Genomic DNA, 121440 nt, shown 5'->3' with positions numbered 1-121440 from the left:
TAGCCCATGGTATTGGGGTCTTTCGAGAGACAAAAGGACATGCGCTTGTCCTGGGGCTTCATGTCATGGACCCCAGGTAGCCCTCGGTCCAAATTTGTCTTCTACCACTCACCTGCAACTTCAAGCAGGCCATTTGACCTTTCTAAGCCCATTTATAAGGGAATTTTTTAGGGTTAAAATTCCGCAGCCCTAGAATCAGTCCTAGCTATTTCAGAAGAAAGTTTCAGTAACTGATTCTTGTTTCACTTTTTTTCAGAGTACAAACTTTAGGCCATGGGCGTCAGCTGCTGCAGACTCTCCGTCCTTTGGGCCTGGAAAAGATGTGGCACTTTTAAGACCAGAGGGCCCCTTTCTTCGTTCACCATCATCCTGACTGCAGTGACCTCCCTGGGGCTGATGCTGGGCCTGGTGCCGGGCCTGGTGCCATGGTCCACATAGCATCCCAACCCTCATCAGAGGAAAGGAGCAGCATCCCCATGTGCTGGTCTCCTGTGGCTGCTATAACACATTACCACCAGTTCATGGCTTAAAACACTAACTTGTTCACTTATAAAGAGAGGTCAGAAGTCCAAAATCAATATCATGGGGCTAAAGTCAAGGTGTCAGCAGGGCAGGTCCCTTCTGCAGCCTCTGAGGGGGAATGAATTCATTACCTTGCCTTCTCAGCTTCTAGTGGCCACCTGTATATTCCTGGGCTCCTGGCCCTTCCCTCCACCTGCAAAGTGCACCTCTCCAACCTCTGCTTCCAGCATCACACCTTTTCATCTCTGTGGACTCTCCCTCTGCCTCCCTTTCACGAAGAGCCTTGGTGATTAGATTGGGCCTGCCCAGGTAATCCAGGATAACCTTCCCATCTCAAGGCCTGAATCACATCTGCAAATTCTCTTTGACATATAAGGTAACATTCCCTTGTTCTAGGAATCTGAATATCTTTGGGGGCCATTATTCAGCCTACCACACCCTTTTTGCAGAAGCAGAACTTTGGCTCAGAAAGGTGAAGTCACTTGCCCTTGACCCTTCTGGATTTAGAGTCTTAGAGTCTGATACAAGGAGATGTGGGGTTTGACAGAGCTCCCCAGTAGCCAGGTAACGGTTCTTCCCTGCAGGGGTATTAGGACTGGGGAGGGTCTAGGACCCCCAGGGATAGGCTGCTCTGGTCTCAGGTGATCTTGTTGGCCTGGAGAGAGAACTGGAGCAGCTAAGGGCAGAATCTGGCAAAATCAACTGCCTCAACCCATTTGGGTAGACCCCCAGACACAGGGCTGGATAAAGCAAGACTTCTCAAACTCTTCTTGCCCCAGAGGAACACTGGGGATGAAGGACACGGACACTGGGGGATCAGGAGCAAACCATTTCTTGCCACCTCCCCCTCCCTGGCCTCCATGTATTTTTACTTCTCACACCCACTCCCCTAGGCTCTTGGAATAGCCTGTGGCCTGCAGAGGTAGAGGATGGGAAGTGATTGAGAACTTACTCTCCTCTCTCCCCCCAGGCCTTGTCCAAAGACTGAAAGCAGGAGAGCTCTAGCCCTAACATGCGCTGTGGCATCCCCCATGGGATCAGGCTGCAGCTGCCCTCCCCAAACAAGGCCTGAAATGCCACCCTGCTTGGCTTCCTCCCCTCCCCCTGCTGACCCCCACTCCCTTACTGCCCTTCCCTTGCATACGAATCTTCCTCTCCGAGTCACTTGCTGGAACCTGCCAGAAGGTGGGCCAACTCTCTGTATTGTAAAACATCTGTGCACACCGTGCATTCTGCCCCCTGACATACCCATGACTTTTAACCTGAAAGTATCATCTGTAAATAATCTTCAGGCAGGGTGTACCACGACAGGGGTGTGGTTCAAGTGCCCCTCCACTTCTGATGTGGGGTTCAAGGGCAGAGGGCGGTGATGTTTACAGCTCTGGGTACCTCCATCTGTCCTATCCCCCCACCCCCAACACTGAGCGACCAAGACCCCAGCCACAAAGGCAGGCCACACAGCACACTGGACCCTAACCTCCTTGTTCATATCTCTTTATTGAAAAATTAAAGTTGTAAGCTCTGTATATAAATACACTGACGTCACTGGTCACCTGCAAGGCCTCTGGGATAGGCTGGGGGTGCAATGGGAAGCTGGGGTCTTGGGTCCCCAGGGGTGCAGAAAGGGAAATAAATAATAAATACCATGGGGGGACAAGGAGCTAGGGGGAATGGGGGTGTAAAGGGTGGGTGCTTGATGCTTATTTGTGGCACTGAGGGCCCTGCAAGATGCCCCCCACCCCGGCTGGGGGCCGTGTCCATGAATTCTCATCTGACCTCACTCTAGACAAAGGCCAAGGCCTCTGGGCATAGGCCAGGTCACCGCTGGACGGGTGGGGGGGGCAGTGGCTCCAGTCAACGCTGAGTCACAGGCCCTGGCAGACCACAGGTGGACGTGCCAAGACACAGGTGCTCTGCCCTTCCTCTTCATTTCCCCCCTTCCTGAAACCCACACTTGTAGTGAGTGCCCACTGTGTACTGGCCGTGGCACCAGATCCCGACCTGACCTTCTGTTTGCCTGCCCCGTTCTCTTCTCCCGGTTCTGGTTCAGTGGGCCAGGAGGGAGTGGGGGTTGTCTTCCTGCTACCCTGGCCATGCAGCTCTGGCCCATCAAGGAGCTTAACAGTGCCGGGAGGGAGAAGGGACCGGGGCCAGGGGCCGGGGAGCGGTGGGAGGCCCTTGGGCCTTGGCTCCTAGAGCATCACGTTGAACTCGGTGACCAGAAAGTCGATGTAGTCACACTCCTTGGTCTTGAAGGCCTCTGCGATGATGCGCGCGGCTTCCCGATGCTCCTTGCCCCGAAGGGTCAGTCCGTTCACTTCCAGGATCACATGGCCCACCTTGAGCTGCCCACAATTGTGGGCGGAACCACCTCGCTGCAGGGGCGAGACACAGGGCAGAGGCTCATGGGGCGTCTGAAAGCCAGGTTGGCCTGGCTTTGACCACCCATGGAATCAGGCCTGACATTGCCAAAGAGGCAGCTACAATCTGGGTGTCCACTGCCCTGATTAGGAAACTGAGGATCGGGGAGAGCAAAGGTCCCATGAGCCTGAGTCTGTCCTGGGGTGTTGGATCACTGCTGGGGTCGACACACCCCTGGGATGCTGGGAAAAAACTTCCAGGCGTAGGAAGAGATTGCTGAGCAGGGGCCCCTTGGGGAAGTACCTGAATTGTGACAATCCTAGGCAGAGGCTGACGGGTGTTGGCGCCGCCCTCGATGGCGATGCCCAGGGTGGCTGCACTTTTCTTCACTCGGACGAGGGTGGATGTGGGCTCTAGGAGTCCGGGCTGTGGGTAGGAAGGAGAACAGTGATGAAGGACTTCTCAGCGGGCGGGCCTGGCCATGCACCGTTTTAGGTCACATTGGGAGCCTCCGCTTTGCTGGGCAGTAAGCTAAGCGCTTGGTGTCCTCAACTCTTAATTGCTATGAAAGTCCCCAAGGTTCTGGGTGTTAAGGGGCAGCCCAAGGCAGTGCCTGGCGGCGGTACTAGGACAGGGATCCAGGTCTTAGCCACCACGTCCTGTCAGAATTGAGCTTTAAGATTCTTCGGACCAACCTTTAGCACCCAGCTTGTCAGTGTCCCGGTGAAGGCAGGAGCCTCCAGCCGACCAGAACGTTGTACCCAGTACCCGCGCCCCTCCAGTGAGGGGCTCTCTCCACTGTCTGTGGTCACTTGTCAGGCTGAACCCCGGTCAGGGACTCCTGTTCTTCACCTGGGGCTTGTCTTCCCCTCACCCTCTGTGACCCTACCTTCCTCACTTACCGGTTTGGTGGCCCCCTCTGTGTTCCTATCATTCCGAGGTGGCTCCTTGCTACTCCTGCTCTTGGTGGATGCCATCTGTCTGCCTCGGCCGGGGGCATTGGCCTCTACCTCGCCAGCATCCACACCACTGTCCTCACTCAGGGTCTGCCCACTGTCCGAGAGCTGTGAGAGTGTGGAAGCTGCTGGAAACAGGGAACAGAAGGAGAGTGGTGATTTATACAGCTGCGGTCAGGGAAGGCTTCCTGAAGGAGGTGATGAAGCTGCAACTAGAAGGCTGAGGGGACTCCCTGAGCAAAGACCGAGGGGGTGGGGGGAAAGCTTCAGGGCAGAGAGACTTTCCCCACCCTTCTACATACTGAGATCTGCCCTTCCAATGGGGCCTGGCCCCAAGGCCACCACTTCCAGGATGTCTGCCTTGATTGCCCCCAGTGTAATGATTAGAACAGATGAGAAAGCAAACCTAATGCATAGATGTGTCTGTTTGTTAAACACATACAATGCTGTCAATTTTTAGTAATGGACCGACACATTCATATTAGGAGATTTCACATAAAATTTAATTTCTAGCTTCTTGAGGAAAAAGAAAGGAAGTTCTTCATGCCTGGTCTGCACCCGGACTCGACCCCAACTGGCCTAAGCTGAGTATGGACATGTGCCCCTTTGGTTCCCCGGTCAACCTAAGCTGCCTCACTGTGCATGCAGTGGCCTCATCCCTGAGTTTGATGCCCTGTGTTAACACACTCTGGAGTCTAGCCAGTTGGGTTTGAATTCCCTCGGACCAGCTGTACAGCCCCGGGTGAGTTACGTAGCCTCCAGGGGCCCCACATGCTTGTTCTAATCCAGAGCAACGATGCCTACCCAATGGGGTTTCCATAAAGACTAACAAATGTGATGTATACAGTGAAGCAGTCAAGAGAACAGACTCGTGCTAGACTGCCTGGCTTCACAATGACTTTCTGTGCCTCTTCATCCAAAAAATAGGAACAGTAACAGTACCAGCCTCTCAGGAGCGCTGGTGGGGGCTGGATCAGGTGAGCTGCCGGTACAGGCAAAGTCCCTAGAACAGTGTCTGGCACACAGACAGTGCTGAGTAACAGGTAGCTCTTATCGTGTGTGCCCAGCTCAGCGCCAGGCCTAGAGGCGGCAGTGACCCATTCATGATAGCTTGGGTTTCTCACCACATCTGCCTGCTCTCCCTTAGCTGCCCTCCCCCACCAAGCCCACCGAGCACAGGGACCCTGCATTCTACATGGCACATAGCCCCCGCTCACCTTCCCTGGCAGCAGCAGTGCCCCACGTATCACTTTAGCCACAAGGTGGCAGCAGAATCCAAAAAATGTACCCAACTGGGCAAGGAAGAGACCCAGAGCCTGCAGAGCTCAGGCTTTCAGAGTGAAAGCCGGTTCTGCCCTTCCCTCCACCTCCCTAGCTGGCCTCCTCCGGAGGCTCAGGGGCTGCAGCCTTGGGCTGGCTTCCTGGGCTCCTGGTAGGTCCACCCTGCACTCTGACCCTGAAGCCTCAAGTCAGGAGAACCTTAGGGGTCCACCTTTCATCCAGCACCTTCATGGTGTCTGTACCTGGGGTGCAGACATCATAGAAGCCCCCCACCCCCACCACTGCCCTCAACAAGCTTACTCTTATGGAGGAGACAGATCCATGAGGGCAGGGTGGCCGGGGCTGGGGGCTCAGGAGGAGGAGCCCAACCCTCACGGTAGCCTGGCAGGGCTGTCGTTGTCACCTGCATTCTAGCACAGACGAGCAGCTCAGAGAGGCCCAATGCCTGTCCCATGGTCACACAGCTAGGACACGGCAGAGTCAGGACTCATGCTCATGTCTCTGGTTCCAAAGCCCTTGGTGTGGGCTCAGGACCCTGTTCCCCAGCCACCGTGACCCTGAGGAAGGAACACCTGGTCTACAAGAACCCTTGCTGGGTGAGCACCTGTTCCACTTTCACTGTATTGATGGGCAAATCAACCCAGAGGGGACGCGCCCCCCCCCCAATCACACAGTGGGCACCGGAGCCCAGGAAGCCCCCAATGTCTGCGCGTACTCACTGCGTGTCTGGGGCAGCGCCCTCACTTCGTTCACGTCTGGCTCACTGTCCGGCCGGTGTACCTCCACCAGAACAAAGTGCTGGTTTGTGCCTGTCTGCTCCGGGCGGCCCGAGGGGGAGGGTGGTGGGAGGCAGCCCCCAGCCAGCGTGGCCTCTGCGGGGGGGCTTTTCAGGTGGGGAGGTGACTGGACCCGTGGGAAGGGGCCGATGGGGTGCTGGTTGACCAGGGCCAGATGGGCATCCAGCGGCCTCTTGGCGCCGGGCTTGGCAGGGGAGACGGAGGCGTAGATGGGGGAGGAGGGGGCATCCTGTGCCAAGGGGGCCTCTGGGGCTGGTGTGGTGCCTGCCGGCGGGCTGCGGTTCCTCGGAGCTGAGAAGATGATGCCCGAGTGGGAAGACGCGGAGGAAAGCGGCTTTGGGTCCTGGCTTCCCGGCTTCCTCGGCTGGGCCAGAGGTGGTGGGGGAGGAGGCAGCTTGTAGCTAGGCAGCCCCTCAGCTGTGGATTTGACATCATCCTGCCAAAAGACCCAACAGGAATAGAAGGAGTCAGAGCCCATTGCGGCTGGAATAGGGGAGAGCTGACAGCCGAGTGGGCCAGGCCCGGCTGGAATTCTGTCCCAGCTCTACCGGCTCTTGGCCACACTGCCCTGAATAATGCAACACCGAGTGGAAAACTTCTCCCAGCATCTCGGCAGCTGATAAGCATCGGGATCCTGGCTGCGTCCCTGGGGACAGCACCAGTACCTTTGGGAACTGAAGTTCTTGGCATCTGCCAGGGCTTGTCACAGGGAACTAGACTTCATTAGAGCTGGGATGCAGAAAACGGAAAAACAAAAAAGGCACTTCTTTGGCTTTTTTTTTTTTAGCGGATTATTTTGGCTACTAGAGATGGGAGGTATGACTGGACTAGAGGCAGAGAGTGTGGACAGAAGAGGACAGACACACAGGCTGGGGTGCTGTGTGGCCCCGGGCAAGGCACAGCACCTCTCTGAGTGCGCCCCCGGGCAACGGGAAAACCACACCTGCCAGCAGAGCGGTGAGATACGAGCATCGTGGTGTATCCTGGGTTAGCAAGGCACCTCCCACCCAGCAGGTGCGGGGTGAGTGGCAGCTACCGATAGCATCATTACTATTCCCCCTGCCCCCACCTCCACCTGTGCCAATACCCAGCACTAGCATAGCTCTGACGACAGTGCAGGCACTGTTCCAAACGCTCGACTTAAGTTAACTAGTTCACCCCTTGCAGCAAATGTATGGGTTAGTATACTCCTTACACTCCTCTTATCTCCATTTTACAGATGGGAAAGCCGAGGCACAGAGAGGTTAAGAAACTTGCCCAACGTTTCAGAGCCAGGGGCAGAGGTGGTATTTGAACCCAGGTAGGTAGTCTGGTCCCAGAGCCCAAGCCACTCAAGAGTTATTTGGGTCAGAATCACAAAGTAACGCTGCCTGGACGGCTGGTGTGTGCACGTGGGCATAAGGTCATGTTTAGCTCCCATTTCCGGCCCAGTCCTGTTACATCTTCAGGGAGTTGTCTCCACGCGCCTGGGTTTCAGCATCCGCTGGGAGAACATTCCGATGACATATCCAAAGTAACGCTGACTGGGCAAACAAGCGGCCTGACAGCCCCACCTGAAATGCCAGGAGCCGTCCTGGCCCCCACTATTATAGAGAGAGCACAGGGACATACTGTGCGAAGGCCGGGGACTGCATCTGAGAGCTCACAGTGGGGTCCTGTCTCCTCCCCTGGTCCTCACCAAGGAGCCGGCCCCCAGCGCCGCACACGGGCCAGGGCTGGCAAAACACAAGTACGGGCAGAGGGCCTCTTACCAGGGAAACGTCCGGGAGACTGTTCATATTGCCCTGCACAGCCTCACCGGTCTCCTCCACGTCCAGAGTGTTCTAGAAATGGGGAAGAAAAGATGGGAGCGAATAAAAACCAAGAGGGAAAAAACCAGATTCCAAAATCTGTGGACCCTACGCCACCTTTACGTGATTTCCGTGACTCCTGACATGCCCCAATCTGTTGGAGTTCATTTTATGCATTAAAACTCATGCCGTTTTGAAATCAGTTTTCGAGACCTGCTGATTATTTCCAGGCCTCCCTGGAACTCCCCTGTGAGGTGACTCTGGCCTTGACTGGGGATTCCTGAAGCTGCTCAGTGCACTCCATCCACAACTCCAGACCCCAAGGACTCTCTCCACTGCTTGCCACTGAGTGCCAGGAAGGTGTGCAGATGGCAGATGCAAATGCGAGGTGGATGGGGGAAGTCAGTCCCTCTCCCTCTCTCTTCCTCTTCTAATTTTAATGGTTTCAGTAGTGAAGCGGGGTGGTTAAGGTTTAAATGGACCTTCCTTTGCAAAAATGCCCATTTCCTCCTCCCTTCTCTGATTCACCACAAGAAGCCTCAGGCTCTCTCAAGTGACCCTTAGCTGCGGAAAGGCCATCTCTCTAGGCCTTCCCTGGGAGGCTGGGCAGTGCTCCTCTCTAAACTGGCTTTCCTGAGGGCTTGGGGGAGCTGTTTCTCCCCCACAGAGCCTCGGGTGTCGAAGCCTCTGTGACCAATACCCAGCTCAAGCCTCAGGCGCAGAGATCGGTTCTGCCTGCGCAATCTCAATGCTCCAGACTGACAGGGCCTGGGGTATGCGGATGGTAAGATGTGACCCCTGCCTTCAGTAGTTTAAAGACAGTGGAGTTGATACAAATGAGCAGACAGGACACTGCACCGAGTGAGGAAACACAGACATATAATGCAGCTGGGGAGAGGTTATCAAGGGAGGCTTCCTGGAGGAGGGAGCACAGCTGAAAGCTGAGTCTTGTGGGCGAGCTGGGCAAAGGAGAGAAAGAGGATTATTTCAGAGGATAGGGCATCCATAAAGCAGAAAGGACAGAGGATGTTTGAGAATCTTCCAGAGGTTCCACAAGAGTCAAGCATGGGGCTACTTGAAGCTGAGCCTGAGGGCAATGGGTTGCCATGGAGATGTGGCCAAGATTGCCTTCTGAGAAGTTCCCCTTTGCTCACTTCCTGGCAAGCTGCACTTGAACAATGCAGGCAAGTCAGGGCCTCCACACAAGCTGTTCCCTCTTCCTGGTACATTCTTCCACTCAGCTATCCACAGAGCGGGCTTCATTCGCTTACCGCCAAGACCTTACTCAAAATCCGCCTCCTCGAGGTCCGCCCTGACAACCCACCCTCAAGCACAATCCCCAGCTCCCGCCCTGCTTTACTTTCCTCCTTTGCGCTGATCACTGTTCTTCGCCCAGAATATAATCCTTGAGACTCCCAAGGTGTAATCCTTGAGACGCAAGTCAGATAATGTCCCTCCCCAGCTCATAACCCCTCAGGGCCTTTCTGTTTTACTTGAGGGAATTCCAGACTCTGCACTCATTCTGCTACTCCTCCCACCAACCGGGCAGAACGGTTCTGCCTTTGTGCCTCTCCCCACAGGCCCTGGTTCACTCCTGCACTGCATTGTGTTCTGACTCAGCAAGGCCTTCCTGGACCAGCCCTGTCCCGAATGCCCCCCTCCCCGTCTACCCATGCTAACCCCTGGCCCTGCTTCATCACCACCTGATGTCATACCATTCATTTCCTCATTGTCTGTCAGTAGCGTAAAAAGTCCTCTACGAGGCACGACTTGCAACTAACTACCTGGACCCTGCTCTGTCCTCAGTGATCACGACAGTGCTTGACAAATATTTATTAAGCAAATGAATGAACCCACACCTGGACTGATGAGTAAATGAAATCAGTCAATCACTCTGGTTGCCACGGGGAGGAGGCCTGAGCAGGCAGAGAACCCAGGGAGGTGGCTGCCGCTGTCACTGCGTTGATAGACCTTTTGTGGTAGATTGAATGCGGGTGAGGGCAGTGGGTGGGGACGGAGCCTTCCGGACTGCACACCTCCCCGGACAGAGGTCACCTGGTCATCCACACGGATCCCGTCTCCAGGGACCCTCCCAGTGCCTGGAGCACCCTGGGTGCACAGAGGGCGCACCATCACGGAGACCTGTCATGGGAACCCACCGACGGTTCTGAGGCTCTGCCTCCCGGAGTCTCAGTGGTGCCTTGTCTGGTCCCGTGACGCCCCTGGGTCAAAGTCAGGCTGGGGCAACCGGCCCATTTACCGACCAAGCGGACGCTCACACACAGACGTCGGCCTCCTGGCAGGCTCCTGCCGCTTCCGACGCCGTCTCCTGCACGCTGCCTCAACGGAAGATGCTGCAGGCACCCGCAGGGATGCCAGGACAGCTGGGGGTCCTTGCAGAGGGGGAACCATGGGGCTGCTCTCTCGCCCTCTGACTAGTGGCACCGATTCTGGCTTCTCTGAGATCATACCCACCTCTGCCACTTACAGCTGACTGATGGTGGGCAAGTCCCTGAGCTGCTCTGTGCCTCAGTTTCCTCACCTGTAAACTGGAGTAACTACAGTCCCTCCCTCACGGGGTTGATGTGTATTAACACCTGAACCATGCTCAGAATGGAGCCTGGTACAGTACGCAGGGGGAGGTGGCTATTAGCCACACCGGCAGCCTCAGACCTTGCAAATGTGCTTCCACAAACGAGAAGCTGCAAGACGCGCCCTGGCTCTGCGCAAACACCTCGATGGGCAGGAAACGGCAGCCTCCCATACGCCCCCCTCCAAACTCCAACACCAGAATGGTCCAGTGCGCCCTGCATGACACGGACCATCTACAGTGAATGTGAACAGCCACGGGTTCAGCAGGGCTGGTGACACGCAGTGACTTCCCAAGAGCTGGCAGTCATAGTCCTGATCACAGCAGGAAACACAGAGGGTCAGGAGCCTGGGAAGTGCCTTCAGCAAAGACAAGGGCCTCCACACAGCCCAATGTAGCACTGGCACCTGCTCCAGGAACCCAGCCTGCAGGCGCCCTCGGGACATAGATGACAGTGCATAGTAGGACCAAAGACATGGGATGCTGTCCTGTTCAGATTCATCAGCAGCTTCCAGGATTCAGTCAGTCAACAAGCACTTGTCAGGCAGCCTTGACTTATGAAGGAAGCTCATGGGGATAACAGATGAGTGGGTCACTGTGTCCCCAACACCAAACAGAGCTCCCTGCACACGCAGCTGCCCCCAAACCCCTGCTCAGGATCACTGATGAGGCTGGAAGTTGTGGAAGGGCCCACGAGAGGGGGGAAGGAAGGCCCCGGAGCCTGCCAACACAGCATGTATTTGCTGAGCACACGGGGGGTGGGGTGGGGAAGACTTTGTGTTAGAAGGCAGATCAGAGAACTACAAAGCAGAGGACCTACTATGTGCCGGGCCCTCTACTGGGCATTTCACTTACACAATCTCATTTATGATTCTCAGAGTGAAACTGGCACCCCGATTCTCTCTGGCCCACATCTTTTGTACATAAGCTCTGAGAGGGAAGTGATTGCCATGGTCACAGAGCCATTTTACAGTGGATGAGCTTTCTAACCGAGGCCAGGGGATCCCAAAGTCCATGCAGCCCTTCCCGACCCCAGAACTGGATAGAGGGCCATGATACTGCAGGCACTAGCTGGCCCCAGGAGGACTGTCTCCTGACCGGGATAGAACACAGCCATCGCTGGCCCCTGGCCTCGGTCATTCTCTGCTACTAATGGCATCCTGGAGCCAAAAGTGAGGCAGGCACAAATGCGGGGGAAAGGGAGGGAGGAGCAGGACAAACGGCCAGCTCTGGGAGGGAGACCTGAAGTGGAGCAAACGGCAGACGGGCCGGAGCCCAGCCCTGCCAGACTCCATCTGCCGAATCCAGACGCTCAGGTGCCCCGAGTCCCCGAGCCATGTTCCTTGTGCATCTGAAATAGCTGCAGACAGCAGGCTAAGAACCCGGGGGATGTGTCAGCAGAAACACTCGCAGAACAGGTTTCGAGGAGGATCAAGGTCAGAGCTCACGCAGGAGCTGGCCTATGCATGCTGGCCACCCCTCACCCCAGCTTTTTGGAGCCCCTTTTCTCCTGCACCCACTGAGGCCAGAGCCCATCTGAAGACTTAAACCCGGTGGGATCCTTCACCTGTTCCACAGCTGAGGTGATTGAGGTTCAGAGAGGGAAAACCACCTGCCCAAGGTCACACAGCAAGGAGGGGCAGAAAGCTGAACTCATTTAAGGTCTGACTGTTATCCAGACTGCTTCCCACAAGGGCCAGGATGCCCTCAGCACCTGCTGCCCCATCTCTTTCGTCCTCCAATCTGTGGCGGTTCAGAAAATTCCCTTCCCTTTGGAGAAAAAGAACCTCATTTGTGTCTGAGCTGGCCCAGCCAGGGCCCAGATACCCCCGGAATCTGGTTGGAAGGAACTCTGGGGACACCATGAAATGAAGTGATGAGGGGCAGTCGCCTGTGCCAACCTCTGCCAGCGGGACTCCTGACCCTGGAAATGCAGGTGTGCGGCCCGGTGCTACCTCAGCAGAGCGAGCCCGCTCGGTCCCCTTCCTCCAGCCCAATTCTCTGGTTTCTAGGCCTGCTTCCCCTCCTTACAATGGGAGGGTTCTTACATAAAGGTGCTATTTTCAGCCCTTTGTTCTTCTTGCTGCTTTACTCTAATGTCAGGACAACAGGCTCCCCCCTCCCCCTCCAAAATTCGCAGGAAGAGGCCCGAGTCTGGGTGGTGCTCCCCCTTCTGTATATGGAAAAACTGAGGCACCAGTGCCAGGACACAGGGAGAGAGAAGGAGGGAAACCAGAGAGGGGGAAGTGAGAATAAAAGAAAAAAGAAGACGGGAGAAAAGGCCTAGAAGGGGGAGCAAAGGGAGGGAGAAAGGAGAGGTAAGAAAAGCAGGGCACGGTGAGCAGCCAGAGCAGGGGCTGGGTAAGAGATGTCACCCCAGGAGAGGCGAGGTGGGGAGAGGGGCAGGACAGCAGTGTGAGCTGGGTACGGCCAGAAAGTCCTGGTGTCCAGAGTGCAGGGGACAGGTCTGCATGTCCTTAAAGGGTCATGGGGCCAGACACTGGGGTGACGGCCATGCTGGGGCGACAGTGCATCCTGCTCCTGACTTCTCCAAACACAGGGTGTGGCAGAAGTCTGGAGCTGATGGGGAGGGCCAGGGAAGTGCATGGGGGGGAAAGCGTCCCAGAGCAGAGGACTGGAACCCACACTCACTGGGTGGCCGAGACCACGGGAACTGCCCCGATGCCGGGCTGGCACTGGGCCGGCACTGGGCCTTTTTGTCCATCCCCACTGCCATGTCTGACCACCAAACCCCAGAAGCCGAAAAGTCCCTGGGAATCCTGAGGGGAGGGGGCACTGCCTTGACCCGAGGGAGCCTGTTCGGCGTACACAGACAGGGCTTCCTTCTGCCCCATTTCAGCTCCTTTCTCCCCACTCCCTGCGGCCCGCCACACTGGTCTTTGGGAAAGGATGTCACTCAGTGGACAGAGTGTGACCCAGAATCCCCAGGACAGGGCTGGAAGAGCCCTTAGGACACCCGTTGGAAATCAGGGCTCCAGAAGAGAACTCGAGGGCCGTGAACCTGGCTGGGCAAAAACACTGCATCTCTACCTTCATTAACCTCTAACTGGAACATAGCATGTCCTTCCACCACGAACGGGGGCGACCCAGCCCAGCAGATCCGCAGGCCCGTGACGCCGACCCCAACCTAAGTCACAGACCTTTCATATCACATTCCGGCCGTGGCCCGTGCCACAGAAGCCCATTTATGCTCGTCACGGCCTCCAATTACAGCCCTTACCAGACGGCCGGTTACTGAGCATGCTAATAAAGAAGCACACTTGTTACGACTGGTTTTGGTATTTTGAAAATGTCATTTCCTTAGGATTTGTTTTCTTTGATTCTACACGCACGCTTTATTTTTCAACATTTTAAAACTGTTATTCTGAGAAGGGGTCTCAGGGCTTCACCAGCCTGCCGGAGGGGCCTCTGGCACAGAGGAGGTGAAGAGCCTCCGTCCGGCGTCGGTCCTCCCTCTGGGAGCTCAGAGCAGCAGGGCCGGCCCATGTTCCATCAGGCCCTGACCCCGTGGGCTTGGTTCTGTTTGGAGGAAAGGGCCCGAGTGCCCACCCAGGCGTGGTCCCAGGGATGCAGACGCTCTGAGAAGGACTGGCTGGGAGGGACGGTCCTTATTTCAGACACCAGCGGAAGCAAAGCTATTGCCACCCCGAAGGTTACTAACACCTGGGGGGAATTCATGGTTCTGGGGGCTCAGGCTGAGGCCTCTCTCAGGAGCAAATGGGCCGTTCTCCTCAAGGGGAATAGGACACCCCAGCCTTGCCGTGCCCTCATCTGGGCACTGGACAGCTTCCTGGGGTGGGGCTACACTGCTATTCTACCTGACAGCATACCTGCATCCCTGGGACCACGCCTGACAGCATACCTGCACACCTGAACGGCACCTAAAACATATACCTGTATCTCTAGACAGGGACACCCTCATCCAGCTGCCCCTCTGAGCTCTCTCCACACACAGAAGATGCATCTTAAAAGTTGCAAACAGGATCGTGTCACTTTGTTACTGAGGACCCTTGATGGTTTCAAAATTAAACCCAAGTCCCTGGCGCCACATGCTACTGAGCCTCCCCCCTCGCCCCTGCAGTCCCAGAACTCGGGCTCCACTGACCTTCTGTAGTTCAGGGCCCCCGCTGGGCCCTGTGCCACCCCACCGATGCCAGTGACCCCAGATCCCGGTGCAGACATCTCTCCCCCGCAGTGTCCGGGTCGGTCAGGGCCCCAGTCCCATGCTCCCACACCACCCCTTGGCCACTCATCGGAGTGGGAATTACGTGGACAGAGGGCAAGCACCACTGTCTCATACTCAAGGCTGCCAGAGCCCGGCATGGAGGAGGAGCTCACGGCATGGAGGGGAAGCTTGCTGAGAGAGGGAGTGAACAGACGGGTTCCTCCTGGTCCTCATGGCCCGACACAGGCCCGAGCTCCCCCACCCTCCTTTCGGTCTGGATGGGGGGGGGGCACAGAGGCTCTCGGGGAGGAGGCTGATGCAGCAAAGGGCTGGCAGCCACTCCTGGGCCCCCTTTACACCTTCCCGCAGGTAGAGAAGGGCAGTAAGGCCTTTAGGGCTGGGGTCCTACCCCCACATCTGCAGGTAGGCCCAAGGAGCCCCTTCCAGGCATAGGAGAGGCCTAGAGCGCAAACCCTCTCAAATTCAGGTGGAAAAGGGTTGCGGTTAAAGCTGGGGCAAGTCCCAGATGCCACCGCCAACCTCAGAGGCATCTGTTCTGTGGGTACGAGGCTGCCTTTGACTTTTACCACCCCTTTCCTCTGCAGTGCCCTCTGCCAGCCTTTAGAATATCAGCAGAACTGACTTTCATGGACTCCACACCTTCAAGTCCACTCCTGACCTCATGGAATCCTCAGGACAAGCCACGGATAGGTGCTTTTAGCAGCCCAGGGGACAGATACAAAATATGAGTCTCTGGAGCTTAAGTCACCTGTGTAAGGTGACACAACTACCAGTCAGGAGATCGTGTGTGAGATTCCCAAACCCATGCACTGCAGCGCCTCTGCCGCAGCCTGTGACGCACCAGATGAAGAATTCCACGACTGTCCAGCAAGGCCTGCCTTCCTGTGCTCAGCTCTCCTGGCCGACTTCATTATGGGAGGAGAGTGATATTGTTTGGAGGCAGCAAAAAACTCCCAGGGCTGAGTCTCTCTTAGACAAATGGGAAATGAACACACTTGGTTGACGTGGGGAGGGCTGCCCCTGACTTCTACTGATCGGCTGCGTCTGGTTTGAAGGAAAAGCGGCTGCAGGAGGAACCACGTTTCACCTGGAATTGATAAGCGTGTCGCGTGATCCAGGGGATTCGGGCAAGATGGAAACTGGTTCCATTTGGGGCAACTGTCTGGGGCATCTGGGTCACTGATAGCCAGCTGCCTGCCACCTTGCCTGTCTGAGTGCCAGGCAAAGCACATTTTCCTATGACAAGGGAGGCAAACGTTCAGAAGGCCAGGACATCAGAAGAGAATCCTGAGTGGCCAGGAGTGTGGTTTCATTTGCTTCTGCTCCACACTTCCTGGGCCCCAGCTCTGGGGACACAGACAAGAGGAAGATGTGGCCCCTGCCTGCGCCCCACTCTCCCTGCTTACTGGGGGGGACAAGCTCCGGGAGAGGTTGAAGCACCGTGACCGGAATTATATTTATTTTTTTGTTTGTTTGGTATACGACGGGTATTTTAATGGAAGTATGAGGAGCACATGAGCTCCATGGGGTCAGGGATTTGGGCCATAAGAAATGTCTTAGGTTGTTGTCCACCCAGATTTGGGGGTTGTTTGTTACTCAGCATCACTGCAGCCAAAGCTCACTAATAAATGATATTGTTGCAGACCAGAGCCTGGCCCTTACTTAGCGGTGAATACATATTTACGGTCACACCTTGGTACTTGTCAGCTTCAGAACTCATTAGACCTTGTACTCATTGCATTTTGATGAGAAAACAAGGTGCTTGTTTGGGACTCGTCGCACTTGCTAGAACTTGTAGGAGTCACGCCGCCGCCCAGCAAGAGAAAATGCTTCATCGTCTGGTGCCCATCGGTTTCAGCACCTGTCACCAGTCCCGGAACAAGTTAACGACAAGCACTGGGGTACCACTGCATTTTGCAGGCTCAGGCTCTGGAGTAATGCTGCAGCCCTCGTCCGGGGGCACAGGGAAGTGGTGGGGGTTTAGAGCTGCCATTTCGTTCCTCCCCTCGAGCACTTCCCAGCAGCTCCCAATAGACAGGAATTGGAGGTAGAGGAGCCTTGGCGGGGTGTCTCCCATGGTCATATAGATGAGGAGACTGAGGCCAGTGGCGGTGAACGGCTTTCCTGAAGGCACACTGCATGGTGGGGGCAGAGCAGAGGAAGGGTGTGGCGCTCCTGATCCTCAGGATGGGGCCTGGTGCCCTGTACTCCTGCAGGAGGACTTCCTGGAGGAGGCATTTCTGTCCCGTAGCTCCACACACAGGCAGCAGCGCTAGGTGTCTCATCCCAGCCCTGCTGTGTGTGTGGAAGGGGGTGGTGCCCAGGAGACACCAAGGCCTGGGTGAACCAGGCAGCGGGAAGAGCTGGTGCCTGCAGTGCTTGTCCTCACGTCTCCTAGCAGCTCAGGCTGCACAAACCCCCAGGCCTTTCCTGGGACTGAACCTGGGCTTGGTACAAACCCACCCTCATCTATTCTCAACAATCAGAGGCATCTTGTTCAAACTAAGGCAGACCAGGTCGGTCTGGCTCTAACCTGCCAATGGCTCCCATCTCACTGAGAGTTAAAGTCAAAGTCTCCAGCCCCCAATCTACCACTGCCCTTCACAGCACTTACCCAGCTCCAGCCTCACAGTCCCCTGGACTTTGCTCACGCACTCCAGGCTCGGTCCAGCCTCAGGGAGCACTCGCTGCTCCCTCTGAAGTGCTCTCTCCCAGCCATGGGCATGGATAGCGCCCCCTCCTCTTCCCCACCTACACTCAGGAGTTACTTCTGGATCACCCCTCCCCCTCCCCAAGTCCCCTTCCTACTTACTTTTCCCCTTAGCACTTTTTACCACTTACACCGTGTCTTTCAGTTGGTTATCTCACTCACATCCCGGCATGACCCTAATTCCATAACGGAAAGGATTTCCTTGTAGTTCACTACCGTATTCCGGTAGTGAATAACTCCGGCACCCAGGACTGTGGACCGCACACAGCGAGTGCTCGGTCAGCATTGTTGACAGAACAGATGGAAGAGGAGGAGGGAAGCAGGAAACAGACAGACAGGCAGACAGGCAGACAGGCAGACAGGCAGACAGAAAATGTTAACGAGCAGCAGGCAGGCTCCATCAGGGAGGCACTGCGACCTGACGGCAGGGGTTAAGAGCAGCAGCTCAGAGGCCAGCAGGCCCGGGGTGCATCCTGACCCTACCACTCACTGGCTCAGCCACCTGGAACAAGCCGCGTCTCCTCTCTGAGCTTCAGTTTTCTTCTCTGTAGAGTGGTGATCATAGCAATACTTGGCACTCCTAGTCACTATGAGGCTCAGAGAACCTGTGACGGGAAAGCACTGTCCCAGGGCCATGCTCTCTACAAATGCCAGCTACTATTCTTATTAACAGAGGTGCCAGTTATGGACCAGGCTCTGTGCTGAGCAACTGGGGATTTAGTGGGGACTGCAGACACAGTTGCTGCTTTCAAACAGCCTGTGGTCAAGGTGGATACCTAACTAGCCAGGCCGGTAAAGATTATTAGAATATAACCAGATAAGAGCCGTGACAAAGGGAAGTCCAGGGGCCAGGAGAAACCAGAGGTTAAAAGTCACCCCTCTCCAAGAAAATCAGGGTGGTCTACTAGGAAGAGGTGGCATGTGAGCTAAGGGCCAAAGCACACACAGGAAACAGCCAGGACGTATAAAGTGGGAAGGAAAACATCCAGACAGACAGAGTATCTGACCTCATGAAAGGCCAAGAGACCTCTCAATAGCTGCATGCAGCACAAAAATTATTGTCCTCATTTTACAGATCCTAACCCTGACCTCAGAGAGGTGAAACCATTTCCTGAAGTCACACAAGCAAGGAAGTGGCAGGATTGTGATTTGAACGGAGGGCATTCTCATTACAGAATCTGAGAAATGCCGGGGAGAGAGAGTGAGCACCAAGAAGAACCCTGCCTCCCTTCCGGGGCTGAGTACAGACCTAAAGGGGTGGTGGGTGGGAAGGGCCACAGCCCCCTACCTCTGCCCCCACTAAGGGACTCCCAAAGCCCCACCCAGCTGAGTGGACGGTACCTCCATCAGGTCTATAAGCCACAGCAGCCGTTCCTAGGGAGTAGGGTGGGCAAAAGGCAAAAAGAAAAATACATCAAATAAATATTAGGGATAGGGTGGGCATAGCAAAACCCCCAAACACATGCATGCTTGCACATACATGCATGCTTGCATACGCACGAGCACACACACATGCAGAGGCAACATAAACACAATTCTCTTTTCTCTGTACTGTGAATGCTTTGGGCAGAGATAATGAAGGGATGGGGTGAGGGCCCGGGGGAGGCCCTATTGCTACAACCAGCACTCCTTCCCTCTGACTGTGTCTGTGAAGGAAACCAGGAGTCCCCGCTGCCCTGCAGAAATGACACACGTCCCGGAGAACGGCCTTCAGGAAATGGTCGTTCACGGTGGGGCAACCCTAGGACTTTCCAGCAGGTGGGCTGGGGTCATTATTCCCATTCCGCAGATGTAAAAACTGAGGCTCGAGAGATGACTTGTCCGAGGTCACATCTGCTCATGAAAGGCAGAGCCCGAAGAAGGTGGACCCTATTCAGAAGACTTGGTCAGAGAAGACCTAGCTTTCCAGGAGGCCCAAGCACTGTGGTGGCAGAAGAACTGAGTCCGAGAAACGGAGCCCTGGCTGAGCATGTGGAGGCCGCCCTGGCTGAGCCTGTGGAGGGCGCCCGGGTGAGGTGAAGACTTGCAGGCTTCTTCACCAGGACAACCACCTGTATCGGGTCTCACTGAGACTCTGCCTGTGAAAGCTCTCATTTCGGGGTCTGGGAGCAAGAGTGCTTAGGAAACTCGACTATTCTCTGCCTTTCCGGGAGAGTGGCGAGGAATCCTCCAGACAGGAAAGGAGAGTGGAGCCCAGCCAGATCTTTCCACCTCCCACTTGCCCCCCACCCTGCGCCATCCTTCCCCACCACCGACATGGAGGGTAATAACTGTATTTTTCCCATCACGACTAGCAGGCCATTTCCTCTGCCCTTTCCTTGCAAGACCTCCTAGGATTAACTGGCCTCCGACCATCCAGGGGGTGAGTTAATCATGCCCTGAGAATGGACCAGATACTTTTGGGGGGGTTTGGGGAGTATAGGGCAAAACCAGGCTGGGTGTGGGGTGCCAGGACAAGAGGGAAGACCCAGGTGTCTTGGGGAAGACCCAGATCACCAGGACCTCTGCCCTGAACACGCCACGCAGCTTCCCACGGCAGCCTCCCACGGTTATCACTCTTGGTTCTGTTTGTCTCACTACCTGTGAATTTTACCTTTCCCCCCACCCCGAACCCCTGGACTGTGAGCCCCATCTGCCGGGGCCACATCTGTTTTCTCCTAGAGCCCACGCCTGGTAGGCAGTAGGCACTCAACTATTACGAGGTTTTCCAGGTAAAGAAACTGAAAAGAGAGAAGAGGAAAAAAAGTAAAAAGGAAAACCCATCAGCTTCCTAGAAATTAAACAGAACAATGACACAGAAAAATAATAATTAAAAAAAAAAGAAACTGAGTCTCAGAAAGGCAGGCACACAGTTGGTAAGTACTGGGGTTTGAATCCAGATGGGTCTCACTCCAAAGCCGGTACAGTCACCCTTCGACATCCGTGGGGGATTGGTTTCAGCACCCCACATGAATACCAAAACCCTTGGACGCTCAAGTCCCTTATGTGAAAGGGGACAGTACTTGCATATGATCTGTATTTGCATGTAGGCTACAGCAGAGCACGCCTATGCAAGACTTCATTCACGTGAGTTCAGCATAGTGCTTGACACATGGCAGATTCAAGTTCTGCTTTTGGAGCCTTCTAGGGTTCATATTTCCAAGTGACTTTCAGTCCATGGGTGGTAGAATCCATGGACGTGAAACCCGTGGATACGAAGGGCCGACTGTATCTTTACTTGCCCGCTGGCCACGGTGCCAGGGACGGGGCAGGGACACTCACCCTGGCCGAGCTGACGGTGGTGGAGGTGCCGTGGCTGCCTGTGGATGAGCCCGTGTCACTGTAGGAGACCATGGAATACGTGTCACCGGTCCCAGGGCCAGGAGGCTGCCGTGCCTTCATCGACTCGATCTCCCGCTTCAGCACCAGGTGATCAAAGCGGCCCAGGTCTTGGGGGGCAATGGTGCCTCTCACCTCAGAGAGCAGTGAGAACTAGAGGCAGGGACAAGTACGGCACTCAGCAGGGAGCCCCACCAGCAGCTGGGACAGCCCTCTCCTACCCCAAATGACCTGCATGCAAACTTAACCACTGGCCTCCCTCCTTAACCCTCAGTGGCTCCCCACTGCCCTCAGGAGAAGTCCAAACACCCTGGCCTGGATGCTGGGTCAGCAGCACCTGACTCCGCCTCCCTGGCATCTTAGCATGAATGACTGCAATCACCCCGGAGCCCCTTTCCCCTACTTCTTTCCATATCGCATTTCCTCTGTGACATTTTCCCAAATGTAACAGCTCCCACTAGGTTCTCTCACTTTTTCCTTTGTGTGGGGCACTACAGCAGCCACCTAGAGGCTTGTGAAAACTGCTGGTGGCCTATGCCATCCACAGATGTGCAGAGTGAACCGGGCCAGCGTGGGGCCCAGGTACTGCTTTTTAAGAGCAATCCCGATGATTCTCATTGTGCACTCAGCACTGAAAGCCACTGTGTCAGTCAGGGCCCCGATCACAGGACACTTGAACCGACTGTCTCCCCAGGACTCTGTGGGCTTCCCCGGGGCAGAGGGCTGTTTGGGTCACCATCTTTGCTCAGGTTCAGTTTAGACCAGATTCCTTGTGGATTCCTGGTAAAGAAGTAGGGACACAGGGGAGCAAGGAGGGATGCAGAGCCCTTGAGAGCTGCGGCCAGGCCTCACCAGCACCCCCCAGCCTGTCTCTTGCCCAGGGAGGGGTGCTGGTCACCTTGGCATGGGTGTTGAGAAGTTCGAACAGGGCCATGACGAGGGCGTCCACGGAGACACTGCCGCCGCGGTACTCCTCCAGGTAGTAGGCCATGGTGGCGCGCTCCTGCTCATTCAGCATGTGCCGCGCCTGCTCCTCCAGCAGCACACGGGTCTGGTTCCCCAGGCTGCTCAGAGTCACCTGGGAGCCGGCCGGCCCCTTGTAAAACCCCAGCTGAAAGACAGGAGACAGAGCTGCTCTGCGGCCCAGGGGCCAGGCCACACCAGTGCCCACACGGCTACGGGAGGAGGCCCTCTCAGCCCTCCCGGCAAACCTGCAGGCCACGTTCCCAGTACGTTCTGAGTGTAAGTGGCCTCGTGCAGTTGCAGAGTTTCACGGCTTACGTGGCACTTTAATGTGTGTGACTTCCTCAGATCCTCGTGACCATTCAGAGAGAAGCCTTGTCATTAGGGTTCTCATTTTATTCTCTAGGTTTCAATACCTCCCTTGGTAAACTGGGGATAATAGTAACTTGATTTCCAAAACATAGCTGCACCCCCTCCCACCACTTTCTCTACTGTCATGAGCTGTGTCCCAGATGCCCTGGGCCTGGTCTCTCCTTGTCACCTACCTACACTCGGCTGCTGAAATGACCTCAGGAAAACACAGATCTCCTCCTTTTGCTCCCTGGGTAAGCTCTTCGAGGGCATCCCATCGTTTTAGGTGAGAAACCAAGCCTCTCACGTGGCCCGCAATAGCCGGTGGGTATCCGTCCATCCCACTTGCTGCCATCCTGGTCCCAATAACCCCTGGCTCACCTCGCTCCCTCACTCTCCCTTCCTCCAACAAGCCCCGCCCTCAGCCTGCCCCGCCCCCTCCGGCACAGCCCCCTCCCACTCCAGACTTCTGTCTAACATGGGGTTCACCGCCCAAACACCATGACACTGCTCCAGACAGCCTTCGCCCCATTTTCTAAATGAGGCATCTCATGATGCTGAGCATCTCGTCTTCACGGCGGTGAACGACTTTGGTGATTAGACATGTGTGTAGTTTACTTTGTTCTATGTGTGTCTCCTTCACTGGGGGTGACCTCCGCGAGGGCAGGGACCTGATCTGGTCTGTTCACTGCCGTTGGCCCCAGTGTCGGGGATGGCATCGGGTGGTGCCCACAACCTGGTGGCACTCACAGACATGTGTGGGATGGGAGACGGACAGACAGACAATCAGCAGGCTTCCCAAATGAATGAGATCATGTATGTGGGTCATTTGCACACATGCCAGGTCCGGAGCTCCCCCCAAGGCGGCTAAGAAGCAGCCGAGGATGCCTGCGGATGGAGAGCACCCTACCTTGCCTGTCCCGTCCACGGCGAGATCCCCAGGAAACCTATCGGGAAAGACAAGCCTGTTCAGCTGCACGTGTGCGCAGTTCAGATGAGCACGGGCAGGGAAAGGGTTGATGTGCAGCAGGAGGAGCAAAGCTCTGAGAGAACCATGGCCTCCACTCGCTGGGGCTACTCAAGGGCAGGTGAACCCCTGGACAGATGGGCGGCTCATGGACTCCCAGTCAACCTACGCGGACAGCAGTTCTAAAACAGGGCACGGCAGGTTCCTGAGTTGTTTCCAACCCTCCAGGGGCGAGACCTGTGGCCTCGGAGTCAGGTCAGTCCTAGGAAGGGGGGCACCGTGGACAGGAGCACTGAAGACAGAGCTCTCAGGTGCAGCTAGGTGTTCAGCACGTTTTCATGGAAAAAAATTTTTAAATGGGCTCGAGGTGCCAGATTTCCTGATTTTTAAGAAGCAGCCAGAGGTCCAGTTTTTTTTGTTTGTTTGTTTTTTAGTGGGAAAGCTGGGATCTTTTAACATGTTGGCAACTAATTTAAAACATTTGTGACACTGTGTAGGTTAGAAAGGAGAGAAGGAAGAGAGAGACGCTCTGGGGTGTACTTGACCTGGGAGGGGCACCACCCTGTCTGAGGCTTCTGATGGAAACCCAAAGGTGAGCCCTGGCCAGGTAGCTCCTTTGGTTGAAGTGGCTGCAAGTCCGATCCCTGGTCAGGACACGCACCAAAGTTGCCTGTTTGATCCCTGGTCAGGGAGCACAAGGGAGGCAACCAATCGATGTTTCTCTCTCTCTCCCTCCGCCCCTTCCTCTTGTTCTAAAATCAGTGAGTGTATCCTTGGGTGAGAATTGGAAAAAAAAAAAGGTATCCAAAAGTGACACATTACAATATTAGCAACTAAGTCTCATCGTGAGACTTCCAAAACCCTTTCCTCTAGGTGACTGATGAGATTCCCATTCACAGATCAGGGACAGGAGCAGGGTTTAGGACTCACTTTTCGGACAAAGCAACCAAGGGCACCGAAATAAGTTAAGTGACTTGCCAGAGGCAAATAAAGAACAAGAGAGCTGGACCACGAGGGTCAGCTTTCCACCGGAAACGGGTGCCAGGAGAGAAGGGACAGGCCCAAGGTCATGCACAGAAACGAAAGGGACCCTGGTGCTGGGACCCTAGGCTCTGGGAACTGGTGCCATCCTGACAGATCAGCGTGGCGAAGGGATGGGAGGGGGACACAGTGGCTTTCACAAACAGCCCGGGGGTCCTGAGGCTCAGAGCAGGTAGTGTGACCTGACCCTGCTGAGTTCATGGCGGGGTCCCCAATCCGGGAACTGGCAATCCACTTGGTCTCGTCCACGGTGGTGCGGGCATGGGGCAGCCTCCCGATGTCCTTCACGGTCAGGATGAGGTGCTGGGATGACTTGAGCAGCTTGACCGCCTCATCGTGCAGGATGTTGAGAAAGCTCCGCCCGTTCACCTCCAGAATCTGGTCCCCAACCTGTCGAGACCACAACACAACAACAGTCACCTGGGCTGTTTGCAGGACACTGACTTGTGCCAGGGGCTTCAGAGCCCTGATCCCAGTTCTCCCGGCCGGCCTGCTGCGGAGGTCACCGACGCTCGGAGAGGTTATGCAGATGCCTGAGGTTATGCTTAGCTCCCATCCCTGGAAAGGGCCACCTCCTCTTTGACCCAGCAATGGTTTGAGGGCTGGGTCTACAACCAGGTCCCCAAGGGTCCCCTGTTCCAGAAAACAAGTCATCTCAGAGGCCAGAGGCCAGGGTAGGGGCAGACCTGGGGCAGAACGAAGCAAAAGGCACGAAGGCATATTTCCATTTTCTCTATTGTTGAGATTTTTACTTCAAGCATGCATCCTTACATCACCGGTACCTTAAGATCCAAACACCACTTTAATTTACTCAAGAAAACAAGCTGTAAATGAGAAAAGCAGCCTCCCGTTAAAGCAATAACATACTGTTTGAACTCTTACAACAAGCCGGGAGTTCTATTTTGTAATGTAAAAACTCATTTTTAATGAAAGGATACAAAATGGAAAAAAACCCTAGCCTTCCAATACAAATAAACTTGCGACCTAAGGAGTGGAGGCTGCTGGGAAGAAGCTGCAGTGGGAGGTGGGTGCGTATGAAAGACCTGTGCGTGCGGCTCCTTTAAACCCGGAGGGCTGTCGCAGGTGGGGGTGCTGCACTCCATGCCAGGGAGCGGCTGCCCAGGGTCACCCCCACTGTGGTCTCGAAGAGCAGCCTCAGAACACCAGCTATTCATGGGTGCTTTCCCTTCTCCCCAGCTTCCCAGCCTGCTGATGGCATGTGATCAACCCCAGGGGGATTTTCCAGCATTTTTCAAAGCCAGATTTAGAAAAGGCGAGTGAAGTGGAGATTTGGAAGAAAGAGAAGAGAAAAGATGTGACGACGAAGGCTGAGGACTGAAACCCTGGGCCCCGGTTTCCTGTCTTCCCTTAACACCCCTGCTGCAGCTGGGAGTCTCCAGGAGAGACTGGGCACAAACTCGGAGTCCGTCAGCCTCTCCACACTGCACCCCCAGGGCCCGTCTCACAGTGGGAGTTCAGTAAGAGGACTCAATAAGAATCCACCAGATGAATAAGAAATCTGACACCCATCCCCCTCCATTCTTAGCTCTGGGGCCACGTCTGTGCAGGCCTCGGGGGACTAGTCTATTACACTGGCCTGGAGCCCCAAATTTTAAACCGCTTTTTACAGCCAGGCGCTGCGTGCCAGGCACCTGCTCCGTCCCTTTACACATTTTTTCTTATATAATCTCCTCAACATCCCGAAGGGTAGGTCCCATTGCTCTGCATCTCACAGGGGAGAAAACGGAGGCCCGGGGAGGTTCAGTGAACAGTGTGTGGTCCTGGAGCTACTGGAGAGGACGGTGGAACGCAGACCCAGGTCGGGCTGGTCCCAAGGCCCTAACGCTCTCTTCTGCAGAGAAAGGGGAATCCTTTCCTCCTGGGGACACATGCGTCCCTTCAAATCCAGCATGTCCAGCCACCGACCTGTCAGCACTCCCCAGCCCTGCCCACTGAGCCCAGGTCTGAACACCCACCTCCATGATCCAGTCGGCCTTTCCCCCACCCGGTGGATCCTTCAGAAAGTCCCGCCCAATCTTCACCTTCCCCCACCCTTCTGTCCACCTAGCCTGGGTCCCTGTCCCCTCACACCTGGGGTCCTCAGCCAGCATCCCTCCTGCAGCCATCGACATCCAAACTGGCCTCAGGCCTCACGGCACGTTCATTTTTCCTCCACTTTTTACTCCCACGCCATCCCTCCTTGAGTAAAAATCTCCAACCACCCACCAGATCCAGGGGGCAGCAAAGCATTATGGTTAAGGGTTTCAAAGACCAACGGGCCAGGGTTCAAATCATGACTCCACTACTTCCATGTCATGTGAACTCAGGTGAACCCTCTGTAGCTTTTGTGCCTCAGTTTCCTTGCGTGTAAAAAGGGGGTGCCAGCCCGGGATTGTCCTCCAATTCCCTACAGAAATCAGCAACTGCTTCCCCTGCCGCCAGTGATATCACCATTCTCTCCTTCTGTCTCACTGAGGTCCCTGAGAACGGGGCAGCCCCAGCTGGACTCCTTGGAAAAGGCTGGGCACACAGCAAGTGCTCAAGAAGTGCTTATGCACGGAGGTACGGATCTGGCCGCCTCCCATTCGCCATGGCAACCTGCTCCCAGCTTCTCTCTCCCCTGGCCACCAGCTGCACCTTCCCTCCTTCCTGAGCAGCAGAGGCTCCACCTGTCCCCCGTGTCCAGCTGCCCCCCACAACCAAGCCCAGGCCGCAGTCTTCACCTGCAGAAGTGCTCTGTGTTCCTGAGTATCCCTCTCGATCGCTTTGGCTGTTACGGAGTGAAGGGAATCCCCTCTACTCTTCCCCACACACGTGATTTCATCCCGCAGTTTAACGACAGGAAGTAGCATCTGAGAGGCAGGGAAGCCTTTGGTGTGCAAGCCTCGCCCTGCAGGTCCAGGCCCAGGACAGGGTGGGTGGCAGTGGGACAAAGGAAAGGACGATTCAATTCCATCTACCCTGACCCTCCACAGCGAGGCTGGGGAAAGGGTCGGGGGCAGTGTCCCAAATACTTTATGGGACATATGGACGCTAAAAAAAGTATTTGTTGTTTATCTGGAGCTCAAATGTAAACAGGCACCCTGCATTTTTATTAGCTGAATCTGGCAGTGCTGGGGTGGAGGTGTCAGTAACTGCTGGGCCAACGGTTCTTGGGGTAGGGGCTGATTCTGTGCTGTGGTTACCAACCTTCAGTCACTGTCCCTCGCCCTGAGCCTGGCGCCTGTCACATAGGCAGTCCTCGGATGCCCAGCACACCACTTACTTCTGCCTCGTCCTAGGCATTAGTATCTGTGATTAGGTTCTAAATCACAGGCTTGCTGTGTTAGTCACATTTCTCCCTCATGCCTGTTAAATAAACATAGACTCGGGAGAGGCAGCATGGAGGTCACGTGTGACCCATCCAGGGGACAGGCACAAAATAGGAGTCACACTAGGGAAACCCCAAATGAATGGGGGGCTACGTGAGCCCATCTTCTCCATCTCTTTCCAGCCCTCTCCTGTCTTTCTTCTTGCTCCAGGGCCCGTTTTAGAAGTGCAGTTGCAGACGGGGCCGGCCTTGGGGGCCCCGCTCAGCCCTCTGCAGCGTCTGGGTTGGTCTGAGTTGCTCCCGTTTGTCTGCGTCCGGTTCTCTCAGAGTCTCTAACTTGTTGGAAAGCTCCCCGAGGTCTGGGAGTCTTGTCAGAACAGCTGTCTGCTCACTCACAGTCATTCAGAGCCCACAAACCGGTTTCAAATGAACCCAGTGCCCCTGCTGCTCACAGCAGCCCTGTGGGGCCAGCGGGCTATGAAGTCTCAGCCCTACGGTGCAACAGAAAGACGCCCCAAGTTCTGAAACCAGGCAACCGAACACAGCAGCCGTGTGGTCCTGCACTGCTCTCAAGTGGAGCCCGCGCCTCAATGTTCCCATCTGTCAAGTGGGCGTGACCCCACCAGCAGTCCGGGGTGGCTGTGAGAATCAAATGGACCGCTTGGCACAGAGGATGACACCATGGGAGAGACTCTTGCAATAGCAATTCACTTTCCTTCCAAAGGGAGGGGGCAGGCTGAGATGTCAACTGATCTGCGCAAGGTCACTGGTCACGCAGGAAGCGGGCAATGAGCCAGCATCTGAGCCCAGCTTTCCACATCCTCCCTACTGCTCTCTGCCACCCTCCTCCCAGCCTGTGCCTGGCGTGCAGGAGGCTTTGGAAACTGGTGAAGGGACAGGAAAAAGATGGTCCTTCCTCCTTTGCAGTCTCACTTCTATCCGCTTCCCCTTTTCCTTTGGTTTGTGCCATGTGAACTTAGATGTGGCATGTTTATAGATCTTAACCTGACCCCTGCTCCTCCCCAAAGAACTGAAAGCTCTATGCATTGATTCACTGAAATGTTATGCTTCCTCACCCACTGAAGCCAGCTTTGAGTCAGACAATGTGGGTCAACAAGGCAAAAAGGGAAGAGGCACAGATGCTGCGCCTGCCAGGCCTGCCGGTGGGGAGACCGAGGCCCAGGAAGCACAGGGACGGGTCTGGGGCTGAAGAAAACACTCCTGTCGCCCCGAACTCCTGGGGACACGACCCCCTGGAGAAAGGAAGACAGGTGCAAAGAGTGATCGAGTGTCCAATAACGCTCAGCCTGCCATCGGGGCGCCGATGGGGAGGACACGGAAGGATAAACGAATAAAGGTGGCTTTATTTCATTTGTCGCCAGGCATCCTATTTATCACCAGTGATGGAGGGACGGAGGCGGACCATGGGAATGCCCTTCATTTTAGACAGAGAAGAGACTCCTCCATCATCCACCGCCTGTCGAGTGACAGGCTCAGATTCGGGACCCTCTGAGGAGAGCATGTTGGGACTTTGACAAGGACAGGACACCAATGTGCCCTGAAACTGGCTGACCACGAGAGGCAGGCACCCACGTGCTCGGGGCCGAGGTGCAGGGGAGCAGCGAGGAGGCCTGTGAAGCAGTGGGAAGTGCTCAGTAGGCTTGGAGTGAGCCCCCCGCCCCATCCCACCCAGACCCAGGGAAACTAATGTTACCACTGTAAACCTTCCTTCCCTCCAAACACGGCGATGAGACCACTAGTGGTGACAGAGAGAAGCGAGAGGCCATCCAGGGTGTGCTCATGAGCACAGACCCAGGAGTATGCCCTCTGGGTCCAAACCCGGACTCTGCCATGTTCTAGCTGTGTGGCCTTGGATAATTTCCTTAACCCCTCTGTGCCTCAGTTACCTTCTCTGGAAAATGGGGACAGAATCAGTGGCTACCTCATAGGTTTCAGGATTAGAGGAGTTAGTAAACTCTCCACTGTGCCCCCAGTACCCAAAACAGCACCTGGCACACAGTAGGTACTCAACTAATGTTTATTGAATGGGCCACCTATAAAACAAATAAAACAGTATCTAGCTATTGTAAGCACTCAATAAACAGAGCATTTTTTTAACCACGGGTGCCCCCTCAGTCACTCACCAACCAAACCGTCTGCCTCCTGAGTCTCTCGAAACCACCCTGCCCCACCTTCCCCCCCCACCTTCTCCCTGGGCCCTGCCTTCAGCATCAACAGATCCACTTGTGTTGACCACACTCATGAGGCACCTACGGTCACCCCATTTTACAGAGGAGCCTGAGGCAGGGGGTGAAGTGATAAGCACTGGGATTTGGACTTCGGGCTGCCATCCCGAAAAGCCCCTGCTCGGACCAGTGTCAGCCCGTCTTCAGAAAAACCAGCCTATGCTTCCTCTGTCTGTTACGCAGCCTCTCAGCTCCTCTCAGCCCCCCCCCCCCCCCCGGCTTCCTGCCATGTATACAACCCCTCTATTCCCGTCTGGTGAGGAGAACTGGAAACAAATGAGCCCAAAGAACCTGCCACAGGATGTCAGCAGCTTGCGCTCCCTTGCCAGAGGTACTGGGGGGTGGGTTGTCAGAAGCCTGCTGACAACCCACCGTGGGCTGAGCGGGGTGACAGGAGCTGACCTCAGGGTGTGCAGCGGGGTCAGCGCGCTGGGCCTGGGGCCTGCGGGGAGCAGGTTCAGGGCCACCTCCACTGCCTCCCCAAGGCTGATTGAAACGGATTTCATGGCTTCGAATCAGGACCCCGCTGGTCATAGCATTAACGCCATGGAAATTCAAATATTACTATTAAAGAGTTTTATTGCAATTATAAATCTTTAACAGTCTTGCACGTCAGGTAGGAAACTTCAGTGGGCCTTTTTGTTGGCGGGTGGTTGGGGGTGCAAGTGAACAATGCAGGTTTAATGAGACATTCGTTTTCCCCCACGGTTCTGAAGTTAGTAAATCTTGCTCTCATTTTTTTCTCAAGGATTAAGGTAAAAGCTAAGAAGGTTCCTAGAGTGAGTCAGGGGTAAGAGCAGGCCTCGGTGAGCCCTTCATACAGCCCTCTGTGGTTTAGCGCCCTCCCCTGGCAGAACCCAATCAGAAAGCCAGGGGTGGAAATGGCAGCTTGGATGTGGCCGGCCTCCACCGTGACTCCTGCTGCCTTCCGGTTCCTGCTGGCGCCAGCACGTTGGTCAGTCGCCAGTACTTGCTTACTCTCTGCTCAGGACTTGGGCCCTCAATGAAGGCCACCACCAACCCCCACGTCATCCATGGAAAGTTGAAGCCCAGAGAGGGAAAGGACTTGCTCAAGGTCAAGCCAAGGTGAGAGCTAGGGCAGAGGAGGTGCTAGTGAGTTCTTTACACAGGAGATACCAGCTTCCAAGTAAACATGTTCATTGTAAAGGCCAAACTCGGGGGGAATACCAGCTCCCCACTCCCCAGAGTGCCTTCCAAGGTCAGCGACCCCACACAATGTCACTTTAAACGTAACAGGCACCACACAAGGCACAGAGTGGTGTCCTGTTTTCTAGGTGAGGGTAGAGAAGTTCAGAGAGGTGCACTCACTTCCCCAGGGGCATCCAGCAAGCAAGCAAGTAGCAAAGTAGGAGTTGAGTCCAGCCCAGCTGCTCTCCGGAGCCCCAGACTGCCACTGCCCAAGCAGACGACTCAGAGTCACTCTGAACCAGCTCTGTCAAAAGGACATTCGGCAAGAGCAGCAACTTCCTGTAACTGTGCTGTCTGACACAGCACCCACTGCTATTTAAATTGAGTTAAATTAAAAATTCGTTTCCGCAGTCACATTAGCTGCACTTCGATAGCCACATGGGGCTTGTTGCTGCCACACTGAGCAGGTGCCTCAGCCCCGAGGCCTGGCCTCCCCGCTCCCTCCTCCGAACTCTGCTCCTTCAGGGCCCCTGATCTCAGCGCTCAGGACCCAAAGCCTCAAATCTGCTGGGCCCACCGTCAAGCCCACCGAATGCTACCTCCCCTCCAACGGATCCCTAATCTAGTCACTCCCCTCTGTCCCCACTAGTCCACTCTGACCCCGGCCACCGTGGCCTCTCACTGGGGCCACCATCATGGCCTCTTTGCTCCTGCCCTCCCCACCCCTCCAGCACCCTCCTCTGACAGTTAATTTTACGTGTCTCCTAGGCTGGACTCAGGGATGCCCAGTGCCTGGGAAATCATCAGTTCTGGATGTACCTCTGAGGGTGTCTCTGGAAGATACTGGCATTTAGATGGGTGGACTGAATGAAGAAGGTCGCCCTCACCAGTGTGCACGGGCATTATCCAGTCCTCTTGACACTGGAGCTGAACAAAAGGCAGAGGAAGGGAGAGGCCACTCTGCTGGAGTGGAGACCTCCTTCGTCATCTGCCCCCGGACGTTGGCACTCCTTGGTTCTCGGGCCTCAGGACTCTAAGGCTCACACCACTGGTCCCTGATTATTGGGCCTTTGGACCTGAATTTGCATAATTGGATCCCCTGGTTCTGAGGATTTGGACTTGGACTGAATTACACCATAGCTCTGCTGGTTCTCCAGCTTGCAGGTGGCAGATGTGATTTCTCAGTCTCCGGAATCACATGAATTAACTCCTATAATAAATTTCTTATATCCACCTATCTATTCTGTTTCTCTGGAGAACCATGACTAATTGCCCTCCCTGTATAGCAACAGGATCCATTTGATTGATTTGGCTGCAAGTCTGATGTTGTCAGACTTCCTAAAACTCCCCACCAGCGTCTAAGCCCTTTACCTAGCCTAAGAGGGGCCTCAGCATGCTAATGCATCTCACACCTCCCTCCCGCAGCTTTTTCCAATCTATCCACACTTGTCACCTCTCAGCTCTTTGAAGAGATGAAGCCCTTTCTAACCTCAAGGCCTGTGCATATGCTGTAGCTCTGCCCCAAAGAGTTTTCCTTCCATTCCTTACCTGGATAACTCCTGTTCAACCTTCAGATCTCAGTTCAGATGACATCTCCTCCAAGAGGTCTTCTCTGACCACCCTTTCCGAGGCAGGTATCCCCAGTCCCTGCCCCAGAGCACCCTGACGCTCACCCCACAGTCCTCATCATGGCTTACAGTCATGCTGAGCTGTCAGCATTGAGTTCAGGGTACATCCTCCTTGCATAGCACATGGGAGGCACCCTGACAGAATCAGTGAATGAGTGAGTAAATGGTTAAGTGGACAGGGACTAGCACACACACGAGCAAGCAAGTCTCCTTCTGGTTTCTGCAGACAGGCAGGAGACATCTCCATGTATGTGAAGGTCTAGTCTCACACGGGCAGGGCATGCAGGGAGCTGGTACTCATAACCCAGCTCTGTGCACGGCAGCAGGAAAAGGACACCCAACTTTTTCAATCAAATGGAAGGCAAAGAGGTGAAAACACAAATCACGATTTTGTTTTGTCTGGAATTACACTCTGGAAAACGGTGCACATTTGTCCAGCCTCTCATTTTGGAAGGAAAAAAAAGAGGGGCGAGGAGTCGAAGGGAAATGTCATGGCCAAGGCCTGTCAGTTCGTCCGGGTGAAGCTGGCCTGGAACCTGGCCCTCTCACCTGCCCCATACAACTGCAAGAATCAGTGTTCTCAAGTTCAAGTCCACAGCCATCATATGCACAGTGACCAGTCAGAAGACATAATGGAAGGGGCAACAGACGAGAGAGTAATGAACTTAAACATGCAGCACCAATATGGGACACACTTTAAACACTCAAAATGGACTCAGCAAGGAGAAAAATGTGAACCAAAAAAAAAATCCCGCCCTTGGAAAGGATTCAGAGTTCTCTCTCAGTTGAAAATTTACTATTACCCCAATAAAAACACCAACAAGCTTTTGTTAAATAAGCTGATACAAAAGTTCATGTGAAAAACTAAAACTGTGCATGGGGGAGCCTTAAGCGTTTATTATTAGGTGCAAAGCTAAGTCAGCAAAGGCTACACAGTGCATGATTCCAGCTCTACCACATTTGGGAAAAGGCACAGTTATGGAGACAGTAAAAAGACCTCTGGCTGCCAGGGTTCTGGGAGGAGGGAGGCACGAACAGGTGGAGCACAGGGGATGTTCAGGGTAGTGAAACTACTCTGTACCATACTGTAATAGTGGGTACATAACATTACGCATTTGTCAAAACCCAGAGTATACACCACCGAGAGAGAATCCTAACGTAGACTGTGGACCTTGTTAATGATGTATCAATAGTGGCTTGTCATTGTAACAGATACGCCACATCAATGCAAAATGTTAATACAGGAGACCCTGAAGTGGGAAGGACAGGGGTAGAGGAGGTACATGGGAACCCTGTACTCTCTGCTCAATCTTTCTGTTAACCTCACACTGCCCTCAAAATGAATCTATTCATCTTTTAAATGATAGTTTTTTAATTAAGAAATCAAAATGTCAGACTGGCCGTGAAAATCCAGATCGAGAAGAGCCGCGAGAGGAGGTACCAGATGCTAAAATCTGCTCTAAAATTTCTGTAACTCTACGATGTTGGCACAGACTCCTGAGCAGACAGACAAACAGGGGAACATACTAGAAACAGACTCCAGGACCGATACATAGAAATGGAGAGGCTGAGGAAGGTGGCGTCACGAACCTCTGCAGCAAAGACGGCCTTTTTAATGTGCTGCATGCGGGTAACTATGTAGCCATTTGGAAAGAGATAAAATTGGATCTGTATCTCATATTCTATACAAGAATAAGTGCTAAATGAATCAGAGATCTAAAGGGGGGGGATGTATTCACAAGAATTAAAAGAAAAAAAATTCTCTCTATCCTGGGCATAGGGAAAGGTTTTCCAAGGAGAATTCAAATTCACCAAAAGAAAGAATTGATAATTAAACTAGATAACAATAAAAAAGACTTCACACTAAAAAAGAAAAAAGCTCTATAAGCGAAAGAAAATGACAGTGGAAGAGAAAACATTTGTAGCTTATAATCACAGATAAGAGGCTGATGAGCCCTACCAGATAAAGAATTCTTAAATTTTAGAGGAAAAATCCCAAATTCTAATAGCAAAAGGATAATGAACGAGCCATGAACAAGTTACAAAAAAAAGACACAAAGAACAACAGTCCCCTAACGTTAAGAAAAGGTGTTCGACCTCATTCATAACAAGAAAATTGCAGAATAAAGAAAGCTACATCGAGACGCTGTTTCCAACCTGTCGGACTGGCACCTTGGCAGTGCCTGTCGCAGGCTGTGGGCAGCAGGCACGCTCGGGCTGGGCTGGCGGAGCTCAGGACAGAACAGCGCTCACGCAGCGGAGCTGGGCGATCCTCAGCAAACCACGTGTACGACCCTTTGACCCAGAAACCACACTTGTAGAAATTTACCCTGAAGATACACACCCACAAGTAAGACACCACATCTGCATCAGTTACTCATGGCCGTGCGATGTGTTAACTGTAAATTAATGAAAACGACTTGAATGCCCACCGAGGAGAGCGGCCGAATAAAGGGAGGCGGAGCCACACAGTGGAGCCTCAGGGTGGAGCGCTCTGTAGCAGTAAAGAAGAACAATGTTTTCTGCACACTGACATGAAGTGACTGGCAGGATATTAAATTTTACACATTAAAGTGCAAAGTAGAATCTATAGCATACTTACTGCCTTTTGTATAAGAAAGGAGAAAGTATACTTGTACCTGCTTGGTTTTGCAAAAAGCACAGGAATAAAAAACAAACAAAAGAACTACTTTGTTTAGTTACCTGCAAGGAGTGGGTAGGAGTGACCAGAAGGAGTGTGGGAAAGAAGTAATACTTGGTGTATGCCTTTTTTGTATGATTTTGATGTTTTAGTTACTCAAAAAGAAAAAATAAATCAATACAGATCAGGGAAGCCCTACTGAATGCCGGCAGAAACAAATGAATAACAGAACTAAGCTGAAGAGGAAAAAAATAGTCAAAGGAACGCAATATGTTGACCCTAAACTCTCTGTTTCAAAACAAAATGAGCTGCAAACAAACTGGAAAGCAGGTCTGCTGTTCACAGTGAGGCATACGCGTGAGGCAGTTCTGAAACTGCTTTTGTCTCCTAAGACTGGGTAAGGCAGTCAATACATTGGACTCTCTAGGTGGGAGCCAAGTTCCTCCAAAGGGCCAGCACTTTGCTTGTGTTGGGGATACAGCGGGTACTGTATTAGCTCCCTAAAGCCACCGTGACAACCACCACGAACCTACTACCCTACAGTTCCCGAAGTCAGATGTCCAACACGCGTCTCTCTGGGCTGAGATCCCAATGTCAGTGGGCTGAGCGCCTTCCTTTCAGGGGGCTGCGGGCACAGTGCGTTCCTTGCCTCTTCCGTATTTCCAGATGCCCTCCACCTTCCTTGCCTGGTAGCCACGCTCCTCCACTGTCAAAGCCAGCATCTTCAGGCCAAGTCCTTCTCAAAGGGCCCCCTCTCTGGTTCTCTCTTCTGATTCCCTCCCCCCACTTTCAAGGACCCTGTGATCACATTGGACCTACTTGGTTGATCCAGGATCATCCCCCCTCTCAAGGCCGGCTGATTCACCACCTTGATTCCATCTGTAATCTTAGTCCTCCTTTGTCATATAACCTAACACATTCACAGGTTCTGGGGATTAGGGTGTAGGCATCTTTGAGGCTCATTTTTCTGCCCACCACATAGTTGGTGCTCAGACATGATGGACACTTACAGTTAACCAAACAGAAACGGACAACCAAAGGCCTCCCCCCTCCCTCAGTCTTGGTGAAGAAGGGCTAACAGGGCGTCTGGAGCTTTTGCCAACTGGACAGCAACTTGGTTCCAACTCGCTAAGAAATATTTGACAAAACGGTGCAAACACCTTTGCAACTTCTAGGAATGAACCCCAAGAAGATGGCCATGGGTATGCAACACAAGAAATTACGAAAATAACTGGGACCTCTTCTTAAAAGTCTAGGAATTGATCAGCCAAATATTGTATGGTATGCTCATACAGGGATACTGTGAAGTCACAAAAAATAATGTTGCAAAAATTTTTATGACATGGCATGATGTTTTCCAATGAAACCTTTTTAAAATTACAAAGTCAACATGAGCACACAGTAGAAACAGTCAAACAAAAAAAAAAAAGAAGGGTATATAAAACTGTAAAAATCTTGCCTCTCTAAAGCCCCCTTCCCTTAAAAACACACGTCCAGACCACCTGAAGTCTCCGGCCCCCACTGAGACTCGGAAGTAACCACCACCAACAGTTCTCAGGCATTCTCTCAGGAACTCTCTTTACATATGGTAAGTCTGTACACATGAATGTATTTCCTGTCTCAAAAGAAGTGAACACCACCCTGCACCCTCAAATTTTGCAAAGGTCTTTCTGACTTGGAAGGATCTTAAAGCAGCCCTGTCAATGGAGGGCGGAGGAAAGCAAATATTCGGGTCCCAGTTTTGCTGAACTGGTCTTGTCCATGTCACGTTCCACGTAAGCACACCACTCTGGAAGGACACGCGCCAAAACCGCCACGCCACTTTTTCTTTCAGTGCAGGACTTGCTACGTCCTCCGCAATCAACAGGCGCTTTCTTTCTGAATTCAGCTTTTTAAAGAGTCCTTAAAATTGCTCATCTTATGTGGTTTTCAATTCCATTAGAAGGACTGGGAAGGAACATGCCAAAATGTTCACAGGAGTTGGCTCTGAGTGGTGAATTCCAGGTGATTCTAATTTCAAGCTTTTAATTCATTTTCGGTGCTCTCCAGATTGTATATGAGGCCCATATTGTGGAGAGCAAAAAGAAAAACAAGTGTTAAATAACAAAAGTAAACTTTTGTGGGGGCGGGGGAGCACGACATGAAACACGTCCCTCGGGGTTGGGGCCCGGGCCCTTAGCTGCGCTGATGCCACCTGGAGAAAGCACCTTCTGCATGCCGCCCAGTCCACGTCTCTTAGCAGTTGGGATGTCACTCCTGATCCCCGCCTGCCACCTGCCAGCACAGATTGGCTTGGGGGCAGTTTAACCTGTGCCGGAAAGACCCTCCAAGGTCTTTCCCATGTGCCGCTCCTTTTAAAACCTTGTTTCAATTGAAATTGAACTAAACACCTGATTGCAAGGGAAAGGTTAGGTAAATTATAACTCAGCCACAAGATGAGATGATACCATGCAGTTATCACAAACTGCACTTACGAGAAGTTTTTAATTACATGGGAAAAATGCAAATGAAACAAGGGATGCAAAACAGTATCCAGTATGGCACGCCAATCACGTAGAAAGGTACGGAGGAAGGTCTGAGAGGAGCTACATGCAGACGTTAAGGCCCAAACAGCCCGCACGTCTGGCAGCTCGGGAGTGGATAAACAAAGCGTGGAGGAGCCGTACAACAGAACGTCACTCAGTGACCACAGGGAGCTTCCCGAATATACTACAACGCTGTGCAGAAAGGCCACACACACTATGATTCATCGATGTGAAATGCCCCAAATCTATACAGTTGGAAACGGAATGTGACTGCTTACTGGGCACAGGAACCTTTTTTTGGGGGGGGGGCGGTGATGAAATATTCTGAAAGTAGATAGTGGTAATGGTTGTACAACTTGTGAATACACTAAAAACCACTGCTTTGTATACTTTAAAGGGGTCAATTTTACGACATGTGAATTATATCTAAAAAAGGATTCTAATCAAGGTTGAGTTCAGGAGGTGGGATGGTCTGGGTCCCTCTGCTGTCTGTCTGTGTGTGTGTCTTATGTACTGAACCTATTACTTTAGAAGCTGGGAAAAAATTAAAGCTAAGAAGAAACAAAGTTCTCCAAAGGGCCTACGTTAGTACCTCTGGAGCAAAGCTCCTCTCAGGTTGCTGGACACCCCAACCTCTGAAAGCTGCTAAGAGAACACTCTTATGAAATGGGGGCACAGGCTGACCTCAGATCCAGCAAACCATGCATATCCTTGATGTGCCGGCATTGACCTTGGCATGACCACATGTGGAGCCAGAAGAGCAACTGATGGATGACCCTCCCATGCTGGTCAGCCACCACTCAGCAGCTCCAGGCCCCTTGCTCAGCGGCGTGGGAAGGAGGGAATAGAAGAAAAACCACAGCCAGCCCCTTCCGACCACCTCCCTCAGGCGGAGACTGTGTTCCCAGGGGCCCTGGGCTCTCCCCTTTGGAACACTCTCCCCTCCTCCTGTGAACAGGGCAAGCCACAGCTGGGCTCCTCCTCTAAGGGGCCCCCGTGTAGAAACTAAGCATTTCTCTTCTGGGCAGTAGCCTGCATAGGAGCTCCTTTAAAAGCCAGGCAGTAGGACTAAGCAACTTGAACTTCTGCAGTTTATTAAGCACCCATTCAGAGGCCAGTTTACAAATCCAGCTACAAGAGTATCCTAGGAAGGATGGAGAATGTGGCATAGCCAGCGGAGAAAGGTTAAAACAGCCACCCAGCATGTGCCAGGGTCCTTAGGAAAGAAATCACCTTCCAGCTCCTCAGGAAAAGCTGTTCTTTCTCAGGGCAGGCTCATCAGCTACCTGAGACTTGCGATGCCTTTACCGGCCACTCTCACCCACCGGCACCCACAATCGTGTGGCTAATGAAAACCACTCACGCAATTAGAGCTTCCATTTTGGAGGGTGCTTATCATAGGCCAGGCACTGGATTACACACACAGAGTTCATTGTGTCCTGCCATTATTATTCTTATCATTTTGTAATCCTTACCTGAGGACATTTTTTTTCATTGTTTTTAGAGAGAGCAGAAGGGAGAGAGAGAGGAAGGGAGGGAGAGAAACATGGATGTGAGAAATCGGTCACTTACCTCCTGTATGCACCCGGACTGGGGGTCAAACCCACGACTTTTCAGTTATGGTACAATGCTGCAACCAACTGCACCTGTACACCAGCCAGGGCTGCCCAGACATTATTGTTGTTATAATCGGTATTATTAATATTATTAGAGGGCCTGGAATCTACCTCAGCATAGCTCCTCTGCAGACCCTGGGAAGGGAAGCAAGATGCCGTCTCTGAGGTTCAGGGCTCGGGAGCCCCTCCCCAGGAGCACAAGGGGGCCACTGTCCCTCTGGGAGAGGCAGCCCAGGGAAAAGCTCTAGAGGGAGGCAAGTCCGTCCTCTAAGCTGGAGCTCAGTGATCACATGAAAGTTATTATCCCACCTCTTGCTTAAAGAGCCAGGGGATTTTCAAGTCCCCAAAGCAATCAGGGGCTGCTGTGCCACGATTCCTCCCAGCAGTCTCTGTGGGGCAGGGCTGCCTGCCAGCGAGGACCTGCAAGGAACGGCCTTGGGCTGGTTTCATCCCAGGGGCAACACAGACTGCCCTTTTGCCCCGGAGGCAGGCTCCATGGTAGAAACTGCTCGACTGGGCATGACTGGACGGAGCCAGGCCGAGGACCCTGGCCAGCTCCTTCTTGGCTTGTGACCTTGAGCAAAAATCCCTTCCATTTTTCTCACCTACAAAGACAACTAATGCTAGTTACCTTACAGGGTTATACTGAAAACCAGAAATAAATTTTTCAAGCCTGCGTACAGGGCCCAGCACAAACAATGCCTCTTTTTTATTGTAAAATCTTCTATTACAAAATCATAAGCATGTAATTCTGCAACATAACAATGTCACACTGAAGCTCACCATAGAACATTTTAGGTGAAACGTTCAAATTAAAACTATAAATTATTACACCCATATTAGGAGAGGGTGTGAGGGAAGAGGTGGGAGCAGCACTTCCTGTGACTAAACCCTGGACACGCCCTAGTTTCAATCCCGGCTCCTCCACCTGCCGGCTGTGTGACCTTTGACATGCTACTTCACCTCTCTGGGCCTCAGCTGCCCCTCTAAAAATGGGGCTAAAATTTAGTGTCTCCTCACTGGGAGGGCTAAATGGCTCAGCATGGGCCCGGCGCTCACTAAGCACACCGGTTGGCACAGAGGCAGCACTCCCCAAATGCCGGCAACTGCTATTATTGTGCCTGTCCATGAGATACAATAGAGCCCGCTCTGCCCTACCTTCCTTCTGTCTGCTGTCGTTAGCACGGCCCCCACTCCACTGGGCCGCCCACCGTGCTTCACCGAGAACACATTCTGAATGGCCAGAAGACTCCTTCAGGTTCCAAATCCAAAAGCGGAGTGTGGAAACACAGCGCAGCTGTCGCCACTGTGACTACAGAGGGCTGAGTGCCCAGCTGCCAAGGGCCATCCATGTCAGTCTGTTTTTTCATCACACAAGTTCAGGGTCACAGGGTCCGGGACTAACCAGAAGTTCTGGGGCTGATCCCCGTCCCAGCTCTGCTACTTCCTTGCTGGGTGACCTTGAACAAGTAACAACCTCTCCGAGGTAACAGTTCACTCATCTTTCAGTGAGGCATGGCACAACATCTAACTCAGGGACTGTTTAGGGATTCATTAAGGTGGAACATCAAAAGCACTTAACAGCTGTCCTGGCCAGGTGGCTTAGTTGGTTGAAGCATCATCCCATACACCAAAAGGTTGCAGGTTTGATTCCTGGTCAGGGCACATACCTAGGCTGTGGTTCGATCCCTGGTCGGGGTGCAAATGAAAGGCAACCAATCAGTGTTTCCCTCTCACATCAGTGTTCCTCTCTTTCTCTAAAAAAAAAAAAATCAGTAAGAGCCATATTGTCACAGGAGGATTTTTTTTTTAAGTGCTCAGCAGAGTGCCCAGCATAGAGTCGTCACCCAGCGAATGCCTGCTGTCACCTTTTCTCTCACCAGGGCTCAGCCGGTGCGTCCCCTCGGGCGCCGCTGTCTTCGCTGCTTGTCTCCTGCCCCCATCCTCCCGTTCAACATAATTTTCATGCAGAGCCCACGGAGGACCACGCAACCAGGTGCTGGGTTGCACACACCTTGCTCTGGTCCCCGATCGCCAGCACCCACCGTCCACCCCATTGACCACTGGCAGAAACAAAATGGGCCTCCCCGCCAGGGATGACCTCAGAGGTGGAGGGCGTGGGGCCAGGCAGGATCTAGGACGAACACTGGGCTTCTGAAGCTTGGTGACTTTCAAGATGAGATGTCCTTCATTTCCTCTCTCTGCATTCTTTTGGTACTTGGTCAAATTAGGGTACGAAGGAGGTGACAGAACAAAGCATGTGGCCTTTGGAGGACCGGAAGGGCTGGGATCCTTGGCCCTGAGCAAGTTACTGCACCTCTATGAGCCCCAACTGCTCATCTATTAAATGGCACTATTAGTGCCCACCACGGGGGTACTGGGAGGAATAAGAGAGAATGTATCTAAAGCCCTTAACCCAGGGCTTGATCCATAATAGCTGGTTAATAACTGGCAACTGTTATCATCATCATTATTATTTTTAAATGCTAGTCAATCTTGGCTGTCCTGAAAGGAACTAGGTTTTGTGCTCCGTTCTGTGGTGGAGGCTGAAGCTGCAGGGGAATGTGCACAGGAATAAGAGCAGCCCAAGACAAGTGCTGAAGGGGGAGTCAGCCCCTCCTGGGAGGGTGGGACGGTGCCAAGTTCCACCCTGCGGCTCCCTGGGGAAATGCTGGGCGGTGCCTGACCCCCTCCGAGGAGCTTTCCTTTCTAGCATTTGACTTGCCTCTGCCCTGGACCCACCCTGGGGGCTAAGCGAGCACCGCAAGCCAGGCAGCAGGCAGTACTTTCTCCCCAGGAAAGCTCTGCACAGCATCAAGGAGTCCTATTTACAAACAAAGCCTGTTCTTGGCTCCACCACCCACACAGCCAAGCCCCTTTATTCCATTTCAATGTGCCTAATTCTACTGCAAATGCATTGGCAATAAACGGAATTAATCAGTTCTGGCTGCCCGAGTGAGTGTGGGCAGGTGTTTGCATGTCCCAGGTACCTTGGAGGGGAAAGTAAAATACTGGCAGGGAATAGAAAGTGCTTGACTGGGGTAGGCACTGACGGTAGAAAGGACTTGACCGAAGGTGGCATTTTATGAGCAAATAAAGCCTTCGACAACCTGCAACTGAGAAGCAACTGAAGTGGCTGGAAAACTCCTATGGAATACATTTCCTCTGCCGTGTTTCAAAATGGAAATCGCTTTATTGTCACTGTCGCCACGATTATAAAATATTCCGTCCAGACACTGCATGAGGACATAAAGAAGAGTGCAAATCATCCATAATCGCATCCTGTCAAGAGCACCACTGTGGATATCCTGGTACAGGTCGGTTTAGGTATTCCTCCAACCATGTTTTTCACGGACGTACACCCATGGTGAGACCCTGTTAGAGAGGTGATTCTGCGGCCTGTGCTTCCCGCTTAGTAAGAAACCAGGGATGTCTCTGCTATACGCACAGACCTCTCAGGCCAGGACCCAGCATGTCCTCTCTCTTGAACACAACCTCCCCCTTCTCCTTAACACGGATTCAATCTGAACGAATTTACCGCCAGCAAAGTCTGGAGCCCATTCGCGTGTCTCCTGGCGCTGGGGACAGGGCTTGTGTCACGGCACAACATCCTCTCTAGGAGGGACCGGAGGGACCCAGGAAGAGGAGTGACCAGACTTCTCGAGCACAGGTGGCTTGTTTTCACCTTACACATGTCTCTCCCCTGCTCCCCTCTTTGCGTTGGCTGCCAGGACGCCGGGCGCTGCAGCTGGGTCCTGCCTGTAGCTGGGTTTGCAGCCCCTATAGCAAGTGTTCTGAAAAGTCACCTCAGCTCCATCTCTTTCCCTCTGCCTCCAGTTTTCTCCCTCCTAATTTTCTCATTCATTAAAAAAGACAGAGAATCTTTACTCTGTGTTTTGAAACTAACTCCAATCATTTCTTTTTTTTTGTAATTTTGGGGGGAAATAAATGGAGTTAAAATGGGCTAAATGCAGTGTGGCATGCTGGGTTGGACTGTGTCCTAGAACAGAAAAAGGGCAGTATTGGGAAAACCAAGCACTCTTGAATGAAGTGTATAGTCGGTTTAGCAGTTTTGTGTCAGCTGCTTATTAGTCTTGACAAACGCGCCCTGCTCATGTAAGATGTCAGCATTAGGGGAAGCTAGATGAAGGGAAAAAGGGGGACTGTCTTTGCCACGTTTCAGTAAATCTAAAACAACTCCAAAATACCGCATTCACTAAACACAATCTGCATAGAGAATACTAGGAGGATGCTTCCTCTTGAAGTCCCAGCAAGGTATCATCTTAACCAGCTGAGAACATAGCAAGTGCCCAGACCCAGGTCATTTCAGAACCCAGCAGACCCAGCTGACCTCTGAGGAGTACCTACGACCCGCCCGGCTGGCCCGGTTGCCAGTGCAGTTCTGGAACCGGACTGGGAACCCCGGCTTTCCCTCCTACTTGTTCTGCAACTCCCTGCATCTCAGACCCTGTGCCTGTACAGTGGGCAAACAAAGGAAGGTATTTCACGGGGCTTTGGGGAAGCTTTAAGAACTTGGGACCGTCTCCATCAGTGTCAGATGCCTAACAGAGTAACTGGGTGGCTAATAAGCAACAGACGTTCATTTCTCCCCCTTCCGGAGGCTGGAAGTCCTAGATCAGGGGGCCAGGATGGTCGGGTTCTGGTGAGAACTCTCTCCCAGGTTGCAGACTACCATCTTCTTCCTCTGTCCTCGCATAGTGGAAAGAGAGCTAGCGAGCTCTCTGAGGTCCCTTTTACACGGGCACTAACCCCATTCACCCTCCTGACCTGGCACCTCCCCAAGGCCCCACCTCCTAACACCATCGCGCTGGAGGTTAGAGTTGATACATCTGAATTTGGTGGGTGGGTGGGGACACAAACATTCAGTCCATAACTTAGACACTCGGCAAGTTTAACCTTTATTTTTAATGTTATTGTTGGTTCATTCCTCCTTTCATCTTTTCAGTAATCCTGAGAAAGACACGTTATTTTTTTTAGGATTCCCTGGGGAAAGGAAGGGAAGCTCAGAGAAGTTGAAGGGATTCTCCACGGTCACACAGCTGTTAAAGCACAAGCAGCAAGCTGGGTTTTGGACCCAGTCGTCCTGGCTCCAGACCAAGAGCTCTCCCACCCCACTGTATTTGCTAAGAGACCCTGACACGCCCTGTCTCCGCACCACTCCAGCTGTGCACCACTATGATGTGAACACCACTCTGATCCGCTGCAACCTTTTCTCCTCGTCCGTGCAGACGATCAGCTTCCCTCACACGCGTGGGGCACTCAGGCCCTCTGTACGGAGACACAGTCTCACCTCACGCTGCGTTCCTTGGCCCCACATGTGGGATTAAACCTGCCTGGGCTCAAATCCTGCTCTGCATCCCATTGGCCTGTGACCTTGGGCAAGTCTGCTTAACTGCTCCATGCCTCAGTTTCCCCAGCTGGAAACTGTGGGTAATAATGACCTACCCCACAGGATAGCATGCAGGTGCAATGAGATGATATGTGAAGTCAATGTGAAGCTCAATGTGAAGTCAATTACAACTGCTGGAAGCACAGCGCTCTTTAAGACGTGAGTTAATACTATTTCAGTAACTGCCGGGTGCCCTGAATGAAATGCCAGCCCCGAAGCTGCCCCAGGACAACCCCAACGCGGCCTGAGGCTTTCTCTCCTCTTCTCTAAAGCACTGTAATAAACTCCCGAGTCAGGGCCATCGCAGCCCAGCAGCAGTGTTTGCAAAACAGTGGCCATGAAGAGCCTGGGCTGGCCCACCGCCCAGCACCACATGGGAGGACCTGCACTGAGGACGACTGAGAACTCAGGGCACGGGAGGGAGACGGGCGCATGGCTCCTGCTGCTCGCTCTGAGCTGTGAATCAGAGGGCAGCCAGGGAAGGGCACCCCACTGGGACTCATCCTTAAGGTGGGCACTGACTGCTCTGCTGCAAGTCTGAAATCAGCCTCAAAGAACTCCGTGCACAGAGGGTTCCCTCCCTCGGCCCACAAGTACAGCCCTGCGCCCCATCCCCTCCCATGGGAGAGCGGGGCCTCTCACCTTGAGCCCACTGCTTTCTGCCTCAGAGCCCGGGTCCACGCCAGTGATGTAAATGCCAAGGCCGTACTCTGCTCCCCCGCGGATCGTGAGGCCCAGGGACCGGCCGTCCCCCAGCACCAGGTTCACCTGCAGGAAGGATAGGAGGCAGCATTGGAGGGCCTGAAAGGCGCCATGAGCTTCAGGGAGCAGCAAGCTGCAGAGTCATGCCCCCGCCCTGCAGGCCACCTTGATTGAGTCAGGTCTGCAAGATGCCCTGGGACATTCTGGTTTCAACCCCAGCTCTGCCTCCAGCTCACTGTGTGACCTAGGGGGTGTCCCTCTGCTTCCCTGGGCAGCAGTTACAAGAGCAGAAAGGGAAGGAGGTGACATCTAGGGACGCCCTGATGCTCACCGTAGAGCACCTCATCGCTTCAGGAGCCACATGGTCTTCTCACCATGAGGGCCGTGGACTCCTCTGCCTCCACTGGCCAACCTTGACCACACTCCTCAGTTGGGAAGGGCCTGCTCAGGCCCTGGGGTCTCCGCATCTCTCAGCCTCCCTCCTTAGCATCAAGGCTGAGTGCAGGCTCGGGGCGCCACAATCTGCCACTCCAGGAGTCTCCTGCCTTCCCAGGGGTCTTCCACCTCTGCCACCCATCTTCACATACCACAGTGGCGTTGCTTCAGTAGCCCTCAATTCTACAAACACAAGGAGCACCCAGACCCAGCGCTGGAACAGGGGACCAGGGATGACCCAGACACTTCCTACTCGTACGAGTCTCCATCTAGAGGGGCAGTGAAACCAGTGTGGTCAGAGAGTGTGGTGAGGTGGCTTGGGGACCGTGTGGATACGGAAAAGGGACAATGGTCCTGACTCGGGGTAGGGGTGGTCAAGGTGGCTTCCTGTAGAAAGTGACGTCTGTGATGGGATCAGAGTGAGCAGGAGCACAGGGCAAGGGTGGGGCAAAGACAGGGGCAGAGGCAGCAGCGGCAGCAGGAGGGGCTTCCCAGGGACACACGACAGCGGGTGTTACTCCTCTGCAGTAGGGAGGGGAGCGTGCTCTGCTCAGGACGGAGGAGCTGAGTCCCTGTAGCCGGAGGGGGGAGTGCCGGGGGCCAGCCGGGGACTTGGGAGGATAGGCCGGGGAGACTGCAGGCAGGTCTGAAGCCTGCGGGAATATTCAGGTCAAGTGTGCCTTGGATATGAGAGGAATTTATATAAAAGAAGGGGGCCTAGAACAGCTGAAATCTATCCCCCAAAAGCAGAAAACATCCCGGAACAAGCTAGGACCCAGTGACATGTAAAAGATGTGACTGCCACAGGCGGGGGCATTGCCCGCAGGCACCAGGGGGGGGCAAATGTCACAGAGTTAGGGAAACTGTCCAGCCACCTTTCTATTTTGGGAGAGTCCATCACCCACGAGTTCCCAAGGGCTCTGTACCAGCCACTGGGAGAAGCCTTGTACATATATTATCTCACTTCGTTGTTTGACCACCCTGGAGGTCAGGAGGGAGGTGGTCGAGTCCAGAGTGCCCTGCGGGGGGCCCAGCTGTGCCACTGTGGACACGTTGCTTAGCTAACCTCTCCGTGCCTCAGCCTCCTCGCCCGGAGAGGGAGGGTGAACAGAGTGTCTGCCTTGTGAGGTGACCTTGGAGGGGATCAAATCAAGAGACAAACGCAGGCTGGTCTCCGGCCCACAGCACATCTCAGTACAAGTCGGCCGTTGTTGGTTCCATCTTGCCGGGGACGAACCCAGACAAGGCCACATGGCCGCAGACCGGCTGGCAGACCGCCGTTGGGAGAGAGCCCAGTAGACACCCCAGTAGACAGTGGCTCCACGGGGTTTGTTGCTGAGACTGCAGACTCTGCTGCATTCCGGGTGCCCCCCACCCCCCCGCAGTGGGCCAGGGCCAGGTGGTGCTGCCGGTGGAGCAGCCCCAGCCCCACAAGTCCAGAGCCAGCTCCGGGTTTGCTCCTCAGACAGACCGTTAGCGAGAAGGGCGCCCGTGTGGCCTGCAGAGCTGTCACCCAGAAGTGTCAGAGAGACAGACGTCCTCCTGGAAACAGCAGGCTCTGTGGACACCTGAGGCCGAACGTGGGAACACCTAACTGGCCAGTCCCCACGACCTGCCCCTCTCTGCCCCAGTACAGAGCCAGCCCCAGGGCTGGGACAGGTTTGAGGTGACCTGGGTTCAAGGCCCCCCACCCGGGTCCCTCATCACATGCAGGTCTGTGTATCTGGGAGGTGACAGTGCGGTGGTTAGACGGGCACACTCCGGGGCCAGACCGAGGAAGTTCAGCCTTGGTAGTGGCGCTTCCCCTCTCCAGGCCTCAGTTTTTTTGCGGAGAAAGCAATCATACCCACTGCACTGGGCTGTTGCGAGGGATGAGCGGGCCCGTGTTCTGGGTGCGTTTAGAATCCCCCTGGCACAGCTGAGGCCCTCAGAAAACACTGGCTACTGCTGTCATCTTCCAAATGGCCCTCCTGGGCAAGCCACTGGGCTAAGCTTGTGCAAGTACAACCTGGAAAGAAAGGAGATTTCCCTCTCAGAGATGACCCTGGGCTGCGTCCTGGGCTGGGAAGGGCCACACAGGTGTGAGCGGTCACTGGGCTCCAGATGCTGACCCAGCCCCACGTGGGTGCCCGGCCCAGATTCAGAGGAGACTGTAACCGCGTCCCTGTCCCCAGGAGAGCCCCAGGGCTGGAGCGTTGGCCGCTGAGGACTCACAATGGGAGTCCCTCCTGCCACCCTGAGGTCAACCCCTTCCTAGAGCAGCTCCCATCCAAGGACCAGAGAGGGGAGAAAGCCTGGCACTGCCTCAATCCAGGGCAATTCCGCAAGGCCGCCCCAGCTCCAGAGAGCCCGTGAGACTGGCCGAGGCCTCTGCAGCAAGGGCAATGCAGCCAACTTGCCCCTCTGCCCAGTTCTGCGCCCCTCACACCTTTACCAGCATGATCCCAGGGCAGCGCAGGGCTGCTGCAACTCATGACCGTGAACTCAGGGGCTTCCAACAACACAGATTTACTATCTTCGAGTTCCGCAGGCCAGAAGTCTGGAGTGGTTTGGCGGGACTGCATTCCTTCCAGGGGCGCTCAGGGAGAACCCCCTCCCCAGCCTCTAGAGGCCACCCGCTTTCTTTGGCTCACGGGCCCTTCCTCCAGCTACTCAGCCCGTGTAGTGTATTCCAACCTGTCCCCGGCATCACATCGCCTCTTTCTGACTCTGGTCCTCCTGCCTTCTCCTTCTAAGGACACTTGTGATCCCATTGGGCTCACCCGACAATCCAGGAGAACCGGTGTTAAAGATCATTAATGCAATCACGTCCACATCCCTTTTGCTGCGGAAGGTGACCGGAAGGTGACATCTGCACAGGGTCCAGGAAGTAGGAGACGGACGTCGCTGGGGAGTCACTGTTTCCACCCAGGGCCTCTCCTACAAACCTCTGCCAGGGAGATCTTGGTCTCAGAGCCCCTCCCTGGGAGTCTGACCTCAGGCAGGGCCTCCGGAAAAAATATGACCTCGGAATCCTGAAGGCAGAGGGGGTCAGCCAGGGCAAAGGGAAGGCAAAAGCTCAGAACCTGGACAGCACACAGAGCCCTGGGGTCACCGGAGGATTCCATTTGTAGGGAGTACAGCAGGGAAGGCGAGGAGAGACAAGATTCGCCTATGTGGGGGGCTATGAGCCAGGCCAAGAAGCCTAGGCTTTAAATAGGGGGGACAGAGAGGCTCAGATTGAGATTTTGGAAAGTCTCCTAGGACGGGGGAAGAGCACAGAGGGCCACATTCTGGAGATCCTTCAGGAGGCGTGCGCCTTACGACAGTGGTAGGGGGAGTGAGGCAGGACTCAGAGCAGGGAGGCAGGCTGAGGACAGAGCAGCCAGGTCCCACCTGGAGCCCCCACCCTCCTGGGAAGAACAATGCCCCTCTTCCACACTGTGCCTTCAGGGCCTGGAACAAGCCCAGCTCCAGCCCTGCTCACTGGGTGACCTGGGGTTGGTTCTCCTGCCCCAACTGCAACCCCACCCTCACTGGGTCCCTCCAGCTCCTGGACACGAAGATTCTGGGGGAAGAGGCCCCAGAGGAGCCCAGGAACACACAGACGACAGCGAGCCGTCTATGGCAGCCCCTCTGAATACTAAGGATGGAAACATACCTCCCGCCTCCCTGCCGCCTCCCCATAAATCCTTTACATGGGAATAAAACGAAGTCTTTATCACAGAACTGTAATAACAGCCCCATCAACCACAGAGTAATCCGCCTCAATCACTTGCTGCAAATGCAACCGGCGTTTGGTCAGAAACAAAATTCGCTGATGGGAAAGGGCAGGAAGGGGAGGCAGCCTGGTGCCGTGGAAAGGCTACCGCTCTCGCCAGCAGTATGAAGGTAGTCACGGTAACTCACTGAATTCATTGGTCACTCAGTGTGTTTCCTAAACCCAGGCACTGGGCTCAGCACTTCACATGCATTAATCACCTGGTTTAATCCTCTCTCCACTCCTATGGGTTTTCCCCCCTTATTATCCCCATTTTCTGGATGAGAAAACTGAGGCTGGAGGGATGAAAGAATGTGGCCAAGGTCACAGGGCCAAGGGCTAGCAGAGGCCTGGCATTTAAGGAGGCACCACACCGACTCCTGAGGCCTGAATCCAAATTCTGCTTCTGCCCCGCAGTCCTCAGCAACCGTGGGGCAAAGCCTACGGCTTCTCTGACCTTTAGTTTCCCCTTCAGCGAAATTCTCACGGAAAACCTACCAGGAGCAGGCACGGCCCTCCCCCTTCCTGCCTTGCCCCAGAACCCCAATCCTGCCCCGGAAGCAATGTGAGCAACTCCAGAAGATGACGTCAATCAACATTTTGGGGCAAAAAGATATGAAAGCTACCTAGCACCTAGTTGGCATTCAATAAATGATGGTTGTCACTGGAATTAATTACTATGTCCCAGGTGCTGTGCTCTGCGCTTACACATGATCATTAATCCTTGGAAGAGCCCCACGTGGCTGCCGTGACCGTCCCCAAATCAAGGAGAGGGAAGCTTAAGTGGCTCAGCCAAGGTTAAGTGACTCTCTCAAGGTCACACGGTCAGAAAGTTCTACAACCAGGTGTGATACTATGATTTATAACCAGAAATATGTATACTGGGTCTCCACTCCCCTTCCTACACAGAGCCCCTGACACCCTTGGGAAATCCCTAAGTGGTAAGGGCAGCAGGAGCATCTAGTGCTAATGAGGTGACTCCGGGTGGGGGTGGGCTCCTGCGTGGCTCCTGCGTGGAGGGCGGTCATTGGGAAGATCAAGCTGTGATTAGAAGCTTGGAATTTTCACCTCCCCCCATCCACTCTCCAGAGAGGAGAGACGGGCTGGAAATGAAGTTAATAATTGAGCCTGCCTACATGAGGAAGCCCCCATAAACACCCCCGCAGTGTGGGCTTCAGAGAAGCTTCTGGGGCGGTGATCGCGTGGAGGGAAAGGGAGAGAGGTTCACCTGGAGAGGGCGTGAATGTCTGTGCCCCTCCCCACACACCCTGCCCTGTGCGTCTCTTCCATCTGGAGGTTCAGCCGTTGCCTTTGTCATGTCCTTTTGTAACAAACTGGTAAGCAGGAAGTAAACTGAGTTCTGGGAGTTGTTTAGCCAATTAACTGAACCCAGGGAGGGGTTCATAAGAACCTCTAAGTTATAGCCTCTGTAATTCTGCAATGAACAGCGTGTCCAAAGGTCTTGTCAAACAGGACTTTGACTCAAACCCAGCAAATATATGTGGAGCCTCTACCATGTACTGGCTGTTTGGCAACGTGTTTCCGTTTTCATTCATTCACTCACTCCATACTTACTGAGCACCTATGCCTTGCCAGGCACTGATCTAGGCACGATGGGTGTACCAGGGCACAGAACCACGATCCTTACCATCATGGAGCTTGCGCAGTGGTGGGGAGGGTTGGCCCTATCATCGTCTCCACTTCACAGAAGATGGGATTGAAGCTCAGAGAGGTTATATAACTGTACAAGGGCACACAGCTGGCAAGGGGTGGAGTGAGGATTTGAACCCAGGCTGCCTGGCTCCAGGGTCTTACCCTCCTTGCCACACTGACGCTACCCCATTTACCACCCGCCCCCCAGAGCAATGCTGTCCTGGTTTTATAACAGCCCACAGAGGAAGGGGACTAGCACAGAACGCAGCAAGGAGCACCCTGCAGCCTGGCCCTTATCTCCTCTGCAGACCTGATGGTGTCTTGTGAGCAGACAGGTCCGACTCGCACAGAGCTGCGCATGCTTCCCCTCCCTCTGTGCCTCCCTTCGGCCTCCGGACGGTTCTCGCCCCACAGTGTGGGGAAGAGCATCTCAGCGGAAGGGCTGCAAAACCAGAGCCAGCTCTGGAGCACAGCCGAGGTGGCTGCCAGGGGAATGTCGTCACAGGTGCAATGTTTATGTCGCTATGGCCCTGAAAACTCATTTCCCTAGGCGCTGTGTCCCCACTGGGGCTGTGCTAGGATTTTGGAAGTCTGGCATGGGACGTCCATCTGGGAGTCTGGCCACAGCTAGTTGGAATATTAGAAGATGAGACCAGTCCACTGGACAGAAGAGAATCAAGGCCCAGGGAGTCCAAGGAAGGGCTTGGGGCCCTTCCCCACAGGGAAATGGGGGTTTCCATGTTGTAGCAGCAAGGGGAGGAACGTGGCAGTGTGGGGAGGGCAGAAGCGTCAGTCTGGTGCTGTGCTACCTGGGAAGGCTTCCCTGGTGTGGTCTGGGGTAGTTCCTGCCTGGTAGGGTATGTGAACCCTCCCAGGAACATGATTCCCTAAGCTCCTGCCCTCTGCGTCCCCATATTAGTCACCCCAAGACTCCCAGAGGTCACCTTACCTCCTCCCAACCCTCGCATCTACTCAATTCCAGGTCCTTCTTGCTAAGCCTCGAAGACACCATGCTTGCTTGTACCACAGGGCCTCTGCACATGCTGTCCTTGCTGCCTGGGATTGTCAGCCGCCAGGGGGCACACGGTGGCTCGGGAGCCATCTCCTCGGAGCAGTGCCTCCCTCCCTGTCACTCTCTGTCCCCTCTCTCGAGCTCACTTCTCCCATCAGTCTTCACCTCTGTCATGGTTTTGCTCACTTGTGCTCATTTTGGGATCGTTGTCTCACTTCTCCCGTGACGTCCAAACCCAGTGGAAGCTTCCCCAGAGCAGGGGCCCATCTTTTTTGTCCACATCTCTATTCCCGCCTCCCATAACAGCATCAGGCACTCCGGGAGCTCACTCAGTAAGTACAGGGTGCCTCACCGAATGTGCCCTCACTGCCGAGTGCTCTCTGGGTGTCGGATCCACCCTCTGTATCATGTGGATAAGAACACCTACCTGCAAGGCGGCCGTGAGGGTTCAGGAAGATGCTGTAAGCACAGAGTCCAGCACCTCGGCCAGCTCTCCAACCACCATAATTACCACTGATACCATGCCCTACACTAGGGAAGGGGCTTGAGGAAAAGATAGAGCAAGTTACTGCCCAGCCCTGGACGGCTGGCCTTGAAAATGAGTCAGCGCCACAGGCCTTGCTGCTTTCTCAAGACTGCTGGAGCGGGGGTACAAACCCCACCAGCCCTGCCTACCCTGAAGAAGCCCAGGGGACCCGGGGTGCACACCAACTGCTACCCTGCTGCCCCCCACCTGGCACAGAAGCTGCTGCCATCTCTGCCTCGTCCCGCATATTGACGTTTGAGCTGGTGTGCACAAACGAACACAAACACATTAAATAAATGTTACGGTCTTATCGACAGGAAAGGAAAACTGAGAAAGTCTCCAGAGGGAAGGCGCTCGGCCCAGACCTCTGAGCTGTGTGGCCTCCATGCTGTTGGTGCCAAGATCCTAAAAGACCAGAGAGCTGTTTGCAGGAATGACATTCTTGGTCCCAGGCGCGACCAGGGGGCACAATGAAAATGGCCCTCAGACTGCAGCCCAAAACTAAATCAGGGGGACCGTCTATCAGCCCTTCCTCCAATATTTTAAGAAATAGTCACGTCTGGGGAGAGGACGGCTCTGTGGAGGGCATCTGTTGATGCCCCTGCCCCTCCTCTTCTTTAGGTTACAAAATCCCGACCACCCCTCCCCCACCATCTACTGCCTTGGTGGTTTTGTCAATCAAAGTGCCCAGCCCTCCCCACCAGCCAATCAGATGCACTTTCCTGGGATAAGACTCTTGAGGGGAAGGATGCTGAGAAAAAGGGAGATCACTTTCTTCTGGAGAATGCACCCCGAGTTTCTCGGCTTCAATTCCGGGACTGCCAATACCCTGCTAGTAAATCCTCCCTTTGTGGAGGTGACCGGGGCCTGTTTCTCTTCCTTACAGCCCGAGACCAGCACTGCAAAGGCCTAGAGAGCCCCAGATCCCGGCAGCTGAGAGTGGCTAGGCGCCTGGGTCCAGACTGCTGGGAAGTGAAATCACTTCTAGTTTAAAGAGAAGCACCGAGCCCTCTCTTCCCCTTTCCACTCTAGGGGCCACCTGGCATGGCCCAGCTTCAGCCATCAAGAAGGGGCAATTTCCTAGAGGATGGTAGTAGAGAGAACCTGGGTCCCGAATAAGGTGTGGCACAGAGCTGCCCACCGGCTTACACGGCCCTGCTTACACTGCCCCGTCCCCCATTCCGCTAGGACAGGGAGGGATACTCGTCTTATTTGAACCACAGTCTCTGGGCTCTTTGGCTGCAGCACTTTAGCCTGCAGTGTAATTCAGGCTGCATGGGTCAAGGAGAAAGAACAGAGCCCCAGGAGAACCAAGCCTCTCCTTCCGGCCTCTAAGAAGCTTCCCCATTCTGGGTCTGGCGAGAAGAAAAGGTCTCAGAAGCCAGTCTCCCTCACCAGCCCTCCACCTCAGGTCGGGCCCGCCAAGGCCAAGGCTGAGCAGCTCACCTTCTTCTCATCTCCACCTTGCAGCAGGTGCAGGGTGCTCCTCCGGTCACCCTCTCGCTGCCTCAGGGCGCTGCCATGGAGCTGGGGCAGGCCCGAGGGCGGGGAGATGCTGCGGCCCTGCGGGTCCACCCAGGTGTAGATGTGGTTGGTGACGTAGCCCCCGGGGACGCGCCCTGCCGAGTACACGGAGAGCACCAGCTTCTTTGAGCCCTTGAGAGCCTACAAAGAGGGGGACACAGGGTTAGCAGGGAGGGGAGCAGGGAGGGACCTCCCCCTCCCGTGACCCAGAACTTGTACCCTCTTGGGACCCAATCGCAGAGGAAAAGGTCAGTCCCTAAACCCCTTTCCTGTTCTAGCCTTCAGTTTCATCCTGTAGACATGAAAACATCTGTCCCACCCTCACCCTGAAGTGGTCCAAACGCAAGAAACACGGCCTCTTAGTGTATCTGTGCAGAAAAGAGCTAACGAGCAGGCCCGAGACTGCATCCCTAGGCAGGTCGGCTTGGCTGGCATCTGGGAACCTGCATTCGGAGTGTTCCCACCGCTCCCTCGCTGACAAGGGCTCACTGTGCCCAGGCTTACCTGGAGATCTGAAAGGTGGGCTCAGGCAGAAGGTTCCTACATGACCGGCCCCCCAGTGAGACCCAGGGCGCTGGGTCTCTACTGAGTTTCGCTGGTGGACAGCAATTCCGTGCCGGGTAAATTAAGCTCATCCTGTGTGGTGGCGGAAGAACCGCCACCCTCTCATTATTCCTCTACTGGGGACTAGCATTTAGCTGTGTCCCCACACATCCTGTGTGGAAGGGCGTGCCTGGTCTCCTGCTGCCTTTGCCCACGCACCTGCTCTCTGTGCTCATTTTGCTGTGCATCCTTCCACCGGAGTAAACCTGAGCTGTGAGTACAAGTATATGCTGAACCTGGGGGCCCTTCTAGCATCACAGAATCTGGGGTAGTCCTGGCAGCCCCAATAAAATACCAGACAAGACAGTCAAGAGATAAAAATACTGATAATAGCAATAGCTTAACATTTACAAACGGCTTGTCTGTGTCAGACATTCTGCACCGAGTCTGCCTTATCTCCTGAAATCCTCACGGAATCCAGTCTGTGGGGAAGGAAATCCCATTATTCAGTTGAAGAAATGGAAGGAAATCACCTGTCCAAGCAGCTAGTCAGGAGTTCCTTTCCCATAGCAACTAATTTTGAAGGTAGATACCACCTTTATCCTACATGTTCCAGTGTGGAGATGGACCAACCACAGGCAAAGGTAAGGCCAGACCCCACGCCCCAGATGGATGCTGAGGTTGGCCATATTGCTTTCTCACGCAGCCATAGCTGAAGTGAAGCGTTTCCCCCCAGAGAGGGTCATTTAGCACCAGGATTAACAGCAAACACGCCCCGCAGCTGGGTACCATTTGACTAAACGACAGTCCCTACACACGAGAAAGTTCATGCTGCCGTCAAAATCACATTTTAAAGTCATTACAAAGAGCTGGCAATGCCAAGGATGTGCGATCTATTTTAATGTTAAGTGAGGTCAAAAGGCTATAAATCATGCCCTACAGTACGATCTCAGTTGTGGAAAAAGAAAAATCACACGGGGACGAAAAACAAAACCAAGCCGAGGAGCAGTGTGCCAAGCTGCCCGCACTGCTTCTCTCTATGTGGCAGGATTTCGGGTGATTATTATTTTGTTCTTCCTGTCTCTCAATATTTTCCAAATGTTCCAGAGTGAGAGTCAATTGCTTTCAGAAAACAACACTACGCCTCAAAGAGGGAGGGGGGACTTAGCTCTCTGGTCCCTCCTGCTTGCGGGGATCCAGAGCATACTTCATTCTACTGACTCCACAAGACTCTTGACAGGCAAGTGGGACCAAGAGCAGACAAGGGCAGTGGGGCACCCTGGCTGGACCTGAGGAGGACACCCTGACATCTGAACCTCTCCTGGAGGAAGGAGAGGGAGCGGCCAGGCATCGAGCCCCTCGGTGCCACAGCTAAACGCTAGTCCCCAGCAGAGGAATAATGAGAGGGTGGCGGTTCTCCAAAATCCTGCTTTTGAAAGAGCTTTCTGAGAAGATGAGCAGGGGAAGATTTACAGTGTTCTCTTAGCAGTCCGTGGGACTCCGGACAGACAGCTGGGAAAATAAAAATCTCTGTTAAAGTCTGAGATGCAGGAGGGAGGAAGTTGGAGGCCAGGTGGGCTTCTCTGGAGCAGAGTGGGAAGTGGGTCTCAGACCCGGAGGAGCAGCAGCAGCTTCTGAGGTCACAGAGCCCTTGAAGTCTCCCTGCCCCCCGTCCCCTGCCCACTGCTCCCTCCTTCACGAGGGCACTGCCGGCTGCTCAGTGCTGTCCCCACTAGTCTGCCTCTTCTCTGCTTCTCACCTGGACCGTGAGTCTGATTCACCTGCTGGGGGTGGCCTGAGGGCACACTGTGTGCCAGGCCTGGAGAGGACAAAGTGCACATGTCCTCATGGCACTTACAGCCCAGCGAGAGACAAGGCTTCCCCTGGCACACAGTAGGTCCTCAGAAAAGGCTGGTTGACCCGACTGGGTGAGAAAGTAAACCTGTGACCCCCACAGAAAACCCAACATCCACAGGCATCGCTCTGCAGTTCCCCTCCGCGTCTCATCTGGAAGGCTGAGCTAGAACTGGGAGCAGGGGGGAGGACGGCGATTGTGGACTCAGGGAGAACTGGACCTAAGTCGCTTCTGCCACTTGGTAGTGCTGAGTCCTTGGGCCAGCCGCTCCCTCTCTCAAAGCAGCACACCTGAGAGGAGAACACTTTTCGGGGTTATGTGGATTAAACAACCCCCTGTGGGGGAGGTCCAGAGCCTGTGCGCACAGTAGGAGCCCAGCAAGTGGCAGAGCCCACGCCCCTCTCTTCCCTGGTGTGTCCACATTGAGAAGGGACACCAGGTGTAGGAAAGCTATGTCCAAGGAGTTAAAACGAGATGAAACCAAGGCATGGGGCATGATTTGTATTCTGTATTGCTGGCAATAGTGGAATTCTCTTGGTCAGTTCTATAAATAGTCAGGCAACAACCTTGAGAAGGAGAGGAGGTTAATGCCTTTGTTGAGAACGCCACAGAGGATTGGTGCTGGAGAGGGCGTGGGAGGTCACCGAGTCTCCCACGAGCTGCTTGGCCCCAGTATCTTACAGGACGGGGCCCCAGAAACCTGAAATGGGAAGGACAGAGAGGGCACAGCTCTGAGAGGCACAGCCAAGGACACAGGAGGCCAGCCCTGGGCCAGTCCCCTGCCCCCACCCCCGTATGTGTTTCCCCATCGCAAGCCTATGGAACCAGAAAATCTGATGCTCACTGCAACTTCAACCATTCCGGAACCTCTGATGCTGGCTTTGGGGGATGGGGAATAAATGCGGGCTTTCCGTGGGTCTTGAAAGAAAGAATAGCATCACCCACTGGCACCTTGTTTATTTTTCTGGTAAAACTGAAGAGAAATAAGATTCCTGGGACAGGCTCTCGGAACAAACACCGTCTTGGTGCAGTGGCCTTCTGAAGGCTGTGGAAGGGCTCCAGCCCCTCAGGAACGTGCGTGTCCTTCGGGTGAGGCAAGGAGGTAGGATGGTCTCCGGGGTCAGTTTATGCCTTCTGATTGGCCTCTTGTCTCCATATTTACAGACAACGCCTTGCTTATTTTAAACGGTGTCACTCAACAGAGGAGATAATTCCTAAAAAGAGCTGGCTACTGCATTCTCCTCGGGCAACCCTTCCACCAGCTTTCCACGCCCACACCCACAGCCACCTTGACTCCCGAGGCTCAGGCCATCGGGGATCACGAAGTTCTCACCCACAGGTGCATCGTCCTCAGAAGGACTAGTGGCCTCGCTCACCAGAGCGAGCCTCTGCAGCAAGCAGCCTCGGGCAGCAGGACAACTAGGAAGTGCTCTGGCTGAGATGCACCGACATAGACATGTCCTCGTTGTGCCACTGGCTTGCTTGGTGACCTAAGGCTACAGCTTCCTCTCGCTGGGCCTCAGTTTTGCCAACTGTCAGTGAGCAAGCAGGCTGGACGCACAGATTGCAGAGGTCCGGCCCCAGGTTAAACTCCAACGTCTACTGGTTTGTGGCTGCATTTAGAAAGAAAGGCTTTATTGACACACGTGATGGCCACAGGTCGTGGCAGCAAAGAGGTCAGGGCACTAGCACATGTAGGGATAGACTCCGGGCAGACCATTCTCAATTTCCCCCATTTAAGGAGTGAGCACTCAGAACTGTGCTGGCTGGGTTTCTACAAGGTCTTCAACCAGATCTTGAACCTGGGGGCTCTGAGGTTCCTCATCAGCTGGGAGGGGCCAAGAAAGTAAGGGCAGATGGAGCATGTCAGGCGTGGCGGGATGCACACGCCAGCTCAGCACCATCATCAACAGTGGAGGCCCCTTTTAGGGACCTGGCAGCCGGGGAGATGCCCTTCCAATCAGACTGTACTGAGAGGCCCTGCTCTTTGTAAGCAGCTGCCTACAGGTGGTAAACCTGAGCAACCCCCATGCTCCGCCTGTGCATGTTGGAGACTTTCCGCCATCCATGCTCCTCTCCCGCTGTGGCAACCTGCAGAATCAGCCAGTCTCCTGAATCCATTGCTCATGAGCTGTGCCACCCCATGCAAGTTACTGAACCTCTCTGGTTCTCTCCTACAAAATGAAGATCATAATTCCATTCCTTCTTTAGGTAGAGGAGCCCAATTAGCACAGTGCCTCTCACGTAAGAATTCAATGAGCTGTGGCTAAAAAGAAAAAACATAAGCTCTATAAAGAACTCACTGCAGGCAGAGTGGTCATCAGAGCGCTATGCTCTTGTGCTTTTAATCATGTGTTTACTGATGAAACTCGACCTAGGGACTTATGGGCATTCCAACAAGTCAGATCACAGAAGTCTCCATCTGACCTAGCAGATGGCACAGCTAAGATACTATCCATCACCAGATGACTATGCAGGCAGAACATTATGATTACAAAAACTTAAATTATATGTGCATGTTTTCAGACTTAACAACTTGCTACTTGGATTAATGCTCTCAAGAGGCAAATCTGCCTCACTCAGCTCTTCGGAGCTTAGTCTAGAAATCATAGAGCAGGCTGACATGACTCTCTGCTTAGCAGCAGACCGACAAAGGCTGGAGAGGGCCATGGTGCTGGGGGACTAGAGGTGTGTGTTAACACTCAGATGTGCACACGCTCCTGTGTTCAAAAACATGCACCCAAGTGCAAGCACCAAGTAGACCACAAGGTTGCAAGATTACCAGACTGTTGTCCTGAGGGGCACATGCCCAAGAAGTATTCTGGAGGAATCTTGAGTAAGGACACTAACGTTGAGTCATGCAGCTTATTTCAGGGCACAGACCTCAGGGAACAAGCTTTTCTCTTCTTGGGAACACAGATGCTCAGCCTCAGGAAGCAGAGCTGTCCGGAGACCCAGGTTGACAATAGGGAAGGGAGGAAGGGATGAGGCACACCTGCTCTTCCTGACCCCACCCGGTTTCCCTGGGGCTTCGGATCCAGACACGCTGGGCACCAATTTGGGCCCTGCTGTTTACTTGCTGTGTGACACAGAGCAAATCACCTATTTATGCTTATTTCTGCCAATTAAAACACAATTGCCATGCATTATTTACAATAGCCAGGATATAGAAGCAACACTTCTTTATCCATTCATCTATCGATCAGCTCCTAGGTTGTTTCTAGGAGCAACTATATATATACTATATACATATATATATAGCAACTATATGTATATATATACTATATATATAGTGTATATATATACATATATATATATAGTGAAATATTACTTAGCCCTAAAAAAGGAGAACAACATCTTGCCATTCCCGACAATATGGATGGACCTGAAGGGTATTATGCTAAGTGAAATATGTCAGACAGAGAGAGACAAATATCATATGATTTCATTTATATGTGGAACCTAAAAAAATGAGAAAAACACTATAGGAAAAACTCAGAGATGCAGAGAACAAACTGATGGTTGCCAGAAGGAGGAGAGTTGTACGAATGGGCAAAACGGGATTGAGAAGTACAAACCGCCAGTTATAAAGACAGTCATGGGGATGTAAAGTACAGCACAGGGAATCTAGTCAATAATATTGTCATAACTGTGGATGGTGCCAATGGGTATAGACTTACCGTAGCGATATAAACACCTGATCACTATATTATACTCCTGAAACTAATATAATGTTGTATGTCAGCCATCTCCGAACACAATTTTAAATGCAACTGCTGTGAGGATAATTAAGGTGGAGTAAACCGCTGTCGGGGGTGTCCAACCCACAGCACGCAGGCCGCATGAGGCCCAGGATGGCTATGAATGTGGCCCAACACAAAATCGTAAATTTATTTAAAATGTTTTCTTCTCATCAGTTCTCATTAGTGTTTGTGTTTCACGTGTGGCCTGAGACAACTCTTCTTCTCCCAGTGTGGCCCAGAGACGCCAAAAGTCTGGACACCCCTGGTACCTGGCACATAGTAGGTACTAAATGCACGCGGATTTAGTTTCTGAGTCTGGCTGCTCCGTCTCCCCAAGCACTAGCTCTAGACACTCTCTAACCCTCCGATTCGCATGGACGCAAATAATACATAGACGACTCGAGCTTCTCCCTCTCGACTTTCCTCATGTTCATAAATGCCCTTCTTTTCTTTAATCCACACTTCCTCATATCATATTCGGCCCCACCTCACGTTCAGCCCCTCTCCCGCCACCTCCAGGAAGCCTTCCTAGATTGTGGCCGACTCTCCTTCTCCGAGAATACTCAGCACACTTCTATATTTTTGTTGCTGTCCATACTGCAGGATCTGCATCGCTTTCATGCATCCCGTCTCTAAGACGACAAGTTCCTTGAGGCACATTGCATATTGTTTTCTCCGTAACTCCACCTGCTTCTTCTCATCCATTCACCCACTTCTTCATTAAATCATTCAACAAGTTATTTACTGAGCTTTCTATATGTCAGGTGGCACCCGGGAATCTGTTCAAATGAGGCCACGGAAAGAGCTGCGCAGTCGACCAGGACTCAGGCAGCCCTAGGTCGCCGTCCTGTGCGTCCCCTCACTCATGGGAACACACACACCTCAGACACACATGGGATTTGGAGAGAGAAGCAGAAGAGGGGGTGCTTAGGAGCCACAGCTCTGGAGCTGGGTACAGGGATTCTCACCCCGGCTCCACCCCTGCCAACCGCAACCTTAGCAAAGTACTTAACCCATCTTTGCCTCAGTTTCCCAGGCATCAGATAACAGCATCATTATCTCACAGGGTGGTTGTGAGGATTGAATCAGTCAACATACATAAAACGTTTAGGGCCAGAACACAGGTAAGAGCTACACGGTTTAGATATTATTATGACAGGGAATGCAGAGTGGGGGTCCCAACCCACCCTCCAGGGTAGGCACTGCTGCATTTTGGTGCTTGTCCCTCCTTCCTTGTTCCGTGGATATACATATATGAAGCTACTGTCTGATGTTTACAGAAATCGACTCACACTTAACATTTCCATCGCCTTTTTTTCTGGCTAAGACATGTATTTGGAGGATCTTTCCTCACCAACTCAATGACATTAAGCTCCTCTCTTTCTGTACATCACAACCCCTGGCAGAGGTGAGCCCCCACTGATTTTCCCACTCCCCTACGGTCGGTCATTTAGGATGGTCCTCATTTTTTTGGCCAGCACAAACAGTGTTCTGCATCTTGGAGCACACGTGCATCTAATTCTCTAGTTCAGAGAACGGTGGAATTCCTGAGGCAGGGCACTGTGAGTTTTTTTTTAAGTAACCAGGTCTCCCAGTGTTGTAGTTTCTATAACCACATGCAGGGGGCAGCACTGTGCCATCTGGGCCTACAGAGGGCCTGAATTCCCCCATCTGCGGAAGCTGTGGACAGGACAGGGTGAGGGCTTTCCAATAATCTTTTCCTAGTGCAAAGTTATTCTGGTGTAGGTATCCACTCTGCATATGCGTTCTTCATATGCGGGCTCCATAAATAGCTCCGTAAAGAAGCTATGTTACAAAACACATAAACGTAAAGGTGCTTTAGGGTGAGGACCCCCTGAAAGTTTTTCAGTGGAAGGTACTCTCACCAGAAAGCTATTCCAAACAAAGCTTCACCTCTTCCCAGCAGTGAGAATTCCGACAGTTACTGGAGTCGTCTGGGCCCTTAACTTTCTCACCTGTTAAATAGAGCCACTAACGCCTCCCCTTATGGGGTTGTCACACAGACAGAATGAGGAGGAAGGTTCTGTAACAAATACAAAGCGTCTTGCACTGGGCTAGGCACATGGGAGGGGCCCAGTAAACGACGGTTAACGTTACTGGTAGCAGCAACGTTACAGAGAGACCACATGGTTTATTCTTCCCACTGCCCAGGTAAGCTCAGAGAGTCTAGGAGTGGAGGGTCTTATGCAAGGTCACAAATAAGAAGCGGGGCTTGGATGTGACTGTGCAAACTCATGCCTTTCCAACCAGCGGTTCGAGGGGGTTTGGAGGACACAAGGCCAACTCTAAGACTTCCGCTCACAAGATGGACAAGGAGGGAGCCTGAGGGGGAACATGGGGCTGTAAACAAATGAGAGCTATGGACTCCCGAACCCTGAGCTGGCACCATGGGCAGCCCCGTGGCTGGAAAGACCCTCCCCATTCAGCCCCACTTGGAGGGAAGGCGGAAACTGGTGATGTGCACTCTCTGCTCCAGTGGCATCTTACAACGTCGTGAGAAAGTAAACCCTAGTTAGCCCTCTGTCTGCAGAGCTCCTCCCCTCTGCACCACAGTTTTATCTGCATTAATGACCTTTTAGAGGGACCACAAACTGCAACAGCCTCCCAGACTCCAAAATCAGTCTCTGCAGGGCAGCCCGAGTGTCCTCTTAAGATGCAAGTGGGCCCTGTCCCTTCCCTGCCCCAAAGTCTCCCATGGCTACTGACATAAAGTGCAAACCCCTCACAGCACATCTCAGGCCTACGCAGCTGGCCGTGCTGTCTCGTCAGCCCCATATCCTCCCCATCCCTGACCTTTCTTACAGCACCCAGTGCTCTGAGCTATTTGCTCCTGCTGCTCACTGTCCAGGAAAGAACACATCTCAATATACTTACATGGTGATTATTTTATTTACATCTTTCTCAATGGACAGAGAAGGCAGGTCATTCTTCTGATTTGGTCACAGATGTAGCCAAAAATACGAAAGGTAAGAGATCGTGGATGATTCCACATAAAACAAGGGACGGTAAAGAAATGCAATTGAAATAACCTTCCTCCTGAAAGTCACTGCCTTCCACTGGATGCCAGTGAGGAATTTTACCTCTCTTGAAGTATCAGTAAGTTCTATAGTATTCATTTATCTATAGTATTCACCAATAATATATTCATTCCCTTTTTGCCTGGGTTGCTAGAAAGCTCATAGTTCCACTTAAATATAAGTTTATTATAAATATATTAACAATTGGTAAGTAGACTGTGTTGAGCTTGAAAAGGGTGCTAAAACAAACCAATCACAAAAGAGATGCTCAATAAAACAACTGCCGAGTGGATGAATGACTGGAGCTGGAGGCAGAGGTCCTTTTCATGGACACCTGGGCAACAGCTCGGCTTTCCCATTCTGCCTGTCACCCTCCACTCCCCAGAAATCCTTTGCTGCTAATAACTTTGCTCTGAGAACACAGGTCATCTGTAAACATCCCATTAAACAAAAGTCCACAAATCGTTAGTCTCTCTTCTCCTGGCATGTCGACATAAGCAGGTACTGGCGTGGTAAGAACTCGATGCGTATATCCCAAAGTACGACTCTTTGTGGCCCACTTCACCTCCCTGAGCTGCTGGACCCCAGGGGGCAGCGACAGGGAGGCAGCGCAGCTGTGTGAGCCCATCCAAGGCCCGTTCCCTGAAACACAGATCGACAGAGGCTCATGAAACACCACCACGATGCATGCTCAGAAGCAGGCGATGGGCCCAAACTCGAGGCACAGGGCTAAGTAGAGGCCAGGGGAGGTGGCCAGGGAAGGGACCACACCTGGGGCAGGTGGGAATTCTGGCATCTCCTCTTCCCCTTTTCAGTTTTCTGTAATGCCGTTTAAATTTGCCTTTCCTTGGGGCCTGATAAAGTAGATTTTAAAAAAATCAGAAGTTCATTCCCTCCACTCTCTTTTCTTTGAGTTTGACCTTCCCCAAAGGCTCCGTGTGAAGACACAGGAGGAAACGTTTGCTCCGTTGCTGGCAGCGCCGGTGGCTGGGATGGGCAAAGCCCCCGCTTCCTAGGATCTTGGCTCCTAAATGTCTCCACAAGTCCAAGTTGTGCTAAAAGGAAAAACGTGAAGGATCAATAAGAGGGAAAAATGCTGTCCTTGGGGAGAGCGCTGAGAGGAGTCTGCAAGGAGTGACAGAGCCACCATCCCTTTGCAAAACAGCTCCGGAGAAGAGGACAAAGCAAATTCCAGAAAGATATCGATTCCTTTGTAATGTAATTCTTCAATTACCCAGGGAGCTTGCCTTTCAGTCTCTTATAATGTAAGTAAATTCCTTTACAAATGTTCTCTTAAATTTCGTCTCTTTATTCATTTCTCTTTTTTTTTTGGAGAAAAACTAACATGATTCTAGGAGTTTTAAATACAGTTATCTAAGATGAACCCCGATGGTTTTGCAATGGACTGCTTTGTTCGCTGGAATCAATGTCTGCAGCACAGCCATCCATCAGGAAAACCCGTTCCTGTCAATGCCACTTTCTCGGCCATGAGCTGATGCACGGATGGGGCGTTTCTCCCCACTGACCCTCCATGCCCGCCACTCATCACTTCCCGTGCACGCTCAGTTAACAAGGGGATAGACAGGCTTCCACCTGAACGCACCCTCAGACTGAAGAATCCTAATTCAAGGTGGATGAATCACCAACACTTAAAAGGCCGATAGATTTGACTGATGACATGGAAATGTACAGCCCTTGTGATTAAATGGGCATAGGGCAGCAATAAGGTATAGACCAAAAATAAATGAATGTGTTATAGATATTACGTACATTATATACATGTTATAATGATGTTATAATATATAATATTATAGACGTTATATATTTTATACATCATGTGTATGTATACACAGCTACACAAGCAATAAACATGCAAAGGAGTTCTACTTCTTTATTTAAATTATACAAATTAAAATAGGGTACTTTTTTGTCTGTCAGAATGGCAAAAATGAAAAGGAAGTATAATATTCAGTGTTGCTGAGGCTGGGGAAAAATGAGGTTTCTCATACACTACTAAAGTTGGTAGGAGGGCCGGTGTAAAAACGAAACTCCTCCCCCAGAGCAGTTCGGCAACAGTTACCAAAGCCTTAAAACACCGGTCTATCCCCTGAGCCAATGCCACCTGCAGAAAGACAGCCCACGGAATGATTAGAGAGAGGCTTGAAGATTTGTGTGCAAGGATGTTTACAGCAGCAACACGGACGATGTGAAAAACCAAGAGTTCGATGAGAAAAAACTAGTTAAATAAATCGTGCGCCTCTATGCAGTGACACACTATACAATCTTTGAGAATCATGTTCTGGAGTTGTTTGTGGAGGTGGGAAAACAGCCTCGATACACTGTTGGGTGAAAGGAACAGACTCGTGTCCAGGTTCAGAAGGGTGGAGACCCACGCACGCAGGCACGCAGGGGGCTTGAAAGACAGGAAGCAAACCGACCGACAGTGGTTATTTTTGAGGGCAGGAGATTATCAATGATTTTTGTTTTTCTTCCTTTGTGTTTTTCTGGGGTTTCTAAGTTTTCTCAATCGAACTAATATATCTTAGTCGTTCAAACATACACACGCACACAGACTTTATTTTAAAAGTCTGGGCTGCCTCCACTACTCCTCATGGTTCCTGCAAACCAGACGCAATGGCCCTCCATTTGCCCCGTCTGGGAGGGGTTGATGCCCACCAACCTTTCACACGAGGCCCTGGAGACCCTGCTCTCATTCTGTGCACACATGTGGACAGATTCAGCGACTCCACCACTCAATGACAGGGTTTCATCAGTACAAGTCTATCCTAATGGGGGTGGACTTGAGGTCACAGTTATCTATTTAGTGAGTTTCCACAGACAACACGCAAAATAACATTCTGACAAAGGTCAGGGCACGATCAGAGAAATAAGAGAGGAAAAAGGAGGGGGCAAAGGCCAAGAAAGAGTGCCCAGTGCCACTGTGTATCAGAAGTCTAGTCAGTAAAGTGCAAAGAGCTCTCCCGGGAAAGGGCGGGGCAGCCGTGGCCTGGGTTGTGAGGTTGCCTTGTGGCTCTTCTCATCAAATGGCCATAAGGATAAAAATCAAAGAAGACACGTACGTTTACTGAACTCGGGCTCTGGCCAGCACCACGCTGGGTTGTACACCCAGCTTCTTTAGAACAGTGACAATGAGCACATGCTCCCGACTCAGGAAGACCTGGGTTCAAATCAGATCTCCCACCTGTGGGCTGGTGGCTGGTCACCAGCCCTTCCCCCAATGGGTTTCCTCTTCCTCTCCCTGGGGACCCTGTGGGGGATTCACAAGAAGCCCTAGCAGGGAAGACCCTCCCTGGTGGACACGTTTATCAGTGTGCTCGGCATCACAAGCATGTAAACATCTTGTGTGGTACGCATTTTAGACCAGGGAGAGCACCATCCAGCAGGAAAACAGACACCAACGCGGTGATTTGAACGGAGTGGTAATGATCCAATGTGCAGATTAACAGATGCACCCAGGGCTTTAACACAGTGCGCATGAGCACCCTTATTTTAGAGATGAAGAAATTAAGCAGAGAAGTTAAGTAACTTGCCCGTCATTTGACTGTTATTCTCTTTACAATTCTTTGGAAGAGGACTCTGAGAATCAGAGACGTTCAGAGGCTTGTTCAAGGCCCTGCAGGTACCAAGCGGCGGAGCAGGGTATCGGTTGGGGTGATGGACACATTCCCTCAAGTCAACAAAACTTCTGCCACTTTCCATTTTCCTGACAACAGGCAAGTGAAAACTCTTTGCAATTTTGCAACAAGAAGCAGTAAAAGTGGTACCTCCCTCACATCCCGAAGGGCCGTGGCGCAGTTTAAATGAGTTTATACAGAGAGAGTACTGAAAACGGTGTCTGCCTCACTGCAAGCCCTCAATACAAAAGTATTATCATCCAAGGAGCAACCCTAGAAAACACGAGGACACAGGCAGTATCTGTGTCAGGCAGACCACCCCGCGGAGGGAGCTGAGAGGGAGAAGAGAAGGCTGCCAGCTGCCCCATCTGCAGGTACAAGGAAGGTCTGCTGGGAGGACGCCCTGGGGCCAGTCCCCACTGGGCTGCAGGTGTCTATGGCTGGAGAGAAATAAAGCCTCGTTTCTGAGGACGGTGTGTTGCTTGTCTAGCCAAGTGCAGTTAAGGGGCTCGGCCTCTGTCCTGCAGGGCCCCAGCTCCAGAGCAAGACAGTAGGCAGGGCACGGTTTGATCAGACACAGATTTAAAATGTTAGCCCTGCCTCCAGGGTGTGGAATGAACTGGTGGGCAGATAAGCCAGACAGACGAGAGACAGACAGACAGTGAGGAGGGCGCTGTACTTGACAGCAAGGATTGCAGAGAGGAGGGAAGTGTGGTCTGAGATGTGCTGGGGAGAGGCTAAGCCTGGAGGGTCTAACCTCACCAGATCCCCAGTAGGGAGGCCATGGGGACGAGCAGCAGGTCAAGGTTACCGACTTGGGAAATGTCCACGGTGGCGGTCCAGAGGGTCAGCCATGAGCCAAGACTCTCGGGGCAAATAAAGATTGTTCCTAACACTAAACAAGAGTTGAAAATGGAAATTAAAAAAAAAAAATAAAGACACCCAAAGCAGGCACAGATCCTGTTCAAAAACAATACGGCTAGAAGATGGGTGAAGATATTCGACACTTGGGGTGTCTGAGGGCCATCTGAACGTCCTGACCTTCCCAGCAGAGGAATGGAAGGACTCTTGGAAGCAGGAGACTGTTCAGAAGGGTTGGGAGAACTCTGGGAAAGGTTCAGGAGCCCCGAGAAGAAAGGGTAGGGGGGCAAAAGGAGAGAGAAAGAAAAGGGTAAAGGTCACGCGAGGTCCAGTCACAACAATGGGCGCCACGCCCTCTATCCGGTGCCAGAAATGCAGAAGAAAAACCCTTGCTTCCCCAGGGACTTAGGGGAGAAGCTTCCCCACCTACATGGGAGGGAAACTGCAGAAAGCTGGACCACTTTTCCTTCCTTAGTCAGAAACCTCTAACGAAGCCTAGCCCACCACGTCAGACACGGTCCCGGTCACCTACGGGGCCTTTTTCCGGTGCAGATACCCGTGTTGCCAGGTCACCACTTCTACCTGCATTCACTGCTTCGATGGGTTCTAGAAACCGCCACCTTCTGGCCCTCTTCGTCAGGGCCCCTGGGGAGCCCCTCAAGGAGGGACGCTGGGACACCAGGTTGGGGAGGCAGCCGACCCAGGACAAGGCGTCACACACTGGCCTCTGGGCCACGGGTCTGTCTCGCCTCACACACGTTTAAGGGCAGCGAGGACACACAACTCCATCCCACAGCTGGGCTCGATCACTGCTGCACAATGAAAATGCAGATACCAAAACCAGACAGGAGACATTTTTAAAGGAACTCCAGGTACACGGGAATATCAACTACATTTAGTAAATGACTCTGCAATTCAAACCACTACGATGGGTCACGAGGGCTCTGCATCCCCGTATGTTCTTCCGATGGCACTTTTATTTTCAACTAAGCAGACACAAGACTTGCAAAGCCAAGTGAATGTAGTCGATAACAGTTTTCATTACAGTACTTGCAGGGACCTCCGTGGCCCTACTTTTCAACCTTTGGATGTGCAATGGCAACAAGAACCATTTGTGAGCGTCTGAGTCACAGAGAGGCAAAAGGAGCTTGCTCAAGGTCATAGCCAAGTACACTGTCCGATGAACTCAGGTCCATCTCCAAAAAGCCATCTCTCACCTCTTGAGTACAGACCTCCCTTCCCTTGAGTTTCCAGCATGTTAGCTGACCTTGCACATCTGGGCTCACACTCCAAAACAGCTAAGGACGAGGACAGGGGAAGTCTGAGCCTCTGGCCCAGTCTACGTGGATACATGGGGAAAGGCAAGTGGGTTCTAGGGGAAGGCAGTGCTTCCCACACTCCAGTGTGGTTAAGACTTGCCTGGGCCTTGGTAATTCTCAGTTAAGCTGCATTTGTGAAGGCCCCAACCCCTAGGTCTTTGGAAATGCCCCTTCTGATGCCACTTCACTGCCTTCCTCCCACCGGGAAGCTTGCAGCTTCAGAACCCGGCAGAGAGCACATCTAGGGACTTGCTTGTGGAGGCTGGGACATTTGCCTTGCATTCAAAGTGGGAGGACGCTGACATCACGAAAACTCAGGTACAGAGGAAGCATAACCACGAGACTGGCTGCCAGATGAAGCAAAACCGCAGCCAATTTAGCAGACGGAACATAAAGTCTCAAAGGAGGCAAGAGGGCTGGGACTGAAAAAGAAGGGAAAAAAAAACCCCACGTATGCATTCTTGGGAGAGAATAAAGCAGTTTTTAAACACACAAGTGATGAGCGGGAACTTGGCCTTTCCCTGAAAAATGCTGGGGTTTCTTGAAACCTGAATGGTGTGGTCGTTGTTGCTTTTAAAACCAAAAGCCAGAAGATACACCTCACCCGAAATTGGTTCGTTGATTGCTTTAGAATGCATAAACGATTTATTTTGGAATCACAGGCACAGTCTGGCTTTGTAAATAACCCACTTCTAGAAATGCGGTTTTAAAATTAAGGGCAAAGTGACAAATGAAATAGCCAAAGGGGTGTCGTGGGGTGACGTTGGACTGCAGAGGATGAAAAAGGCCCACAGATATCATTTTTTAAAACCTTTCACTGAAATACAGTTGGCCCTGAACAATGTGGGGGTTAGGGGCACAGATGCCCATGCAGCCATGCAGAAGTCCAAATGTAACTTAAGTTGGCCCTCTGCAAACTCGGATTCCCAGCCACCGGCTGGCACTTCAACAATGCCGGTTTGCACTGCGTGGGTCAACTGAAAAATCCATGTATAAATGGACCTGCATGGTTCAAACCACACTGTTCAATAGTCAACTATAGTAGCAGAGGGTTTCCTATTTACCACATTTTTTACACCTATTATATCATTAGATTGCCATAGCCATCCCCAGAAGGAGGCAGGTGGGGGGCAGCTATGCCCATTTCATAGTTCTGAAGACTGAGTTTAGAGATGTCATGTGATGTGTCCACAGCCACACAGCCAGCTTCGTGGTAAAGCATAAAATGGGTCCTACGGCTTTTCCTCGATCTTCCTGTCCAGCACCCACTACGCTGCAACACACAGATGTTTGTTCAGATGTCACACTCAGGAACCAAGGCGCCCTGAACTCACCACACCGCACTGGGAAGCAGGATCATGCCATTCATTTGACAAATACTTGTTTAGTTATCAAAGCACCTACTCTGTGCCAGGCACTGAGGTGGGACTGGGGTACGTCAGTGAGCGGTGCAGACCAGATCTCTGTTCTCAGAGTTCACTTGTTGTGGGGAAGGCGGATGATAAACACAGCGAACCATCCTAGGCAAACGCACTGAAGGAAACTGAAGCAGAATAAGGGGACGGGGCAGGGGGTGAGGGGTGGCGCAGAGCGGGAGGCAGGGCCGTGGAGGCACGCAGATGTCACAGCACTTAAAACAGTGGATGTCCTGTGGCCACCCGCATGGCTCCCCTAGGTCTCCCCTAGGTTGGGGGTCTGTACCATTCAACTCAGCCTCCAGCCTCGGGCAGCTGTGGTCAGTGCTGCTCAGAGCATGAATGGGCAAACGGCTCTGCACGACAACTGGCTGGGCTAACACAGGCCACTTTCCCTTGATGCGTGGGCATCAGACTCCCCCTTAGTAAAATGAAGCCTTTGAACGGTTCTTTAAAGGCCCTGAGATGTCAGGCGCAAATAGTGACAGTGGCCTGCCTTCCAGCAGGGAGCTGTCATTGTCTTCCAGGAGGCTGGCTATCTAACAAAAACAAAAAACAAACAAAAAAACCCACTGGGGCTGGGTTCCCACAAGGAGGTGAGGTGGAAGAACCACCTACTTCCTCATCCCAATGGTGAACCTAGGCTAGGCAATTTCACATCCATGAGCAGGACCCTTCTCACCTCCCTGCCTCCCCTGGGAGGGAGAAAGCACCTGGCACACAGTAGGCCCTCACTAACATCAGCCTCCTCTCTTCCCAGTGGAGTCCCAGTAAAGCAAAGGTCAAACATGAATGCGCTGGCCTCAGGGCACTGCCCCCTGCAGCTGGCACCGGGATGCACAGGAAACAAATGGAGGCCCGACTCCGGCTCCCTGCACCCTTCCCCCTTCCCACCTGCCATGTTATAAAAGTAAAGTGGAACTGCCTGCGGCACAGTCATCTCAAGCACGGCCCCAACCCTGGAGCACAATTAGGAGACCAAATGGGCTCGGTGTTAATAACAGCTTCTTGCTTGGGGAGGGGGTGGAGAGGGTAATAAAGGAAGAAAATTGATCAATTTTAAAAGACTCATATTTCAGCCTCCAGCCACCTCTATCCATTAAATGCCATCCCTCTGATCAGTCTCTGGTCCTCGCTGGGCACCAGCCTGGGGTCCTGGAGCAGTGAAGTCCCACGTCACCATAGAACCTTGCTGGAAAGCCAGTTGGAGTGCAATCATGGACGCCTGCTTCAGTGCAAAGCCCTTTGAGGGTCCGAGCCGGATATTATGACTCGGAGGAGATGCACATGCGCCATGAGCATGAACAAACAGGCACGTGAGGAGCTGCATGCTCTTGACAGGTGCGTACAGGCTGCGTGCTGTGTGGCTGAAGGCAGGCGGAGGTGGGAAGCAACAACACACACAAAATCCCATTGGTCAGGGGTTAAAGGCCCATACTTATCTCTGCAGCTCCATCCAAATGATGACTCCATGGCAGGTAATAAACAACGCTGGGTTTGTCAGGAGGGGGGCGGGGGTGACAAGAAAACCAGAAGCCAGCACTGGAGTGATTCAATATTCCTCTCATGCCCATCTTAAAGTCAGAAGGCAGGAATCTTCTACTATGAAAACATCGACTCTTAAAAAAATACAGGCATTCTCTTCCACCTTACAAAATGCTTCTTTGGCTTGAATAGTAAGTAACCAATTGAAAGGATTTTTGTTCTGCAAGAGCATCAGCATTTTCTACAACCTCAAGGATCAGCTTCAGCCAAAAAGACACAACTAAATGAAAGAAATGGACCCTCTCGATGTCACACTCCGGGTCCAGCGCCCAACATCTATTCAACAAAGGGTTTGTTAATAGTGCGCTTTCAACCTGTCACTGCTGGCAGGACCTGCAGGACTCAAGACAGAGTGCAGAGCCAGAGGAAAGTCCATGCATACTCGTGAGCGCATTACCCACGGTTTCCGAGCCGGAATACAGGAATGGCACCGAGGGAGGGGGTGGGGGGGCTGCATTTCAGATACAAAGTTGGAACCGGTTAATAATTTGTAATGGCTTCAGCTAACCACGTGCCATGGAGAAATGACAAATGTGTCATTTAGGACATACCAGACCAACTACAACAGCATATTAATATGGACAGGTTCTTTCCATGTTATTGTACAAAACGAAGGAGGATTTGACAATGCCAAGTGAAAGGGCTGGCCACTGTTTTTAACAGCTGGCGTGTTTCAAATCCTAAAATGTTCCTTGGATGTACCCAGGGGGAGGCAGAGACCATCATGAAGCCATTTAATTTTTATCGAGATGAAACGCTCAAATATACATACCTCCCAGCAGTACCTGCTACCTGCAGAATCAGGGACTCAGAAAGCAAGTGGGAAAGTGAATTTGGATTTGAGTGCTCTTAGCGCGGTGCACGCCATGACCCTACTGTCATTTTCTCATTTACCCTGGAGTGGCACGAGGGTTGGTGCTCTTGGGTCGAGGGGCAGCAGGCCAGTTCTCATGGGTACAGTGTGTGACCCATCAATTTCCTGATTTAGTAGGAGGCTACATGGAGTGCCAAGATTCTCATCCCCCAAGCCTTAGCCAACCTTCTTTACTCTGCCTGGAACAAAAGCAATTCCAAAAGAACAAGAAAACATTGCATTAGATATTCTAAATGCCTTCTATGCAGCACTTATGGAGCAGATTGGAGCAGATCACCGATTGTCTGAGCTGAGAGGGGCCTTGGGCAGCCCCTGGCCCACCCACCCTGGCCACAGAGAGGGTCAGTGACTGGCCCAAGGTCACACAGTAGGTTTGCAGCAGAGCCCAATGAAACATCCCTGGTCCCTGGACCACTTGGCCAATTTGTCAAGCATTTTTGGCAGAAAACCTTTGAAAGGTCTCCTATTTTATTATTATTAGTTTGGCTCCTGTTCATTCAAGATAGATTTTTTTCCCCAAAATCAAAAATTTCAATGTAATCGCAAATAGCAACTGGCTTGCGTTATCTGGACCTGTCGCTGCTGGTTTAGCAAACAGGCTCCGAGAGAGGGATGGGAGCCCCCCTGAAACAGGATACATCTTCCCTGAACTGGCCTGGCTAACGACGGACGTTCAACTTGTCAGAGAGACCAGCAGAAAACACTTCGTTCCACCTCTTCTGTTCACTGGGACGAGGTGACTCTCTCTGACTCATAAACTCTTAAGTAACTTGATTCCTACAATTTAATTTTCTTTTTATTACACAGACACAATTAATCTCTCCTTTGGGAAGCTCAGAGGGTCTCCCCATCCCCTGCTTCTTCCTACCCGCAGAAGAAAATAAAGATTTTAAGATGAAAAACATATCTCCTTAAGAGCTAAGCTTGACAGCTAAAACATGGAAACAGCCTAGGTGTCTACTGACAGATGAATGGACAAAGTAACTGTGGTGTGTGTGTGTGTGTGTGTGTGTGTGTGTAATGGAATATTATTCAGCCACAAAAAAGAAAATTCTGTATTTTTGTGACAACATGGATGAACCTAGAGTGCATTATGCTAAGTTAGATCAGCCAGATACAGAAAAACAAACATTGTGTAATCTCACTTACATGTGGCATTTAAAAAAGCTGAATCACGGGAGTAGAGGATAGGGCAGAGGTTGCCAGGAGCCAGGAGGTGGGAGAATTGAGGAGTTGCTGGCCGAAGGACACAAACCTTCGGTTATAAAATAAGTAAGTTCTAACTCACAGTTAACTAATGCAATAGTGAACAATTTCACATTGTATACTTGGAAATTTGCTCAGAGTACATCTTAAATGTTCTCAGCACAAAAGTAACTGTAAAGTGATGGATATGTTCATCAGCTTGATTATGGTGATCATTTTACACTGTATAGGTATATCAAATCATCACGGTGTATGCCTTAAATATACACAGTTTTTATTTTTCAGGTATGCCCAATAAGGCTGGAGGAGGAAGCAAAATTAGTAAACAAACAAACAAACAAGCAGTCAGCCCTCCCTATCCTCAGATGCAGAAGCGGAAGATAAGAAAACAGACTTACAGAAACACAGACCAAAGGGATGGTTACCGGAGGGGGAGGGATGGAGGGTAGATGAAAAAGGTGAGGGGGGATACAGGCAATAATACTGCAATACATTTGCTAGGTGATTGCTAGAATTAGTGGAGTGATCACACTGTAAGGTTATAAAAATACCAAAGGTCTATATTGTACATATGAAACTAATTTAATATAATATTGTATACCAATGATACTTAAATTAAAAAATTTTTTCTTTAATCGACTAAGGGAGTTGGGCATCCTCAGATTCTGGTATCTGTGGAAAGGTCCTAGACCCAATCCCCCATAGATACAGAAGGACAGCTATAAACAAATAGAATAAAATTGAAGAAGAGGAAAACACATCTACTAAATGCAGTGTGGTGTCCTGGAGCATAAAGAAAGATACAAGCAGAAACACCGGTGACATCTGAGTGACGCCTGAAGTTCATTATCAGGAATGCACCTCCACCATGAAACCCCTGACAAGGGGCCCCAACGCTCTAGCTTAAAGAGGGGCTGGGAGTGGAAATCCTGGTGAAGGGTAGTCTGTACCTAGAGGAGAAGCCAGGCTTCTTTTGGCTTTCCATCGGGGGACTGAATACCCTTAATTTTGTGGAAACGTGTCAACAGCTCCAGGTGTTCTTCTAAACAGTCCCTGAAACTGCCTGCCCAACCCGTAACCTCAAGGCGGAGGCTCTCTGGGAGGCCACAGGAGACAGGTCCCGCCTCCTCCGTTTTAAATTCCACCCACGGAAAGTCTGTCCCCCTTTCTCCCTGGAGTTAAGGTGACACAAAGCCGTACTCATTTTGCCTGTTGCTTCTGGAGGGTCCAGATGGGCCCCCTCCGGGCAGGTTATGTGTCTGCACTGGCAGGAAGACGAGCACTCCTGAGACAGCTCAGTCTGCCTTAGCGGTGCCTCCGTAGGAAAAGTGACAGGGACCCGGGGGCTGCTCAGCTCACACAGGCGGGGCCCCACCCAAAGTCAGTTCTGCCCCTATCAACCTTTCCCTCTGGCAAGGATTCGGTCTGAGGCTTCAAAAACAATGCCATGGAGAGTTTAGGTTTTACTCTGGAAGCAACAAGAGTAAACAAATAAACAAAGGTAAGGCCTGGTGCTCCTGTGAGTCAGAGCAACAGCACCTTGGTGTAGTTCCGGAGGTTCACACAGAAGGTGCGCAGCCAAGGGAACCGCTGAAATGTAAGGGGCCGGAACTGAAACTCTCAGCCAAGCAGCCCCAGCCTTATAGGCATGGCTGAGCTCGGGTGTGAATTAAAGGGAGGGTCTGTGTTCTTAATGTCCGAGTTACCTGAGGCCTTCTCAAAGTCTATCGCCTTGTGATAATTAAGTTACCCACGTCTTTTTTAACTGCCACTGAAATGGAATCCATGTTTCTAAGTGACCGTTTGGGCCAAGTATCTTTCGAGTATAAATTTATCATCTGGGAACTCCAGACCTGTTTCGGCCAAAGGCTAATGGATTATCTCTTTACACATATATGGAATGTCAGCTAAAGGAAAAAGATTAACGTGGGGGGAGGAAGCCGAGAGTGGGAATAGGTGCACAGGAATCCACAAAGAGCTTTGTCCACTGCACCCATACCCCCAACAATATAAACTGATCAGCCTTCTGCCAGAAGCAACAAATAAGTAAGTTTCCAAAATCCTCAGGGGCCTCCCGTCAAGGCAGATGGGTTGGGGAGGAAATAAGGGAAGCCAAGGTCAGAGATCAGATGGTCACGTCCCAGGTGAATAGTCAGGAAGTGGGCTCAAGATGAACCTGGCCACAGGTCACTGCAGGACACACAGGAAGTAGCCCTGGACCTCGGCTGCCTAACGGTTTCCCAGCAGCCAGCAGGCCCTGGGTTGGAGTTCAAAACACGTGCACTGAGGAGGACCAGAGGCAGGGTCAAGGGGCAGGGTGATGAGAAACTGGGTCACAGGCCAGACCAAACCCCTAGGAAGCATTTTCCCTGCAGAAGCAGAATCTCATTTTGCTCCTTTCCCCCCAAACTCTTCACTTCTTGCACAAAAAGGGGGTGTGTGTGGATGACTGCAAAGGATCTTTGACTCCACACAGAGACCAACACTACTCATCTCATCCTCCAGCTGGTTTTCAAAAGCCCTTGGCATGAGATTAGCAAACACAGGCATTCCTTTAAACAGCATGGTTAAATTCCTAGCAGCTTGCTGTCATAAGGTTATCTTTCTCAAGTGACACAAAAAGTACAACTACTGTCCCGTGAGGAGGGGCATTTGCTTTTGACATTCAGGGAGAAGCCTCATTTCCAACAAGGTTAGGGAATCTTATTGGGTCCTGGTGCCCCATTTCCCAAGTGGAGAACTAGAGGTTCAGAGAGGACAAATTACTCACCCTGGGTTTGTACAGCCTGTTCCATAAGCAGTAGGGTTAGGCAGAGCTCCGCAGATTACCAGAAACGGCCTCCTCGGGCCACTAGGAGCTAACAAAACTTTCCTTCAGGGGCAAAAGCCTCCAGAATAAGAGTAACAGCAGAAGCAGAAGGCACCTGCTGATTGCTAACCATATGCCAGCAGAGACTTTACCTCTTTTAATGCTCATAAGAATCCACAACCTTTTTCACACTTTGTGATCACACATTTGCTGAGTATTTGCTAAGGTCTGTCTCCCACACACGAGCCTTTATGACCAAGGAAGGCAGGGCCCATCACAATATCCCGTTGGGGGGTATCACATCTATTTGCTCAATAGACTAAATGTTCCTCTTTTAAAGAAACATTTGTAAGAAAAATGGAGCCCGGAAAGGTCAAGTGATTTGCGTAAGGATACACAGAATGGAGCTACTGCCACCATAAATTGTTTCGCCACTCTGACCCGAACTCATCCCCCAAACCAGACCCTACCTTGACGGCCTCAGCGTGGGTCACCCGGGACAGGGATTTGTCGTTGACACGCAGAATCTGGTCCCCGACTCGCAGCCCTTCCTTCTCAGCCAGAGAGCCTGGCTCCACCAGGGATACATAGATGCCCACGCCATGCTCCGAGCCCCCGCGGATGCTGAAGCCCAAGCCCTCGTGTGCCTTGGCACGCCTCAGGCTAACCAGGCGCACCTCCCCGGGCCCCGCGCTGTCGGGGCCGCCCCAGGAGGGCTGCCTGTAGGGGGCGGTGGCGGGCAGGTAGAGGCCCTCGGCGGTGTACTGGTCGAAGAGCAGCTGGTCCGAGCGCGGGATGACCAGACGCAGCATGGGCAGCAGGCGCCGCTTGACCGGGCTGTCCAGCAGCACGCGCAGGGTGCTCACCAGGTCGAAGACGTTGCGGCGCGCGTGGTACGCGTTCAGGCAATGAGTGAACTGCTCCCGCTCCGGCTCGCTCAGCAGCGCGGTCAGCGCCTGGTGCAGCTGGCGCACGTTTGCAGACAGTAGTCGCAGCCCCGTGTTCCCTCCGCCGCCCGCCCCGGCCGCCGAACCCAGAGAGCCGGTGGAGGACGAGCTCACCGACAGGCCGTCCAGCTGCGCGTTCATCTCCCCGCCGAGGGTCGGGCGGACTTGGGGCGCTCGGTGGGGCAGCTGCAGCACCAGCGGGCACCGGCGCGACAGCTGGATCCGCGGAGCGCGGAGATCGTGGCTGGAGTCTAGGTTTGGGGGCGGGGCGGGGGGCAAGAAGACGGCCTCTGGAGTTCGGGTTTGGGGGTGCGGAAACAGTGTCTGAGTCCTGGGGTATCGCAGAGATCGCTGCTAGACTCTCGGGCGCGCGAAGATGGAGGGGGTCGTGAAACTGGAGTCCGCGAGGCGCAGAGACGGCGGCTTGAGTCCGGGCAGGGCGGAGACGGCGATGGGATCCTGGATGACAAGGAGTTGGTGGCTGGAGCCGGGAGGTCGCAGAGAAAGCAGTTACATTCTTCAGGGCATAGAGACGACGGGTGGCTGGAGTGGGGGGCGCAGCACAGCTGACCGCCCCGTCACACCGCGCCCGGGGCTCCCCCAGCCAAGCCGCCCGTTCCTCTAGGGCTGGGGGACCCCAAAATCATAAGTTGGGATGGGGGCGCTCTAGTCACAGAGCCCCCCAAACCGCAGCCGGTGGAGCACCGCGGGCGTCCAGCAGGGGGTGCGGGGCATGTCCAGGGCAGTCCCGGGATGCAGCAGCCCGGGGACCCCTGCGCTCCTGCACCTTCCGGGCACAGACGTAGCCTTGGGGCCGCGAGCCCACACTTTGCGAACTGTTGAGCCTCCTGGGGGCCGATCCTCAAGCGAGTTCCGACGCCGTCGCCTTCGCCTCCCCAGCTTTGGCCCCGCCCCCTTACCCCTCCCCTTTACCCCCCTTCCCCGCGGGCTTTTCAGGAAATGACGTCCCACCTCGCGCTGGGCGGTTGCCTGGAGACGGGGTGAAACAGTCCAGCCCCAGGGAAAAAGGGGTGAAAGTGGGAGTAGGGTTGGGAGGAGCTCCCGGGGTACTGTGAACCCTCTTCAATTTTCCAGCGGAGAGTGAACCTCAAAAACGTCTCTTCCGCGATGGAAGCATGTGCATCAGGATCTCTGTGAAGCAATTAGCCAGGTAGCTAAATTAACAATTGTGGCGGAAAATAGCCAACTTTTTGCTTCTAAAATATCGAATGTCTCCGTCTCAGTTTCCTACCTTAAACATGCGCTCTCCTCTTGCACGCACTGACATGCAAGTTCAAGTGTTTATGGGGACGGTTGTTGGATACCTACTGTATTCAAAAGATGTATACTAGTATATACTGGTGCCTGTGGGAGCCAACTCCTCTGCAAGGATGCATCAGACTGGACCCTTTTCTAGCCTCCCGTAGGCCAGAAAACCGTTTTCAGAAACATCAAGTGTGCACAATGCAGACGCGTGCACACACACGGAAATGCATGCATATAAAGCTGATGAAATCTGAATAAGGTGGAAGGATTGTATCAAAGTCATTGTTCAGGTTGGTTGTGATCTTATAACACTGGGGGAAACTGGGTGAAGGGTAATGCAATGTCTACGTATTATTTCTTACAACCACATGTAAATCTACAATTATCTCGAAATTTAAAAAAATATATAGGAAATGGGGTGGAGATAAATATTCTGCGCCTTCCCATCCCAACACATCATGGGAAGATACTCCAAGGTGTGGCACATAGTGTCTTGCCTCCCATCTCTCTCCCCTAAATACAATCTCAGTGAGGGCCTGTGCTTTTACTCAAGGGTGACTTTCAAAGGAGCCAGTAGTACCCCCCCTATACACACACACCTCACACACCTCTCCAACCCAAAGTGCCTCACTTAAGTCTCCTATAGAAAGCTATAGTTTCCCTTAAAATATTCTGGAATTGCCATTGCAGAACCATCTGACTTCTGTCTGGGGAAGCGAGAGATGGGGTGTCTTTGGAAAAAGTTGGTTAGAGCGGGACCCCGAAGGATGCAGCCCTCATTCTTCCACTCATTCTTTCACTTATTTAATTGCTCTTCATGCAACATTTTCCAACCATGGAGGAGCTTCTATACTGGGTCATGTGCTCCGCGTGCTGGAGACCCCGATTAAAAAGATGTAATCTCTGACCCCAAGGAGGTCACAGTCTAGCAGGGGAGAACAGCCATGCACATAAATAAATAAAGTTAAAAACCAGTATGCTAAGTGTTATAATGCCTGAGAGAGCCCAGGTTTAGGGGAGCAGAAAATGGTAAGGACTTCACAGTCAAAGAGGTGACATCTGAATCAGGAAGCCCCTAAGGGGACAGGACTTTCTTTTAACACAATGGGGAGATCATGAAAGGATTTTAAACACTGTTAGCTTAGCACTTTCCAAAAACTGAGACCAAGAATTGACGGTATATTATTCCCCCTAAATCCTCAATTCTCTTCCTCACTTTCCTAAGCCAGACCTACGTTAAATTAATGTCCAGTGAACATATTTGACGAGGTGTGTTAGCCAATTAAGCTACCTCTGGACATCTGTCTTAGAGCCCTAAGTTTAGCAGTTAATAATGTGTGGCCTTCTTCCTCCTTCTTAACTGCTGTTGGAGCCTTTGATGCAAGCAGCAAAAGATATTTAAGAAAAAAAATCAATCTGCTCACCCCCAAAATATATTAATGGCATACTTCAAAATGCCACCCAGCAGGGCTTAATTGTATGCAGTTCAGGTTTACTGCAAATGTATTTTCATGCTCAGCTTTCACTTAGTTTGTGTTCTGATTATAATTACTGTGATTGGCTTGATAAATGCATCCCAGGAGCTAGCATCCCCATTCCCAACATTTTATTTCTATGCAAAAAAAAAAAAAAATGTTTGCAAGAAGGTATTTTGCTTTAGGCCATAGAAACTACCTTGCACACAAGTCTTAGGAGAAAAAAGCTTTCCTCTGCAAACATCAGAGACCATCTAGGATGCCTTGCTATTGTTTAATTTCATAGAGGCCCAATTTGGGAGGGTAGACAAATTTAAGAGCATGGTGAAAGGACTCTTGGCATTTCTTCCATCCATCTTGCATGACCATCTTTCTATTGGTTTGCAGCATGTCCCCTAGATGAGCGGCAGAGTGTAACTGTTCAAACCTCAAGAATCCTAGTTCATGTCTGAAGATGTGCTTGCTGTTCAGAAATAAGGTCTTGGAAATCCAAGATGTCTGGGTTCCTGAGGGCTGCGCTGCCTCCTTCAGGCCCAGAGAGAGAGAGCAGACCTGGCCTTGGTTGCATACTGCCCTCTTCAGAACGAAAATATTATTATGCTGCAGGCTTCCCTGCCCTGTCTTCACCAAAGCCACTTTTCATAGTTCATTATCATTCCTCAACTCTGGCAAATCAAGCCCTTCTTCGATGGATGTTCCTGAAAAATCCTGAACACCCGGGAACAGTTGAAAAGACAGAAAGAAGAGTGAATTGTACTCAACTAAGAAGTGCTCTGTGTTGAACTGGATTTTTGGTAGATTTTTGGTGGTGGCTGGTTTATGATGTGCTTGTTTTCATCTGGAATCAACGTATCTTGTTGCAGTCTGGATAGTGTGCAGAAAGCCACTAATCTACTCCCGACCTCCCTTATCTAGTTGAAGGACCCTCACCAATTGGCTTCCCTTCTCAGCTGTCAAGTGGATTTTCTAAACCTCCTGACTTCCCAGAGGCAGCAAAGCACCACGTCCTGTGTTGTAAAGTTGATTCTTTTATTTCTTTTATGGCAATAAAAAGCTTTTTAAAAAAAAAGCTTTTTGTAAAGGGCTTTTTCTATTCCATAGTCATTTGGAGCTTCTCCTCTTCCTTCTTGTCTACTGGACAATAGCCTTAAAAGGCAGTAGACATTAGTTTAACTGGACATGTATTTCTCACGGACATATAGAAAAAGTTCATTCAGTGCCAGACATTGTTTTTAAACCCTTGTATTTTAACTCCCTTGTATCTGATCCTCCCATCTATTCTGTGAAGAGAAATACCACCACCACCTCCATCATCATCACCATCATCATCTTGGAAAAATAGCCGGGAAACAGAGACATGAGAACATAACTATTCCCAAGGTTCCAGAGATAGTTAATCAAAGAGTTAGGATTTGAACCCTGGCAGTCTGGCTCCAGAGTTCTTACTTAGCCTCTGTGCTGTGCAGCCTCCCAAATATTTGGTTCACTGATGCTGAAAGGTCCCAAAGGAAATGCTATGAAGACCACATTTCCTCAGAAGTTGGGCTGGGAATGTCTGAGATTAAAAGGGAGCCACCCAGTAATGATTCCTGGTTGGGAAGCTGACATTCCCTAGAGGCTCCCAGAGAAGCAGGTGAGCAACTGGAGTTCTTACTTCTGCTCCAGGACCACAGCTTGTCTCTTCCCTGCAGTGTCAGTGGGGATGATATCAGCAAAGAAAATGGAGATGTTCTCCTGTGTGCTTGGTAGATAATGCAGAGAATATTGATGAAAGTGCGGGGAGATAAGAGAGATGTGAGAAAAGAGAAAGCACAAAAGCTTCAGGAGGAGGGAGATACAGGTGTAATCTCGAGTCTGTCTCTGGTCATGGGGAATCACAGGATGTTTGTGCCAGAGGGGTGTTAGAGCTCGGAGTCGTACTCCAGGTTCAAATTCCATCTTTGATACTCGCTACCCATGCGACCTTGGGTAAGTCACGGAGGGCTTTTGCACCAGAGTGCCCTTACCTATAAAATGGGCACAGTGGCATGGTCAACAGCATTATTATGAATATCGATGGATCTTGTGTATGCAAAGTACTTATCACTCAGCCTGGCATGTACCAGGTGCTCCACAATGCTTGGCATCGTGGTTAAATCTCTGGCCACACAGGAGACCCTCGAGGACAGGCCAGAGCCACTTTATCTCCATGTCTGGTGTTCAGTCTCAGGACGACCACAGAGTGTGTTCAGTAATTATTTGTTGAACGAGTCCTTAGTTCCCTCTCTCTCCCTCTGTGTAATACCTAGGACACTCAAGGGCCAGAGAAGGTCGCTGTCCTGTCCACGGTCCAGCTGGGAGCCAGTGGTGCCTGTCCCAGTCTCTCTCATCAGTAGCGTAAAGAGAAATGTACTGAGTGCTTGCAGAGAGCTAAGCATTTTACAGGCATCTATTCCTTTAACCCTCACAACCATCCTGTGAAGCCGATATCATGATTACCCCCACTTTACACCGATATTATGATTACCCCCACTTTACACCAATATTATGATTACCCCCACTTGACACATGAGGAAACAGTGCCTGGGCTATGAGGTGGTTCCCCCAAAGTCTGTGCTGTTAACCACCCACATTCCTAACCCACTACACACACTCATCGCATCTCATATGAAGACAGATGGAATAGAAGCTGACTTCTCTCACACAGGTTTGGGGGAAATAGCAAGCTCTAAAAATTGCCATAATGAATATCAGGGAGCCAATTTGTGGGCTGGAAAAAGGCAGAACAGTGGAAGTGACCTTATCAGGCCTGCTATGTTGTAATCCGATTGCTAGGAAGTCTGGAAGAGCTTCTTTAATCAGGGGATTAGACATCAGTTATGGTTACGCTGGGACACTCACTCCACGCACACATCAGCTTGGGTCAGATTAGAGAAGCCGCCCAGCAAAAATAACCTTGCACACACACCGGCACGGTTAACTGGGGGGGGGGGGGTGCGGGTGGATCATCCATTCATGCGTTCACTCCCTTAGATCATCATTCAAACTTTACCCAGCTCCTCCTTCTGGTTCCTACCAGGTGATGTTCTGAGGATTCAGCAGGAACAGACAGCAATGCTTCCTGCCCTCCTGCAGCCAACAGTCAGGGGCTGCTGTGTTGTGTGCACCTACTGTGCTAAAGGGTGGCAGGATGGGAGCATCCTGAGCTATGACGGGAGGGTCCCAGGCAAGGCTCCCCAGCCAGCATCCCCTCCTCTGAGCCCCACTCCCCACTCCTTTGGGTGTCTCAGTGGCGTGATCAGTACCGCAGACAGACCTGGCTAAGTAATTACTGCTTATGTAAGCTTGGAGGAGTTGCGTCTCCTTTCTGAGCCTCAGTTTCTTCATTCATTTAAAAAAAAAAAGCTATAAATGGTTGGGAGGCTAATGAAGGTGTTGCGTGTAAACCACATGGCACAGTGCCTGGGACCAGGCCCACTCTGGGCTGCTGTAAGAATTGTTTTGAGAAAATAACTCTTCGCCTTGCTGATCTGGATAGACCCTGTAAAAGTTTTTGTTTGAATAGTGAGGTGCTTGAATGTGTGGTTAATTGCCTCATTACCTCACTGACCCTGAAGGAAGTTTTTGTTTTGTTTTTATTTTTAACATTAGTCTTCAGGGGATTCTGAAAAACAGTGCTCTTCTCAGGACCGTCTGTATCTGCTGGCCGAGTCCTTTCTCTGGAGACTCAGTCTTCTCACTTGTACGGTGAGGCCCTCGGAAGCTCTGATCTGCAGGCTTTGGGGCTTTAAGAATGATGTGTTTGTTTCTATGGCAGAGGAGGAGGGAGGGGAAGGAGGACGAGGAGGAGGGGAGAAGTGCAAAGTATTTTCTGGGGGTTCTGGGCAAATTTAGATTTAGAATTCTGTCCCTGGCTCCATGGTTGACTGATGACTCTCCCTCTGACTGGTTTGAGGCTCTTAATGTCTCTTTGCCTCCAGGTTTCAAATAGCTGCTAATAGTCCTAGCTGCCTTGCAGCAGGTTTGGGGATTGTGCCTTTGACTTTGACCATTTTCACAGACAATCAGAAGACATTGTTATAACATTTCCAGAGCCCAGTGTGCCCAACCGCTTGGCAAATTGCGTCAAAGGATCTATAACTCTTACAGAAAAATGCTTGCTCTCTGCATTCTTTTTTATTCCTTGGAAATTTGATATCCTCATTGACCTTCCATGAAGGTTACAGAAATGGAGTTTCAACATTCTAGAATTAGAGTGTTTTTTTTTTAAGTTAGATGGAACCTTAAAAGTAATATTCATTTATTCAGTCAACAAACACGTATCAAGTGCCTACAATGTGCCAGGCACTGTGTGGAGGCTAACGGAGTTGAACTCTATTCTTTATTCTCATGGGTCCTCTCTAGTTGGGAATATCATATGAAGAATAATACTGACTATGTGTTGTAACAGAGTATACTAGTTATCAGGTGCTGTGTAACGAATTACTACAAACCTGCTGGCTTAACATATATTTATTTTCTCAGTTTCTAGCCTGGTTTAGCTGGTTCCTCTGCTCAGTGTCTCACAGGCTGCAGTCAAGGTGTTCGCCAAGCTATGTTTTGGTTTGAAGGCTCGACTAGGGAAGCATCTATTTCCAAGCTCATTCAGTTGGTGGCAGAGTTCATCTTTTGCCACATGGTGACTGAAAGCCCCACCTTTTTGCTGGCTGTTGGCTGGGGGCCTTTCTATGATCCTGGAGGCTACTCACAGTTTTATGGGATGCGGCCCACACGTGACAGCTGGCTTCTTCAAAGCCAGCAAGGGAGTGTGTCTCTGCAGTCTGCTAACGTGGAGTCTCATAACAAAGTGCCATCCCATAGTCTTTACCATGTAAGGGAACCTACTCAAGGGAGTGCCAGTTTGTCACCTTTGCCATACACTGTTGGTTAGAAGTGAGTCCTTGGTTCTGCCCAAACCGAAGGGAGGAGGTGATCGTAGAAGGCTGTGACTCATTGCAGGGGTTACCTTAGGGTATCTGTCACACAGAAGAGGGAAAAAGTATAACAAGTGCCCTTGGGAGGAAGCCCCTGATTCTTTCAGGTGACATCCAAAGCTTCCTGGGAGAGGGGACATTTGAAGGGCAACACTTAGAGGATGAGCGTGGGGTCACCAGGTGGACAAGGTAGGGAGGGCAGTCTAAGCAGAAGGAACAGTGCAAACAAAGACTTGGAGGCAAGAAGGAGAGCGAACTGCTCGGGGAACAGCAAGGAACTCCTGCACTGTGGGATTCAGCAAGTACGTGGCCGGAGACTCAGCTGGAGAGGAGGTGGGCAGCAGCAAATCACAGCATGGGGAGAGACACGGAATGCCGGGCTGAGCAGTTTGGATAGTGTTCTCAAAGCAGCAGAGCCACCCAGGTGCTGGTGCAGATTCCGATTCTTCCTGGAGGAGCATCAGGCATTCTCTCTAACAGCTCTCAAAGATTTATACTTGTACTCCCTAAAGAATCCTCAGTGAGGGTAGCTCTCTTTCAACAGTATGATGGACACTGGAACTCGCTAAAAATGTGTCTGAGCCACCACCAGGTATCAAACCCCAGACTGTTTATGGTGAGAGGGATTTTCAAAATTCACACCAGCCAATGACTGCCTTTTCTCCTCATCTGAGTTTGAAGCAACTTGGCGATGTGTGGCAGGCATCAGAGTCAGAGGGACATGGGCTCAAGTCCTGGTCCTGCCACCTGCCAGCCGGTGGTCAAGACCTTGAGCAAGTGACTACAGCGAGGATGAAATGTAATCATCTGTGCTGAGCACTCGTCTGGCATGTGGTGTGTGTCTTAGTTTGCTCAGGCTGCCGTAACAGAGCACCGCAGACTGGGGGGCTTAAACAACAGACGTTAAAGTTCTCACAGTGCTGAAGGCTGGAAGTCTGAGGTCAAGGATTCATTCAGCAGGACTGATTTCTTCAGAGGCCTCTTTGCTTGGTGATGGCCATCTTCTCTCTGTGTCTTCACCAAAGACACAGAGAGACCAAACCTCTTCACCAAAACCTCTCTGGTTTTGGTTTTGGTTTTTGTTCTCTGTTTCTTTCTCCATGTCTCTATACGAATTAACTTTTCTTATGAGGACACAAGTCATACTGGATAAGGGCACACCCTAAGGCTTTTATGTTAATTGCCACTTCTAGGATATCTCCAAATAGCGTTGCATTCTGAGGTACTAGGGTTAAGAACTCAACATACAGATTTTAGGGGGACACAATTCAGCCCATAATAGTATAGTCTCAACGACCTTTCGCCACTTCTTCCATCCGACTGGTGAGTGTCCTATGTCGCAATTCCAGGCATGATTTCCCAGTGCCTCCTCTTCTGGCCAATCTGTCAATAACCTTCCAGAAGAACTCGAGTTCACTCCTCACTCTGTAAACATCAACACCGGTGACAGTGGTCATGATGTCGTGGCAGCGTGGCTGAAGTGGGCCTAACCGATCAGTCAAATGGTCCTTCTTTAATTTAATCAGATGGTAGCAATTTTCTGGAACACACTGTTACAAGGGAGCATTCTGACCTCCTGGGCTGTCGGATGCCTAATTAAAAGGCACTGTAGCAAGGATGGTATTGCAGTTACATCGCAGAATCACATGGTTCTCATGGTGGAGCTGGAAGAACGGAGCAGTTTTTACTGGATGGTGAGGTGGTTGACAGAGTGGCCCAAGAAGACGGTGGCGGCCTCTGCTGGCCACACGCAGAAGGCACTGTGCCACTGTTCTCGCTGGTCAGAAGAAGCCAAGTTCATTTCTCTTTCCTTACAGGTGGTGAGCCAGACAGGCCTGACCATGGCCGAGGTGGTCATTGTCCAAAGAATTTCAAGGATAAATGATCCATTTTCATATTAATTCATTCAGCAACACCTTCTTAACAAGCATTTATTAGGTGCTGTTGGTGGTAGTCATAATGATAAAAAATAGGTGACATTTATAAATATCTCTAAAATATGGGCTATTAACTTGCGGCTCTGGCTTCAGCACATTGGTGAAGGCTCTGGAACTGTGCACAATATTTTGTGCATGTGTGTGCTTTAGTTTTAGTTTTAGTTTTCTAAAGTCTGTGGTCTGTGGCCCCAACAGATTGACTCCCCCATTCTAAATAATACTTGCTTCTGTGTACTGCGAACTTACTGTGTATCAAGTACATTATGTTCTCTTCATATGACACTCACGTCAACTCTTCCAGGTCTCTGTATCTTCCCATTTAATAGGGAAGAAAACTAAGGCTGGCAGGTGAAGTCTATAAGAGGCAGAGCCCGGATTTCATCCATTCGTACAACAGACATGTAGTAAGTTAAATACACGCTAAATGCCACATGTTATTCTAAGAACTGGTGGTGTGGTGGAAAACAAAACAGAAAAAGTTTTTGTTCTTATAGAACTTCCATTCTAGGTAGATCTGAATACTTTATTGAGATTACAACCACTAGATTAACACACGCTGTTAATACCACTTTACTTTTATGAATAGGATAATATGTAATAGCTATCAATTGCCACAGTGATGCTGCATAACAAACCATGAAATTTCAGTGACGTACAATAATATAACATCGATTGATTTAGGGGCAGCTGAGTGGTTCTGCTGATCTGAGCCTGTTTGGCTGACCTTGGCTAGGCTCACACCTGTGTCTGTGGTCAGCAGGCGGATCGGCTGGAGGCTGGCTGTCTATGCTGGCCTCCGCTGGAGTGCCTCTTCTCTGCTGCAAGTGGTTGCTCATTCTCTTGTAGGCTAGCTTGGGGCACTGGGGACACGTAGCCTAACATGGGAGTTGGAGGTCAGGAAAGCCTGGGTGGAAGATTTAGTGCCTGAGCTGATTCTTAAAGGAAAAGGCAGGCGACAAGAGCTAGAGAGGGCAGCCGGCCTCACTGAGAAGGTGGAGAAATGCAAACCTGACCACAGTCGTCGTTTCTTTGCAGAAAACCCACTCAACCAACCAACTTCAGAAAATATGTTCCATCTGACTTGTGATCAGGAAGTTGCAGATTAAATCAACAAGATACCATTTCGCACCTACCAGATAGGCCAAAATGAAAACATCTGACACTACCGAGTGTTGGCAAGATTGCGGTGCAGGAGGAATCTGCCTGCCGGGCCAGAGAGAGTGTAAATTGGCAGAACCACTGCAGAAAACTACTTGGCAATATCTAGTCAACTTAAAGACGTGCCAGGTCTATAGCCCAGCATTTCCATAGCTTAAAATATTCCTGGGAAGAACCATGACACATTTTTACCAGAAGGGTGTCAGTTTCTGCTGCATAACAAACCACCCCAAAACTCAGTGCCTTCAACAACAACCGTTCACTTAGCACGAGCTTCTGTGGGTCAGCTGGGCAGCTCTTCTGGTCTGGCCCAGCCTGGCTGATCTCTGCAGGGCTCTTTTATGTAGGGACAGCCAGTGAGAGGGTCAGCTAGCAGCCGGATCGTCTAGGATGGGTTCACTCACATGTCTGCTGGTTCACGGGTTGTGGGCTGGGCTGAAAGGAGTGACTGGACTGCATGTCTCTTGTGTTCCAGCTCCTCACCAGGGTTAACACCCTGGGTTAGTACAGCGGATGTCCCTAATAAATGGGAGCTGTCCTCACATCTTTGCCTGCAGGATGAGCTGAAAGCACGGGTTAGGAAAAGCCGATCTTAGAGGGTTTATTCTTTTTCAGTTTTGTACAGCTTTATTGAAATATTGTTTATTTACTATACAATTCACTTAAAGGTAACAATTCAATTGTTTTAAATATAGTCACAGAACTGTGAAGTCATCACCGCAATCGATTTTAGAATATATTTAATCACCTCAAAAAAAGAAACTCCACATACTTTAACCATTTACCCTCCAATCCATCATCACCCAGAGCCCCAGGCAACCACCAGTCTACTCCCAATCTCTAGAGAGTTGCTTATTTTGCATATTTCACATGAATGGGATCATACAACATTTGACCTTTTGTGACTGGCTTCTTTCCCTTAACATTATGTTTTCAACTTTCCTCCATGTTGTAGTCTTTCCTCCATGTTGTAGTACTTTATTCCTTGTTATAGGTAACTAATATTCCATTGTATGGATGAACTACAATTGATCTATCCATGAACCAGCTGATCTATATTTGGGTTGTTTCTGCCTTTTGACTATTTAACTACTGACTATTATGCATAATGCTGCTTTGAACACTCATATACAGGTTTTTATATGGACACACATTTTCATCTCTCTTAGGAGCAGGGCTCTTGGATGAAGGCATAACTCCATGTGTAACCTTTTTGAAGAACTGCTGGATTGCTTTCCAAAGTGGCTGCACGACATCTTGGAGTTTTATAGCCCTCAGCGTTGTTGTTTGCTTTGTTTCTTTGCCAGCTTTTTACCGACCAGGATTGAGATCTGATGTGTCTTCAGGCTCAGCTGCGCTACTGGTGTTTGGGCAGCTCTGACTGTGCCTCCTGCTGGCCTCCATGGCCCCAGCAGGACTGGGGACAGCGGCTTCCTCACCCACATGCTTTCGCCGGGCTCCTGGGGAATCTTTCTGTTCCTGCTTCTGTTTCATCGGGGCCCCCTCTGTTTCATTGGGGTCCCACCCCACCAGGACACTGGGAAAGGGCCCTGAGGTCACCTAACCAACACTCACTTCTTGCTGCAGACTGAGGCAGGATGGGAGGTGGGGGTCGTGAAGTCCCAGATCAAAACATAAACTGATGGCAGAATTGAAACAGAAACCTAAGTACCTTTTCTTTCTTTTTTCTTACTACAGATGTAATGCATGCTTATTGTATTGAAATTAGAAAATAAATAAATAAATAAAATTCAAAACAATTAAAATGAATGTTTCAAAAAGCTCACCCATCATTTCAAAACCTACAGAAAACTAAAGTTAACATGTTGGTTTATAACTGTTATTAATTTAATTATTCATTAATGTATTCAGTAAATGTTTTATTGGTTATCTACCAATTTCCAAGTACTTTATCTAACCCTGGAGGGTATGTCATGGTTTATGGAGACAATCTACTGTTATTATACACAGATTATTTTTAACTTTTCCTGTTATAAGAGAAAAGAAACTACAGAAATAGAGCCGCTGGGACAAAAGGTATGTTCTCTTTCTAAGGCTGTTACTTGTACGTGTTGCCAATTCACCGAACAAACAAACCCTGTAAGTACACCTTCCATCAGCAGTGGATAAAAGTGCCTATTACCAACCCCTCACGAATATTCTACCAAACCCCGAGAAATTTATTCTTTTCCAATGTGAAAAGTGAAAAAAAATGTTTTTATTAGTTTCCTAGGGCCATTCTTACAAAAAACGCAAATTGTGTGGCTGAAAGTAACTGAAATTGATTGTCCCGCAGTTCTGGGAGGCCATCACCCCAAATCCCGGTGTCGGCAGGACCACACTCCCCCCGAAATCTGTGGGGACGTCCTTCCTGCTCTTCCTGGCTGTGGGCATTTGCCAGTGGTCTTCGGTGCCCCTTGGCTTGCGCTGCACAACTCCAGCCTCTGCCCCATCATCACGTGGCTTGTCGCTTCTGTCTGTCTCTACATGGCCATCTTATTGTGAGGATACCAGTCCTAGGGGATGGGGGACCCATCCTACTCCAGGACGATGTCTTCTTAAGTTGTTAAACCAGCGATGATCCTATATCCAAATAACATCACATTCAGAAGTACTGCAGACCAGGATTTCAACATACCCTTTTTCCTGGAGTGGGGGTAGCACCATTCAACCCATAACAATGGTATTATATACTTTAATTTTTGTTTTTTGGTTACTGGTATTATTGAGCACATTTCCATATGTATCTAAGGCCATTTTTCTACACAGGTGTTTGTCTTTTCCTTGTTTACTTATAAAGCTTCATATAGTAAAAATGAAACCCCAGGCTTTTCTCTTTTACCCAACTTCAAACCAGCAAGATCCTCCCAAACTTTGGGGAATTAATAAAATTGCCAGAGTGTGTAGCCCGCTCCGGGTCTCAGCTCTGCCCATCGGCACAGTGAGAGAATCCTCTCCTAACAGCCCAGCAGGAGGACAATGTCATGCTTGTGGCTTCTGTAATAGTCAAGATAGGCTAAACTCTGCCATGTGAAAGAGTGACTGGAGAAATCTTGGCAACTCGCAACACAAAGGCTTATTTCCTGCTCAGATCCTGTGTCCACTGTGGGTTGGCCAAGACTCTACCCACCTCATTAGTCCAGGCTCCAGGCCACCAGGGGGGCACCCATCTAGGACATCAGGGTCAGGAAAACGGAATCCATTCTCTTGTGGTTTAGCAGACAGACTTTAATACAGAAAAGTGTTTTAATGAGTCCTAGACGACTGACGGGCAAAAGGGAACAGTGGGGCAATGCGAAGAGTCCAGAAGGAGCAAAGACCACCCCTCCATCTTGGGGGGTGAAGGGCAGGGCTTAGAGTTGTCAGAGCCTAGCTGCTTTGGTGGTGGGGGCGGGGGGGGGTGCACTCAGCACTGATGCCCAGGACCCTGGGGAGAGGCTGCAGCTGGCACCTCACAGGGGGTGCAGTGAGCCTAACTCTGGGCGTGTGGAGTATTGGAACACCTGGAAACTGGAACCAGCTTGTTAGTGCAGGTCCTAGAACTGCTGTGGTGGTAACAGGAGTGAGGAGCAACCTTTCTCCTCCAGCCTTGCAACCTCCCCCAGCACCCACTGGCAGCATCTTCATCTGCGCCATCATAGAACACTATGAATGGGGTGGCTTAAACCCCAGCCATGTATTTCTCACAGTTCTGGAGGCTGGAAGTCTGAGACCAGGGTGTCGGCAGTCAGGTTCATGGTGAGGGTTGCCTTCCTGCTGTACCCTCCCACGGCAGGGGGGGCCAGAGCTGGACTCTTCCTCTTTTTAAAAGGACATCTGCCCACATGGCCTAATCTAACCCTAATTACCTACCAAAGGCTCCATCTTCAAATATCATCATATTGGGGTTTAGGGTTTCTGCGTATGAATTTTGGGGAGGCAGCATTCAATCCATAGCACATGGAAAAAGCAAAGGGAACCACTTACCGTGGTGCTCCAGCATCCCAGAGTAGAAGAGAGAAGGGTGGTTTGGGGCTAAGAACTGGCAGTCAGCCTTGTGGCCCAGGGAAGAGGCAGCAAGGGCTGGAATGAAAGCCTTTGCCAGCAGTAACACCACCTGGAGCTCCCTATCCAGAGCAAGCCATGGGCAGGACTGTGACACCCTCCTCCATGAAGAGCCATCCGATATTGTGGACAATACGTATGAAGTAGTCTGCCACAACTTCAGTTCAGCTCCCAGATTCCAGCAGATTTCTCCCGGTGAGCATCCCCTCAGCTTTGATTGGACCATCCTCCTGTGTCTAGCACCTGGTTCTAACACAGTCTCAAACCCTGGTATCCAAGATCCCTGGGACTTACCCCAAGACTGAAATCCCTCTGTCGGCTTCATGGTTCCTCTGCATGGATACTTCAGAGCATCCTGGGCTCATGCCCTAACTCTATGCAGACATTGTTGTGACAAGAGGTGAGTCCCCCTGCAGCTGGGCTTGCACTGAACCTCAAATCCAAGGTAACTGTAAGATAAGTTAACCAGGAACAAATTGCTTTGCCTTTACAGCATGCAAATCCATGAATGTCTGCAGCAGTTCATTGTACACAGCCAAATAATTTTAAAGTGCTTTTAATTCCCCATATGCTGTGACTCTCCTCCAAGAAGCAGCCTTGGGCTGCTTTGAGTAACCAGGCAGTTGAGACCAGTCATGTGAGTGCTCAGGGAAGCTCCTCCCTTTCTCAGGGCTACCCCTACAGGTGGCATGGTCATCTGCAGACAGAGAGCCCAGAACCTCGTGTGTTCCACCAGACTGAGTTCTCAGAGACCAGAGACCAAGTCTTGTTCCTTGTAGTGGACACAGACCAGTTTCCAGCACACAGCACTTAGTCGACCTGGGTCAGTTTCCCCACAGGGAAAAGGAGGAAGGCTGGCCAGCAGGGCTAGGGCTGGTGGAGCAGAGTGAGGTGCCCAGGGTGCAAATTGTGCAGAGATCCGTGCATGAGTCTGAGAGTCGTGTCCCCTTAAATTCTGCTCCCTAGTTGCTTCACTTGCGTCTCCCCCGTCCCAGCCTTATGGGCAAAGATATGGCTTCAGGCAAAATCTGTCAAGAGAGCAGCTTCAGGCTTATCCTGCTGGGGCCTTTGGAGTATATGTTGCACCTCACAGTTTTCCTATGAGGAGCCAAGGTTCTGAAGCTTTCTGACTCCTGCATTTTGCAGTCACTGGTTAAAGGCACCCTGGGGTTGGGGTGGGAGTGCAGGGGGAGGATATAAATTCCCCAGGCCGGTCCTGAAAGAGCCTTGGGTGCAGGTGTTGAAAGGGAAGATGTACCTAAGGAGGGGTGTGGGGCACAGAAAGAGTGGAAGAAATTTGGGTGGGGCATGAATAATCTGCCTCAGCAATGTTTGCTGAGTGAATGAAAAAAGGAAAAGATTTATGAGTGAATTAACATTTGAACAGGAAGTATTTATCTCAGTCAGTTGAGATCTTACTTCCAGGGTGTATCCTCTGTTAAGTTCAAATAACTTATAATAAAAGGTCTCTTTCTCTCTCAAAAAAAAAAAAAAGAAAGAAAAGCAAAGAACAAATGAATGAATGCACAAAAAGTTGAGAATGCTCATAAAAATTCCGTCCTTCGACTCTGAGCTCCCACCCCACTCTGCCTGTGGACTTCCTGGAGCTAATGTTTACTTAGTGCTGAGCAGCAAGTACAATGGGAGTTGTTCTTAGAGCAAAGGCCATTCTCCCACACCAGGAAATTTCCTTTCACTGGTGGATACACAGAAGGCCCACTGACACCATCCAAATGCTGTTGGACCCAGCAGCCAAGAAGAGAGCATCTGGGAGCATCCCCTGGGAGAGACAAAGGGAAGAGGACCGAGGAACCTAATCTCTGGCTTATTAGGGCCTTGGCTGGTGGGGTCTTGGGCTCCCAGTCCCTCCATCCTGCCCATTACTCAGGACCCCAAAAGCAGCCTGGTATATCATATCACCGTTTAAGCCCCGTCCCATCTTCCTGGTGACTCTCATTTCAAATATTCATTTGATGGCACAGAATGATTGCCTCAATCCCCAGTCTCCAAGACTGGCAGTGCCTGGCTCCCCTGCTGCCAGGGGAGAGGTGGTATACCATTCACTCATGGGGGGGCAAAATGAGACACTCAAGAATTCAGCTCAGTATAGCCCCTTTTGCCCTGATCCACCTTTCTTGTTCACATGCTTATTTTCCATCAGGGGCATCATTGCTGTCCTGGTGACTCAAGCTTAAGACTCAGGGTCATCTATTAATTCATTCAAATACCTACTGGGCACCTACTTTGGGCCAAGCTTTGTGCAAAGCCCTGATCCTGCCCTTTAGCTCTATGGCAGACAACCTATACCTTAGTGCCTATATAGGGCCAAGCATAGAAAAAGCTCTAAATAAATGCTTGTTAGATGGACAAATTGATGGATAGAAGGATGGATGCATAGATGGGTGGGTGGGTGGATAGATGGGTAGATGGATGAATATATGAATAAATGGGAGGGAAGAAGGGAAAAGAGAGGAAAACGGGAAAAGAGGAGGGAGGGATGGGATGGTGAAATCTGTCAGTTATGTCTCTTCAGTATCCTGTACACATTCCCTGTGATTAGGTGGGACTGAGCTTGACCCCTCAGCTTCTCCACCCTTGTCATGTGTCCCCAGCCTAGCTAATCTGACTATTCCAAACTTCTGGTCTCAGAAATCGCTTTCAGGCAAGGACGTGTAACACCAGCCAGATGAGCGTCCTCCCAGGAACTTTCTGGGCTGGTGCCAGCAGCAGACAAGCTCTCTCCCCTGGGTTGCTAAGCTGCTAGGGTGTTTGTTTAAGGCTGCTTGAGCCTCTTCTGTTTGCCACAAGGATAGAACCCGACTGAGAGATAGGAAGATGAGAGGCAGAAGCGGGGTAGAGCCGGGAGGAAAGGAGGGAAATAGGAAGACAAAAGAAGAAGGAAAACAGACCCTTGGAGATTTAATTTAAGTCCCCAGTGTGGGAAGCCAACAGAACTCTTGGACTTTCCAAATACATGAGTCAATGAATTTTGTTCCTCTGACAAGACAGCTTGAGTTGTGTTTCTTTTACTTGTAACCAAGAGAATCTTGTCAGTGCAGAAGGAGGGAGTGAATAAATGAGTGAATGCATGGCTGATGAACGAATGAGTTCCATAAATATCAAACTCATCAGTGTTTTCTCCTCCCTTGAGAGCTAGACCTGCCAATATTGTATAAGGATTTAATTAGATGTTTCTGTTTTCTACTGGGGCCTATCTGATGGCTGCTATTTTGTCCAGTGTTGATTTTAACTCCTGAAGTGTCACTGGAGAGTGGAAGAGAGGAAACAGCCCACTAAAACCAATGGGTTTCTGAGGCAGATGTTCAACACTGACTGCAGATTTCAGTCCTTAGGAGTTATTTTAAAGGGAGAACTCAAGTAAAATTAGTAACACTTAAAATTACCCCAAGGGCTTCTGACCCACCTTCCCAGCTCCACTCAAGCCAAAGCAGTGGGAGCAAGTGGGTGGGCAAATATGACCACACAGACATATCCTCCCACCTCCCCTCCCTCTGCCTTCCAGAACTTTCTCATTATCCAGAACTTTTTTTTTTTAAGATTTTATTTTTTTGAGAGAGGGGAAGAGAGGGAGAGAAATGTTGATGTGCGTGAGGAACATCAGTTGGTTGTCTCTCACACAACCCCAACAGGGAACCCGGCCCATCACCCAGGCATGTGCCCTGACTGGGAGTCGAACTGGCGATCCTTCGGTTTGCAGGCCGGCACTCAATCCACTGAGCCACACCAGCCATGGCTCCATACAAGACTTTTTAAGGGCTCTTCAGGGATTGGCAACAAGCACAGCCTAAGCATTCACAAAAGGCTTCCCAGGTGAGGTGATGCCTGAGCTGTACCTTGTGGACTGAGAAGCATCCAGGTCCAGAAAGGTTGGAAGGGCTTCTTAGGTATGGGAACCATGCCAGTAAAGTCACCGAGTGATTAATTCTGGGCAAGTAGAGGCAGCGGGAGTGGCCAGAGAGGAGGTTGGAGAAGTTGCAGGGGCCAGTTTATAAAATTCCTTATAAATCCAGAATTTGTTTGTTTCCTTGTCTAAGTATAATTTCTAGCACTTGATATTTTCTCTAATTGTTCTACATGGAACACCTGTAAAGGGTGCTCCTGAGGTCATTTTATTTTACTTATATTTGTACTTTTTGTTTTCCTGGGGTAATAATTTTAAATAATGTGAGTCACAGGCCCCCAGTGCACATCCACTTAAAGAGAGAACCTGTTGGGGTATGGACCCCACTCTGAATTTGTATCAAGTGTCCCTGTGATTTGGATCCTCGCCAATGTTTGCAAACAGCTCCTCTGGTTGATGGGAGAGTCTATCTGGAAAGACTGAGTCCGACTTCAGTAACAGAAATGGCGATGCAATTACTTAACCAAATAGAGATTTACTTTCATCCTACATCATGAAGTCTGGAGCTAGATGGTCCCGGGTAAGTGTGGCTGGTCCAGGAAGTCGTGGAGAAAACAGGATCCTTCTGCTTCCAGCTCTACCAACCACAATGTATGACTTTCGCCTTCCTGGTGACATGATGGTTCCTCTTCCCAGGCATCAACCTGTGTGTCAGACAGAAGAGGGGAAGAGGAAAAAGGTGCTTTGTGCCAGTTGAATTCATCCCTTTTCATCAGGAAAACGATGGTTTCCCAATAAGCCCTGCATCGTAGACTTCTACTTATGGTACTTCTCCTTGATCAGAACCTGGTCACAAAGCTTCGGGGGAGTCTGAAAAGTATGAGTTTTAAGTGAGCACATTGTCACCCCAAGCAAAATTGGGTTCTATCAGACCAGAGAAAGGGGAGGTTAGACATGAGGTTAGCAGAGAGGAGGCTGTATGAAGAGCCATGAGGACTTTTCAGTAGGGTAGACCCATCGGTGGATGCCAATCATCCTCATGCAAAGTGGAGAATGGGCTGCAGTGACTAGGCAGGAGCAGAGGGGTCAGGGGGAGGCTGCTACAGCTCGTCAGGTGGAAGATGACCTGATCTGCACAGGGCTGTGGCTGTGCGGACAGAGGCAGGAAGGAGCAGATAAAATTGATAACACTTGGCCCCGGCTGATGTGGCTCAGTAGGCTGAGCACTGGCCTGCAAACCAAAAGGTTGCCAGTTCAGTTCCTAGTCAGGGCACATGCCTGGGTTGTGGACCAGGTCCCCAGTTGGAGACATGTAAGAAGCAACCGAAAAAAAATTGACAAGACTTGATAGATTGTATGGGGTCAGAATGGGGAAAAGGGCAGGATGGCAGATGGTACGGGGTAAAGAAAAGGAGAAAAGGGAGGCACTGGGGTGTCAGTAAGGTATCTGACCTTAATCTCTGGGAAGAAGAGCTCATCCAGAAATGAATTTGCAGTCACAGAAAGGGGAACATTTAGTTTGGGACAAGTCTAGAAACATGAAATCTTAGTATCTCAGGTGGAAGTTCAAACTTCAGGGGTGAATGTGACTGTCAAGAGCATAAGGCAAGAAAAGTAGCAGACACAGCTCACACCACATGGTGGCTTCTCAGGAGTCCACCAGAACGAGAACCATTTTGAATTTTCTTTAAAACCTGTAGCCTGCACCTAGTACAAGCAGAATGCTCCAGCTTCCAAAGCCCCATCCTCTCTCTGGTCCAGGGAGCCACCAAGTGGCTGCCACCCGCTCTGGGAAACCATCTAAGATGTTGTCCTCCTCTGGACTGAAAAAACAATGAATAATAGTGACTGAGTGCTTACTTGGAGCGAAATACTAAATACTTTACATATCTCCTCTTGTTTAATTTGTACAACTGCTCTCTCACCCCCATTTTACAAAAAGAGAAAACCAGTAGGAAGTAAAATGATTTTCCCAGGACACACAGTAGTCAGGGTCAAAACCAGTAGCTGAACCCAGGTTCTGACTACAAAGTTCTAAATCTTAACCCCTAAGTGATACAGCTTTCTAGCCCTGAGCATTTCTTAGCGTGATTTATGTTCTCATGATTTATGTCTTGTCTTATATCCATATTGAACTGCAGCCCTCTGAGAACAGGTTATCTTAGAACTCCTCTTAGTAACTATAGAATAAAAGGATTAATGCAGACCCCAAATTAGGGCCCTGGGTTTAAGTGCAGACATGCTTCCTGAACATCGTGGATCCCTTTATACCCCATCAACCCTCACTCAGACTTTAGGCACAGGAAGTCCTTTTCAGTGTATCAGTATTCACGGAAAGTCTGTTTGTGATGATCTTGCTTTCAGAGATTAAAAAAAAAAGGCAAATGCCACTTTGCCAATGGAACTGCAAGTGCCACTTTGAGAAACCAGTGTACTAGGTGGTCATTGCTGATTGGAGCATGAAAATTCTAGATCTTAATGACAATAAAATGACTTTTATTAAATAGGAGAAAGCAAGACCAGTGGGCTCCTGCTTCTTAAGAGAGTGTTGGGGTCATTAACCAGCCCCTCAGCCAGGAGTCTCTGCACCACTCGGGCAGGATGGAGCAGTGGGGAGCAGACCCTCTTTCTGATGACTGAAGAAGGTGCAAAGGGAGGGGTCTTAGAAGACTGAAGGGTGGACTTTGCCTGAGGCTGCCACGGAGCATACCCACCTGTTCACGTGATACACTATGACCTGCTTCAGACAGTTGGCTTTCCCCTGGTCTCCAGAAAAACCCCATCAGATTCTGGTCCACGAAGTGTGATGAACATCCCATCTGATGCCAGCCACATCCACAACGAGGAAAGATGTCTAAAGGCCAGGAGTTGGGGGAAAGGAGCTAAGGCCACTCTCCTTTGTTTCAGTTGCCTATCCCAAATATATTTCTTTCCTTTTTTAAAGAGCCGAGTTCTGTATCCCATTGGCCCATATGATTGGAATAAACTCTTTCTTTTTTAATTTTTAAAAGATTATTTATTTATTTATTTTTAGAGAGAGGGGAAGGGAAGGAGAAAGAGAGGGAGAGAAACTTCAATGTGTGGTTGTCTCTCGTGCCCTTTGGGGACCCAACCTGCAACCCAGGCATGTGCCCTGACTGGGAATTGAACCAGTGACTCTCTGGTTTGGAGGCCCACACTCAATCCACTGAGCTACACCAGCCAGGGGAATAAGCTCTTTTTTTCTCGCCTTGAATTCCTCTAGTTAACTCTGAAGTTAACCTCCACACTCATGAATTAGACTCTGGTTTGCTCTTCAGCATACCCTTGTTACACTAATTTAGGGAGTGTAATAAATCTAGATTGAAATACGCTTGCTGGAAATGCTAATTTGCTCAATGAGAGTATCAATTAGCTCTCTGAGGCATAGAAATTATGGCCGTTAAAGATCTCAAAGGTCATTCTTAACTTGCACTGAAGTAAGAGGATGAGTGGTTGTCTGCTGGGAGGGGCTTGGCTAGACTAGTAGAGGTCCAAATATTAAATACCAGTGAAGTGTCAGGTATTGTGCTTGGGACTGAAATTCAGGAGTTTCACAGATCCAGAAACCCATTCAGAGGCCCAGATGATAATAATAAGGATAACAACAACAACAACAATAGCTTCTCCATATTGAGCAGTTAATGTGTATTAGATACAAGTATTCATGCATTTAATCCTTGCCACAGCTCTGTGAAATGAGTGCTGTTATTATTCTCCTTTTGTAGGTGAGGACACTGAGTTGTAGAGAATTTAAACAACTTTCCTGGCTTCTACTTCTGGCCAAACTGGAGAAAGAGAGATCAGATGTACCACTCTCCTTGCTGAAACAAATGAAAAAAAACCGAACAATAGCTCTCAAGGTATTGGATATCGGTCAGTGAAGGTCAGCGATCCCTGAGAGGTGGGGAACAAATGAGCGGAGTCTCAGGCCTGCTCCAGCTCACTGCCTGCAGAGAGCTCTCAGTCCATGGGGCACAGGGGGCATCCAGGCAGAGCCCAGAACACTCTCTGAGCTGAAGAGGCAAAACTGGGAGTCCAAGGACATCAAGGTGGCTGGAGTTTGTAGGGCAGAGGAGCAGAGAGAGAATTCTGGAGGTCTGCTGAGGGTCACTCACAAGTACTCAGTTTACTGACCGGTGCATGTATGTGAGGAAACTGCCAAGAGTAGGGGAAAACACCACCCGAGGGAATTAGAGGGAACGTGGCTGAGAGTTCACATAGGACTGGGAACGAATGGTGCCTGTTCTCAACGGCCGGAGTGGAAACTGTCATGGTTTGTGGTGCATCATTTAAAGGGCTAAGAAGGTATTGCCTCATTGGCGGAGAACATTAACACCAGACTAAATGCTGCTCTGGTCATGCCTGACAAAACTTAGACGAAAGCTTCTATGTAACTGCTTCCAAGTATCTGAACTGCATCCCAGGAAAAACAGCTCAAAAATATTTCTTTAGACATATTTAACTATGACCTTGCCAGATAAAATGTTTAAATGGATGGACTAAATGTCCAAAAATTTTAAAAGACATACACTTTATTTTTTCTGGTTATAAGCGTACAATGGTTCCTATTCAAATTTACTTATTTATTCATTTACTACAATGTCCAGCACACAACAAAGTAAAATTTACAATGTCTGGCATCCAATAAAAAATGACCAGCATGCAAAAACAGCAAAAATAAAGAGGAAAATTATTCAAATCTGATCCAGATATGACCTAGATCATAGAACTACTAGATAAGAACATTACAACAGTCTTTATAACTTTATTCTTTGTGTTCTAGAAGGTAGAGGAAAAAATAGACACATTAAGCAGATATAAGGAGGATATTTATTAAAAAAAACAAAATGCCCAGGACTTCCGGCCAAGATGGAAGCATAGGTAGACACACTGTGCCTCCTCACACAACCAAAATAAGGACAACAAAAATTTAGAAACAAAAAAACAACAGAACTGACAGAAAATTGAACTGTACGGAAGTCTGACAATCAAGGAGTTAAAACAGACACCTTTATCCAGACTGGTAGTTGGGGCGGAGTCGAGCAGCTGGGTGGAGAGGGGTCTCGGCAAAAAAAAAGTGGTGGCTTGCAGACCCTGAGTGTGTGGTGGCAGTGGGCAGACCCAGCGAGGCAAACACTGCTGGTGGACTGGGGGGGGTCACACATTTGCATGCAGTGAAACTGGGGGGTGAGACAGACCGTGCAACCCAGGGCTCCAGTGCCAGGAAATAAAGCCTCAAGACACTGATTGAAAACACCTGTGGGGGTTGAGGTGCTGGGAGAGACTCCCAGCCTCACAGGAGAGTTCGTTGGAGAGACCCACAGGTCCTAGAACGTACACAAGCCCACCCACCCAGGAACCAGCACCAGAAGGGCCCAATTTGCTTGTGGGCAGCGGCAGAAGGGCCTGAAATCAGACAGAGAGCAGAGCAAGCGCCATTGTTTCCTCTCAGACCCCTCCCCAACATACAGCGTCACAAACCAGCAACTGGGTTGCCCTGCCCTGGTGAATACCTAAAGCTCTGCCCCTCACTAACAGGCATGACAATACAAGAAAAATGGCCCAAACAGAAGAACAGATCAAAGTCCCAGAACAAATACAACTAAGAAATGAAGAAATAGCCAACCTATCAGATGCGCAGTTCAAAGCACTGGTGATCAGGATGCTCACAGAATTGGTTGACTTTGGTCACAAATTAGATGAAAAAATGAAGGCTACACTAAGTGAAATAAAGAAAAATGTACAGGGAACCAATAGTGATGGGAAGAAAACTGGGACTAAAATCAATCGAGTGGACCAGAAGGAAGAAAGAAAAAACCAAACAGAAAAGAATGAAGAAACAAAAATTTTTAAAAATGGGGAGAGGCTTAGGAACCTCCAGGACATCTTTAAATGCTCCAACATCCAAATTATAGGGGTACCAGAAGGGAAGAGGAAGAGCAACAAGTGGAAAACTTATTTGAACAAATAATAAAGGAGAACTTTCTCAATCTGGCAAAGGCAATAGACTTCCAGGAAATCCAGGAAGCCCAGAGAGTCCCAGAGAAGTTGGACCCAAGGAGGAACACACCAAGGCACATCATCATTACATTAGCCAAGATTAAAATGAAGAAGAGAATCCTAGAAGAAGCAAGAGATAAGAAGACAGTCACCCACAAAGGAGTTCCCATCAGACTGTCAGCTGATTTCACAAAAGAGACCTTACAGGCAAGAAGGGGCTGGAAAGAGGTATTTCAAGTCATGAAATGCAAGGGCCTACATCCAAGATTGCTCTATCCAGCAAAGCTCTCATTTAGAATGGAAGGGCAGATAAAGTGCTTCCTAGATAAGATCAAATTCAAGGAATTCATCATCACCAAGCCCTTATTATATGTGATGTTAAAGGGACTTATCTAAGAAGAAGAAGATAAAAAACACGCACAGTAAAATGACAGCAAACTCACAATTATTAAGAACCACACCTAAGACAAAAACAAAAGGAAATTACTAGAACAGGAACAGAACCACAGAAATGGAGATCACATGGAGGGTTAGCAACAGGGGAGTGGGAGGAGGAGAAATGTACAGAGAATAAGTAGCATAGACAGTAGGTAGAAAATAGACAGGGGGGAGGGCAAGAATAGTGTGGGAAATGTAGAAGGTAAAGAATTTATGACACCTGGACATGAACTAAAGGGGGGAATGTGGGTGGGAGGGGGTATGCAGGGTGGAGGGGAATGAAGGGGGGAAATGGGACAACTGTAATAGCATAATCAATAAAATATATTTTTAAAAAACACCCAAATTGAAGTTGTAGGGAGGAAAGCTGTAATGCCAGAGATTTTAAAAATCCATCAGATGAGAATCATGGCATGTTAGACATCGGAGGAGGTTAATAAATGGGAAGGCACAGTGATAGAAACTATCAAAACTAAACAAAGAAAACACAAACTAATCTGGTGTGATGGAAAGCAGATCAGTGGGTTTCTGGGGATGAGTGTACCTGGGGGGCGGGGGTGGAGTGTATAGGGGAAGGAGGCAACTTTTGCAAGTGTTCGAAGTGTTCATTACCTTGGTTGTGGTTTCACACATGTTTACATATATCGAAACTTACACAATCATATGCTTTAACATGTGTAATTTACATTATGTCAATTATATCTCCACAAATCTGTTCCAAAACAAGTTTCCAAAGGTCATACAGCTAATAAACCCCAGTCTGGTTCTGGATGCTACCATTTAAACACTCCTTTCTACTACAAAGCAGATATCATTATTCCCATTTTACAGATGAAAGAGAGTTAAAGAAATGAATGTGACCTTTCCAAGGTCACAGCAGCTGGTAAGTGGCAGAGCTGGAATTACACCGAGGTCTCTTTTGCTCCAAATTAGGTGCCCTTCCTGTCCCACTCTCTGTGTATCTGCTGTTTATTTGGGGTCTGTAGACACCATGCACACAGCCTCTGCTCTCCTGTGGGATCACGAATCACCTCCTCATCCCACACCTCTTGCTGCAGACACAAAGCCCAACCCGGACTCCCAGTCTGCACCATGGATCGTTACTCAGCCGCTTATCTTCTACAGGTAGAAATGTGGGAACAAATCAATTTGTAAATGCCCAGGACAGCTCAGGGCTCTGAGTAATTGCCAATGCATCTTTGTGAAAATGAGAGCTTGCTAGCACAGGGAAGGCAGCCCCTGCCCGTTTTAAAGAAACAGTCACTCTGAATCAGACAAACAGATATATATATATATATAGCATGCATGCCCGTAGCACGTAGCATCTGGAGAGCCCTATCTCCTCTCTCCTGTCTTCACAGCAACTCATTGAGCCATCTTCTTACTCCCTCTCCTGTGTTTAGATGAGGCAACTGATGCTGAAATTGGTTATGAGGCATAACCAAAACCAGATCTGAGCCTGCATTCAAATTTGTGCTTGTGGGAGGAGGGAGGTCTCTGAATTCTAGATCTCATTTAGGTCATGGCAGAGTGAACACCTGAATACTTTTTTTCAGTACAAGCATGAACTTTATAGAGTCAGAGCTATTAAACAAACAAGCCAGCTATCAGGTTCTTGGAGTGGGAGAGGGATTTCTATCACAAGGGGAAAGGTCAGCAGAGGCCCGAGGGCTGCTCTCGAGAATTAGGCAGAGGAGACTTGCATAGGGAGGGGCCAGCTCCATCCACTTCTGAGGTCCCTTGCTGATCTGGTGGTCACTGAGTAAGAGGGCTGCTAAGCTCACGCTCAGAAGATTGGTGCTGTTATACGTGAGGTTAGGGGTGCAGAAGGATCTCTGTGCTGTCCCCTGCCCTGATGAATTCAGCATTTCTCAACCTCTGCACTGTCTTTACACATAGAGCAAAGCTTTGACCACCAGGCAAACCATTCTTGTCAGGACTGAGAAAAGGTGCTGCTGCAGACTGTCTGCGTGGTGGAACGTGGAGCAGTCATGCGATGCAGGGCACAGCAGGTCACAGCAGGTCACACCTCTTCCTGCATGCACACAAGGGAAATCTGCATTTTGTGAGTTACAAATGCTGTGATTAAAAACATGTCGATTAAGCTTTCATTCTGTGTGCAAAATCTGAAATAATGCAGATTCTCCTAAGCTGACAAAACACATCATGGAAAACTGGAATGGGGCTGGCATGAATTGTAGCCTGGGTTTGCACTACCAATTCGTGGCTATGTCTTGTAAGCAGATATAAAAGTACCCCTTTCCCTTGGGTAGGATCTGTCTTGAATCACACAAGATCTTCAGGAGGCTTGTCTCTTGCATGGCCCTACTACGAGGTAAGAAGCAAAAGACAACATCATGTGCTGCTTATTTTCAGGAATGTGGGAGAACTTGGTTTCCAGAGCAGCTTGGTCCAGTAGAAATAAAAGCTACATATGTAACTCTAAATTTTGGGACCATATTAAAATATGTAGAAAGAAACACATGAAATTAGGTTTAATAACATACTTTATGTCACCCAATGTAGCCACAGTGTTATTTCAACATGTAACCAATGGGAAAAATGATTTTAGAGATATTTTACATTCTTTTGTTTTCATACTAAATTTTCAAAATTCTGTGTGTATTTTATACTAATAGCACATCTCAGTTCTGGGTGGCCACATGTCAAACGCTCGATGGCCAGATGTGGCCAGTGGCTACTGTACTGGACAGCTCAGGGCTGGCACAGCTAAGGGGCATGTCCAGAGCACTAAAGAAGCTCACTAGGTGGGGGCACGGCTGAAGGGGGTGGTTCATTCCAGGAAATCGTTTGTGTGACAACTGCCCCCTTTAATGATGCTCCGACGTGTTCTCCCACTCCAGCCCCCGTCTACCACAATTACTGCCTCCTTTATCTCACCATTTTGCATCTTAATCCTCTCAAGTAGCTTGTCCCAAACTCCAGTATTTAAAGGCAGCTTCTCATACAAGACTGGGAACCACTGAATAGATATTGGACCAACCGCAAGTCAGTTAACCATTGTTAAAGATGAACTCCCAATCTATACCACAGTGATAGGCGGGGGTTACCAAGAGGATAAAATGAGACAGCTGACGTGAGTGGTATAATTTGATTTTTGTTATGAATGGTTAAAATAATATTCTTCAATTACATTGCTGTGTGTATGTCTATGCATACTTTTAGATTTTGTCCCACTTTCAAAGCAGGTATTTGAACTTAAAGCAAGCAAAAGCAACCCTAAACAAACAAAATGCAAATGAACTTCATGTTATTTTGTTGACCCTTCGACAAACCAAATCCAAATATTTTTTAAAGCCTTACTGAAAATTGAACCAATTCCCCCAAAACAACAACAATAAAACGAACAAAAGACCCAGTGAGCCATTTCTAAGTAGTGTGATATTTGGGGGGTCCCTCCTCTTTACTGCTTGACCCCAGTCACAGGTCCCAGTCCAGGTTCTTTACACATGTCCCAGGTCTCCTCTAAGGCATGAAAACCCAGTGCATGCAGCTCTGGGGGAGGCGTGGAGGCATCAGCCAAATAATTACATTTTTCCTCTGACATGAATTCAAAGGCACTGGAACTTGTGTTTATTTTACAGAATGTGCAAAAAAGGAATCATTTCAGAAGAGCTCCCAGGCTGCCAGCACAGGGCAGTCTGTCCCCAATCGATTATCACAACATGTGCACGCAGGTGCCCTGATTGAGAATTTGCTTACAGGAAATTCAGGACTCTCACTGAGTGAGAATTCGTGCAGCAGCCTGTTTCACTCTGTCCTGCTCAGGATTAGATTATTTTCCTCCCGTTTGAATGATAGGTTATTATTATGTACCTAGGAAAAGATTCGAGGCTACTGAACGTGGGTGTTGTATAATTACTTCACTCAATGCAATTTAATGAAGAGCAACCGGAATAGCTGTGCTCAATCAGTCTCCTTTGCTTGAGCACCACTGGCATGTACAAGTGTTATGTTCTGGAAGCACAGTCTGTTGTGCTTCAGTGAAAATTTCCATGGGCTTTGGAGTGAGGTGTACCTGGTTCACATCCTAGTTTTCTTCATGATACTATATCTTAGTTCTTCCATCAGTAATAATTACAGCTGCCCCACAAGAGATAAAATGAGGTCCTATCAGTAACTTCTTGGCACACAGAAGGCGTTCAATAAATACTTTCCCTTTCCAGCTACCAAGCCATAATTCCCTTCCCATGCGGGTCTTTCTAGTAATTGCTGGCCATTTTCCAGTTGGCACAGCAGATGATAAACGTGCTGACCCTACACCAGTCATGACCAACCTTATCACAGCAACCCCAGAAGGGCCCCCACAGGCTGGTAGCCAACAATCACACCGCCACCAAACTAGAGGACTTTCTGCTCTTGTCCCTAAGTTAGTGGTCACATACCATCAGCTACTATGACTGTGATGTCAGTCTGTTCTTTGAGGCAGGTCAAAAAATCAGAAAATAATGAGGAATTAATGGGAGCTGTATGCGGAGATGTTTGTGTGTTACTGATTAACTCCTTGGAATAAGAATTCTAGAAGTGGAAGAGTTGGCTAGCAGAGCCTGCACATTTAAACGACTTGTAGAACACACTGTAAAAATGAGCTCAGAAATATTCCACCAGCAGTGGATGGAGTGCCCTTATCCTCACAACTTCTTTAAAAACCAAATATTGCCATTTTTTAATGTTTACTGATATAGCATGGTATATTGTTTAATTTGGAAGAGTTTGTTTGACAATTTTTCATATATTTATTGGCTATTTGTGTTCATTCTTTTTTGTTCACATTTTTAGCCTAATGTTTTTTGGAGGTTAATTTAAGATTTCATTTTTGGTTTATACAAGATGTTTATAATATAAATATATTAACTCTTAATCACATAACTGTTATATATACAACTGTTGGTTCCCCCCCATATGTTGTTTGATTTTTGAGGTTTATTATTCTGCTTTTCAAAATAATCTATAAAGTAATGAACAACCATTTATCTATCCAACAAACACTTTCTGCATACAAACAGCTTGCCAGGCTCTGTGCCAGGAATTGGCATTAGAAAAGGAAAAAAAAAAGCCCAAATCTCTGCCCTCTAAGAGAGCACATAGTTTACTGGAGAACAGACATTGAAAAAACAAAAAGTGCCATAAACACAGTGTAAAAGTTGCTACAGCCAAGGGAAGTACTGAGAGCCATAAGGGCAGAGTGAGGGCATCCTAACCCACCTGGGAAAGGAGTTGAGACATGAGGGAGGGCTTCCCGGAGGTGGTGACACTAAAGCCTACTTTCTAGTAGAGCAAGAAGGGCATTCTAGGAAGAGGCAAGAGTGCAGGCAAAGATCCCAAGGCATTGAAGAGGCTTGATGTTTTCAGAGATTCCAAATAACTCAGAGTGTCTTAAGTACACTTAAGGGGAGGCTCATTCAAGGAGAGAGATTTGACAGCAACAAAACTGGACTAGCAAGTAAGGGCCAGATCATAAATGCCCCTGAATTTCAGGATAAAGAGCTGAAATGTTATCCTGGGGACCATGGGTTGCCACTAAAGAGTTCCGAGCTAGGAATGGACTGGGTCAGAATTAGACATGGCAATGTTAAGGCGTAGAGTAGAAACAAGAACTCAGTTAGCTGGGAAAATGAACTAAGCCAAGAAGGAAATTTGGTTTCTAGTAGTGCCGACAACTCTTTAGTCTTCTCTGAGGGTTCCAGAGCAAGCTAGTGTAGGCCCTCTTTGCGTGCATAATCCTTTCCAGGAAAGACAGCTGCTTTTGCTGAAAGCCTGGAGTCAGATTCAAGAGGCACAAGAGGGAGGCTCATTCTCTCTGCTTCCCAACTCAGCTTTGGTCAGCCAGGGATCGGGGGCACTGGCTCCTGGGACTTCCTGAACTGGGGGGGCCTGGCCAAGACTGAAGCCCCCAGAGAGAAAAGTAGAACCAGAGGCTGGGGAAAGAATCCTTATGACATTGAATCAGACATAACTCTTGGCTCTTCCATATCACTAGAAAATTTCCTCTTTTCTTAAATAACCACTTAAGACTCTGTCACTGTAACTAAACAATTCCAGCCAACATCCTTTTTTTCTTTCTTTCTAGGCAACCACCACCCAGCCTCTCCTTCTTTTCCGCACCCCTGATCTCAGCTGCCAGCTCTCCGCGTGCACATCCTCCATCAGGCAAATGCAAATTTCAGAAACCAAGAGTGCCAAACGCAAGTCTGAGAGGCTCGAGCCAAGTCTGAGGATGGATTCCTGCTCACTGTGTGAGCCATTCCATGGTTATTCAAAAACCCACTCAGTGTTTTCCTCCAGTGATAATCAGTGCACAGTTCTTGGTATTGTGTCTGTCACCAACTAAATGACAGTGATATTTCCACTCAGGGTCTTGTTAGACTTGTGGCTGTGGAAACGATGCCTCTCAGAGGACACGGGAGATGCAGGGCAGCAGATGTGTGTGAGCTGAATGTTTCTGAAGCAGCTGGAAACAACCAATCTGCCACCCTTGAGGACTCACTGAGGTCTGGACCCCCTTGCTTCCAGAGATTCCTGGCTTCGGAAGGCTTTTCTCTCCCTTTGAAGTGGAGACAGGAATTAACATGTGCAATGTGGGTAGTGGGGCTGGGAGGAAAAGAGAGGTGAGCAGCACACTGGGTCAGCTCATATCTTGGATCTCTAAGACCTGCCACTTCAGAATTTCCAGGAGAAATTTCTGCAAGTCCCAGTTCCTGTGCCCATGCTCTGCAAGGTTTCGAGTCAGTAAGCCTAGGGTACGCAATCCTGGTATTCACAAAGCTCTCTAATTCTAAAGAGGAGCCGTGGTGGGGAATCATAGGTATGAGCTATCCAGAAGCCAGGGTCCTCCTCCTCCTGGGCGCATCTCCCGCTGGTCTCCAAGGTCCCTCCCTGGAAACCTTTGCCTCTGTAGATTGCCCAGAGTTACTTTGTGCGATCAGAGGCTGTTGGGAGAAACAGTAAAAACCACTGATGTTGTGCAACCCTATAACTTTACATTTAAGGAAACCAACCAGGAACCAGAGTCCACATGGGTTTCCCAAAATTATACAGCCAAGTCTAGGGCTTAGCCAGAGTGTAAACCAGGGAGATTCAATAATGACCACTGCCCTGATCCTGGTCTCGCACCCTCTGAATTATGAGAGTGGCGTCCTATCTTCCATCCAGATCACTCAGCCTCCCAAGGCAGACTTTTTCCACTGGTAGGAAGGAAGGGGCTGCCCGCTGAGGGAGGGCAGGGGCTTGTCTCAGTTCCCCTTGTACAAGCTTTAAGCTATGCAGAAGCTGCTTGGAATTTAATAGGTAGCATACTGGGTTCCAGCATCTATAAGTAAACTTCCTTTCGCTCTCTCAGGGTGGGGTGACCATGGATGGTTAGGTACCCACTCTACCTCCACCAGCTCCTTGATGTGGACACCAGCCCACAGTGTCCATGGAGTCATGGATGAGATACCAGACAAATTCACATGGACTACTGAGTCCTGTGGAGGAAAAGGGACAGCACGGCTGCTCTCTCAAGAGGGGAGTACCCCAACCCTTGCCTTGACAGGCTTTTATTGGTTTTGTTTTGCACAAGAGTACAGGAAAAGCTTATTAATCAGGCAGTGAGAATCAAACATACAAAGAACTCTGAGGGCCTGTTTTGTGTCAGGGTCAGATAGCTAAAGAGCCATAAAACATTGAGGAGCAAACTCACTTCTTGCTTGGATCCTTATCATTTAATTGAGAGCATTCTAAACAAAGCAGGTTTCACAGGATTTCATGCATTCTTTCTTAGGCCTAATTGCCCTAGGGAACCCGCCCTTTTCAGCACAGGGCTGTACCCACCACCAGCATTATTTCAGGCTTAAGGCATTATTTCAGGCTAAAGTCAGGCAGGAGAAGTAAGGCAGCCAAGAGATTAGAAGACTTCTTGCAGATAGAATGAGGACTCAGGGTATATTAAAGCCGAGGGGCAAGTGTCCATCACCCTCTTTCTCCATAGCCCCCAAGTCCTTCCCTGGGGCCTCCCAGCGATTGTAGGCACAACCCAGTGATCTTAGGTTCATTCCCATTGGGGAATCTTACCCATCATTGGCTCACCCATCAAGCATTGGGGACTAGTTATGAATGAAATAAAAGGAGCAGAAGCAGCACTCTTGCCAGGGAGATAAGCTTTGTCTCCTTAGTGGCTTATGGTCCAAAGGTCGCTCACTCAGCCTTATCCATGGGCAGGGATACAGCTTCTGAAACCAGGCTGGGCAGTTCCCAACAGCTCCTTCCTCTGCCCCTGCCCCCAGCATTCCATATACACACACAACGTGTCACTCAGGCCAGTGTGTCAGCAACACCGAGTGATGGAGCCCGTAGACTATTATTCAGGGGAGGGTGAGGCTGAGTCAGTATGAGAAACTATTTCCAGGCTGTGCTGGGAGACAGAATAATAACACCCTTGGACTGGCTTCTTAAAAATAGAACACATGATGTCTGCACCCATGCGAGGAGAAGTCCTGTCAATCAGGTGCCCTGGATGCTCTGCCCAGTGAGGTTACCATTCTCTGTAGGATGCTGGCTCTCAGGGGTAATTGGAGAGGGTTGTCCCGGACCATTTTACATAGAGTTTCCAAGTCTTTGGGGATTTCCAGAACCTTTCAGGATTTGATATAAATGAAGAACACATCTTACCCAAAACTTACATATACATTTATACAAAATTTTTCAGGGGTTCATGGAACCCCTGCTGCTAATGTCAAGGGCTCCTGGAAAACAGTTCTTGATCTGTGGTCTCTATTTGTTCATTAAGTCTATGAAACACATTTCTCCCAAATTCTCTCCGCTCCCCAAACCCTCCCCCTCCATAATATAAATCTTTTTTTTTGTTTGTCATATATTCATGAAACATTTATCAAGTGCTATCCAGCTCCTTGTGGGAAGTGTGGCACTCCTGGGAGAGGGATGAGATGTGTGCAAGAGGACCTCGGACCATGGAGATGCAGATTCATTGAGGAACTGACCGGCAGGTCAAGGTTGGTTGGCTTCAGAGTCCAACGGCCTTTCTCCACCCTCCTCCCTTCCTCCCCTGGGATGTGTAAAGGCAGAGATCCCTCCCTCCGCCCCAGGATGAGTCACCATATGCCTGAGGCAGCCCTGGTAATACCTTCCCTCTCTGTGAGAGTTTCTGGCGCCTGTCCAGGCCAAGGAGATCTAAGAGCAAGTCTGCTCTGGGCCCTCGATCCCTAGAAAAAAGCCAGCCTCAGAATGAGAAACCTGTTTGTTCATATCCCTGTTTTCTTCTTTGGGAGGTTAGTATGAGGATTCATGCCTAACTGCTATGGCAATCTTGTGATGTTGAGTTGCCACATGTGAAAATGACAAAAAGTAACAGTTTAGGAAGGAGGAACCAAAAGGTAGGAAGAGACTGGACTCCTGAGTCATTTCTTTGGACCTCTGGCTCGCCCTGGATCCTCGAGAACCTCGTCTTCTCACCAAGCAAGATAATAAGTATCTGTTTTGTTTAAGCCACTGCTGGATGGGTTTTCTGTCAGTTGCAGCACAAATCATTCTTAAGAAAGGCAAGTAAATAGTCTCAAGTCTTCAATAAGGGCATGGACTTGGTCCAGCACCATGGCTCAGTGAAGAAAGTGATCTACTGCAGGTGGGGGTGAAGGAAGGGACCGAGAAAAGCTTGAAGTAGGTGGTGGCCTTGGGCCAGGTGAAAAAGATAGCTTCTCCCTTCCTTTTTACTGGATTAGACTGAATACCAGTGTCTAACACCAGGCAAGTGCTCAATAAATATTTGTTGAATGAATACATAAATACATATATCAACGAATGGGTAAATCAGTGTTTAATACAAGACCCCAGAGCCAGGTGAAGTCCCACCTAATGGTTTCTAGGAGGCCTCTTTGGTGGGGGGGGGTGGGGTGGGGGAATCTCACATGTGCTTATGAACAGAGGACTGCTTTGCCTCAGAGTTGGCCCTCCTCCTTCTAAGGAGGCGCATGTATTAATCAAGTCACTTGCTCTGATAGTGTAGACATGTCTCATTTCCCCCACACATCTTGAGAAAAGATGAAGTTGATCCACACCATCTCCAAGAGATATAAGAAGGGGACTGGGGCCTGGCCATGTAGCTCGGCTGGTTACAGCGGTGCCCGTGTACCCTAGGTTGTGGGTTCGCCAGGCACATGCAGGAGTCAAACAGTGAATGCATAGATGGGTGAAATGACAAATCAATGTTTCTTTCTCTCTAAAACATTTTTTAAAGAAATTTTAAAAAGGTGGCTGGCCTTGTGGGCAGTATAGTGTTCAGGCGGGAGGCCCCCCTGTTCCCTCCTTCAGGCTCCAGTGGAGGTGTCTGCAGGAAGAGCAATGGCATTCTGTTGCACAGTTGGACATGTGTTGAACCAGCTGTTTTGCTAAACTCATCTACTACCTAAGCAGGGGAAAACGAAATCATTAAGAGATGGTACGGTGAGGTGTGATCAGGTAGAGAGAGTGCCACAAATGTGAGCTTGAGTTTCCACTTTCTAGGAATTAAGGATGAGGGAGTCTGCACCTCCACATAGAACACACTGTGAATGGCACCAAGGAGATAGGCCAGGTGGTGGCCCTGACGCCTCTCAGGGGAGGAAGTGTGTGTGTGTGGGGGGGGGGTGGTGGTGCTTGAGGCCCAGGATCATCGCCTGCATTGTGAAGGGGAAAGGGCCATGCTCAGTCTGGAGTCTGCTACTCACATCTGTCCCAAACCATTTGCCTGGGTGTTTAGGTCTTCTAGAGGGGGCCATAATTAGAACTTGAAAGAACTGTATATGATTCTGTCACACTAACCGGGCATCCATCATTTCAATCTTATTCTGACACTAACTACCCAAAGCCACACTCCACAGTTTCCAGGGCTCAGTCCCACAAAATTGCCCTCACTTTAGATTCTAGTCACAAGTCCTGGGTCCCCAGGCTACCCCAACTTATTTCTGTCTGATTCGGCTACCTATCCAGAGATCCTTATTTGCTAGAAGGACTTACAGACCTAAGGAAAATGCCACACTTGCAATTCTTGTTTATTATAAAGGATAGAAATAAGCTCCCAGATGAAGTTGTACTTAAGTGAGGTCCTGAAGGCGTCAGGGTACAGGGGCCTGTGTCCCCACGGAGATGGAGGCAGCCACTTGCCTTGCACATAGATGCCCTCGACAATCCAGAAGCTCCCCCAAGTACCATGTTTGGAGGCTTTCATGTTGATTTCTTCATGCAGTCCATTGAGTAAATCATTGGCCACTGGTGATTGAACTTGATCCCCAGGCCCTTTCCCCTCCCCAGAGGTGGGGTGAGGCTGAATATTCCAACCCTGCAATCATGTGGTTGGTTCCTCTGGGGACCAGTCCTCATTCTGAAGCTATCGAGGGACCTGCCAAGAGTCACCTTACTAGTATAAACTTAGGCATAGTTGAAAGGGCTCATCTTGGATAACAAAAGATGCCCCCATCACTTCAGAAATTTCAAGGGTTTTAAGATCTCCATGCTAGAAACCAGGGACAAAGGTCAAATATATATTTCTTATGATACCACAGGCTATTTCATCAAGCATGCATAAAGTAGTCTTAGCTTTTTTGAATACACGTAGGGCAAGCAGGACCTTTATGGGAAAAAAAGATGGCACCCTAACCAGGACTGTCCTGAGCACAGTGGGACGTGAGGTCACCTCACTATAGAAGAGTTTTATTTCTTCCAGTGGGTGCTTCAGTGGGCACATATCTCCCTCCAACCCTCAACTTCCCCACTTAATAGTGACCCCTTGATATTATTTTGGTGACATACTTTAATTTTACCTTCACTGCAGGTCAAGCTATTGGTGGCACCCTGGACTCCGAAGGTGCAGTGCAGTATGGATCCCCTGAGCTCTTAGAGCAGCCTAGGCGGGAGCTGGGGCTGTCAGAGCTCCTGGCCAATGGCTTTGGGCCACGATGAGGCTTCAGTGAATATCACCTTCTTTTCTGAGGTTTGGGAGCACTCCTTTAGAGTGTTAGTATAGCCTCATTTTGGTGTTTAAGATACAATGCAGTTCCTTTGATGAACTCACTCGAATTCCAAGTGCAATTAAAACTCCTCCTCCTTGGTGTGCCAGTTAAGAACAGGAGCTGCCGCTGGGAAGACAGCACCACAGGCTTGGCAAGCAGAGCAGTGCTGGATCTCAGCCCCCCTCCCCACTTCTGCGGGGCACCCCTGCGCAGGACACAAAACCCTCACGGCCCCTTGGAGAGCGACACCTCAGAAAAGGCGCCGCAGAGAATGCAGCAGAACCAGTGTTTCTGGAGGTGCGCCCTGTTGCCAGTACACTCAGTTCTGCTAGAACACGACATATGTGCTCCTGAAAATCACTGTGCCGTGGAAAACTGTGCGATTAAAAACCACAGGGCTTGTGGGGAAATGGGCTTAGGGCACGATCCTCAAACTTTGTCGGTGACACGGTTTAAAAAATTGATAGGAACTTAATAAAAATAGTAGCACAGTCTTACATGGTTAAGAAATTCATAAATACCACAATAAATACGACACCTTACCTTGAGAAAAACATGTCGTTTGCTTGTGGAAGCAGTGGGTGGGGGGAGGTTACAGCTTCTGAGTTATGGTGAAGGGGTGGGAGGAGGGTTATCTGAGGTCAAAGAGACATCTGTTGCACCAGGTGGGGTAGTTGTGGCTCATAAGTCGAGGAGAACTGAGCGGCTGGTGACATCTGAAGTGTACACATGTGCGTGTTTTGCACATTTCTACTGAGGGCAATGGCTTTAACTGGAGCCTGTGATCCTGAAAACCAGTATTCCTTCCTTCTGTGTTCCAGAAACAGTTTACTCTCCATGTGACTGAGATAAGACTTGCGATGACCTGCTTGTCAACCATTAGAAGACCAGGCATATAGACACTTCCGATTCCCGTTCTTTGCATTACAAATGAGTAGCTGAATTGTTTGGTCCCACTGATCCATCCGAACAACATTCTTGTCAAGGAAACTTTGGTTTAAGATTCTCTCCCTCCCCCCAGGCTGTTGAGCTTTGGCCCAGCCTTGGCCAGAGCCTGCGTATAGCCCACCCTTAGGGACCCCCCCTGAGAGCTGGCTAATATTCTCTGAGCCACTCTTATCATGCCAATCTTTCATCCTTCTTTTCACATCAGGTTCTTTCTGGCCTTGGTTACTTACTCCTCTCCATGAAAGTCAAGTCCGCGTGCCCAATCCTTGAGAGATTGCAAATCTCATGGTGTGAGCATTCTCCTTGTAACAGTTTTCCTTCCCTGTCCTTCATGTCCCCCATCCTTGAAATAAACCTTTCAAGTAAAGTCTCTGTTTGCCTCTGTCCAGACTTGCTTTTTATTTAACATTATGCAGTCGGTTCAGGTGGAAGCAGATTTCTGCTTTCACTTAATGTTTCTTGCAGATGAAATAAAAATTAGCATCATGCTCAAATTGTTCTCCACTATATCAGTGGCACAGGAAAAAGTCACATTTTCAAAACAAGCATTAAAGTGTAGCTGACTGTAGACATCTGGGCCAGACATTTTGCATCTCTGTCGTGAACACAGCTTCTTCACATGTCAGGGTCGTCAGTTGCATGCTAGTTCTTTTAAACATATAGAAAGGAATGCTGGGTTAGTGTTTGGAAAATGCATTGGGTTCTTTAAGAATCCATGATATCCAGGAAGCTCAGAGAGTACCAAAGAAGTTGGACCCAAGAAGGAACACACCAAGGCACATCATCATTACATTAGCCAAAATTAATTCTCTCCTTTAAAATGAAGGAGAGAATCCTAGAAGCAGCAAGAGCTAAGGGGACACTCACCTACAAAGGAGTCCCCATCAGACTGTCAGCAGATTTCTCAAAAGAGACCTTACAGGCAAGAAGGGGCTGGAAAGAGGTATTCCAAGTCATGAAATCCAAAGACCTACAACCAAGATTGCTCTATCCAGCAAAACTTTCATTTAGAATGGAAGGACAGATAAAGTACTTCTCAGATAAGATCAAATTCAAGGAGTTCATCATCACCAAGCCTTTATTATATGAAATGTTAAAGGGACTTTTCTAAGAAAAAGAAGTTAAAGAAACATGAACAGTAAAAGGACAACAAACTCACAGTTATTAACAACCACACCTAAAACGAAAGCAAACTAAAAGGACAGCTAGATCAGGAGTGGAAACATAGAAATGAAGATCTCATGGAGGGTTAGCAACAGGGGAGTGGGAGGAGGAGAAGGGGGGAGAAGGTACAGAAAATAAGTAGCATAGACAGTAGATAAAAAATAGATGGGGGGCAAGAATAGCATGGGAAATATAGAATCTAAAGGACTTGAGACACATGGTCATAAACTAAAGGGGGGGTAATGGTGGGGATGGGGGGGTAGGGTGGAGGGGGAATGAAAGGGGGAATAGAACAACTGTAACAGCATAATCAATAAAATTTTTTTTAAAAAATCCATGATATTTTTAAAATCATCTACCATCATTTATCTTTAAGTAAAGCCTCTCCCCACAGGGCTTCCTCTTAGAACTGACCTCACATTTATAATAATTATAGAATTTCACATTGAGAAGGGACTTAAAATCACTCAGTCCAATGCCTGCATTTTACAAAGAAGGAAACTGACTGTGATGATGGTGAACTCCTCAGAGCAGGTCCTGTGCCAGAATTGTATCTGAGACTCTTGTGCTTAGCTCAAGACCTGGTCTGCCGAGATACTCAGGAGGAGTCAAAGTGAGTTACAAACCCAAAGAGAAGGTGGTGTGATAGGCGGCAAGGCAGGCAGCTTGCCTGGTGGTCAACTTGCTTGAAATTACACCAACTGACCAAAGGTTACTCGTTTTGCCAAAGCCAACCAATAATCATTCTCATTCCCACCCTCTAGATGTTCCCTAAACCATCAAAAATATAAACGCAGCTTTGGGCTCAGGGAAGACAGAATTGAACCTTTTTTTTACTCTTCCTATTTGATCGTTTTCACCTGCATTACAGTAGATGCTGTGGGTTGTGAACGGTCAGACTACACACCCTGACATGTGACTCCCGTGGGAGTTTTAATCTAGCCAAGACACAGACAAGCACAGCAGTGGAAAGTGAAAATATCTCGGTCGCATTAGAGAAGATCTATGAGCTTGCCTAGGGTCATCATGGTGACCAAAAGACAAGAACTATTTGTAGATGCCAGTACCTGTAGGTGATCTCAGGTAAGGGACAGGGCTACGGTGACTGACAATAAACTATGCACCAGGTTGCTTGGCACAAATACCTGTGAGATGGTAGGTGTCATCCCATCTAGAGTTGAGGAAACCAAGTCTCAGAGGTGCTAAGCCATTTGCTGAAGACCACACAGAGCTGATCCGAACTTGAGTCTCTCTGACTCGAAAGCCTGTATGAGGACCATCATGATTAGATTGACTGAGGTGATGGAAGTTGTTATAAAATCGCCCAGAGACAGGCACATGCCCAGGAAGGCACATCAGTAGGGGTGGCAGAGTCACCACCAGCCTCCCTCAGGATGTCACAAGCCACCATCCCCAGGGCCCAGCTCATCTGTTGCTGTTTTCTTTTTCTTATTTTAGTTCCTTTCTTCTTTGCTTCCTGAGAAAAAGAATCAGGTTGCTTTGCATAATCATAGTCACGGACAGATTAGAGTTCTGGCCAAGCATGGGTTCTGCTTTGGATCAAGGCTCCATCCTTGTTTAATCAGTTGAGCCTGGGGGTAGTGCGGGTTCTCTAGGAAGCAGACCCTGAAGCAAGGATTTGAGTGCAAGTTTTTATTGGCAAGGTGCAGGGCAGACTGGTAGGAGAATGAAAAGTGACCCAAGGAAGGGGAGATATATTATTAAGCCAGCGACCACAGTGGAAAAGTAGAGTTAAATCCCTGGGGAGGACCCAGCATAAAACATAAGGCTCGGCATTCTAGAACAATTATGTAGGATCAGATGTTTTGTTAGGGAAGCCCATGGGGTGCCCTTAGTGCCGCTGGGCTGTTTCTCTATAAACTTTGGGACATGAAGACAAGAATCTCTGTTGGATTACCTATTATTTAGAAACATATATAACAAAATTATGTCATCTAAAAAAAGACAGTTTATACTTGAGCCGGTAAATGTATGAATTATTAAGGGCTTTCTAGAGTATTTGGCAAATACTAAAGAGGTAAAAGAAGAGGTATCACCCATAACTTGAGTTCTTTTCATTTGAATTCTTAGTGTGGTCCTATCTACCTGGATGTGGGTGTATCTCCACTAGATCTAGGGAGGCCTAGGAGGAATGAAAATCACCAGGTGTAAGAAAATGGCACCATTGGGGAGCTGCCTGCAGACCCTACCCAGGAAGATCAGGGTCTGGGGTTGGCTTATCTGGCATAACAGGATGCAGCTTTCACCCAGACAGTCAGACTCTAACACCCCAACTGTTTTGCATTTAAAAGCCCTGATCTAAGAACAACCAAGTGAGTCCCAACCTTCCTCCGCTGGCTCCAATCTCCCTCTTACTCCCCATTAATAAACCCTGCTCTCCTTGGCTGGCTGCGTCCATTCGATTTCTTGAGCAGCTCCGACCTAACAATCTCTGAGTAGTATTGTGTCCTTTATTTACATAAGATTATATCGTGAGCATTTTATGTCATTTAATCTTTGAAAGCATGATTTTTAAAATCAAGTTTGGTAAGATATAATTTACCACAATAAAAGAACATTCCGCTGCCCCTCCCCCACCAAACATCATGTACCTCAGAATGATCCCACCCAAAGGTCAAGAGAAAAGCTGTGTTTATACATTAACTACCTAGTGTCATTGGTTAAGGGCCACTCCTTGGGGATGTTAATTCCCAGGCACATTCAGTACCTGGGAAGAGCCACCTTCCTTGTTTCTGGAAATGCAGAGTCTGACAGCTAGAAACAAGCTGGAGCCCACTAAACGGTCACAAGGAATTGGGTGGCAGCAATGACAACTTGTGCTACATACACCAGGGCTGCAGGATCACAGGAGCAAAAGCGTGATGACGAATGTAGGGATCTGCTTCTGGCCACGTGGCTCATGAGTGAGATGCAAGTGTGGCAGACACTGAGTGTGGTCTATGTTCTTCTTGTAAACAATGACTTCTCATTCCTTAGGGGGACCACACTGTGTTTCCAATATAGTTCATAATAACAACAGGCTAACATTTCATACATTAGCTCATTGACTCCTTCCAACAACCATCCCTATATGGCAGGCACTATTATTTTCAATTTACAGAAGAGAAAACTGAGGCTGAGATAACAGAGATAGTACTGCCTTTCTGGGGATACCTTTTTCAAAAGGTTGTTGTAAATGCTCAGTGACAGCTGTGATGATGATAACTTAGTAGGTAACAGTGTATCATTCCTGGAAGGTTTATTCATGCGACAATCTAGTGCCTCTCAAAGTGCTTTGCACATGGAAGATGCTCATTAAATGCTGTGTTCAGCTGGATTGATTTCACCCTTGCTGCCTTGCATACAAGTGCCAAGATGATAGTTTCCAAACCAAGTTCTGGTTTATCAATGTATTTATCTGGAAGAGCCTGTCATAGACAAAATGCACAGGGGATTAAGGAGGTGATTTTGTTCGGGCTGTTGCAATAGGGAGTGGCATGGGGTATAAAGATCCAAGTGTCTGGTGGGGTATGGCCTTACCTTAGACTTTTGTAGGGAGGAGTAGACGTTACAGGTGTGGGGAGGTAGCAATGGCTTTGTTTTGCAGAGGAAATCTTAGCCAGATGAACAGGAAACGTGTTTATCTTTGTGTCTGGCTCATTTCAGGGGACCCACAATTCTGAATCACTCATTAGACAAAGAATGGGAAGTTGGTGGATCATTCGGATCATTCATGTTTGGTCTTGGCACAGGTAAACAAGGGAGTCGTCTGCAAATCTGAGACAGTCGTGACAAGGGTGGCAGGGAATCTTAGCTAAATCACCTGGGAAAGAGGGGTTCTTTCAGGTAAGTCATTTCTAGAAACAGAAGAGGCTGGGGGATTCTGGAAAACACAGGTTAGGGGGATTTCTGAACTGTCACTGTTTTCCAGAAGCGCAGGACATACCAATCTTATCAAAAAAGTATAAAACTTATACTTCAGTTAATTACATATTGAACTTCATTTCTTTAAAAAGCAAAAACACGACTTCTGCCAAGGTGGAGGCATAGGTGGAGACGCCGTGCTTTCTCACACAAACAAGTTTAGAGACAAGAGACAACAAAATATTAGCAACAGAAAACACAGCCAGAACACAGAAAATTGAACTTTTCGGAAGTCTGATAACAACGAATGCTTCAGCCTGACCGATCAGCTGGCGGAGCGGGGTTGCACAGGAAAACTCGGTCAGATGGACTCAGGTGTGTGGATCCCAAGCGTGGAGTTGCAGGGGGCCGACCCAGTGAGTGACCCAGTGAGTGGGACCCAGTGAGCGCGACCCAGTGAGCGACCTAGTGAGCAACCGAAGGATCTGGCAAGGGTGAAGGGCGGTGGGTTGACTATGGTGGTGCATTACTGCACAGATGGACCAGCGA

At 50.2% G+C, this 121440-nt stretch overlaps 1 protein-coding gene across 4 annotated transcripts; it reads right to left on the bottom strand.

Moving 5' to 3' along the window:
* Positions 1 to 2008: 2008 nt before the first annotated feature.
* WHRN (whirlin) lies at positions 2009 to 78667 on the bottom strand. Of its 4 annotated transcripts, none has more exons than XM_037139466.2 (12): positions 77284 to 78667; positions 53893 to 54111; positions 45022 to 45147; positions 24042 to 24244; positions 22757 to 22793; positions 21431 to 21643; positions 20476 to 20685; positions 7669 to 7740; positions 5840 to 6353; positions 3786 to 3967; positions 3187 to 3309; positions 2009 to 2897 (listed from the first exon to the last, which is right to left on the bottom strand). In XM_037139466.2, the coding sequence occupies exons 1-12, from the start codon at positions 77899 to 77901 to the stop codon at positions 2715 to 2717; spliced, it is 2700 nt and encodes an 899-aa protein (XP_036995361.2). In that variant the 5' UTR covers positions 77902 to 78667; the 3' UTR covers positions 2009 to 2714. The 4 variants fall into 4 exon arrangements, with proteins under 4 accessions (XP_036995361.2, XP_036995362.2, XP_036995363.2 ...); XM_037139467.2 differs by having other exon boundaries at positions 3786 to 3964; XM_037139468.2 differs by lacking the exon at positions 45022 to 45147.
* Between the last annotated feature and the right edge of the window lie 42773 nt (positions 78668 to 121440).

Source organism: Artibeus jamaicensis, unplaced genomic scaffold, assembly GCF_021234435.1.
Source record: "Artibeus jamaicensis isolate MK-2021 breed Jamaican fruit bat unplaced genomic scaffold, CSHL_Jam_final scaffold_1964, whole genome shotgun sequence".
NCBI lineage: Eukaryota > Metazoa > Chordata > Mammalia > Chiroptera > Phyllostomidae > Artibeus > Artibeus jamaicensis.
Note: the sequence above shows the minus strand (reverse complement) of the source record. Positions and strands in the feature narration are given on the sequence as shown.

Coding starts and splice junctions, on each gene's coding strand:
- WHRN (XM_037139466.2), bottom strand. CDS start 77,901: ATGAACGCGCAGCTGGACGGCCTGTCGGTGAGCTCGTCCTCCACCGGC. Junction 24,245..45,021: donor CAGAAAGCAGTGGGCTCAAG/GTGAGAGGCCCC, acceptor TGGTCTCGACAG/GTTGGGGACCAGATTCTGGA. Junction 6,354..7,668: donor GTCTCCCGGACGTTTCCCTG/GTAAGAGGCCCT, acceptor GTCTTTTGGCAG/GATGATGTCAAATCCACAGC.